Source organism: Melanaphis sacchari, unplaced genomic scaffold, assembly GCF_002803265.2.
Source record: "Melanaphis sacchari strain LSU unplaced genomic scaffold, SCAv2.0 Contig31_pilon_pilon, whole genome shotgun sequence".
Lineage (NCBI taxonomy): Eukaryota > Metazoa > Arthropoda > Insecta > Hemiptera > Aphididae > Melanaphis > Melanaphis sacchari.
The window spans coordinates 1,892,412-2,021,089 of NW_020271193.1; the positions used below are offsets into that span (position 1 = coordinate 1,892,412).

Genomic DNA, 128,678 nt, shown 5'->3' on the forward strand with positions numbered 1-128,678 from the left:
TTTTATGTAGGTATCTATAATATATTATGAATTAATATGTTCATCATACTTTTATTTATACAAGTATAGTTAAATTTAATTTAGGTATTTGTATACATTTAATTTTTTTTTATTTCTACCTTTCTAGATTTTTTTAGTTCTGATTTAATTAATCTACATTTTCATTGTAGGTATATAATCATAATTTCAAAAAAAATCTGCTTGTTTTAAGAAAAAATTATAATTTGAAATAAATAATGATGTTAAACCCTTGATATTAAACTTTTTTGAGGTTAAGAGTAAATTTACCAATGGACTAGTTATTTCCATGCAAACATATTTAAAATCACTACCCTTAAAAGACTCCCAACACATGTGATAATATGAGCTACTGCAATATGGATGCTATGTATAACTGTTAGCAATAACTATAATCTACAAAAGTGCCTTTGGACAATTGGGTTTGATAATATTCAATGGCTTAGTTTTCATGTAACTTCCTTGTTATTCAAGGTTAAAGACATTCATGCTATAAAGTAAATGACTAAATCAATTCCTAAAAAGGTATATAAATATAAGTAATAATATATTGTCCGATGATCATCTATTAAGTACTTATCTATAACTATTATTTTTTGATAAATAGGTAAATACTTTTTTAAAATAAAATTTTTTTATTTTAAATTTTAAAATTGTTAGGTAGGTTTAGTGTTATTTAATAAATTATATGTAATACAATTTATTACCAATAGGTATTGAAGATATGCAGTAACAATAAATTATTTTTATTTTAAAGTTGATTAATAGGTATCCCAATTGTCAAAAATAAAAATGTTTCATTTAGGTAATTTATTATAATTTTTTATTAATTGTATCTTAGGTATTAAAAAATATACTAGATCATTTTAAATTTATTATTTTGTAATAATTGAATATAATTTTTGTTCTTGCTTATAGGATACTAATTAAATATATCTAAATGTATATATAATTTCTTTTATTATATGCATACAGAGTGAGTCATATTAGCCAATTAAACATTAGCTCATACAGAAAAACACCTCAACCCACACTATATGGTTGTATGTTATATGTATATTACCATTGGCACAACTACAGCTTAAAAATTATTTTTATTATGCATTACCCTGAGTAAATTATTTAATGAAATATTACTGCTCTATAACATTTACCACTAATATTTTTAATTATTTCAAATATTTATTTTAATTTTAACTCATTTTATTTACCACATGTGATATAGATGAAGATGTATATATTTTGTTAATTTTAGAATTAATAGTAAAGAAATTCAAGAAAAATATAAATAAAATAGATTTTTTTGAACAAATTTCGCTTATAGCTTAGCTGTATTTCTCAGTCTATCTGTCTATCCTTAATCAGTTTTTCTAGGTTTAGACCAACTATCAGAGACATTTTAGATTTTTATAATTATTTCCTTATAAAATGTGGAACATTTAGCCTAATTTATTATTTTAAATTATATTATATAGGAAATCAATAAAATTAATTTATATGAAGAGTAATTAAAAAATAAATACAAATTAAGATACATAACTTTTATGGTTACATCTCCAAGGTATTGTTCATATCATTAATTTCTAGTTTTAATTTTAATTTTAAAATTAAATAAATCACATTTGACTTCATGAACAAAGCTTCTTCATGTATAATCTCTGTGAAAGGTTGATAATACAGTAGAACCTCGCTATCTCTAATTTCGGTATCTCAAAGTTTCTGTATGTGGAATTTTTTTTCAGTCCCAATTATTCAGTATTGGACTTACGTGTTAAGTTATTATTGAGGTTATTATAGTATATCAAATTCCATATGTCAAATTTTTCTTTAAGTCAAATCCATTATTTGGTATCCACCGCCTATTACGATTCACTAACCTGAATATATAACAGATTAGATAAAGTATAAAATATAAGATAAATGACAGAATTCTACTTTCATAAAAAATAATGTATTCTTACCCAAATGACGAATACTAATAATATGTATATAATATATTCTATATTATACATTACTATATTTATACATTTTATATTATAAATACATATATTTTCTAGTAATTAAACGTTTTTATTTTTGTTTTGAATTCCCTCAGTAACTCGAAGTTTTAGTATGTCAAATTTGTTTTTGTTCTTTTGTGATTTTGAGATACCGAGGTTTCACTGTATTAAATTTATTATTACTCTCAAAGTGAAACCACTGAAATACTAATTCATTTGACAAAAATTTGTTAGAGATGCTCATCATTGACATAGGAACTTATTTTTTAGAAATTAATACCATATATTATTTATGATATAAACATATCTACCATAACTGTTTGTTCACATTGTATATTATCTACAATCTCTATTCTGTAATGATGGTATTATCTGTAAAAATTGTGTATTTAACATCAAAAAAATGATTTTAACATGTTTAAAAAATTTATTATAAAGATTTTTGAAGGTAATAAATGAATGTCATCACTTTTCCGTTTGTTACGACTAGTTCAATAGGTTGGTGACAACATCTGTTTTCGTACTGTATTTAACTTAGACATTTTTCCTTGCATACCAAGTTTCAATTCCATTTGTTTTTGGATTAATAAAGTGTATACTTTATTCAGTAAAAGAATGCGCCGTGGCTCAACAAAAATTAGTTCTTTTGCACATTTTTACTTAACCATCAGCCATTAAGTCTAGTTAAATTATGGTAGGATGTTGCTTAAAAACCTACAGAATTCGCAATTTTTATTTCTGGACATAGCATAACTGATTATTACAATAACAAGCACATAACCATTATGACTTAAGTTGCTAAAGGTCTTCCATTCACCCGGGTGAATTGTGAATTCCAATAATTTTTTATAGTTTTAATGGCAAGTGATGTAGTTCTTTTTTCTAATTTTCTACTATACAAAAACTATTTTCACCTCATTATTATAAATTCATTATTTCAGTCTATGTCGACATCACCTAAGACATAGATAACAAATAACTTATGTAGATAATAATATATGACTCAAGTAGCGACATGATATTAAAAACTTGTATTTTTATTATACATATTATAGAATTTTTTGATTTAATTTTGTAAATTTATCTATCTAGTACCTAATATTTAAGTACCTAACTGTTACTTTGAAAGGTAGAAGTACTAAACAATTAAATATTAATAGTAGTTTTTCGATGGAAACTTAAATTGAATTTACTCATAGTTATTGTTAAAGGTTCAGTAATTTATTAATGTATAAAATAGTGTATTGTAAACAGGGTGGTAATACATATTTATAATCCTGAATGCATTAATACATTCATACAATGAGCAATTTAATATTTCCTTAATAATAGCATGGAAATTAAATACATTTGTTTTTGTGTATTAATCACTTATTATTGATTTAAATTATTTTATTGTATTAATATCTAGCGTCTATCTACATTTTCAATAAAATATATTCATACTTAATTTTTGATTTTGTTTTAGGTAACTCCATGATATAATGAGTGATTTAGATACTCCAATGGATGTGGATGAAAGTCATGATTCCAAAACACTTGATAAAAATGTTGACATTGTTAGTGAATGGTCCAAAAAATTTGAGAACAATACCTTAACTGAATCTGACTTTCGTAGCTATTGGAAAACTTGGGTACCAATTATTTTAAAACCAGAAGTCCAAGGAAATTCTCTAGATTGGTCATTTAATGAACGAAAGGCAGAACAAGTTTTACTCAATACACTTGAAGAATTTATTTGTAATGGAAATAGTACTGAAGTATTACGTGGTCTAACGCAACAGAACTTCCCACCTTCAGTATGTGGTCGAGTATTCAAAATGGGCGAGCCAACATATAATTGTCGAGAATGTGGAATGGATAGTACATGTGTATTATGTGTAGATTGTTTTAAAAGATCTCCTCATAAAAACCATAAATATAAAATGGGAACATCTTATGGGGGTGGTTGTTGTGACTGTGGCGATGTAGAAGCTTGGAAACAAGATCCTTACTGTCAAACTCATAAGCTTGGTTTAGAGAAAAAACATGTTAACTTAAACTTGTTAACAAGTGATATGGAGAAACGAGCTCATTTAATTTTTGAAATTGTTCTTGGTTATGCTCGTATATTACTTACTTTAGAACACCCTCCTATGTTACCTGCTGAATTGGATTCTGATGAGATGTTAGATGATTTATATAGTATTTATAATAATCAAGAAGACCGTTTTTGTACAGTTCTTTATAATGATGAGACACATACATTTGATCAAGTTATAACAACTCTTACTAGATTCATTAAATGCCCACAACGAGAATCCATTGATTATGTAACATCTATTGATCGAGAAGGTAGAGCAGTTGTTAAATGTGCTGGTTTTGTGCAATGTAAAGACCTAAAAGAAGAAATCGAAAAATTTACATCACGTCATGGGGGTAAACCTTTGAAAACAGTTGTAGTTCATTCTCATGTTATTGCCCATCAAATATATGCACTTAGATTGTTGACATGGATGCAGAATTTACTAGGTTATTCAGAACGTTTAAGAGCAGTATTTTCAAGTGTTGTACTTGCATCTACACCATCAGAAGGTTGTATTATAGAAAGCATATTACGAAAAGATACTGTTTTATGGAAATCAGCAAGACTACACTGGCATAAACTTTTTATTGCTGGTATGTTTATAGAATATGAGAATAAAAAAGAATTTGCTAAGGTGTTTACCAAAAATTACGGTGCAATTATGAAGGACTTCATTAATGATGATCATGATTATTCATATTCTGTTGCTTCATTGGGTGTACAAATATTTACTGTACCTACTTTAGCTAATTATTTAATGGCACATCATGACGTTCTATATCAGCTTTTAAATACATTTTTATCAGAGTGTTCACATAAAGTAAATAAACAAGGCAAGTTAGAATTTGAACGAAATACATCAACTTTGCCGTTCAAAAGAGCACAGCATGTTCTTGGAGATATTCGTTATCTTTTAGGTTGTGTACCTGATACATGGAATCCTGAATTAAGAGTATCGTTTTGTCATGCAGTTTCATTGGTCCTTAAGATACTTAATTATATGCAAAATATGGATACCGTTACTAGGCAAGTAGGTCAACATATGGAGTATGAACCAGAATGGGAAACAGCATTCAACTTGCATATTAAATTGAGGCCATTAATAACCAAAATTCTATTATGGTGTGGATCAGATAGTATCGTTTTAAAAAAAGTGTACAGGATGACTTTAAAAAAAATTTGGGAGAATCCAATTTTAGATCCTCAAAGAGAAACTGTAGTTAAAGAATTGATTGATTATAAAGTTACTTGTATTGATTATGATGTATCAACTGAAGCTGTATCTATACATCTTCCACTTTCTAGATTTCTTGCTGGATTACATTTATGTCTAGACCGTTATGGTCTAAGTTTTGATCATTCTGAGTTACAGACTACAAGACAGTCTCCTGAGCAGATTATTGAACCAGTTCTTCGTGCTCTCGTTTTAATATCACAAGTGCATGCAGGAATGTGGAGACGCAATGGATATTCACTTTTAAACCAAATTTATTTGTATCATAATTCTAAATGTCGTGTGGAAATGTTAGATAAGGATATTGTTATACTTCAAATGGGTGCATCCTTAATTGATAGTAATGAATTTTTAATTCATGTGTTAAACAAGTTTAATTTATTAAAATGGGCACAACCCAATTACGAACTTAACCTATTAAATGGATCAGAAGATGAATCTATACGCCAAACAATTAGTTTGGTCGAAGAATTTTTAACTCTTATAATCACTATAGTTGGTGAAAGATATACACCTGGTGTTGGAAAAGTGACCTTTGATGATTGTATAAAAAAAGAAGTAATACAACAGTTATGTGTGGAACCTATGCCTCATTCAGAATTAAATAAAACACTCTTAAACCTTATTGAAGATGAAGAATGTTTAGAAAAAGTTATACATGACGTTGCTGATTTTAAAAAAACTAGAGGTAGAGGTGTTTATGAATTAAAGCCAATTTTTTATGATGACTATAATGTATTTTTCTATCATTATTCACGAGAAGAAATGTCTAAATCTGAAGAAGAACAAAGAAAACGGAGAAAAGCAGCAGGGGAATTAGAGTGTTGTCCTCCACCCAAATTACCATTATTCAGTGATGCTTTTGCAAAGATTGCCAATTTATTGCAATGTGATATTATGTTTTATATTATGAGATTGATATTAGATAGAACCGTAAATTTAAGAAGTAGAAGTTTTTCTGAATCTCAACTTCATAAAGTTCTTCATCTTATTGGTTATGCTCTTCATGAAGAAGAAAATCAAAAAAGTCCATCATTTACATTTACAGAACGTTCTGAATCTTATGGTATAGAAGTTGCATTAGATGAGCTTAGGCGTAGCCCTAGAGTTGAAGCTTATAAAGACTTGGCTATATGGACACTAAATAAGTTTAAACAAGTATCTGCACCAAGAAGAAAGTGTGATAAAACTGAATCAGTAGAAAAAGAAGTTGAAAACATGGAAGGTGTGAAAAGTGTAGATGTAGAATTAGAAAAACAAAAAAGAGCTAAATTAGCAGCTGATAGAAGAGCTACTGTTATGGCTCAGATTGCACAAATGCAGAACAATTTTATGAAAGATAACGCTACATTGTTTGATAATACACCTACTTATTCAGAATCAATTAGTATGGATATCCTAGAAAATACTAGTGAACCTTCTGTTGCTCTAGGTCCACATCAAACTAAATCTAGTACTTTTGATAATAGATATACATGTATTTTGTGTCAAGAAGAACAATTGGTGACCCATGATAGCCAAGCAATGGTTTTAGCTACATTTGTACAAAAATCGACTGTTCTTTGTCAAGCAAGAAATAATTCAGAAAATTTTGCTGATAACTCTTCTGACCCGTATTATATACCATTAAATTTTGGTCCTTCTCCTTATATTTCCACCTGTGGACATGTTATGCATGTTTCTTGTTGGCAAAGACATTTTGATATGATTCTAGCCAAAGAGAACAGAAGACCTTATCGATTAAGACATTCTTTGAGTTTTGACGTGCATAAAAATGAGTATCTCTGTCCACTTTGTGAAGGACTTTGTAATACTGTCTTACCATTGTTACCACCAATTTCAAGTTTTACCGAGCCAGAGAACATGAAAACTTTTGAAAATTTAACATTTGAAAATTGGTTAGAAGGATTAAATATGGCGCTTAAACAAAGTAAAGTTGTCAAGCCAAAAACTCCTGAAGTATCTCAATCACAACCATCTGTTGCTCAACAATCAACAAGTCCAGAACCTGAAAGACGTCGTCCTACTCGGAGAGATGTTTCATTACAATTACAGCCTGCTAATAATTTAGCTCAGGTGATTGTTGTACGAGATAATATTGAAATACCTCATGATGAAGATGAAGACGAAGAAGAAGTTTTGCCACCGTCAAACCAATTCTCCATAGGAACTAATGATTTTATTATGCAAATACTGATGTTTGACAAATCGTCCCCAAAAGCTGTACCTAAAGTATCGGTATATAAAAACAGTGAACTTTCAACTAGCTTAGTTGATACTATATTAAAATTTGCTCATACTACTTATTCAAAAGCCACTGGTATCACTAATCCACATCCTGATAACAATCAAATCCCATTAATGACATGGAAAGCATGTGCATACACTATACATTCAAATGAAGTGATTCTTCGCTATAAAAACAAACCATTACTTGGTGAATTCTCTTCTCGACAAAAAGATTGTCTAGAAGCATTGGTTCGGGTTTCAGGAATTCTCAGTTCAACTTGGAAAAAAGAACATGAAATCAATTTACATGCTCTTCGCCTTTTATCCTTGGCCGTTGATAATGGTGGAAATAATTCAATCGGAATACTCGATTGGGATGCTTTTGGAATGTTAGTTTCATTGACTATGACTCTTCCTAGCTTGTACTATACTGAAGTGCCTGGCCCAGCACCTAGAGGAACTATGCTAGATTTCCATACACTACTTTTAATGTTCATTTCAAATTTAGTACAAATTATATTAACCATGAATATCTATGTGGAAGAAGTTGATGTGCTTCCTCAACTGGCGGAATGTGACGATGAAGACACGTATTGTTTAGCTAAATTAGTTGAAAAGCTTCGTGGTATTAAAATTGAGAACACAGAATGTGTTTGGAATGAAATAAAATGTCGTTCTATACCGTTTTTGCGAAGTTGTTGTTTGTTTTACCATTTCCTAACTGGTGTTCCAGCATCATCGGGTTCCTTATTAAATGGCATTGGAGTTGATTACCCTAGTTTGTGTGCTTATTTGGGATTACCTATTACGTGTAAAGAAATATTAGACAAACCATATGTTGAAGCATTGATAGATAAATGGTGTGAAAATGATAAGGTAATAAGAATAAAACAAGGTGAAAAATTGCAGTTTAGAGATTGGTTGCATATCAATCGATTAGTACATCTACCAGATGATTATAGTGAATTGATCAACACAGTATCAATGTTTACCTGTCCAAATAGTGATCATGAAGATTCGAGAAATCCAACTATGTGTTTGGTGTGTGGAGCAATGCTATGTTCTCAAAGTTACTGTTGTCAAACTGAAGTCAAACGTGTTGCTGTAAGTTATTAATTATTTATTCATCCAATAATTCGCCTTCATTTCAATTTATTAAGGTCTATATAATTTATTTATTGATATTTTACTTGATAGATTTAATATTATAATTACTCTCTTCATATTATGTTGTGTTACTTTTATAAATTATCTATTATTTTTCATTATGCTTTATTCAACTAACATTGTTTATTATTATACTAATAAAGTCTTTATTAATAGAGCAATAATTAAAGCATAATTTAAATTATATGCCTTTTCATATTTATTTTCTTTATACTGTAAAAATATTTTTTTTTTATGTAAATCTAAACTTTTAATTTTAATAACTATTGAAAATTTAAAAATTTAGCACTGTAATATTTTGTCACAAATGTGCGTCCTTCAAATATTAGTAGAAAACAAATTATAGGTCACTAACACTCTTATTTTTCATATTTTATTTTTGTTAGGTATTCTATTTTATTTTATCTATCATAATTCATAATCATCACTTATATGCCATAAGTGTACTTATAATAAACTGCATAGTATTTAACAGTAATACCTACCTGTATTTATTATAATACATTATGTCAATAAAATTATGTAATTAAGATATTTTTCAATGCACAAAAAATTAAAATAATATAAATATTTAATGCAAATAAATGGCTTATTTCTTAATTATGTCTACACTTTTTGAAATTATAGTTGTATAATTAATAAAATGATTGTTTTTTTTTTTTTTTAGGTTGGAGCATGTTCTGGCCATGCTTACACATGTGGTTGTGGAGTTGGAGTTTTCTTACGTGTACGCGAGTGTGAAGTTTTATTGTTAGCCACTTTAAATAAAGGAAGCTTTATAATGCCACCATATTTGGATGAATATGGTGAAACTGATCAAGGCCTAAAACGTGGGAACCCATTGTACCTTTGTAAAGAACTGTATCAAAGATTAGAATTACTTTGGCTGAGTCATGGGTTACATGAAGAAATATCTAGGTATTTAGACTCAACACAAAATCTAATACCTATCACTTGGCAACACATGTAAATTTATAAATGTTATTCTACCCTTACCTGTCTGATTGTGACTATGTTAATATACTCTATCATAAATAATTATTGTTTTAATAAAAATTTTTTTCTAACACTGCAAGTGATAGGACTGTGTATGTATATAATATAAGATATGTAGCATTATATACATATACTATTAGTCATAATAATTATATTGTATTGCAAATATTATACATATACCTATATTATTATATTGATATTTAATATGTGAAAGCTATTTACACTTAAAGTTAAATAATTAAATTATAAAAACCATAATATATTTTATTATAATTCAATTATTTTTAAGTTGCTTTAGTGTTGCTCTATAAATTTTAATGGTTACCACAATTGTAATCAGTAATTAGATGATTTGTAATTAGGTTGTTTGTTCTATTTTAAAATAACAGAAATCAATAATTTTTAATGTTTTATATTATAGCTTAACATTTAATAGATTAATTATTTTAACTAACTATCTTGAATGAATTACATTTTCTGTACAAAATATATTTTTAGATATTAATAAAACAAATTAATTTATGACGTTATGTTGTATACACTCTATCAATTCAATACTTACCAAATTGTATTCTGGCGTTCTTCATTTGTATTTTTAATTTGTTTTTATGCAATAGTAAAATTAGGTAATCATTTACAATTTCTTTATTTATACTTCATTCATATTAAGAAGGAACTTGTGACCAGTTTTCATCAGGCAGAAGTCAATCAACATTTATTTGTCTCCTCCCAACTAAGTCAAATATCTATATGCTTGCTGTATAATAAAGCTATGTCTCTGCACATAAGCCGGCATCTGAAGTTCCTATTAAATATGAATGAAATATAATGATATCCTGTATTTATTATTATTAAGTTATATTGATAACTTATTTAACTAGTCAACTATCGATGATAGTTGATTGTATCATTAAAATAATGTTTGTTATAATTATAAAATATTTTAATAGATTATAAATATTAGATCCTATCTTTATTGTAAAACAATTAATGTCAATGTAATTATTAAAAGCTTTTAATTTATAAGTAATTGTATATTTACAATTGATGAGTGATAGAATATCATATGTGATAGCTTGTACGTTGATATATTACTAACAATCAAATATTTTTAGAACGTTATAATTGATTAAAAAATTGATAAATAATTTAAAATTTTTTAGTTATTTCCTATAGATTTTAAAGTTCTTCCAAATTTTTCTTAATATAGATTTTACAGCAATAAAAATGTGTAACTAAAAATCATTTTTAAGTTACTACTATTATGATTAAAACTATAAAACCTAATATAATTTTTTAAATGTTGTAAATAATATAAACTATTAAAATAGAAATTCTCCAATTGTAAATATCATATAAACTATAAAAGGTATAAACTGGTTAATTTAACTTTTGGAAGACGAGGAAACATATACTATATATTTGTAATATGTATGTACAGTATTGTCCAATATAAGGGTATTATAAAAATTATAAAAAGTATTGAAGCATCTTGTGTCTTTGCATTGAAAATATGATATTTAGTTTGTAAAAAAAAAAATGATTTAAAATTTGTCGCTTAAAATGTTAAATTAAGTAATTAAATACTATTTTTTTAGCATTTATTGATCATTTCGTTTGGTTTAATAATCCAATATAACTTAAATATTTAACAATAATATTGTAGTAATTTTACTTTTTTTCTAGCTTATAGACATTTTTTACCTACAGTTCATTTGTTTTTCAAATATTTTTTTCTTTTTGGACACCTAAAATTACATAATATATAAGCAGTTCTCAAAAATGTATGATCATAATATCCTCAGAAAATAATTTGTGTTCATGGACTCTAATATATCCAATTCAACCAACATTTTTCAATTATTTATTAAAAAAAATTACAAAAGTATTTTCTTTGATCATAGTTTATTTTTAAGTTGTATGTATATATAAGTGTCAACTGTAAAAAATAATACCAGTTATTTAACCATTAGCAGAATAACATTATATTTGACCCCTTCTCTCTAAAACAAAAATAACAATGTTTAATCAAAATTGAATTTTTTTAAATAACAAATATTTACTATTTTATTTTATTATGAAATATATTTATTTTTAACAAATAAAAATTTGTAAGATCTTGTGTATATTTACTTTTAATATTTCTAACATGAATAATGGAACTGTTTCATGATTTAACTTATGAATTATGATACCTAGTTTTAAAATTTGTTTTTTATACTTGAAAGTTGAATTCATAAGTCAGGAGTGGTTTCCAATCTATTTATGTACTTACTTATTTTTAAAAAAAAGTATTAAAGGAAACACCAGTCATACAATGGTAGCTAATTTTTCACAAAATTAAGGAGGTTTTTTTTACTGTTGGTGGATATTTGTTCCAAAGTTCAATCCAAAATTGATTTCAATACTTACATTTAAAAACCTGGATTCAAATTTAAAGAGATATTAACTAACAAAAAGTAATTTCCTACACTGAGTTCTTATTAGACTAACTAGAGTTTTATAAATTTAAATTATTTAAATTTAGTTAAACAACTATTTTATAACCACAGCATACTAGTTTAAAGATGAACATTTTTTTCTATATAAAATAATTTAACTAATTAATAATAACAACATTATTTTAATATTCTCATATATTTTATGAGAATGAAATTCTTGAAATTTAAATACTTTGGACACTGTTGCACCGCGTATGATTAAGATGTAAAAGATACTTAATGGTATTTGAAAAAAAAAGGAAGATAAATAGATTACAATAATAATTGCTGTAGGTACAGAAAGTGTTGGTATACCTTGTTATCGAGAAGTCACTGTAATATATATATTTATATATATATATGCCGTAAAACGGGGTGAATAGAAACAAAATCAGGAAAGTTATTATTTTGACATCTCCCCGACTGAATATTTGTGTTATCAATATGAAACCTTCACTAAATCGAATATACATTAGTACGAAATTCGATGATCTCTAAACATTCCGTTTATTTCTACCGCCATGCGGATAAAAATTGATGAGCAACAACTGATAATAATCCTAATAAATTATTACGAAAATCAATGGTTCTTGTTATCAGGTAAATATTATAAACATTTTCATTTTTCTTGTTACGATCATTTTGAAATATTGTTAGGTTTTATAAATTGTAAGTATTATTTAACAAATTTAATTAGTCATTTCAATATATAGGTTTTACTGACTTTTGTTATTTTAGGGGTGAATAGAAACACAGTTGTGATGGCACGTATATTTATAGCAAATATATTTTATCTTATATTAATAATTCAAATTATATGTATTAAATTGGCCAAATTATAATAATAAAAAAAAAATAAAACAATTTTTCTTGGAACTTTTTTAAGAAGCAAAACAACAAGGGAGTACAAAGGTATGGTGTATGGCTTTCCAGTGGTCCGTGATGTATGTGAGTTTAACACTTCTCAAGTAGTAGGAAAACTAGAAAAACCTATTCCTTACGGTAGAGGTTTATTGAAATTTAATTATGATTGTAAATAAAACTCCTAGTCAAAAATATTACCTGTATAAATTAAGTCTGAATGCGGGAAAGACATCCTTAAGACTGAATTGAAAATATTTTAAAGACTGTACGTATTTTTAATGGTGGATAACATTTTTTATATTGTGTTTTAGTTTACCTACTAATTTGTTAAAATGTTTAGGTATTAAAGAAAAAAAAATGTTACATAATATGTAAAAAAAAAGTTATAAATTTCAATTAAAAAGTTTTAAATTGAAAATGTTGTTCTCTATATTTTTAAAAATCTATTTATTTATTTCTATTCATCCTTCAGTTGGTAAAATAGTAAAATACACCAAAAAAACCATATATATTTCTATAGACACCATCTTTCGGGGGGAATAGAAACAAAGCACTTAAAAAAATATATAAAATACTTTGTTTAACATAAAAACAATTGGAATATACACACTTAAAGTACTCAACAAGACCAATATTTTGATGTATTGATCATGTATAAAGCCTAAATAGAAAAATTGTTATGATATTTCAAAATTCAAAAGTGTTTCTGTTCACCCTGTTTTACGGTATATTAAATTTAAATTCAACAAAATACGGTTATATTTCATTTATTATTAAGTATATAAAAAAAAAAAAATAAATAAACAATTGCAGCTTAAAATGAATTTAATGTTTTGAAAATGTTATTGTATAGGTATATAAAATATAATAATACCTGTACATAAATGCTTAAGTGTTATTCTTTGTTTATATACTTACCTATCTGATCCAAATTTTTACAAAAAAATTGTTTAATTTTGACTTCTTAAGTATCAACTAGATTCATTTTCCTACCAGAAAATATATTGAAGTTTTAAATCTAAGTATTTTTGCTGCTTTAAAAGGTATAGATAAACTCAAAAATAAACACATCGTAAAACCAATAGATACCTAATTTTTAATCATTGCTCTGCTTAGTATTCAAAAATAATTTTAAATGAAATTTTAAATTATAAATTTTAAGATTAGTTCAACCACAATATTTCTAACCTATTATACCTTGGCAAGTACCTACTTAAAATATAAAAAAATACAATTTTAATACCTATTAAAAATATTTCTTATGACTTAATACATTATAATCTATTTGTTTAATGGTTAATTATGAAATACATATATACCACCTACCTATATTTAGTCAGATTATGCTTGTTTGGAATTTTCAATAAAAAATTTAAAATATATTTATTTTATACTATCTAATCAAAAGCGTAATCCCGGAGTGTGGGAAGGGGGGGAAATCAAAGTATCGTATGGTGCTCTCCCCCCATTTCTTACTTATTTTTGTCATAAATATTATTTGATAAAGTAATGAAAGCATAGTTATCACCATTACGCGATGATTCACCCCAAGATGTAACTATTTACTGATATTACCTACCTAATTATTATAATAATACATCTAGATAATACAAATTCTCTTTACACGCGATTAATGATAGATTATTAAAATTAACTAACATTTGCAGACAAATACAAGAAAATAAATTTATATTTTGTTTTAATGTGAAACGATAATAGTCAAAAGTGTAATAACTCCGGCCCCTTTAAAAAAAAACTGAACACGCCACTTATTGATAGAAATAATCTAGAATAGGTAGATAGGTACCTTAATTACTAAATTTAACATTTAAATATCATCTAAACTAGCTATATTAGTAACTGGCTATTGGCCAAAAAAATGTGCATTGATTTGTTCACAGTTAATTTATTATTATGATATAGACAGAGAAATTAGATGAAAAACATATTATCTACATATTATACATACATGTATTATATCGGGAAGGTTACAATCGACTCTTTAAATCAAGGACATATTATATTCCTGTACAGACAACTGTATGTAAGTGAAGCGTGCGTATAAAAATTGTTTCCTCTTATTTTATTGGGTCATGACTTTTTATACGATTCACTAAGAAATTAATAGGTAGGTATATCGTTATATATTACAAACATAAATACATTATAATATATATATATATATATAGGTACTCGTATTATACCTACCTTCTGTCGTATTCCATTTTTCGTACATTATAATATTATGTGCATTTAGTTCTTGACTTTTTACCTCTCATGTCTCGTAGTAATATTTAGGTATACCGACTCGTACATTATCTATATAACATGAAATTATAGTATAATAATAATTTATATTGCTATAATCGTTTTGATTAAAACCTTCTATTAAATATTTTTTAGAAGGAAATAAATGTAATTTTGCTCTTATTAAGAATTGATTAAATAGCGAAAACATGAACAATACCTACCTAATTTTTTATATAAGTAGGTACCTACATTATGTTTCACCTTTTAGATTTATTGAATTATTAAGATCATATTTTAAATAACCTAACCTATCTAGCCTATCTACTTTGTTTTTTGTATTGTTTAAAGATTGATTGTTATGATAAATTTTTTTTTCAAATGAAGACCAGCTATTTTACCGTAAACACAATTAAGATGCACATCTAAAATGTATCGAATCTCCCTTTTTCTATGGATATTATTTTATAGTTTGTGCAAACACTTTATTGTTTCAAGTATAATAGATAATACTATAGGTTTTACATATATTTAATATTTTTGTAAAATCACTTTTAACGACTTTTATAGTTTTATCATTGATAAAAAAAAAATTGTAATAATTGAAAAACTACTTGTTCAAATTTAGAATTAGGCACATCGCCACATCGGCATTTAAAAAAAAAACACAAAAAATTCTATAATTTTACTAAAGCAAAAAGAGGGTTTTCAATTGTAAAACATTAGTTTGTATTACCATAGGTTTCTTCTTTTTGTTGGTAGTGGAAAAATCTCAAAAATTTCAAAAATATGATTTTTAAGTAAGTATATTAAAAACTTATCAAAATTAGAATTTGAATACTGTAATATTGAAGAGAAAAAAGAGATAAGCATGCTTGGTGAATAACTATATATATAGTTATGCGTATATAATGTTTAATGTTTTTATTCAAAACTTTAAATTACATAATATTGTATCTATTCCTAATAATAAATAATAATACAAAAAGGAATGTAGATTTCCAAATCTAAAATATGTTCACGTATACCGCGTCGTGTTCGTATATATACAACGATACCTGTATGCGTAAAATATATTATTTTTATAACATGTACCATTAATATACGTTTTAAGTTGTAAATATTGTTTCCTGTATGACTATGTGTATAATTCTGCAGAAATGCGTACCTATCTATTTTGTTTTACCATCGTCTGGCATAATAGTATAGCTGGTAACGCATATATTATATTTTGTGGGTAGGTATAGGTAATAGTTATACCTAAATCATCAGTTTCGCTCATCATTTATTATATAATATTATAATAAGCATAATAGCGTGGAGGAAATTATTTCCTATTCATATTAGACCGTCAGCACTCGACGCGCAAGGTGATTTGTTTTTAACTGAAGGCACTCAAATTGATCGAGCGATTTTTTATTTTTAGAAAAAACTAATAATTTGATATTTAAAAAAAGTAAGAAGTGACTATTTTTTGTAGCATTAGCCATTAATGCTAGATTTTAGAGGGAAGACTTAATTGAGGCCATTATAATATTTAGGTAGGTATGATGGTATATAATGTGTAAAAATAATACGGCATGAGTACCATAAGGTACTTACTTACGAAATATTGAAAATAATTTAAAAAATAAGAAATTATAAATACTGGTTGATTGGAAACAATGTGTAGTGAAAAAAAACGTTACTGAACAAAACAAAATTATATTTTAAAATGTAAATTGTAAATTTCTTACAAATTTTGATTTTTTTTCTAACATTATTACCTACAAGATTATGATTTAAACCGAAAAATCCCTTTATAATTTAATGAGAGTTTCTTTGAAATTATAGCGCCTGATTTTTCATTTCTCGATTTGTATTATGATCTCTGTTTGAATTGAAAGTCGAATAGCAATTTTATAGTATTACTATATAAGTTAATCTTTTATAGAATTATTTTTCAATGTTTTTTTGAACGTTTTGAATTAACCTTATAGAATTTTAATTTTAATGTATTGACCTCATCAGTTCTAACTATAACAGAAAGCTTCAAGCAAAATGAAAAAAAATTGAATTAACTTATTATTAAAAAAAAACAACAAAAAAACGTAAATTTTATGCAATTATATAGAAATATACAGTCTACAGTCGTTTTTAATTAAACATGACAAAGAATTACGCATAGATTCTACACATTACGAAACTTTGAGAGCTATAATCAAAATTATTCTAGGTGAATTGAACAATATGCATTTGCATAAAATGCCGGATCTTTGCCTAACTCATACAATATCAAATATTAAGTACCTACCTATAGTATGTAAGAATAAGTTCTTTGAGCATTGTTAATAGGTACGTTATCATATGTTGTTTAATTGTTATCTTTCATTCTTTCCTAGTCATTAATTACTAAATCGGTCGATGGGGAAGTTGTCGATTACGAAGCCTTATAATATTATCTTCATAGTCTGACATAATAATATTTTAATTCCCATAATGAAGGATTTATCAAAATCTAAGACTTTAAACGTTTTGTCGTGAAAAAATAAATACGACATATATTATATTGGTCAATAATCGATATTAGCGTAAATTTGTTATCCTGCCTTATATTATAAGCAAGTACGCATGCTGTGTTTTTATAAATAAACGTCATTTGTAATAATGTATTCTTATCCCAACGTTATAAAAAACATTCGTGCGTGTTGTTGGTGTAGTATTTATTAGTTAGGTAATTTTACTTAGGCATTTTATTTGTTGTTTACACGTTTATATAGGTGTATTATATGAGTCAATGTAATCATTGTTCGTGTTTTCGCCAACACGTGATCGTTGTAATTCACATTAATCATACATAAGTACATAAGTTATGTAATGATATAATTATAACTATAATACGCGTATTAACGCACAATTATACATAATACATCGTTGAAGTCGTATCGTATTTGATTGTACATCAAAACAAAATTATCGACGCCACTCGCCAATTCGCGACATATATTATTGTACAGCTTAATAAATAATACGTTGTAATAATATAATATGTGCATGTTTATACGCGTCGGCGTTGACACTCATTTCTTCAAGTAGCAGCACATACTTCCTCTTGCTGACAGCGTGGGCAGGTACCGGCAATTCGTCGCGCCCGACCGGATATGTCCTTCCGTCGAAGCCCTGGCCCGAAACTCTGGAGTGTCCTCTGTTCGATTTGACGAACTGCATGCGCTATCGCCGAACACTAGTGGCCAACCTGCGTTATTTTAACGATATATATATCATATAATATTTAAAATGTTCGTGTTGCAATGTATTATTGTTATTAAAAATGGCAGCGGCGAAAATGTTCAAAGTTCTATGTGAAGGACGTTTCAGCTTATCAATATTTCTTAATGAGTGTAATTTAACAGATGATGCTTTAAAACTATAGAAGGAAGTTGGAAATATCTATAGATACATAGTAACTTTATAGATCGTTACTTACATATTATATTGTTTGAGTGGGCTTGTTATGATTTTTTTTTTTTTTGGGAGGGGGATTAAACCCATCCAAGTTCCCTTATTTTTGCCACTGATAAATGGTGAATATTGAAGTAATTATGATAATAGTTAGTGTATCTGCTTAAAAATAAGAGGTTTTGGAGAGGAGAGGCGAGGTTGTCAAAAGGCGAAAACTGTACCGGAATTCCGGAATACCATATTACATATTGGTTAAAGTCAAGGTGAACCATGTTAATCCTCTTAAAACAGTTGCATAAAGGGTGAGCCACTGGCCATGAATCGCACGCTCGGAATAATTTTAAGTTTACCTTTGCTGTATACAGGTATTCATAAGATGCAATCAGTACATAACTGAACAATTTTAAGTTTTATATTTTTATACTTAAATTAATACCTACATAATTCTTGGCGAAAAATCTAAAAAGCAATAACTACAATCAGTATTACAGTACATACCCATATGCTTCTAACCCCTCCCCAAATGAACCACCATAAATAGGTATAACCGATTATACACCTACTATTATTATAAGTGTTTTTTTTAAATTTTTAATGAGGATTATAAAAATACATTGGAAAATGACTTGTATTTAATTTACAATAATATATACATTTATTATTGCCATACATGACTAATGTCCGTAAAGTCCAAACTCTTTGTTTACTATACAAAGTTATACCCATGTAGTTAATGTAGGTATTTGTTTATGTGCCTTGTATCTACGTTATTTTTTATTCTTTCATTAACTAATAATTAAATCGTATACATCTATTGAAACGAAGATGGTATATTATAATGACGATTACGCATGTCTAGTCGCGTAAGTTAGGTTTCTATATAGCAAATACGTTTAAATGCGACTGTGACGTACATACCTATGTATATTTAATATTTTAGTAATATAATACTTAATATACGTAGTTGAAAACTTAATGATTAATCTGTTGTTATTATGAACATGCATAATTTTTTTTTCCGAATTTTTTTTTTGGAACCGTGCTTGTTTGGCTAGAATAACAGTTACGTAGGTGGAGTTTCGAATATTCACATATGTCCGATATTAGCAATGCGTTCTTAGTCCGGATACTGCATTCTATTAAGTACATACATCACGATATTAAATTTTGTCTAGGGCTATGTTAAAATTGGAGTAAAACCTCGATTTTGAGTAGATACTATTACTGTTTACTCTTCTATTCAACAATAATAGGTAAGAAAATGAATTATGAGTGAAAACAGCCCCATGACGAATGCGTAGAATTTATAAACTAAAAAACTAGTAGGTGTATAAATATGTGATATATCTATTCTACAATAAATTAGTAAATTGGTTTTTCCATTTCAGATTTGAATTTCTAGATTAAAAATTAGTTTAAACTTTAACACCCAACTAATGAACTATTAATACAAATTATAGTAGCCACTGACAAGAATAATAAAAATAATAACTGTTTAAGTAATATTATCAAATGGTTTCCAGAATAATATAAAACAATACAAATCAAAATGTTCATCTCCATAAAGAATAGTGTTTATGTATATCTATATCTAGATGGTTATGAATATGCCACTGTTGGTAAGGCTATCAACATTTCGATAAACATTGCTAAAATAATTAAAATTTTGCATCATAGTACAAACCGGGCCACTATAGAAACACAATATAGAATATTATGTATAATAAAGCGTGTGATGATAATATTGCGAAATATTAGATTTTATAGTAAATTTAATTTATTACCCATATAAAATGTTTTATATTATCAGCTATAGAACTTAATGTTCAAGTTTAACGAAAAATATTTCCATAATATGATGCTCACTGCTCAGAACGTTTAGATATTATAATTTATAACAAATGTAACATTAAATTTTAATCTATTCTATAATATTAATATCTATTTAACTATTTTAACTACGCATTTTACACGAATTTATTACAAAATATATTGTATTTATTACCTAGCTTTAACAACAAAATTAAGTTTCATAAGTTAAATATATATATATTTTATAGTGTTATCATAATTTAAGGTAGGTATATAACATTAAATATTTCAGCCGGATAACCTTCAGTTTGACTCGGGTTTTTTGTACAGCATTTAATATTGTAGATACTTGTTTTTGAAACTTTTTTTCAGGAATACTTAGTAAAATGAATCACTCTTCCTTCTCGAATTTACTCTTAAATTATATTATTTTCTTTAAATACATTTGACTTTTAAACTTTTTAATTTATTTCGTATGTGACATAATTGTTTATTACAAAAAATAATTAATATATATATTTTTATTTTTTTTTGTTATAAACGATTTAGTCACATACGGAGTTAATTAAAAAGTTTTTTAGTCAAAGTTGTTTTAAAAAAAAAAAAAAAACTAGTTTTGAATAATTTGAACTAATTTGAACTCATGAAGAAAGAGTTTGATAAAAAAAGTATTTCACTACACATGCATGGAAAACAGTTATAAAAACAAATATTTATAATATTAAATGTTGTATACAGTATAAAAATCTAAGTCAAATCTCTAAGTAATTTTATATTCTTAATCTTTAAATTTTTAAGGTTGAGAAAACTTTATAAGTTAAAGATTGAAAAAAAAATTAATTCAAAAATAGGAAGATTGAAAAAAAATTTAATTCAAAAATAGGAGAGCGGTTTTGTTTTAGATTTATTTCAAGGATGAAAAATGTTTTTAGCTTGACATGCCAAAAATTACCTGATTTCTTATTTTTTTTCTTGCGTGCCATATAAAATTAAGATAAATATAATATAAATGATAAGAAAAATATAAAAAAAATGTATTACTTTAAAAGTTTAAATCTCATGTATTTATTAAGTAAACAAATAAAATAAAAAAAACATTACTTTAGTATTTACTAATTTGTTTGATGTAAGGAAGTATTTAAGTTTAATGTATGCTATGAACATTTTTTTTTTTTTATGCTATCTTAGGCTCGTATGCCATCCTTGATCTATCTTATTCTAATAGGTTTTTAGTAATAACTATACGGTTTGTAAATAATACTCTTACTATTCCTATTCATAAACAATAAAATATTTAAAAGTTTTTCTTATTTCTTCTGTTTTATTTTATATTTATCATTTCATCATTAGCTATACATGTACAATGACTCCGTTAAGTGGTTAATGTCTCGCGCCTATTGGCTATTACAATATTAGAAACCCTCATTTCTAATTTTTACTTTTTATACTTTATAGGTAAACGATTATTTTATATTTTTTATTTGCATAATTTTTTAATTTGTAAATATGAAATTCAAATTTGTACATTGTATTTATGTAATTAAGGGAAAATGGCTCTAAATATATTATATATGTATGTTAAATTAATTAATAATATATTAATACTTATAAATTTAGATGCCGAATTGAAAAGTGCTTCTGCACCGTGATCAGAAGAAGAACGTTTTAGTTTTGGATTTTTAGATATTGATTTCCAGCATTTAAACGCTTCCTTAAATACTGCATATGCCTATAAAATATATACATAATACAAAATCAAAATCAAAAGGTTTATAATCATATAATTTTAAAACTATGTAAACATTTCACGAACCTGATCGACATCTTCCCTCACAGAAATCTCATGAAAAGCCACGCACCCAAGTTCTTGACAACGTTTCCGACCTTCGGCATACGTTACCATCCGATCATATCGTTGGTCCACTTTGTTACCGACCAGTATCACTGGCACGTCAAATGGATGATCCTTGAGATTAGGCCGTTATCAGATTTTTAATAAATATTATATAAGTACTGTATTACGTGAGTACATACATGATGTAATCCAATTCTTTTGCAGTTAATGTCAATAAAACTATTTGTATTTCACATTGTATGAGATAATGTTATTACAATAAGATAGACAGTATTTAAAAAATTCAAAATATTATATCAATTATAATTACATACTTTGTGTGTTGTGTATAATAAGTTGACACATTTTATTGATAAGTTTATTTAATTATATTGTATCATAACAATTTTAAAATATACATATTGAGAGATTTGTTAATAATAAAAATGCATTGTTTCCGATTTTATTTTATTTTATTGTTAGTTTTGTTAGAGTTATATATTTTAGGGTTATGGCCTTAGGAGAACAAAGAGTCTCCTCTTTGTCTTCATCAAATTTTGTATAGAAAATTATTTAAGAATATAATATTATGTAAATAAAAATTTAAACTTGATCAAACCAAATTAAAAATATGAAGCCTGAATAGATGACTTCATGAGTTTAATAAAATCAATGTTACAAATAATTATAAATAAATTGCCAAAATATTTAAAAAAATTATATTAAATCTCAATAATATATAGTGATAAAAATATTTGGTTAAATATCCAATTCTCTAGTTTTATATTTTTAAATTAAAAAAAAAAAAAAATTAAACAAAATTAGCTAGTAACTCAAAACTTACATATAGAAGAGATTTATCCTTTTTTTTATTATTTAGATTATAATGAAAACAAAAATGTAAGGAAATGTTAAAATAATTATATTTTTATATATTTTTTTTTTTTTTACAATCTATATTTAATAATAAAATAAAGTTAGAAAAAATTGATCTTAAATTAACTGGTGGTTTAGATTAGATTTGGAACATATTGTGTGTGTGTGTGTATGTGGTTTGCATCATTTATCCGTCACTAAGAACCCATACAACAGCTAGCGTCGCCGCCGATGCTTGATCTCAGAACATAGTAGTGATTGAGGACAACTACCGCGCCACACTAGGCCATTGATACCATGGTATAAATATAATACATAGGTAATAATAACATTAATAATATTATCTAAAATCTGAACTTGAGAATTGATTTTTTTTTTTTTGAATTTGAGTATGAATAATAATTAAGTTAAAAAATCTCTGAATTATTTGTTTTTCAGTTAACGGGTTGTATAGGGTTGGTATAGAGAGGATAAATTTGATATAAGAGGATTTAAATTATTAGGTATGTAGTTTATTTTGAAATTGTTGTAGAATGTAGATTCTGGAATGAAATATAAAGCTATGAAATATCAATAATAATTAAAAATTAAACGAAATTAGTTTTAACAATTATTTAAGAGTATCTCTAGCCTATAGCTTGGTATAGGTGTTAATGCGGTATACATCTATAGGAAGTAATTTTGGTAATTGTATTAATTAATATCATAATGCATAGGTACCTAAAGCTTAAGGCCAGTCACAAGGAGTAATTTATTTAGTAATAATGTAATATTTCACATAAAAAACAGATATAAATAATATAATGTGATAAATGCTGTAGTTTGTGCTTCTAGGCTATAGTTTAATTATAACTACCTATATGAAACATAGTAGATGAACGAAATTATACTACACCATAAGGAATATCATTAAAATAAATAATGATACATGGAATGGAATAATGATTATACTCATCACACGTGGATGACATGTATCGTGTCCGAATCTTAAGACCACAAATTGTATACAATAACATTTTAATAGGTGCCTATAAAAAATGTATATTAATTTTCAAAACTATTATAAAAATTAAAGAATTACAACGCTGCGATGGACGGACCTACTCGATAAGAATGTAAAGTCTGATACAAATAAGAAACCTTAAAAAAATATTGCGCTCGGGTGTTGATATCATTGCAGAATGAATGAAAATATCTGAATTCATAAATAAAATATCTAATTATAATACATATTAGGCAAACCAGTTTTTGTAAGGAAAACATTTGGTCACTGAAGTGAAAAATCCAAAATATATAGTACACTTGTGTGATATAAAGATTAAGGAATCCTTAGAGTATTATAATTTATAATTTATGATAAATTGTCCGTTACGGGTACTCACTAACAAGCAGTATATAATTACTTAACCATATGGGAATTCATAGGTAATGTGATAATAATTATTAAGTGTAATTAATAACAATGTTTGTATATTTTATGCCAGTTTATATAAGTACCTAAATTTTTAGTATTGTCTATATAAGTTTTAAAAAACCACCAGAAATAATTGTTGTAAAAATGGTTTTAATTAGTCAACAATGACTTTTACATATTAAATTCATCAGCAGGTATCAAGTTAATAATTACAATAGGTGACAACTAGCTATCAATCTTTTTTACCTATTGCATTTTTTGTAAATAATTTTGTAGATGGTTATTATCTTCTTGATTGCTTGTAATTTTATCTAGGTACCTATAGTACATACGCGGCTACATAGTACTATAATAATATAGCATAGATTAAGTAATATAATTAAAGCATAGTATCATATTAATATAGTTGCTCATACAATAACACACCGATAATCCATTTTCAACCGTAAAATCCTTGCTGACTTCGACTTGGTTTTCATTTAAAAAAATATATTTTATCAAGGTGAGCTAAATTGGTTTCCGTCACTATTCAGTTCTGTTACTAAACCAATATTAATAAAAATAATTCAAATTTTAATACACCTATATTAATTATTTTATTCTAATATGAAATTATGTTTGAAAAAATGTATTGATAAACAACGTTAATGAGATATTATTACACGATTAAAATATTTGATGAGATTTTACATACAATTTTCACATCAACAATTTTAAATTAATTCTATTAATTATTATTATTACCACTAAGTTGACAGTTCTATAAAAACGGGGAGGGAATGTGCGAATTTGGTCATTTTATAGTGCAAAGTGGTAAATTTCTTAACCAGTAGACAGTAGTAAGATACATTACAAAATTAAAAGGGAAATATTTCGGCTCACTTTAAAAAAAAAAAAACTTTTTTCAAACCGGAACTTATTGATCCAAATAGGAATCAATTTAATTATAACGAAAGTTGGTGCCCCCATTTATTGTGTATACAAAATCTACACAATGTTTGAGGTTTTAAAATTAAAAAGGCTTATATTTTGTAGAGAGATATATAAGATACCTACCTACAAGCCATAATACATGAGATATTATATTGTACTATAATAATAGTTACTAATAATATTAATTATAATAATTCAAACATAGAAAAAAATTGTAGCGTCCAATTCGTATAGAAATTAATAAAATAATACTAAAAATTAATCAGTAAATCAATAATTCTATACATAATAAAAGAAAAATATATTGGGAATTCACAAATGGATTTAAATTCTTTTTTACGATACTGCATTTCATTATAGTCCTTCATAATTTATTACCATATGTAAGACCCATTTCACAGACACGGTAGTTACGCTGTATTTTTTTTTGTTTAAGTACATTGTTTAAGCTAGTAGTGTTAGTACAAACCACTGGTCTGATGCCGCACCTTACGGCTTCATTACTATAGATTATTAGATTTAAATCATGTTCATAAAACCTATATGAATTTTAACTTTTGTAAAATTGTAAATACTTTACGTACTTTCATATATCTATTTATTATTAGCTAGTAGCTACCTATTGTACCTATTGTCTAAAAGTGTTACATTAGAAAAGAATATTGGTATCCTTTGTATATTTTGAGTGAGTAGTTAAATATATTTATAAATATACTATTCATTCGAAATTCAATTTTTATTCAATTTCAGAATATGAAATTAAAAATGTAAGAACATTCAAAACTATAAAAATTAAAAAAATGTGGACAATGATTTAAAATATAAAAAGTATACATTTTTTGAAAAATTTTATTGTCTAATAATATAATTACTTCAAATTATATAAAAATGTATTATGTTAAAAAAATTAATCTGATACATATTTATAATATTATATAATCAAGGTATCTGGTATTTGTATAAGTTAATTCCTTTCATCATACGTCTAAATATTTTATTCATACATTAAATTCACGCAAAATCATATTTTATTTATATAATTATTATATTTTGAAAACAATATAGTAAACCGCTAGACCGCAATGCTGGCATTTTATAAATTCGTATTCTTCAGCTCTTTCTCCAAAGTTTAAAAATACATTTAATTTGTAAATTGTATTTATTTATATTGCGCCTCTTAAATAGGTACTATAATCAATAAATACTAATTAAATTGTCTTTACATTTATACTTTTTTAAACATAATATCTTCTTTTCGAGACTAAAATATTAGTCGAAAATCATCTCGTTTCGAGTATCTGTTATGCGTATTTGGTATTAGAATACTACCGAAAATTGGTAGATATTAGTACCTAGGTAGATATTTAATTATATAATATATTGACGTGTGTCAATTAAATGCAACATATTCATATAAATATCACCTACCTATGTATAATTTACAATCTATAGTCTATACTATGCGATGTAGTAATCTTGTACCTGTAAGGTTGTTATTTTAAGTTTTCGTATACATAATTTATCTACCGATAATGTATTATATCAATGTCAATTAATAATTATTTTATGCAGTATAATGTTATATCGTGTATTCGTGTATATTGCATATACAAATAGCTGCTGTATCATGTATTATATTATTGTAATATCAGAGGTGATTTAAACGGTTTTCGCCAAATTCTTACTTTAGTGGAGAGACGACGTTTCTTTTTGTTGTAGTTGATCAAAAACTTGAGCCTACTGCAATCGTCGAACGAGCATTTGTCTGTAATTGAGTATACCAATATGAACACGTCGGCCCAACGCATATTCATTTCTAAGTTGCACGATTTCTAATACAGTCAACATGTGTCATCAATTGGCTGGCGTATAAAAAAATGAAAAAAATTTAGAAAAACAACTGGCGTTTTCTTACGTCTTGTACGTATCCAGCGGTGTCTAATATTTCAAAATTGACCGTTTCTGATTCCATGCTCACTTGGTACGTGTACATTTTTTCTAAGTTGGGGTCGTAGTCACCGATGAATTTTTTCGTCACGAACCTTACTAATAGCGCTGAAATAGACATAATTAATGTTATATAAGATGGTAAAAAAAATGTTCACATTTTTTCCACGTGTATTTGTATATAATGTTATATAAGTTGGTGTGTATATTTAGAAAGAGTTAGCAAATGCGCATCTTTGTAGCACATAATTTATTTGTAAATTTTTTTTAATGCAATTATAAAATGGTTCAAACGAATATACAAATACAATGGTCACGATAGTTATCATGTGTTTTACCAGTTTTCCCCACGCCGGGCTGTCCCATTATCATTACTCTAATCGGTTTTTGTTTGGGTATAAGTCCAATCTTATTGTACAGCGCCGATGTCATGGCAAACGGCGGCTGGACTACTCGTCGGGATATATTTTTTTTTATGATAAAAAAAAAGAACAAAAAAATAAAAAACAAAACTGGGAAGTGCAAATATTCGTGAAGTTCACGGACAACCCCTTCAGTCGTGAATATTTTATAGCAACGAGTAAAAATAAATAAATTACGAGAAACAGACAAAAAGATACAAAGAAATAATAAAAGAGTTAAAACATTATTATAATAATATGATTTTAACGTCGCGGACCTTGATCTTCAATATAATAACGACCTTGTTCGACACGATAACGTTCGGCTGAAGTTATTATAATGTAACGCGTGTAATTATATTGTGTGCAAATTATATAAATTATATACTTAATAAACGATCGTGACAAAAAGCACTTAAATGATGGCGGTATCACCATGCGGTAAATCATATACGATTTTGTCGCGAATAATAAAATTATTACGATTTCAGCGTCGCGTGTGCGCGGCGGTATCGCGGAAGAACGTCTCGGTCTCTACGGCGCGTCTGTTACCATTGAGTTAAGATATACATTTTTATTATTATTACGACGCGTAGGAAGGTAAAACATTTTTGCGCGCGGACCGACCCCAAAACCGCGGCGATACGGTCGGTGTAATATTATAAACGTCTGGTAGACGAACGACAATAATTGTAATTAATATTATTGGCGGCGGCGGCAGCGTTGATCAATCCGTATTGTGAATTAGATTTCGGAAACTGCGTACACGACATAAAATCATAAAAATATCAAAAATACGAGTTGTACCCTGTACCTACGGCTATTACGACGTAAAAACGCACAGCAAAAGTATATTATGCTTTTTATATTGCGCGGTGAAAAATACTCGTGGGGCGCCTGACGCGACTGCAGATACCCGACTACTGCGGAGTTTGAATAACATACTGTGAGCGACGGCGAAGAGCGAAATTTCATTATTATTATTATTATCATTATTATTGTATATTTATATTGTAATACTTGCGCGACACATCGGTGAAAATATAATGTCAGAATAATGTCAGGGGAGCGCCGGTGTGTTGTATGTGTAAATATATTATTACGTTTACCGCAAGTGTCGCGTGTGTGGCCCGGCCGGGGGGTATAATACGATATACCTATGTACATTATATACACATATTATATACGTTTATTATGATATGTGTGTGTATAGATATATTCGAGTGTCTGTCGACCGTGCACAGGGACGTGTAAGTAATCCTTACGGACGTTTGTCGGGCACGCGATGGCATTGGCTATGGTTAAGCGCCATTTTCGGCGGGTCGTCAGATGATCGTAATGCGATCGAGACGACGTGTGCACTCACTCGCGGGCACATAATATTATATTATTACGTACACTAGTGGCGCACTAGCCGATAAACGGACACAATAAAATTATACAATTAATACATAATAATAATTATATACAGAGTATATCCATATACATATACATATACGAGTACAGTATATACGGACGACCTCAGTGCGTGATTTTGTATCGCTCTTATGTTTGTGTATGTATATATATATATATATATATGTATAGATGCCTCTACAAGGTGTCCGTCAGACTTACGAATATTTAATTTGCATATAAGATATACCTCCGTATTTTTTGTTATTAAATATGTATGTTTTTTACTCATTATCATATACATAATACATACTATTGGTAACTATACCGTAATTAGTAGGTATAACAACAGTATTACACTATATTCGAATTAAAATCCTCGACGTTATTCAAAAATTATATATTTCTATTGGTCGGCGCCCAATTTTGTAGAAAGGAAAATAATATTATATTTTACAAAGTCAACCTAATATTAACGTACGTAGAACCATATTTTGCGATTCGTTTATAATTCTACAAAATACCTATGTGTTTAACTCATTTTACTTAAAAGGAGATGTTTTTTCCATTTTTTTTTCTATACTTGTATCAGAGAAAATAGTTAAGGGAACAAATGCGATTGACGAAGTTAGGTACGCTGAGTAACACAATAGGCTTTTGGAATACGCTGCAGATGACTTAGCTATATTGGGAAAAAACTTTGTAATTTTGAAATAACATGGTAGAACAAGGGTGGCAAACCTTTTTTAGGTCAAGCGCCAAATTTTTTCAATTAAGGTTTTGAAAAATTTTCACATACCCAAAGAAAATTATATTTTCGAATGATAAAAATAAAGTTAGATAATAAATATATAGCAATAATATAGTAACATGATAAATTTTACATAGGAATGTTTTAATTTTTAAACATAATTTGTTTCTTTGAATTTCTTATAACCAACAACGGTTATCTGCGTGCGATAACTTGACCGTTATTTATTTTATTAAATAGTTAAACAATATATAATCATGATATGTGAAAATAGCATAATTTTTATAATTTTAATTTTTCGCGTGCCATTGAAATTTGACCAACGTGTCACCTCTGGTACTTGTGCCGTAGGTTCGCCATCCCTATTGTAGAAGATTAATAAGTGTAACAAGAAATTGTGGTCTAAAGATCAATGATGAAACAACAGAATATATAATAATTAAACAAAGAAGCAGCTGACAATAAGAGTTTGTAGAAGTAGAACCTTCGGCTAGGATCACACTATGCGTTTTGTCGGTTCCCGATCAACCGGAGCACTCTAAAATAAAATAGGTTTAAATATAAAACGCGTTATCAGGGCCAGACTAGACCGATTTACGGAACCGATTAAAAACCGTCGGGAAGCGACCGCAACGTGTTGCGGCCCAACCGTCCGGTTGCGTTTCGGGATGTAAAGCACAACACATGCAATGCAATTTGTCCGATCACATTTTTGCGGATTATCGGTAACCGAAATTGAAAATTTTATGAATAATTAATAATCATTTTTAAATTTAAATAATTAAAAAACTTAAAATATATTTGTAATATACATATATATATATTATATTTTATTTATATTATAGATGTATATTATTATTTATTAGCATAATTAGTTGATACACGTTTTAAATAAAAACAAATAATTCTAATTACACAACCTTTTTATTATTTTTTTACTTATAATACTAGATACATTTCGTTTAAATAAAAAATCAGTTTAAAATTTAAATTTAAATTAAAAACGATTTTTGGGCTTTTTAATCTCATTTGTATGTATTCGGTTACCGATAAAACGCACAGTATGATCGATCGTCCCGATTGCGGTTAATCGGGATAGTATTTTTCGGTTGCCGACAAAACGCATAGTGTGATCCTAGCCGAATGTTTCATTTTTAATACTTAGAATTCATAACACAAGATAACGATATTAAGATAGAGGTGGGCACTGGGATACAGATGGGGAAAAGGAGTTTTGATTACGATTTAGGAAGTATATTTGTTTTAAAATTCTTATCAAGAAAATTTAAAATTCAATTAGACGTGACCTTGTTGTGTTATAAAATGATTCTTAGATATAATCACTGAGAAAGATGGAAAAACCAAGGCTATAATATTTGAGCGAAAAATTCTAAAAATAATCGATGATTCTCTGACACTGATGATTAGAGAATACGTCATGAAAAACTAAAGAATTTGTTTCAAAGACCAGACATCATTTTTGAAATTACGAAAAGAAGATTAATGTGGGCCGGTCATGCTTGGAGGAAAGATTACTCACTTATGAAGGAGGCTAATAAAGAAGTCCCGTTCGGAAAAAGACCATTAGGTAAGCCGCGCGTACGATGGTATGACCATGTCGAAAAACATGTTGAAGTAGTGGAACCGAGGATATACACTGGAGAGAAGTTGCAAAAGATAGAGAAAGATGGCGGCGAATTTGTTAAGAGGGCTGGTCTCAAAAGACGAAAATCACAAGAAGAAGATATTTAATTTATTATAACTACCTACTAAAGTGTCTGTTAAAAGTTAATATTATATTCATAATTACAAAATACTCAGCTATTTTAAAAGTAATGGATTTATTGCGATAATATACTAGGTTTTTCCTTATTAGTTTTTATTCTTCGGCGATGACGATATTGTTTTTTTTATATTATCAGCCAGCGGGTTAGTGTATAACTGACATCAAAAGAGAATTTTAGCTTAACGTATTTACTTGACACGTACCTATTGAAGTTGTTTTTATATTGTATCGTTATAAATGTTTACTTAATGATTAAAAAAAAAAAAATTAGCTATTCAAATAAATTGACTTTCCAATAAGTATATTATAATAACTTACGGCTTCGAATAACTTGAATGTATGAACAGTTTTTCGGCGAATCGTTTAATATATTATATAATAATGTAATAATATATATTAATTATACGCATTACGTACAATATTAAATATATGTGTAATTTTCATTTATTTATTATTCATTAAATCTATACAATAATAAATCTTATAAATCTATATTATATTATGCGTTTATCAAAATTTTGAATATGATTATTTCTAATTAAAATCTTAGATAATATATGCGTTTATATTTTATACGTGTATAAGGTGTAATAGTGTGTAATATCGTTATTATTATCTACACGTTTTTTACAATAATAATGTTTTCCGGTCGTTAAAACTGTCTTAAGAGTATAGTAGAGTCATAGGTACGCGTTATTCGAACATATAAAAACACAAATACGTAAAACACCTTGGCAAACGAGTTACCTAGGTATAACTAATGCTGTTGTCAATACTAGGTATATTAAATAATTATTAATACGTAACGTATAAGGTGATTTTAATAAATCACGAGTATAATTGGTACACGCACTACACTAGTTTCTTGGAAAAATATCGTGCGAATTATAAGGAATAGAAGTTTGGGCTATACTCTATTGTTTATTACAATATACTAGCGAGGACATCTAGACATCCTGTAATATATATATACCATGTACAATGATAATATAAAGTATAAATACGTTAAATTAAAATTTACAGGTAGGAAAAATCGCAGAATTAAATATAAGAGTAAAAGTATATTTATCTCATAAATAAATCAAATAACATTATTTTTATTATTTTAATCAAATTTATATGTTGATGCAAAAGTATATAGACTGTGATAAAATATTCAATCAGTACTTTCACTGAAAAAAAAAGAAACGTATTATACGACACTGCATTTTTAAAATATGTGTAAACATTACTTTTGAAAATAGACTGTCGCAAAACAAATTAAATTATAATCAAATAAATTAACAGTTTACTATAGATTTATTAAATGCCTAATATATTATAATAACACGATACGTCTGTGCATCTGAATCCTATGCAATTAAGTTATTTAATGATGGATTAATTTATTTTCATTAAAATAAAAAAAATTAAATAAATAAAACCGATAAAGTTAGTTTATGCATGCCGTCGCCACCGAGTCGACCTTGGTCCTGGTTCTTCTGCATCTCACGATAGAATTTAACAGACCACACATACACACATTATATTCGTATTCCTCTCTCTGACTTTATCACTCTCTTACTCTCTATCTCTCTCTCTCCTCCTGCACCGTTGTCCAAAGAGTCTCGTTCGTACTTCCTCGAGAATTCAATGTAAAACCTATCGGCGGCAAGTACTTGTTATAAACTATTATTATGCGCATAGTTATCTGATCGAAATACACCTGTATCCTTGAAACTTTTAACAAGTTTAATCATGTTTTAGACCAGTCAAACGGGTAGTTATTAGTGATTTAAGCAGTCAGCCCGCCCAACCACAACCCCATAATATCAACAGCGTGTATACAAAATGTGCTGGAAGTTTATAAATCATAATTTACCTATTGCAATATTATAATAAAAGTTTTATGTCATAAATAATGTTCTTAGCACGTGCGCTGTGAACTGTTTATACTACATTTAATTATACTGTACAATTAAATTTGATTACCAGGAAACATGGGATCGTCTATAGTAATACCACATAAACTAATACATCGATTTAATTTTATAGAAATATTTTTACTGTATATATCTGTAGTTGTAGTTAATATTTTATTGATAACACCAATGGCCGCAGTTCCAATGTCATCAAGTTGACAATTTGATTGACATTGAAAACATGAGGATGTGCTATACAGTATAAATATTAATAATGTACACGATTGTTGTAATATTCTCAGTATAAATACTATTATTATTTTAAGTATTATTTATATCCATGAACGATATGCACTCATTGGCGATACTTGTGACCGACTGAAAGTTCATAAATGTATATAGGTAAACCAATTTTGTGATATTGGACTAATAGCTCATATGTATTAATACTTAATGAACAATTAATGTATTAAATTGGTTGTAAAAAATAATAAATACGTATGGTCAATGTGATTAATTGAAAATTATAAATAGTGATTAATATATGTACGTATTTTCAGTGTATCAACGTATTTTAATGAGAATATTTAAGAACAAATATCATTATTTTCAAAAAAATAATAAATGTTTTTTTTGTCATCAGTAAAATATAGTCACAATATTTATTTAATAACCAATAAGAAAAAAAGAAGTGAACAATTTTATAAATCACAGATTTTATAGGTACACAGTTGCAACATTAAATTGCAACTGTATAGCTTTATATAACTGACTTGTAATATTTTTCTAGTCATCGAATTTATTATCTCTATTACTTATACAATATTCAATAATTATTATACAATAATAAATTATATAAAAAATTAAGCAAAAAAATTGTTGTTATTTGGTCAACTTATTTATAACATTGAATTTAAAAGGTCCTTACTATATTTGCATACTGCATTATTTTTATTAAATATATAAACAACCATATATTACGTAAAACATTATATGAAATAAAAAATTTTGATTTAGTTTCGAATTTGAAATTGAGAAAATAAATAAATAATACAACATTCATTTATTAATTTGGAAATTTAAATTAAATTTATTCAATAAATATTAGCAATAAAAATATAAGACAGAATTATTTTTAGTTGTTCAATTGTATAAAATTAGTAAATTTTCACATTACTCAGTTTTTTTTTTTTTTTTTAGGGGTAACCAGTCTATTTCTAAATTGTATAATTATTTGTGTTGAATAAATTTAAAAAAAAAATAAAGAAATGTTCTAAAAAAACTACTATTTTATCATTTTAAACTATACAATAGGTACATATATTTTTTAGGTTCAAATTAATAATGTTTTATGATGATAAATTTAGATTTAAACAGTATTAAATAAATAGTAATACAATTAAATTTAAAATGATATTTTTAATGTCAACTCTATTCTTAAAGATTTTTATAAGTTAAATTATGAGTAATAGTTTGTAAAATTTGTTACTAAAACTTGTGTATGATTTTCAAGCTTTTTAACGGGAAAAATTTTTTTTATTAATGTACTGAATAAAAAACAACTTTCTAATGTTTATAAATAGCATAAAATGTATCTAAATATTTTAATATTTTATAAGACTTTATAAACAAAAAAATAATAATTTAAATAGCTGTATAATGTTTCATGGTTTTATAGTAAATATATTTTTAGATTACAAGAAAATATCATGAATCGTTTGAGGAAAAATTGATATTTTACGCTTTAATATCCAATTTTGTCACAACTTATACTACAAATATTCATAAAACATTAATGTTATTTAAAGCTAAACTTTTTTTAATAAAAAAAAAAAAAAAAACAAATTATAAGGAATCTTGCCTAAAATTTGCATGTCTTATTTATAAAAACTAGTAATTTTTAGGGATAAAAAATGAGAATGTCGGTGATTGAAAATTTAAAAAAAAATGTTAACTTCAAAATCTTATAAAATTATTATATTTTAGATTTCTTAGCTACAGTAAAAACAACATATTCTATTATATTAAATTTCCGAATATTTTAACTGGTAAAAAAGCTTTTTATTATGTATAGATAAAGGAAAAAATCTAAAATTATTATTGTCTGTAATAATTTAAAAATATTTTAAATTATTTAAAAATTTTTTAAAAATAAATTATTGGTGATGATTACTGCGTGGATCAATAAATATTCATGTTTAAATTAGTTACATAAATATTTCTGTTTTTAATTATTTGCGATAATTTTGAAAAAATACTGGGAAATCCTTAGACACGCTATTCCACACCCCCAAAAAAATTCCCCCCTCCAAAAAGAAAAGAAAAATGAGATCCAATTTGTTAACAGAAATCATCTTCAATTTTGAAAAACACATTATTGTAAAATATTAAATAATTAATAATGTTTTATTTTTCTAGTATTATATTTATTAAAAGAGCAGATTTAAATTTTATTATCTCTTTTATTTAATTTAGTAAATATAGGAGTGGCCATAATTCGATAAAAACACTTAAAATAACAATATTATAATTACCTAGTATCTACTCTCTAAAATATTATGTCATTTTGTAAAGTCGATTTACTTACATATAACAATGCGAGGTTAAATGACAAACAAATGTTTTTATTATTTTGAAGCATACTTAATGGGGAATCAAATAAATTGTCTATTGTATAATTGTATACCATTATTAGCTAGAAAATATAAAGCGTTAGCAATGTAAATTAATGGTTTATCAATTATTTTCTTAAAATTAAGAGTGTAATATAGGTTGTCATAATACACGTGGATCAAAATTCTAGCTGTATCGAAACAAGTTACAAAAAAATGATTAATAATTTAATTGAAAGTATATGAAATATAATTTTTATTGGAATTTCACAAGACGTTTGGTAATTTTGAATAACTGTTATTCATAAATATAGCTTAAATGCTGAATAATTAATTTAATCCCATAGTAGCCAACTTAAAGTTCACTACATTTTTGTTATTTTTAGTAGGCTTTTGATGAATACATTTTGGATCCACGAAGATGAATAATTTACAATTTAGCATTATAGCGTTATTTGTAATTAAAACAGAGAAAAAAAAACAATTATACTGCAGTAACTGAAACCTGTTCCGGGGAGGTCAACGCGAACAGCCGCGTGAGTATAAAAGGTATCTGAACACAGGGTTGCGGTATCACACTTCGACGGTTTCAGTTTCAGAAGTAACTTCGGGAATTAATATTTTCCTTAGTTTTTTCAAACTCACAAATAACCAAAAACATAATTTAGACTTTAACGATCTGATATCGATTTCCTTTGGAATTTTTTATTTTACAATCTAAATATTTCCAATTTAAAAAAAATGGCAAAATCGTTGCTGATCGTTTGTGCTTTGTTTTTGGCCGTCGTTGCTTCTGTAACCGCTGCACCTACACCGAAGAAACGTAAGTTTATATTTTTACATACTATAACATTTATATTAGTCTCATCCAAGTGTAGTTAAACTTTTCACGTGTTTAATTTTTTAAACACAAACTAATTATATGTTCAAAATTATATGCTAGAATCTATGTCAAACTTTATTTGGTAAAAATTGAAATTAAAAATTAGAAGATATTAAATTTTTTAAAAATAGATTTAAATAAGATATTTTAATCGAACAGCAGTAGGTATCTCCAATACATATTGTATTTATTTTCATATTTTAAAAACAAATAAAGATATTTAGATGCTAGTGTTATTTGTCGGCTATTCGACAATTTATTTATGTTAAATATTAATAGTTTTTTGGAACATAAATAATAGAAAAACTTAAAATTGAATATCTTATGAAGAGTTATAATTTTTAAAGTTGAAATTTTATTCTGTATTCAATTTCTATTTTATATTTATATATATATTATTTTTTTTATAGTTTTTGATAGAAGTTTAAGATTTCTATTTTACAATAGATTTATTAACTGTATAAGTAGCTAAATTTGATTAAATATAATTTTTTATTAAGCTATTTGAATATAGATTTTAAAATTTAATATTTATTAATTAATAATGAATATTTTTATTTTTAATCTCATTTATTCAATATATTATATGTCTATTTGTTATGATTATCATATTAATAGTTTGTGTCAATAATAATAAATTTCACCAAAGTTCATCATTAGTAGATACATGAATAAACAATTATTGATTATAGGTAAATTTAGTAAATTTATATATATTTTAGTGGGAAGTAAGAAAATTATTTCATACGACAGTCTTAATTATCACCTTCGATGCCACTACCAGTAATAGTGACTTCTCCCGGAAGGTTTAAAATATAAACATGGTGACAAATGGCCAAGGTTAAAACAGTTTAAGTATTCTATGTAAATCCTGTTAAATAACAACCTTAGATTCGTTAACAATAGACGTTGAACTTTTTATATTTTCATCTATTTGTACAGACGAAATTGGCCTTTAAAAAAAATTAATCACAAACTAAATGTTTTACACAGTATCACTCATCAGGCAATATATCTAATATAAATTAGTAGTAATTAAACACTAAAGAGTCATAATTTAGGCTAGAAATAACCAATTTCAATATTTATTTTTAGTTTGTAGATATAAAAGATTTACTAAATTGACTCATTACCAAATGTGTAATACGTAGAACAATATTCTATATCAAAACATAACACGCTTTAAGTCGTTTATATAATTTTGTCATAACTGTTTCTTTACAGAATTGTCTTTCAATTTATGCAAGAAAAATGATCCAAACCTTGACAAATGTTTGAGGACCTCCATCCAATCAGTCATTCCGGATTTGGCCGAAGGATACCCGAAATTGAGAATTCCGGCCATTGAACCATTCGAGCTACCGTCATTGGAAATTGACCAAGGCAAAGGCACCAGCAAATCAGTCAGCATTGATCTGAAGCTAAAGGACGTCAAGATCATGGGCTTGACCAGCACAGTGATCGATTCCTTGAAAGTTGACGTTGACAATTACAAGCTGAACGGCAAGATTGGTTTCACAAAGCCACTCGAGATCACTGGACAATACACGGTTAACGGAAAGGTGCTCGTTTTACCGATCACCGGTAACGGACCGTGTACCCTTGTCTTGCGTAAGTTTTAAAATTATCATTATACAATTGTCTAAATGTTGATTTTTTTACAATTTCGTGTGCATTCATTCCTGATTTTTAAAATTATAATGTTTTGTATAGACGATCCCGTATTGGAATTGAAAGAAGTGTCCGGAACTCCAAGCCAGAAGAACGGTAAGACCTTCGTCCAAATCAAGAAATTTGAACTTAGGTTGGTGAGTGTCAAAAAACTGAATGTCAAATTGGAAAACCTTTTCAACGGAAACAAACAATTGGGTAAGTTTATTATACTTAAATTGTAATACTATTTTGAGATACACCGTAGTCCGTAATCGTTATAGAAGCACATTATAAAAAAACTGATAGATTTTTATTTTTTGAATTAACTAACTCGTATGTTATTGATTTCAACAGGCGACAGCATGAACTCCATTCTCAACGAAAACTGGGAAGTTCTTTTAGAAGAATTGAAACCAGCATTCGAAGAAGCAGTTGGAGCTATTGCTCAAGACATTGTTAATAAAGCATTGCAAAAGACCGCGTACTCAGACATATTCCTTGCGTAGTTCGTTGGATTGTTGTATTTGTTTTAGTTTCCTAACCAAAAATTTTTGTTATATTTAATTTATTATACACATCACAGTCAGGATGTGCTAGAGTAGCTCGACAAAAATGTCTTAAGTGATCGACGCTAACGAGATGCTCACATATAGCGCTCACTGACTGGGGATTTGTTATTATTTATAAAACTATGTGCTTGTATCAATAACAAATTGATGACTTGCAATTAATTTATTTGAAAAACCTAGTGGTTTTTATTAACTTATTGAATACTATTTATATGAAAAATATAAATAAAAGATATATACCTATTCAAATAATTATTGCGTTTAATTTATTTCCTGAAAATGAACTTATATATTTCCATCCTGCAAATTATCTTTCTAATAGTACTATGCTCTACGAGTTACTTAATATATAATATTAAGGTCATCATTATTATCACAATATAATACTTTTAACTTGTTTATTATTATTTTATTTTATTTAATGTTTACGAAAACATAATATACTAAAATTGATTATCATAAAAATAAAGCTAATTAAATTTCACAAATCTATAAAACCATTTTATCTGATTATTTTTTTTTATTATAAATTTTAAAATCTGTAATTACTATTTTATTTATAATATTAAAATTGTTGTGTTGCTTTAAAGTTTTGAAGTTAAATTAAATCATTTTTATCAAATACACCATAAACTATTGAAATAATAAATTAGTATATCGAAAACTCAGCCTATGTCTTACATAGTAATAACTCAGTATTAATATAAACATTTATTTAAATCAGTCATCTAAAATATGTGAAACTTATGAAGACTGGAGATTCTATATTCATTCATGATATGCTTATGGAATGTAAAGACATAAAGAAGCTAGGTAAAAAATATACGATATATCATTATGACATGCTTAATATCGTTAAATTACAAAAGTGATATTAATCACCAAAATTATTTATTTTTACAAATTAGTTTAAATATATTTTATGTATATAATAAATTATATATTATGATAAAAAAAAAAATAGCTCGTAAACAATTCAATGGTTCAACTACCAAGAGTTTACAATAATCGAAACATAAAACATATGTAAATTATAGTTTAATTTATAATTATACGAGTAGATGATCGTTGGCGAGATCTATATTTAATAATGAGTTGATTATATAAAAAAAATAAATTAGTGACTGAGGCATATATTTTTTAGAAATGAAAAAAAAATTAATGCACTCTAATGAGATTCAGATCAAAACAGATAATATGATCACTTGTTATGTATATCATGATAGCATGATGTTGAATATTTAATTGATTGAAAATGCAATATGCATAGACAGTACTGTATTAAAAGTGTTTATATATTTTTATTTCAATTATTTATGTACAATATAAATAAAACATTTATTTATAGAAATAAAATTATAATTTTGTGGTATCTAATTGACATTCAACAAAAATGATAAATAAGAAGGAAAACATGATTGCTATATTGTCCCAAAAAAATTATTTAGGAACCAATATAGTAATGCTTAACGAAATTCTATTAAATTAATTTCAGATTTTTTTTGTTTCGAAAAAAAATTCACAAATTCATAATATTCACACAAATATAAGTTATGACTTTATGGGGTTAAAATTTATAAAAATGTTAAATAAATATTAAAAATACAGATTTATACTTAGTGTTATCAGTTTTATACTGGTATACCTATTTGTTCATTGTGACATATTGTTTTAAATTGGTCGTTAGTAGTTCAATACCACTAAAATAGAAATTCACAATGATCAAGATAAAATGACGATTTTTAATTTGTTGTCAAAAATATTAAGTTTTGGTGGTATTTTGGTTATAAATCCGTGGATGTAAAAACATGAGTGATGTAGGTTCCTACACTGTGAGATCTTACAAGTAAAAAAAAATACATTTATTAGTCACTAGATTGTGAAAATATGATATGCTACATGAATGTTCCTACACGGTAAACAAAAAATTACTTATGTTATGTCCATTTAATATGCTAAATATTTGAGACTAATCGTATATCTGTGAATTTTGGAATATGATAATATATATTATAATTTATAGATGTTTTAAACACCGTGTTTATTACATAATATTTTTATACTTTTAAATATTAAATTATCATATATTATTGTAAATGATAATAAAATGATTTAAACTATTACTATAAAAATCATAAAACATAATATTATAATATTTCGTATGATAAAATATGGAAAAAATAATGCTAGTATCTTAAAAAAATTAAATAAATAAATATTTGATTAGAACAGGAAGTTTAATATATATTTGTTTTTCGTCATGTAGGATATCGTATATGTATCTTTTTTACATATAGGAAGTGAAACATATAATTTGTAGAAATTAATGCATGTAATTTTTAACTGCTACTTTTATGTTGGAACTTCCTATTAATTAAATCCGTAAAAGGCAGTTAAGGACTTTGTGTGTTGGTAGGCTTATAGATATGAGATTGCTAGCAACCAAAGGTTTTTAAGTGACCAAGGAAATCATTTTATTCTAAAAAAATTGTCGAATTTATGTTAGGTAATGTATCTATCCTTCACGAGTCAGTTTAAAAACGCATAACATCCATAGATAAAAAGCCTAATGAGTAATGAACAATGGGCGTTTATTAGTAAGTATACCTATAATAATTATAACCACCATTCTTTATGAGTATAGTCCTGTATTGACTACACAGAAGTCAGAATGGTACCATCGGCTGTGAATTACTTGTCGATTATCAACTTCACATCATATTCATTGCACTCGAATGATCTTCAAGTAGTTTCTTTCTATTTCCTTAGACCTCCTATAGTAGAAAAGAACATCTAGAAGTTGGTGCATTACAAGTGGATTATGCACGCTTTATAATATAATACGGTAGGTAGTTCGATTTCAATACGGTTCTGAATAGAAATAGGTAGGATAGCTCTTTAGAAAAACTGTGTGTTTTTTATGGCTGATGGAAAATCAAGATGAAATAATTGTTGCTCTATTATTCGATGACTGACGTATCGTGTGTATGATATTGGATAAAGTAATTTAGACAACCTAAATAAACGTTTTTTGTATATCTTAATCGTTTGTGGGAAGGACAATAAAAAATAGTCTTGATGAACCCAATGTACGTATAAAATTCAGAAATCCTGCACTATCATAATTATATTACTAATTATATACATTTTTGTGTACACTGGTACCACCGTGTTGTTGTAATTTGGTTTGCGAAAATGATTAGATCTTGTAATATTATTCTCGAGGTTAATAACGGTTCACTCGTGAATATAACGATTTAGAATTTTAAAACATCGTTTTAAAATCCTATTGTCGTTGCTCATGTAAATTGGGTAAGTGAGAGGGGGTGAGGGATTATTATTATAATTATTATAATTTTTATTTACACAATGTTAATTTTATAATACTAATTGTGGGCTGTTGTGGGCTGTAGGTAAACGATAAGAAGATAATCTAGTTGTAATGTGTGACTTATTAACATCCAAGGAGAAAAAATGATTGTTGTCATAAAAACATTTTGATTTAGTGTATGTACATATATTATACATAACACATTATATTTTTCTATTACATACAAAGTTTTTAAAATTATATTCAGTGTGTTTTATTATTGATAATAATCATAAAAAGAATAAAATTTTGTTTTTAAAAATAACAATTATGAAACAATTATTATATTTAAAATATCACAACGAATTAGTTTGAAAAATAGATAGCTAGTAATTAGAAAGAAAATAAACCAGATATGGCTTAACATTTTACATACTATTTATTCAGAATAAATATCAAATAACACAAAAGTAATATTAACTGTTAATTAATTATCATCGTCATACTTTTAAATAGATAAGTTATTAATATTATTAAGTAATTAGTAAATAGTAATAAATAAATTATTTAAACATTCCAAACGAGAAATGAAAACTTAGGAAGTTACTCTGCTGAATAATAAATTTTGAATGTACCTTGTCATTGAGCATGTCACTGTAAAATGCATGTGTTTAATTTAATTTCAATAATTAATCATTGCATATGAAAAACTAAGCAAATACAATATGTATCACTGTCATATCGATTTTTAAGAGTATTTTATAATTTATTTATATAAATACTATAATAATATACTAATATAGTAGGTTGAACTATTTTTTTCTGAAAGTATCACATTTATTAATAAAAACTATAGTGTTAATTACTATATCATAAAATATAATTTAAATAAATATACACTTAAGTAAAAATATTAGCTACCTTCAAATGTGTATATATATAAAAAAAAAAAAAATCATGTTTGTATTTTCAATATTTTTAAATTTTTGTAAGAACAATTTATGAGTAATTATATTTTACATTTTCATGCATTAAAATATTAAAATTTAATTTTAATTTTTAACTAGAAAATAATAATTTATAAATTTTTGAAATTTTAACAAATCTTATGATAATTTTAATGACGATAAAAACGAAATAATAGATATGTATTTCGGATTTTTTTGACTGCTGTAAAAATAAATTTTTGACTTATAACAAATTTTTTTATATAGATTGATAAATAAATCACAAAAATCCAATATAATTTGAAAATTATATTATCTATATGTGTTTTTATGTATATAATATAAGTTTTAAATATTTAGTAAAATTATTTATTTTTCAATTTTCAAGCTTCTGCAGTTATTTATTAACAAAAAAAAAAAATTATTATATTAAAATCAATTTTGTCAAAATGTGTTGTTGCGTAAATGTTCTAGTTATTCAATTATTATAAATATTTTTGTGAAGTTTGAGTTCTTTTGACTTCTTTTATACCAATGTAGAATTATTATAAAATATAATAAAATATGCCGATTATAAACGATATACATTAATAATATATTTATTATCAATATGTATACGCCATAATAGCATTAAATATGTTTATAATATATTTTCAATGATTGTGTATGTATATAGTTATATATAAATTCCTATGAATAATGAATACATGATGTATAATATACATCAATTATATTTTAAAAAGAAAAAGCTTTTGAAATAAATCATTAAAATGTAATTAGGTAGTTTTCATGTTTGAATAAATCATTATAATAATATTACCTATTATGATTTAAAATCAAGGAATATTAATTAATAAAAATAATTATGATACAGTGTGACAATGAATATTAAGTATCTTATATTGATATGAAATGTATGATATTGATACTGTAGTACATAAGCTTGACTATAGAATCAAATAAAAAATATTTCACGTATAAAAAACATTAAATGTTTAACTTGATAAGTGTGGATAAATTATATTTGTTATTGGTAATTTTGAACTACATATACTAATAATATAATTTAACATTGTCCATCAAAAAAAAATTATATAGGCGTCCATGGGTGTGTCTTTAACTAGTTCCGGGGAGGTCAACATGAATTGCAAGCTGCGAGAGGTATAAAAGGTGTTCGAACACAGGGTTGCGGTATCACACTTTCGACGGTTTCAGTAACAGAAGTAACTTCGGGAATAATTAAGATTTTTCTTAGTTTTTTTCAAAACTTACAAAATAACCCAAAACAATTTGCACAATCTCGATCTGATATCGATTTCATTTGGAATTTTTTTTATTTTTTATTTCACAAGTTAAATATTTCCAATTTAAAAATGGCAAAATCGTTGCTGATCGTTTGTGCTTTGACTTTGGCCGTCGTTGCTTCTGTAATCGCTGCACCCACACCGAAAAAACGTAAGTTTTTGTTTTCATATATTCATTATAATATTTGTGTAACTAGTAATTAGGTGTAATTTCATTTGATAAGTGATAATTTTCACATGAAATTCACTGAAAATTGAAATTAAATTAATACAAAATAACTATAGATATATTTACTGAGGATATAAATTTACATGATGAGTTGTTTGAATTTTATATTCATGTACTTTAAAAATAAATCAACAGTTCTTTAAAGTAATAACATAATCAAGTATTCATTTTCTCATTTTAAAAATAAAAACGTTAATGTAGTTGCCTATATGATTCGCCTGGCTTTGTTAAAAACTAAACAATTATAAATTATATTAGAGCAAAAATATCCAAATACAATACAATTTTAACATAACCACTTCTTATAGTTAAGTATAATATTAATTGTTTGCGTTAAAAGATTTTTTTCATTCATTACAAAAATGGTTATAAAAGTGTAATTTTTAGTTCATGTATTTTATTACATGTTGATTAAGTACAATTTAATTATCAAGTTTAAAAATTTAAAAATTGATAAAAAATTAACCGAATATATGTTTAACGTCAATATTAAATAACTTAAAGCTACTAGGTTATTAGGGTTATATTAATTCATAAAGATAGTTCTAGTAAACCTTTACGACGGTTGGATGTTGTGTGTTATATTGTTAAATCAAATTTTACAATTTTTGTTGTTTTCCTAATATTTATATAATTATTTATTTACAGAATTGTCTTTCAATTTATGTAAGAAAAGCGATCCAAACCTTGAAAAATGTTTGAAGACCTCCATCCAATCAGTCATTCCAGATTTGGCCGAAGGATACCCGAAACTCAGGATTCCGGCCATTGAACCCTTCGAGCTACCGTCTTTGGAGATTGAACACGGCAAAGGCTCTAGCAAAGCTGTCAGCATTGACTTAAAGTTAAAGGATGTCAAGATCATGGGCTTGACCAGCACAATGATCGATTCCTTGAAAGTTGACGTTGACAACTACAAGATCGGCGGCAAGATTAGCTTCACAAAGCCACTCGAGATCACTGGACAATACACGGTTAACGGAAAGGTGCTCGTTTTACCGATCACCGGTAACGGACCGTGTTCAATTGTCTTGCGTAAGTTTTAAAATTATCATTGTACAATTTTCTAAATGTTGATATTTTTACAATTTCGTGTGCATTCCTGATTTTTAAAATTATAATGTTTTGTATAGACGATCCCATATTGGAAGTGAAAGAAGTGTCTGGAACTCCATTTGAGAAGAACGGTAAGACCTTCGTTCAAATCAAGAAAGTCGATCTCAAGGTGGAAAGTGTCAAAAAACTGAGTGTCAAGTTGGACAATCTTTTCAACGGAAACAAACAATTAGGTATGTTTTCCACACTTGAAGAGTATTATTCTACTCCATAATTTTTACTATACTATTGTTGTATTTTTAAAGTATAATTGAAATAGTACGATTATACATTTTTATTTTTATTCTCTATGCTAAATTTTTTGTTATTATTTGCACAATAGGTGATAGCATGAACTCCATCCTGAACGAAAACTGGGAAGTTCTTCTCGATGAACTGAAACCAGCATTCGAAGAAGCCATTGGAGCTATCGCACAAGATATTATCAACAAGGTATTTCAGAAGACCGCATACTCAGATATATTCCTTTTGTAAACGGTTTGGTCTGTTCCTGACGGTTGATGTTTCCTAACAAAAAATTATGTTTTATAAAATGTAATACCTGTTTTCGTCAGAAAGCGCTAGAGTAGCTCGACAAAAATGTCTTAAGTGATCGACGCTAACGAGATGCTCACGAAATGCGCCCACTTTCTGGGAGCTTGTTATTATTTTTTATAAAATTATGACTGTTATGTGTACGTCTCAGTACCTAATTGATGACGTGCTATTATTTATTTGAAAAACCTAGTTTTTATTAAATTATTGAATATTATTTATATGAAATAAAATATATAAATTTATTAAATTATTATTCATATAATTATTGAGTTATTTATTTCCGACAAAAAATTATAAGTCCAAAGACCTTTAATACCTATACTTATCAGTAGACTACACAGTAGTTTATGTTCAACGTTAAGGTCACGACAATAAAATATCTTTTTTTTAATGTATTATTATTAAAATATTTATTATTAAACACCGACATTGGAATATTTGACACTGTAAAATTAATTTTTTTTATAAACTAAACAATTCCATACTGTTTTGGGATATATATTTTGCTCAATATCCTATAATATTATAATGAAGTAATATGGAATATATAATCATCACATTTTAAATTATTATTTTTTATTTATAAATACTATTATTACTTTTTAATTTGATATATTTACTAGTAATTTAATGTTATAATATATAAATATTAATCAGTTTTCCTCCTGAGAATACTATTGTCAGCTATTTAACTATTTTAATACTAAAAATAGACATTATATACAATGTTCGGACACCAGACAGTGTCCGAATTAATCTTTTTGTATAAAACAATAATAATTTAAATTTTATCTTCACTTTTTTTTAATCTAAATTGTGAACGAACACAAATATTATTCGAATTATTACACTGATATAATGACATTCTGGTTTTTTATAACACGGTATAAACTATAGGTAAATAGGCTATACATTAAAATATTTAAAAAAATTCGTAGTGTATGGTAAAATTTAATAGTATACATAAGTATATCAAATACTCATTAATATTTTTTAAATGACGACAAAAAAACTTAAAATTTTCAATTTAAATATCCAGTTTCGTCAAATTTGAACTTCAAATGTCTATAAAAAAAACTTTGTTCTTCTTTATTTTCAAGTTTTTTAATTTCAGTAAGAACTAATTATAAAAGGAACCTTGTATACAATTTTCAAGTCCTATTAGCTATAACAATTAATTTCTATTTTTTAGACACAGTAAATTTCACCCTGACCTCATGGCTGTCGGTTAAAAGTGCTTTATATTATATTGTATATACACTTAAAAATAAATAAAAAAATTAATTTGATTTAAACATAATATGTTTTCATTGCATCTTAAACATGCTTACGTATGTGTAGGAATATGACTAGTGGCTGCTTTTTCAAGTGTTTCAAAAGTTTCATGTATTGATTTAATATGTTATAGATGCTATACAACTAAATTAAATCTAGATATCTATTAATAAATATAATATGCATAATCATTAGCTTAGGTTTATTACCTCAATATTTAGTTGAGTTTCCTTTTAAATAGGAGGTAAAGGTGTAGTTTATGAACCATAATAATTTATACAAAAATTGATTTCATATCAAATAGACATTTGAATTTGTATTGTAACTTACAAAAAAACAAGGTTGGGTTATAGTCTTGACACATTTTTAACGATATAAAGTAGGTCGACTAAAAAACAATGTGTATGAAATATAGTCATAACAGTTAATCATAAGACAGGTAATATAGTTTATTCATTTTAAGAACCCAAAATTAAATGGGTATTTTAATCATGGCCATATACTTCTACAGAATCCTAGTCATTCCGAAATTATTCAAGCATCTAAAGGAATACAATTAGAAGGCCGTATATCATTTGCGCATCGTCTGTTTACCTGAGCGAAAATATCGTACATCGTTTGCGCATCGGCGGAAAATTATCGTTTGCGCATCGTCTGTTTACCTGCACCAAATTATCGTACATCATATGCGCATCAAAATTCTAAACAATAGAAGGGTATACAAATGTACCTACACACATTTAATATTATATAGATAATGATAAATTTTAATATATATAGGCACAAGTTTTTATTCAATAAGCATTACAATTTCATAAATTATAATACAAATATACATATAGTTTGAGAAAAAATTATTTAAAAATAAATTTTATTCAATTAAATTAAAAAATAAAATAAATAAATTGTTGAAAAACTCAGTTGAATAATAATATTATAAATAAATACTTGGTATATTGTAATGTCCCATTATTCTTACAAAATGAAACCTGCTTATTTCACCGGTAGTATACTTAAGCCAATGTTTTTGAATATATTCAAGTTTTTGACGTTCAGGAGCCCGTTGTAAATGATTGATACCACCAGAAATATCTTTAATTTTAACATACGTCTCTGTCTGTATTTCCTTCAACGTTTCTATTACCTAAGTATATAAAACAAAATATAATAATTTATAAAAATGTCATACTTTCCAAATTGAAGGATGAGTACTGTAAAATTGTGCATATTATAATGCGAATGAAATGCCTCAGGTCCATTGGTAGTTTTAGGTAAAGTTGATGGAATTTCTGCCCACATCTCTGGTGGAAATAAACAATTTTCTTGAATATAATTGTCATATATGTAATCACTAAAATGTAATACGTCACTATTTGGAGCGATTTCGATCAACTCACAAAACTGATCAGAAACTTCTTCAGGGGAAATAAAAGATAGACCAAAGAAATATTTAATCCATTTTCCGACTTCAGTATTAGCTTTATATTCATTTCTTAGAGCTGGGAAAACTTGATTAAGCTTTCTATACCAAGCCTGTCCTAGATGGAATCGGCAACCATATATATCACATAGTGGAAAACAGTGCTGAATTGCTAAATGTGCACTCTTTTCGAAATCCACTCTGATGGATTTTGGTTCGAATACTAAGTTATTCGAATTACATAAATTGATTAAAGATTGCCATATTTCAATATAATCGTTTGTTGTTTTTCCGGTTAAAAAATAATAAGCTAAGGGTAAGTATAGCCCGTTTTTATAAATATGGATCGTGTACATTTGATAAAAATATCTTGGACAATATCTGAAGGTTCCGTCTGCTAGAATGAGTTCTGAATTGTCACATAAAGTTTTTAAATTGGTTTTACAAGTTAAAGATACAACTTTATTATCATTGATATAAAGAAATTGTTCTTTTTTAAAAGTTAAAATAGTTTCCTGAGAAATTAATTGCGAAATAGCTTCATCATATGATTTCGGCAATACTGGTAAAACCTTCCTTCGTTTTCTATATATATGTTGTCTGTAGTTGGAAATATCATTAAGCGTCACATGATCTGCTTCGGATATTGCTTTCCGTATAATTTTGTTAGGTCTTGTTGATATTTCTTCAGTAGCTTTCCTCTTTACGGTGTTTTTAATCTGAAAAAAATTAATTAATTATATAAATAAATATATAAATTAGATTATTTTAACAACATTTCATGTATACTATATATTATTATGAATATGTTATTTCCAATTTCTGATTAATTTATAATTCTTATTTTGACTTACTTCGTGTTTTTTCTATCTCCGAATCCGTCAATTGGAGATGGCGTGTGTGTTCTCCGCGTATTTCTAACACCGTACTTCGGTGTTCATCAATTTTTATTGAGGCATAGCAATCTTTTTTTGGACACATAAATATAATCTCACCATTTTTCAGAATTTTCCTTTCTGTATAAAAATACTTTTGGAAAATGGCTGCAGCTTTTCCACGATTTGAATTAACGAATTTTAATTGATTCATTTTTACATGTACTCAAAAGTCAAAAAAATATTGTATAATATTATAATGTACCGATTACCGAACCGTTTACGTCTCGTGTGTCACGCGTACGTCTCGACAGCGTCTAACGAGTGTTACTATCCAGTAATCTACTATCTTTTTTTTTTTTTTTTTGAGGCATCGACGACGCTGCCGGAACTTGATATACTTATGCGATAAAAATGGATAATAAAATGGAAACCCGTACACTTTAGTTGTTAATCTCATGCTATATCGTATAATTATATTTATATTATATATATTTTAAAACAAAAATACCTATACAATATTTGAAAATAAGTTAGATATTTTCGCACAGGTAAACAGACGATGCGCAAATGATATACGGCCGCGGGTATACACCTTTTTTTTCAGTTCTATTGTTAAATAATATTGATGCGCAAATGATGTACGACCTTTTAAACGATCGATGCGCAAACGATGTATAACCCAAAAATAAGCGATGCGCAACTGTCTTACAAAAAAGGTCAAAAATAACAATAGTGATGCGCAAACGACAACCGGCGAATTAGAATATTAGGCACAGTATACGAAGTAGGTACACAATAGTATAATATTCTACATTATTTTTTATTCGACACTAGTAACTAATTCAGTAAATCATTAAAAATAACTATATTTTTACAGTTATCTATCACAAAAATCAATACATTTAGATAATATAGAACACTGTATTAGAACTATAAAATTAAAATAATATAAAATTATGATTACCTAGCATGAATTGCTTAAAATATAGCTACGAGTATATAAAATAAAAATTAAATATTAATGAATACATTATACTTATTGACTAAATAACAGATATTCATCATAATTGGTCATACAACGATTCAAATTTTCAATAAATAACTTTTTACATTCAGTATTTTTAATCGAAGGTGAACATCTTGTTTACTCATTAAATCTTAAATAATATTTATATGTAACAAGGGCGCTAAGGGAGTAAACAGGTTTATTTTAATTCCACAGGGAATACGGATATCTTATATAATAAAAAAACATAGTTTAATATCACGAAAACAAAATAATTGTTTTCTAGGCAATCAACTTTTTGGTGGATATGTATATAGACGACGTATATACGCATACAAATATTCAATACAGTTTAATTAATTTGACCAAGTAATAAATATACATTCTAAATAAACACATAAAATTTAAAATACAATTTAAAAGTTAATTAAATAATTGTGCCCACAAAATCGATAAATTATTAATGATATTAAAGTGTCAAGTATAGGTAAATGATACGATATTTCTCTAACATTAAAAGTTATTATTTTAAAATTAATAGATAAATAAACTTATAGTAATAATAATTGCGGCTTTGGTATTAACTAATACTAATACTAATAGTTAATATATTATAGTACCTACCTATAATCTATAGAATAAATAATTTGATTAATAGCTAATAGGTCATCTACTCATAATTTAATCATCATGAATTATACTGTTGATAACTATAAATATATAAGTACCTACATACTCATATACTTAAAATTAAAAATTATAATTAAGGTTATAGGATTTTTATTACTTTTACATATTTCCTTTTTCTTATAATAGTATTTTTAACGTTGGAAGTAGTTTCTATGAGAAAATTGGATTTAGTTTGTACTTTTGAGCAGTGTTTAGAAAAAATACGTAATCACTTGTTCTTACATATATCTAATGAACATCACTTATTTACTTTAAAATTAAAACATGATCGAGAATAAAATTTATATTTTTAGAGAATTCAAGCATTTTACAGGGCGTTCAAGTAAAATTAATTTTTAATTTTTTTATTTAGTAAATTATACTTACACATAAAAGATTGAATAATATGTTTGTAATATGTAAATTTTCATAATTCATTATAGTACAGTGTAAGTTATCTCATAAAAATTCCTTTTTTAGGTTTATAAATTTAATAATGTTAAGCAATTGAAGAAAATTTAGGTATGTCTAGAAGTGCATTATTTATTTATTCATAGATGAAAATAATAAAAGAATATAACTAATCGTGTCACTTTTTCAGAGAACATGACTGTGAACGTGTTTTTTTAAAAAAATGAAGGGGTCGTAATTAAATTCTTCCAGTACTTTATAAAATAATCGAAAAAACAAACAAAAAATTATGAATAAACGGAAATTTTTATCCGAAACCAGTTTTTGACATTTGTTTTTTTAGTATAACTCAAAAATAAATAACCATAAATGCTTAAAATTTTTCAATAAGTATTTTATATTGGCATTTCCTAGTATAATTGATAGATGTTAATTCTTTTTTAGTTATTTAAGGAGATTTTATATATTTTAAAGGTTTTTTTTTCAATAAAAAACTTATTATTGATTAAATATAGGTATTTAAAAGTTTAATACGTGATCCCTCATAAGCTGCTCATTTTTCAAATAAAATATGTCGAAAATGTATACTGATAATTTTTTTTTTTTTATGAACGTTATAATTATAATTTCGAAAATTTACAAATTATCTTGTAACTAGAAATTCATAACATTTATTTTTTAAATTAAGATTTAATGATCTATATAAATATAATTATAACCTAACCTAGTGAGTACATCAAACTGGAACTAAAAAAAAATTAAATAAATCACAGTTATTTTTTATAGATATATTTGAAGTTTGAATTTGAAAGAAGTTATAAATTTTATTGATAAATAACGATACGATGTCATTAATTATAATTCAAAAACATAATTCGTGGTGAGTTAAAACTTTTACGTATATTATAAATTTTACTTTACGCAATGAAATTTTAAAATTTGTAGATTAATTTCAAGATATTATCTTCTTAAACTATGAATCTATTCACACTGCTTTACATAGTTAAGTGATATTAAGTATTAACTCAAAAATTGATAAAAATAATTTAATATGGTATAAATAAATACATATTATATTATCATAATAATAAAATTAAAAAAAAAAAAACAAATTTATAATTTTTTCGTAAATACTTACGAAAAAATAAATTAAATGTTTTCGGCAAAAATTAAATTGATCTACCGTAATACTAATAGAAAAATGAATGTTTTTTTTTTGTGCTATATAAAAAAGTAAAAATTGGTACATATACGACACATAATAATGATGTTAATAATCGCGACACAATTACACAAATAATATAAATACATCATTGCATGAGGTATAATCAGATAGTGTAAATAAATTTTATATTTATCATTTACAGACTACATTATATTTATAGTAAGAAATATCGTCAAGTCGACTGGAATGAATAGGTAAATCGTAATAAAGGTAAACATATTACATTTTATAGTTTTGCGAATAAAATACTGTAAAAAAACCATTAAATACTTAGATTAAATTTAATATTAAGTATAAATGTAAGCAGAGGTATTATAAATAGTTGCATGATTTGAAACTTCCTTGGTTAATGTGAATCGCAAAATTGCTTACATGAATTTTAGCTACAATATTAATAAAATATAAATATAGTTGGATGAGTATCGCTTTAGATATCATAATATATATATATTTATTTATCAATAATTGAAAGGTGGACGGGAATAACGTGCAATGTAACATTTTTTTTTCGAATTTCATGTTTTAGTGCGATAACGTGTTATGAAGCAATCTCGATATATTTTAAGAATCGAAAAATTCCTAGAATATTTTTATTGTACACAATCATCGTGTACAAACTTAAAAACCGTTGATTTGTTGACTATTAAAACTTTTAATAATTAATACATTTTGGGTTTTTTAGATGTTGTTGAACAATTTACGAATAATTATTGTTACATAGCACGTTATTCCCGCCTACCCTTCAATAATTATTCTAGTATACGAGTATATTATAATTAATGGTTTTATGTTGTTTATCATTATACAAATATAAATAATTATGTCATCGAATATCATATACAAAACTAAGTATATAGTTAACTATATATACATTAAGACAAGTGACCTCTACGACCTGTGGTCGGGAAAGGAAAAAAATACAAATAATGTTGTTATATCCTTAACCTATATATATTATATATTTATATATCATGAAACGATCACATAAGATCGTAAAAGTAATAAATATAAGACCTATATACTCTTCAGTCATTGCACCTAAGCCGTGTCGTAGTTTTTGATTGGTGGATTTTTACCTTATTATGTCATATATTATTGTTTATTCACCTATGATGCCCAATAATATATTAACACCTGGAGTTCTACGGTGATAAAATATACGAATAATTTGTGTTGTTATTTTAAAATTATTTGGAATTAATTTTAATTTTAATGAAAATACGTATTATAAAATGTATTAAGATTAAATAATGTTAAAAATGTATTTGTTTGTTTAATAAATAATTGTTGCTCCTATCAACATTATGTGATTGTTATATAAACATAATTTTTAAATGCTAGTGATGGGCAATTATTAGTTGTTACTAATTACTATTTTTAGTCTGTCAGTTTATTCGTGTTTTTTTTGAAATATATTAGAAACATCTGAAGTTAAGAATTTAATTTACTATTTTGTCCCCTACGGGTGTATTTGAAGAAAAAAAATGGTGGTGGTACTTAACTATTTTAGATTTTATTTATATGCAATACCATATGAATTTGACATCGGTGCCACTGCCCACTGTACCTAATACATATTTATAGTGAAGAAATATTTGAGCGGGGTGAGCGTATCAAACAAGTTGTGTGATTTATTTTGGCATGATACATTATACTCAGAACACGAAGCAATTAAATCATAGACTAGAAATGACTTGTAATTGATAGATAGTAGCCAGTTGGCATAAAATTCTGAATTATGTTATGAAATTCTATCACAAATTGCATTGACGGAATGCATTTTAATTGTTCTAATTTTCTTATATACAATTAGTATAAATACATTTTTCATTAGATTTAAATATGCTAAAATGTAAAAAAAATAATTTGTTATCTTATAATGAAATAACAAAATAAAATTGTCGCAACGAGTCGTTTGACCAGTGAAACAGTAAGTTATATAATACGTAAATATTTTATGTTTATAGTTCATGGCAACGATTAACGACCATCGATAATGGCGCGTTGTGCAATAATAATGATAACAAAGTAAAATATTAAATGACATCGAAGTATTATAATTTGTAACTCGTGACAAAATGTAACTCTTTTGTCAAGTATGATGTATACGCTATAGCTACGAACTATCATCTAACTAAATACTAATGGTTAATTGTTATTAGTTTGTACTGTAGACCATATTTTATAATATACCTCAATGAATAATAACATTGATGATATGGCTTATCGATTTCGTACGTCTTGACGTCACGAACAGTGCGCGTTCGTTCCTTATCAATACTTTATCAACAACTCGATAGAACGATTAAACATATGTTCATTGTTCAATGTTCAAGCTTTTCACTCTACTCACTAGCCACTGTGTCGAAACTCGGTTAAGTTAGATTTCTCCTAGTTAATTTTTATTTAATTTTACTGGTGTTATGTGTAATTGCTAATAATTACTGTTTACCTATGTAAAATGTGAAACACTGAATACATTTAGTTCATAATTCCGCGTGACTCATTTTGGAGCAGAGATTTCGCTGTACAATAGCTATATTGAATAACTGGAGCACGTCAAATTGTTATCCGATTAGAGTTTAATGATCTGATCTCGTCTTGCTTATAAATGTTGAAGTAACTGTATAACAGATTCTAATATTAGACATATTTTGTATTACAAAATATTAATTTCTGTCAAAAATGAGTCGACAACCAGAAAACCATATCATGGTTAGTATTATTACATATAAATTGAGTATTATCATTTCACACATATACCTATTTACTATTGTAGCTAAACTTAATGAAGGAAATAAATGAAAACATTTAATCATTTGTCAACTAAAATTATTAAATTTAATTAAATTACCTTTGAGTTTTTTATTTATAAACTATATTGTTATATCATAATATAAAGTTATCTAAAATTTAAACAAAAAATGTATTTTTCATGTAAGTGTATGATAATGGTAAACAGATAACTTGCTTTTATAGTTTTATGTCATTACTTTATTTATATTTTAATATTTGCAGAAATAAAGATAACATTCTTGAAAAAATTATTATTTAAAATATTTGTTTTGAAAAGGATAGGACTAAAATAATATTTGAAAATTGATAACTTTTATTCATTTATTTAATTAATGAAAATGTTATATTTTTGATACAATCATTCTTTATGTAAAAAAAAAAATCTTACTAGCTATTTACAATATTTTGTAAATATTATGAACTATTCTATATTTTATTCATTACTTGGGTAATATGTAATATTTTTAATTATTACACTATTTAAATGACTTTAAGTTTGTATATCATGGAATATCATATACTAAGTATCTATATTTATTTATTTTTTTGAATTTAAATTATGTAAGTAGGAGTATACAATTTTAATTTGATAATAATTGTTATGTTATTATTTTTGGATTAAAACTTGGTAATTATATCATAAAAATATACAAATTATATTCTTAGAATATTTGTTTGATGCAAAATTTACATAAAACATGTTACAGAAAGATTGAAAAAGATATAGTTTAGGATTTATTAATGGCTTATGATGGTTATCTTATTTTAATTAATGGCAAAGTCCACATTGAAAATTGTTTATTCTAAAAGTGGGTAAACAAAATATTTAGTATCCAGATTATTTTATTTTTATGTTTTTATGCATTTGCTTATTGAATCATCGAATCACACCAATTATTGAATTATATAAATATAAATTATAATTGATAATTTTTTTATTGAATTAATAATAAAACAAGGCATATAACATTGATCCTTTCAATAAAAATAAATTATATCTTAAAGTATATTACCTTTAAATGCATCCATAAAATTCAAAATTTTACTTGAAAATTTGAGGTATTATATATTTAATGTGATTTATATAGGATATTCCTCCTCCTGTATATACAAACATGACAAATAATACTCAAACAGGAGAATCAGAAAATGGAAATGTTGATACAATTCAGCAAAATCCAATTCATGCACCGACATCACCACAGGTACCTTATTAAATTATATTAATAAAAAATAAATGAAATATTCAATTATTTTTATTCCTTAGCATTATGATATGCAGCCTCCTAGATTGGACTTTTCAGCTCCTCCACCATATGAAGACTGTAACCCAGAATTTGTAAAACTACCAACTTATGAAGAAGTGCAAATGGAAAAGAGATTAGAAGGAGAAACATCTCCAAGGTTGCCTGTTAGTTTCACTAATTCTTTTTGATTAAAAATAATTTAATTAATACTGCTTCAATAACATAGTTAACATTTTTCAGGGAAGAGTTATTGGAGGACCTCCTAGCATTGGACCATTACCACAAGAAGTAATTATAAAACATTTTGATTTATTGTTGCTGATACATTAAAATTTATAATTTTAAGTTTGAAATATGTATTATGTATTGTTATCATTATAGCCTATAGGTACTTTTTTATTTTATTTTCTATCAGAAAAGTCTATATATTTTTTAATAGTAATTAATAATTAAAGTAATATACCCTAATATTTATACTGTTGATTTTAAACAATAATATTTATAATTAATGTTAATATTTTATAGCTCTAAAGTATATATTTAATTTAATAAAATTATAGTGAATAGTTTATTTTCTTACACAATGTATATAATTTTTATATTGTTGTTTAAATATTTATACATACGTAGGCTGTCCGATAAATAAGGTACAAAGTTATTTTTGGCGTAAACAATAGACGATATCGGCTTGAAATTTTCAGCATTGATAATATATGTAACAAACGACGTATTCTATGCATCATGACTATTTTACTTAAGTGTTCCGTTGAATACGTAAGTTTAAACATGGAAAACCAATATTTAAGTTTCACAAAAGAAGAAGTTCGCGCCGTCATTCGGTTTTTTAATTTTCAAAATGTTTCTCCGACTGAAATTCATAGAAAATTAACCGAAGTTTATGGCCCGCACGTAATGTCTCGAAAAAGTGTATCAGTTTGGTGTACAAAATTTAATTCAGGTCGAGAAAGTGTTGAAGATGAAGCAAGAAATGGTCGACCAATAAGCACGTCCACCGCCGAAACCATTGGGGCGGTCGAAAAATTGTTACGATCGGATAGACGACTTAAAATTAGGGAAATGGCTACACAACTTGATCTACCAAAGACCACTGTACATGAAATTGTCCATGAGAAATTAAATTTTCATAAGGTTTGTTCACGTTGGGTTCCGAAAATGCTTACACCAGACCCCACATTCAGCGGGAAAGACTAAAGCTTGGCTAGAAAAGTACAAGTGGGAATTATTGCAACATCCACCATATAGTCCTGATCTGGCACCTTCAGTTTTTTTTTTTTGTTCGGTCCGTTAAAAAAAACACTTAGGAGGAACTCATTTTCAAAATGAAGAGGAGGTAATGAACTCAGTTACAGAGTACTTCGATGAAAAATGTGCTGCATATTTCCGAGATAGCATTTTCAAATTATTCCATCGTTGGGAAAAATGCATCAATTTAAATGGTGACTATATAGAAAAATAGCAAAATATGTCTAATTTATTGTGTAGAAGTTTTAAAGTAATAAATTTATTTTTCATTATTCGGTATATTTTTGTACCTTATTTATCGGACAGCCTACGTAAGTCTTGATTATCTATTTTAAGCTTATCATGTTGATTCTTTAAAAACAATAGAATGTTTTTGTTTTTATTCTGTCTGGAGTTATATAACTCCTGATAACTTTAATATTTCAGTAAAAAATGTGCATGGAAAATTTATTAAATACACTACATGTTCTATAATTTTTTTCAGATACCTGCACAAACATTGACTGTTCTTACAATTGATGCTGCACCTAATCCATGTGAAATTGATACTAATTTATTAGGCACAGACTATATGTTTCTAACTGCTTTTTTGGGTATAAATACATTTTTTAAATATTTATTTTTTAATTTAATTAAAAATTTTTTTTTTTTTTGTTTTAGTGGCTTTGCTATTCAATTGGGTGGGATTTTTGGTGTTAATGTGTTTATGCCAAACTGTAGCAGCTCGTTATGGAGCACTTGCTGGGTTTGGATTATCATTAGCAAAATGGACGATGATAGTTAAACGAAATACTGAGATGTCTGATTTATCACCAGAAAGTCGTTCAAATACATGGCTTTGGTGGTTAGTTATGGCATTTGGATTTTTGATTTGTATTCGTGCTGTCATACAATATATGAATATCAAACGTGGTTGGAGGCTACTTAGTGTTCCTGCACAAGAACGAGTGTTATATTTTTATTAAACTTTTGATCTGATGGTAAAGTAAAGTATATGAAATATTTATTAAAGTATTTAAATTTATTTTTGTTCATATTTTATTTTATGTTTTAAGTCATAAAAATGTTATAAAAATTGTTAGAAAAAATAATAACTAATATAGATTACAAGTATTTAACCTTTGACAACACACGTAGACGTCAATTTAGTTGTAGAAATGTAAAAATTTGCTGGGGGCAAAAAATATTAAAGTATATAAAATTCGCCAAATCTTGTATGGTATAAAATGACAAAATAATTTAGATTTTAATTAAAAACAAGTTTGAAGGAAAGATGTTTAGTCTGAGTTAAATTTCTTTACCAGTATCATGGATGTACTAATGTTATCTTTTTAAGACATGTTTGTATATTGTTCATGGAACCATTAACATCAATAACTCCAGTAAAAATACACAAAAATGATGCAAATGAGTACAAGAAACAAAACAACTATACAGATTTAAGATTACAAAAAACTAAAGATGGTTTAAAACTGTTTAAATTCCAATAAAGCCAGTTCATTAAACATTCCGATTTATAAATGTTACTAAATATTCCTACAAAAATTAAAATGACATACTCTGGTTTTGTATACTAATCAATATATTGGACATGAAAACATTTATTACAATTAAATATGAATTAGTAGATAAAATAAGCAGTGGCATAACTAGGGTCATAATAAAATTATAAACGTAATTTGGAAGGATAGGTATAGGCATTGTTTCCATAGTATTCGAAGGGAAAATAGTACTTTTTTGTCCCCTCCCAACATCATAAAATAAGGTATGACGTTACAAAAAAAAAAAAAAAAAAAAAAATGAAATCAATAGTTCATGAGTGTACTTATATTTTAATGCTATTTTGTTTTATCAATACAAAAGTTTTTCCAATTTGCATTCCTATTTTAAAATATTTAATTTTTGCTTCTCTTAGTATGTTTGCTAAGTGTCATCTATGAATTAAACAAATTTTTATATCTCATAATATATATAATAATTCTTACATATTTTAATAATATTTCTAATTTTCTCAGATCTTTGAATTGTGATAGGTACTAAAATCTTTATCATAATGTATATATAGCTATAATAGAAAACGTGTGATCTCAAGTCACAGAACATGTGACCATTTATATATCAAAATGATAAATATTATAAATTAATAACAAGTTAACAGAGTAAAAAAAAAAAACGGTTCTAAAGGTGATTTATCATTATATCACCTATCTCTTCTCATAGTTACTTAGCTGACAAATAAAATAAGAAAAATGACTGGTTAACTAAAATTGTATAATATTCTATAACTTAATATAAGAATTGAACTATTAATAATGAAACTATAAAAGTGTTTACATTTTTAGATTTATTTGAATTCATGATATAATTTATAAAAAATTAATTATGTGTTATATATTTTTTATTTGAAGTGTGTTATCATGGGTTACTAAATACCAATCCTCAATGTAGATATTTACTTATATTAAATGATTACTAAATAGTAAATAGTGGTTATTCTGTAAATGTATTTATGTCAAATTAAACATAGACAGTTAAGATTATTTATTCATCTGATTATTATATAATTTACAAATTAATTATGAATGTACAGACATCATTATTTTTGAATGATTATAGTGATATAGTGATTGTGTTATTTATACTAAAGATACTTTAAGTCAACTTGTGTTTATGTACAATCAAATACTTATAATTAGAAAACATTAATAATTTTTTTTTAAGTATGATAAAACCATTTTAAATTTGAGTGCAATTTTTATTTTTGAACTGATCTTTTGTAGTTTATTTCAAGTTGTATAATATTAACTTTAATATTTAAAAAGATATAATTTTTTTTTGTGAAATTTAATTTAATTCTTATTAAACACATATGTATTGATCTTTCTTTTTGTTATAGTTTTTAATGCTTACATGGTTGTTAAAAACTGAATTTGGAAAATAATAAATTCCATCCATTAATATCTGTGATTATTAGCATTTTCTTTATGTAATTTATTATTCTTATTTTTCTGTAAAATTAATTTTCTTTTTAATTGTAATATTCGTAATTTTATTTTGAAATGCGTACATTTTTTCAATTTATACTTTCTTTAAAGTTAAATTTTCTATATTAAACTATTTAATATTTAATTATAAAAGTATAAAGGAACTAAACAATATTTATTCATTTATTCTGTTTATTATGCATATTTAATGTATTTATACTTAATAAGTATTTTATGAAATATTACTATAAAATAATATTTATATTTTTTAGATCTAAATTACATTCATTTAATTTAAAATAGACTTTTTTTTAAGTAAAATATAAATACATAAATTGCTTATTGTCATAACTAATAATTCATTTAAACTTTTATAAAAAAAATGCTTTTAATCAATTATTTTAGATGTTTAAATGTATCTTGCTAAAGTTTAAAATAAATATGCAAAATACAATTATTTTGGCTTTTGATAATTGATAAATAATAAATATTGATGTTAAAATTTAACTATATGTATTATAATAAACATATGAGTAATTAATAAAATGGTATGTTTAATTTAAACATATCTATAATATATACATTTATTACTTATTAGTTTCATAAAAAATCTGAAATAAAATCAAAGGTATGTAAGGAGGATAGTCTTAAAATTATCAAATATGTTATGAATTCAATTTGAAAATTGAAGTGATTTTTGTATATTATATTGTATTAAACATATATACACCTACTCTATTGTATTTTATTTATTTCTATAAAAATATATGATTTATTTTATTATTATGGTTAAGATAATTGTTTATTTTGCTATGTTTAAAGTATTAGTGTAAATTCTTGTAATTGATAGTTATAATGACTAAGCTGTGTGTACCTACCAAATATATTATGTAATGTTTGTGTTACCTAATTTATATTTTAAATTTTCCCTTTTAGATTATTGTTTAAGTGTGATCAACTTTTTAAACACATTTCACTGTAAACACGTTCATGGATTGCTTTTATTTATGAACATGTATATCTATTATTCTATATCTTAATATTCATACTTATTGTATTATTCTCACATTTACTATACTTTGGGAGATCATTGTTGCATTTCTTATAATGGCATTGACACTATAATATATTGTGGTTTGTATTATTTATTTGTTAAATGGTTTGTACAAATTATTTTGTGCGTTAGTTTGTTTATTGTATGTTAACTATAAAATATTATAGAACATTGATAAATATTCATACAAACAATTATTTATTTATTATATGATTATAAAGTTGCTTAGTATTGGATTATTTACAAAGTATTATTTTTAAAACTTAAAATTCTTAATATCCTTTTGCTAGTTAAAATTTTAAAAACCAGGGAGTTTGCTCTATTGTCTATTGTATAACAAATGGTGTAAGCAATGTGAGTGGGTAATTATAATGGAGATGTGTTAAATTTTAATTATGAAATGAATTATTGTATACTAAAAGCCATATGAGAAGTGGCTTGCCAGTCTATACATTTTAGTTATATTTTATTATATATTTATATTGTTATTAATAATTTGGTATTTTTAACTAAAAGAAATCTTTTACGTTATGTAATAAATATCTTAATATTATTATAAACCAGTAGATATTAACTTATAACTAGAACTCTAGACTTTAAGCATTTGCTTATTTTTATGGATTGATTACAAATGTAGCAGAGTGGTATGGAAGTGTAATATGTCATTTACTCTATATTACAACACTTTCAATTATGAAATTTGAAAGTGCTTTTTTTAGCTTTTTTCAATAGCTTTTCAAAAAATACTTATCCCGATTATTTTTGATTTTTTGACCCGTTTTTCTACTTTTATGGTTTTTTCCTGCAATTTTGTTTATGATAAAATAAACAATATTAAGGCAAAATATCTCGAAAGTGAAGTTTGATTTTTTTTATAATATAAAGCTTTATTGATTTTTTAGTTTGAAAGTTTTTCTAATAATTTTTTTTCGATATTTTTTGTAATCTTTATATATTAATTAAATTATTTTTAACACAGTCACAAATTATGTCTAGTACCTACTTTACCATGAAAAAAGAAAGTTTTTTTAATCAAATATTTTTGCTCAAATTTAATTTTTTTAAATACTTATCGGAGTGTTTATAAAGATATTTTTAAGCGTTTAATTGAATGATTTTAAGTGTTTAATTCCCGAACCCTGCTTAAACTTAATACCAATTACCGACTAACTGTAAAAGGATATATACTATTTGGTTAATTCTAATGAAGAATTGTATAATTTTGAATTCTTTTTTTGTAATATTTCCTATAGATAATTCATAAAAAACTTAAGATTGCATGTTTTATAACTATAGAAGTCAAAGTTCATACAATACCGACAACTGATAACCAATGCGTGCAAGTATCCATATGAAAAATCCGATGTAGGTAAGTATGCAAAATAAAAAACTTATTAAATTAGCAAAAAAAAGTGATTCAGACATGTATGTTGGCTACGGTAAAATATTTTAATACTGTGGAAAAAATGGCTTTTCCTTTTTAGTATAAATCTCCTGGAAAAGAAAATATTTACAATATTTAAATTATATAATATTTAGTATAAAATAAAAAGGTAGATACAATTATAAATATAGGTATATAAAAATGAAAAATGTTCTATAAAATTAACTTAATATGCAAGCATAGGTAAGCGTTTGAAATTTTTGTCTTAAAATTTAAACTTTTTATTGCAATAAAGTGTACATTTTTAATTTGAAGTATTCTAAATAAATTGTTGTATTATAGTTGATTGCTAATTACTTGTGTCAAAATATATACTTATCAAAATTTAATACTCGGTACTTACGGCTTACTGTTACACGTAAAGTTGATTTAAATAAAATATTGAAAATAACCTGAAAGAAGGTAACCGAACTATGCAGCGTCTTACACTTTTACTTACCTATACCTGTTTGCTTTATATTTTAATTTGATAACAAGCTTATAAATTATATTTATAGTTGTTAAAAATTAAAATTTTTCATATTGGCTGTAACATATGACCCACATTCTAAACGAAAATAATTTTCAATTATTGTGATTTATTAGGTATTATTTATTTATTTATACTTTCAATATTTTAATTCAACAATTATTTTAAATGTGATTTTTGTGTAAACACATTTTTTACACATTAACGTTTTTACCGTGTTGTTTTTTTACTTGACGTTTTTTTTTTTCTAGGTTTAAAATATCTATTCATATATAGTGAATAGTGATAGTTGATATTTGATATACATAAACATACACAAAAATATAAATTACTGATAAGTACCTACCTACTAAACTACTTATTGTGAAAATTGACCATTTCTTAACCTACTATAAACAAAAGACTTTATTTAATATGATCACATTACAAATTAAAATAAAACATGGGTAGCGAGTCGCAAGGTACTTATCAAGATTGCGATTAGGTACCTATTACATTACAGTAAACTCTTTTATATCAACGTTTCAATAAAGATATTATGTTTTCAGATTCTATAATACTTTCAAAAAAATTTCTGTACTTGGAGGTAAGTTGTCAATTACAGTAATTACACACCTTTATAACTACAGGTAATTACCTACGTTTATCAGTTATTCTTTGTTTAAATACCTACCTATTCTTATACAATAAACATTTCATTGTTTCTAATCGATATAAGATATAATATTCTATGTTAATTGTGTAGTTATATTTCTATGAAAAAGCAAAGAACTCATTAAATTGTATTTATCTTGAAATATATTAACTCTTTATGTAGATATTCGAACATACGAGTAATATATTTTATTATAATTGATTTTAATAACTAAGTAATACGAACTTAAATAGTTAATTACCTACTAAGACACATTTTTTTTATTTCATACAGATACAATATTTATAAATCATAATATGATATCTTTGATAAATGATACTTAAGTAGGTACCTATTTACTGATTATACATTAAACTTAAAATAATTACTTTTTGCAAGTCGTCCATTGTCATTTATATTTTAACCAAATTTTCTTATCATACCTACTTATTTTTTGTTTAAATTTTAAATTTTTAATAAACGTTCTTTTACACACCTACCTAAATAATAAAAAAAAATTATTTCTAATAATTGTATTTAAATAAATAATAATAATGTAAATAAATTATTATTCAAGTGTATGTTGATTTTACTTAATAATAATTTGTTTTGATATATTTGATAGCCTGTAAAAGTTTTACAAATTTCATGTAAAATCGTTTTAGAATGAAAATTTAATTAATAATTCTCTTAGAATAAGTCAATATTAATTTTTTTCAATGATTTCTTGAAGTTTAATTGGTACATAGATAACATTAAGAATACGAATGCTAATCTCACGCGAGAATCGATGTTAAGTACCTATAGTAAGTTCTATAGTTTTAAGTTTTATTTCACTAGAATCAATTGGTAAATTTGTACAATAATTTGAGAATGTTTAATACCTATCAATACGATTTTGTCTTGCGTCGAGGTTAGTAAAATGGGACAAGTGCCCAATTTTCAGCGCGCCGGTTAGATATAACGTATGTACAACCTGTATATCTATTATGTTATCTTTTTTTTTTTTTAAATACCCATCGTTGTAAATAATAGTTAATAATAACATAGTATAGTATTTTAAACTGAAAAAACTTTATATTTTTGAACTAGGTACGTAAATTTATGTTTAGTATGATTAAAAAAAAAATCAAATGGTCTGTTAAGTATCGTTCTTTGTGCGAACCAAAATAAACATTTTTAAATACCTATGCCAATCACGTTCAGTTTGTTGTAAAATAAATAATTTTTTAAGCAGTTTTTCGTGTTTAAAACTAAATTTGAATATGAATTTTAAAATTAGTTTGAGTAAATAACTATTCAAAAAACAGTTTGAAAAAACGTATAATTATTATTTGTTTTAGTAAAAAATATACTACTTGTTATAGTATATACTAATTAGTTATTAATTATAACTAATTAGGTAGATATTACAAATTTGTATTATGAATTACGTCTTTTAGTTATTATCAATACTGCCTTAATTAAAATAGTCACATTTCAAATTTCATAGAATTATAAAAATAAAATATAAATATATTTTTTTGTAGGCAGTAAATTCTACACAACAATGTAATGAAACCATAAGAATGATTCGTTAAAATAATACTTTTTTAGTGTACTGATATTAGTGAATGTAGATACAACATTATTTTTATTCGTTTTCCATATTGTTATTGCCGTCTTAGGTTTTGAATTACACAAGTTATAAATCCAAATTAAAAATACTTGTATTAAGATATTAAAGTTCAAAACTTGAAAATCATACGATTTTGTACGTAATAATATAAATAATTTCATGTTACATATTTCTGAAAACTATAGTTATGTAATTAATTTTGCTTTTAAAGAAACTGTAGAAAAATATTTATATATTTTTATTCCAGTTTTCATGAATTAATTGAATAATTAATGGATTACCTATACACTTATTTTAAAATAAATATCACTTAAAAAAATTATATTTATATAATTTGTCAAATTTTTTCAAACACTTATTTATATAAAAATAAAAATATATTTTTCAAGGTTGATTATTTATTTAAATATAAAATAACGTACACTTATAAAAATTGATGATCTGTATCAAATAAAATAATTATTTTTATTGTTCCACACTATTTATTCTAAGAAGTAACTATTTAAAGAGGTACAAAATTATGGGAAAATAAATAACTATATTTTTAAATAGGTAGGAAGTTATGTGCTTATTATCATTACTATTTTTTTTTTAAAGATAATTGGATATTTTTATTAACTTACTTATCGTTTGTTGAGTTATAAACTTCAAATTTGGTCAGTATTTAATATTAAGCGTAAAAACTAAACATGGTAGGTATATTGGCTAATACAAACTTAATTAAATAATAGGTTTACCGACTTAAACATTATTTTTTTTATGTAAGAAATGTGGGTTTAAAATATATTTATGTACCTAGGTATATAATATGTAGTTACTATTAAATTATGCATTTATGTATGCTACACTGTACACGTTTAATACACATAAGAACCTACTATATATTTTATAATAAATAATAATTGTTTAATTCTTATAATACAGTAAATAATACTCAATTATCTATAATATTTTGTTATTGTTTAACACAATTAATAAAATGCTTATAATAAATAACTGTTTTATCTTTATCTACATTATATTGATAAACTTAAATAAATTCTATTTATAATAATAATAGCTATATTGATTTTGATTCGATTACATACTACTATATTAGATAACATGAGCATCTACCTATGAAATGATTATGTGTTTGAAAATGTCTGCTCTGTACCTGATTATAGTGGGGACCAAGCTTAAATTACATACATCTATTCGACAATGAGTATAAAAGGAATAGCGATCTTGGCTGTCTCAATAAAATTGACAGTTGTAAATTTTTACTCGCGAGTTGACTAAAAAATAATTTTTAAGTGCAGTGATGGCCGTTTTAAATATTATCATTGTATGTATAACATTGTTTGTGTTAGTCACCGTTAAAGTAAGTATTATAAATCATTACTTATTACTCCAGTACATATATTTTCAATATTTTAACAACTTGTTATGAAAAACGTATAACTTAGTTGGTTGACAATAATATTTATCATTTTTAATTTAACTACCTTAAGTTATCATTATATTTGAACTACAAGTAGATAGTTTTTATTAATAAAATATAACATAGACAAAAAATAATAAACTATACATTGTACCAACACATGAGTAGTATATATAAGTGCATGTGTTATATGTAGGTATAGCTGTATAGGTATCTGAAAAAGCAATAATAAATCCTTAGAAAAACATATTTTTTTTATCATAAATATATTGTATAATATTGGTCTTCAACTTTGAAGATAGATGAATTGCAATCCATACCTAAACTAAAATTGAATCGATATTATACTCGATCCGATCATTCCATAGAACCGAATAATAATTTTAATTGATAACTGCATGAGATTACTTAATTATTTAAAATTTTGCTTTAAATTGATATGGCTTAATGAAATAATAATAAATCTATAAGTAAGTAGATGTTGAGATACTTAGTTCCTTATAATTTATAATTTAATATTTAATACATATTATTTACACGTGTGTTTATAGGGTAATAGCATACCGATTGAAATCGCTGAAAATCAATGGATAGTTGATGCCCAAAATTCTATAAAAGATTCTTTGTCAAAAATAGAATCATATGGTGTAGAAAATGAAAAAATTAAGACGATTACCAATGAAGCATTCGATACATTTACAAAGTTCACGAGAAATGAATTGTCTAAGATTATTAAACAGGTATTCTGTATAAATTGAAATTAGTAAGGTAATCATTATTTATACATAAAAAGTTATAGGTAATTGTAATATTTTTATAATGATTAGGATATATTACAATTAAAATAATATGTCAAATACCAATAGTTGATAATTTTATTGGGCAACTGCATAAATTAAGAATATACCATTGATGGGAGATACCAATAGATAAACATTTTATATCCATCTCTTAAATTTAAATTATAACTTAATAATCTATACCCAGGTAGATACATCATATATTTGGCAATCACTTAAAGCTATAAGTTATGAAAGTATCTAGTTAATATGTTTTGATTAAAACAATGCATACAAATAAACAAAAGTATTGTAGATACGTATTTAAGAGAATGCTAATTCGCCATATAATATAATACGTTTATAAGATAAAGACAAGATAAACGAGTGTGACGTACTCATTTTCATTGTCCATTGGCTTTTAAAAGTTCAGTACATTCTATTTGCTTCTCAAAATATATGAATTTTCTCCCATCGTTATCGCAAATAAAAATAATAATATATCTCATAATTGATTCTTAAAAATGTTCATAGTTGTTTTCATATAGAATTAAGTAGTAGCTCATAAACTTTACTGAATATATAAACAGATAAATTTATTTATGTATAATGTATTGTATTACATTGTTTTTACATAATAATAATAATCATGTTTAGTATTATTCTTATAAGTATATTATACTATATAGATAATTTTCTATTTTATTAAAATAAATATGATTTTGTTTTAAGTTCAGAAAGAACTTAATATATGTTAAAAACAACGAGGAAAGTGTAAATGTTAAACACATTTTTCTTTCGATATTTAAAATTAAATACGATTAAAAAACATCAACTTTAGATATATCATATTATATTAATTGTATAAATATTACACAACCATAAAAAATAATAATATCACTGATTGGTAAAAAAACATTTGGTAATATAATTTAAGTTATAAATAAACATATTTGTTATTTTTATAAATATTGTATTTTAACTATTATAATAATATTTTTTATCGTATAAATATTTTGAATTGTTTAGGATTACTTACATATTTATTATCTGCTCATTGGGACTTGGGAGACCGTTAGTAGAAGTATCTACTAGACTTTTTTCTTTTACGATGTAATTTAAAGTACGTTAAAAGGCAACTAGTAAAAAAATTATTGACCTTTTTAACTTAGGAAGCCAGTTAGCATGAGCTCTAAAAATTGTACATGGACAAACACAAGCACGCTTTGTCTATTTTGAATGACGTCATTCTATTACGTATTTGTGTCATTACATATTGTAAGGTGTTATTTATGTTGTATTTTTTATGTAGATGGATGATATAAAATCAGAAAATATATGGATACTAAAAACTCAGTTGACTGATTGGTTGAACGATTTAGAAAAGCTAAATAAAGTGTCTGACGTGACTGAGAAAACACCGGATAAAGCAATAGGAAAATTTTACTTCACTATTGATTTCATATCAAAAAATGTTGTTGGATTTGATAAACACTTAAATTATGATTCAATTGAATTTAAAAAAATTGTGGACGAACTCAAATCGCTGCTTGAAAAATCTGTTGCCAAATTGGTAGAATACGCAAGTTCTGTGAAGGTATACCATTAAGCTAATAGTGTTTGGGGGTAAAATTAAACATCTACCTTTAATTAATATTGTTTTATTTCATTTTTAGGATCAAGTTTCCGGAACTTCTAAAACTGAGTGAAACATGAAAATAAAATATGTGTTTATTAATTTAACTCATGATAAAATTAGTGTTTACCCATAGATCACATATAAAGAATTATACATTTTTTTTTAACACAATACCTAGAATAATATAATATATAATGTTGTTTTCTGTCACGTACTTTTACATATTCAGATATTCCAAGTATATTTTTACTATAATTAAAGGTACAAATAAACCTGTTTGCATCTTGAGCTGGTCCTGTTGAGGCTTACTTCTATATTTTACAATATTTTATCAATATGCAATTGGAATTTTTGATTAGTAGTTTATCTATATTTTAATTTTATTGGTTTAAAAAAAAATTTTTTTATCAGTTAGTAATATTAAATATTAATATTATTATTTCGTAGTATTAATTATATTATTGATATTATAGTATTACTTATATCTTCGTTTGATTTTAATAATATTATAAATATTATTATTATATTTTTATTGTGTCAAACACATAAAATGTATCAAACCTTTTATAGATCCTTTAATAAATAACAATTTATAATGATTTGAAATGTTGTGCGTCTAGCGATCTTTAATAAAATAATATATACTTACCTATATGGCTATGTTTATTCACTTATATTGTTTAAAATTAGTTTATGGTTATTCAATATATTTAAAGTAATTCATTTAAACTATGAATAAAGATTCAAAATGTTTTAGTTTTTGTTAAATATTTAACAAATTAAGTAATTATAATATGAATTGTAAAAATATTTATTAGGAATTATTATGTCCTTCAATAAATTAATGATATAATATTCCACTATAATGTTTTATTATTAGTGATAATTATATTATTATATTGTGTTTAATATATTCTACGTGGGATAATCTAATTTAAATGTAATCGTTTTATAATTATTGCATACTATACTTACCTATACAGCTATACACACGTATTCTATTTAAAAGAATAATTGATGTGTTTAAATAAAATCTATTGACACCCAATAAAAGAAGTCTACTACAAATAAAATCAATTAGTCTTGACTAAAAGTGTAATAAGTAATTAACAATATTTTCAAAGAAGGAAATTTCATTTTTTTGGTATGTAAAATATTTTGTATATTTATCTAAAAAATATTTGCTTATAATAATTATGATGAACCTAATGAATACATCATAATTATATATTTTATTTTTATGTCTTAAAAGTTTACTCTAGTGTAGGTAAGTACTATGCCTAAATAATTTAGTGTGTTTCAAGTATATTTTTGATCCGGAATAATTAAATTAACTTCAATGAATATCACTTGATGTGAATTACTTTTTTTGCGATAATTTCATAAAAAAATAAATTAAAAAAATATTCGTTCGAGAAAATGTAGTTTAAATCCATTATAATGTTTTGCCCGACCGAGTAGTTGAATTAACGTTATGGTAGTCCTGATTACGCTGGAAGCAATCATCTCACTGAGAGAGATGGAAAAGATTTATCCAATTTTCAGTTGTTAGGGCTTATGATGACACGCCGCAGCGCCACCGTATACCTACTTAATTATATCTATTTCAAACTGGTTCGATGAGCATCAGAGAGGTGGACGTCTAAGTGTCTTGCATGAATACCGTTATATATGTGCGCGCGGTTCTGTAGGATTACTCATCTCAATGTCAGTGCGTAAGGTCGTTGATCTAGACGTGTAGAGGAGGTACGTAGTCCGTTATTTGTAACCTACCCAAGAACGCGTGTGTTATATTGTACGTATGATTTGCCGATATTGAATATAGTGTCTTATTGATATCGTCATTGTTAAATTAATTATTTCATTGCTGAGACGACAATAACGTACCTGTGTGAGTCTATTGTGTTTATTTTGATTTGCGGATCACTCTACCGTTCGCGCATTATCGATGTAGTGTAATATAACTATGTATATTATACATGTTATGTATTTGATCTTCGTCTGAGCCACCATTCGCCGTTGCATTTGTTTTGATACGTTATCGAGTGAGTTATAGCTTGACGTCGCAGAAGCAACTTTTCATTACATACAACAAAACACTAACTGGAATACATTTTGGTAGGTGATTTAAGATATCTATTACACAAAGATATTATATTTTATAAAGATGTAGCTAAATGTTTTAAATACTGTATTAGTATTACATATACGAAGGATAAAATCGTGTTTATAATATTCAAAACATATTTTTGAACATGCTTACATAAATCGACGAATTTTAAAACTAATAAAGTCTATGACGTCTTGTAGGTATACACATATAATTCAAGTAATTCAATCCGCTGTATTCCATGTAAGAAAAATTATCGTAGGTAGTAATAATCATAGGTACAATAGACGATCTCTACGTTTTATTATTAATCTGATCTACTTTATAACGTGAACCAGTTTGACTGAAATACAGTTTTTGCAAAAAAACAGACATTTTTGCCATCCTAGTTTTTATATCTTGCCTGTCCGACTTTGCACATTTGAAAATTAGGTTAGAGCGACATGTTTATTATAACATACGTCTACGTGCTCGTTGTCACGTAGGGCGCCTTTCCTTTCTTCTTCACCACATCCGCTGTACATGGTATAAAATATAATATTGGCAATTGGCATCGGTTAGTTTCACCACCGATAGTGATAGTGACCTCAAACGTCAATGGCGACCCAACCTGTGTCTTGTTTATGTTTTTAGATTATATGTTGTGATAATATGCAGTACTTATGAGTGGCGTGGAAGTTTTACCCATCGGAGCGATTGCAGGGGCCGCCTCGCAAGTGGCCTGGTTCCTGCCCGTTTTGGTCGCGACTATTGCTTATTTCCACTATGAGGTAAATGATCCCGAGTCAAGGATTATAGAGCAGCCCGGAAATTTGATACTTGACCAATATGATTTTATTATAGTCGGCGCTGGATCAGCAGGTGAAAATAATATTTTATATATTTTTCTTATTATACCTATACGCGGTGTACTTTCGTAATATATTATATTGTGATATTGCGACGGTAATTTTTAAAAACTACATATTTATAATAAATATAAAAAATAATGTTAATTACTTAGGTGCGGTGCTGGCGAACAGGTTGACTGAAGTCGAGGATTGGAGTGTATTATTAATAGAAGCTGGTGGAGATGAAACTGAATTATCCGACGTGCCTTTGTTGGCTGCCTACTTGCAACTCACCCAGCTCGATTGGCAGTATAAAGCCGAACCCCAGGATACAGCATGTTTGGGTGAGTAATAATTTAATATATAGACGGATATTTGTGGACTTAATTAATTCTAGTCGTAATATAATAGTTAACAATAAAATTACTAAGATTTTATAATGGTTTTATTGAAATATTAGATATTATATACTTTTTTGAAAAATAGTTGTTATGAGGTTTCATAAAGTTCTATTCTAAAGTGAGAAAATTAACGCAAATGTTACTTAAAGTTGAATATTTTTAAGTTTCTTGGAAATTAAATGCAAAATATTATGCAGCAAATTTAGTCTTAAACTAATAAAATTAATAAAATTTGTTCATTCAAGTGTTATTATAAAAAAAAGCTCTAAAAATTTTAGCTTAACATTAAAATTTTTAAATTTATTAACACTTATATAATAAGTAGTGCATCATCATGCATGTGTATATATTATAATATATGATACGAAGATTCAAGTAAAATTATTTTAAAAACAATAATTTAATAATAATTATCATTAATTATGAATTTATGATACTATTCATTTATATACATAATAAACGGATAACACGTGTATATTACAGCTATGAAAGATCAACGTTGCAATTGGCCTCGGGGCAAAGTTTTGGGTGGTTCCAGCGTGTTGAACTATATGATGTATGTGCGCGGAAACCAAATGGACTATGACAACTGGTTGAAACAAGGTAACCCAGGTTGGGGGTACAACGACGTGCTGTATTATTTTAAAAAATCAGAAGACAACAGAAACCCATACCTAGCACGGACTCCGTACCACTCGATGGGTGGTTATCTGACAGTGTCGGAAGCGCCGTACAAAACGCCGCTGGCCGATGCGTTCGTTCGAGCCGGCCAGGAAATGGGTTACGATATCCGCGATATAAACGGCGAACGGCAAACCGGTTTCATGATACCTCAAGGAACCATTCGAAGGGGAGCCAGATGCAGTACGGCAAAAGCTTTCCTGAGACCTGCCAGATTGCGGAAAAATCTACACGTGTCCATCAATGCTCACGTCACACGCGTGGCGATCAATCCCGAGACGAAAGTCGCGTTCGGCGTCGAAATGATCAAAGACAACACGCGACACTTCATCCGGGCTAACAAAGAGGTGCTGTTGTCTGCGGGTTCCATTAGTTCTGCACAGTTGCTTATGCTCTCGGGTATAGGCCCTAAGGACCATCTGACGGAAATGGGTATACCCGTTCTAGCCGATTTAGATGTGGGGAAAAATCTCCAAGACCACATCGGACTCGGCGGCCTCGCGTTTCTGATAAATAAAGAGGTAGGTAACACATTAATCAATATAATGTAATAAATGCGATTTTAATTTACTAGACAAAAATCAACGACCGTTGACGTATGTAGGTACGCTGCAGTGGAGTGCTTTAGCCGTGGGGGGGGGGGGGGGGGGGGAGGCATGTGCTCCAAAAAAACATTTTTATTTAAATTAAAATATCTGTATTATTATTTTTCTACGATTATAAATAATATTTCATGTCAGACGTCGCGGTCGCCTTAAAAAGTTAAAGAAATGAAATTGAATTTAAGTCAATTTTTGATTACCTATATGCTATAGTAAAATTTTAGAAAAGGTTTGTTTCCTACGATTTCTTGAATGACGAAAGCTCATAAGCACAGAGCTAATTATAATATTATTAATTATGATTATTGTAGTTAGGTACTACAGCTAGGGGTTATATTTTTTTTTTACACATTATTAGATTATTAGTTTATTTCTATTGATGAAAGGTTCAAATTATCGAATCGGATTCAAACATTTTGTATAATTATTTTTATTAATTGCATTATAATTTTCAGTGAAGCTATTTATTTAATTTTTACTGGTTAATAAACCAATTTTAATCATTATTTTGTATTAAAAAAAATTATTTTTATTAATTAAACGCATGATACAGTTCTAAAATTTGTGATGATAAAATTAGTGCGTCTCCTGTTCAACCAAATACATTTTTATTTATAGTATATTTTTGCATTGAACTAAAATAATTTAGCCGTGTCCTCTTTTATTTATAATACAGGTATCGCTAATGCAAGAGAGAGTGGAAAACGTTCAAACGGTTTTAAATTATGCTACAATGGGCGATGGACCGTTGACGGTCATGGGCGGTGTCGAGGGATTGGCGTTTATCAACACTAAATATGCTAATCATTCAATTGACACACCCGACATCGAATTACACTTCGTGTCTGGTTCCACCAATTCTGATGGTGGTGTACAACTGTGGAAAGCACATGGGTTGAAAGAAGAGTTTTATAAAGCTGTTTATGAACCAATTAACAACAAAGACGTGTGGTCTGCTATACCTGTAAGTGAAACGTCTTGAATAAATACAAAAAACAAATATATCAGATTTTATTGCCCCGGAGTGTAGGATGATCGACAATAAACATAAGAATTAATAGTTAAAATACATCATAAACGTGATGAATTGAAATATTTCTATTAATTCTATTATACTTTAATATTTTAGATTTCAATATTTATAATATACTTTGCTTGGCTGAATTGTTTTACAATTATTTTTTTGTTTAACATTTTCAAATGCATGACGTATTGGCTGTAGAAATTGAACAAGGTGGATTATTCATTACACTGATTTTTTTCTTGGAACTTTAGTATTACTTGTGTAATTATTCGAGGAATATTATATTTATTTATTTAGTTGTTTAAACGGGCTAAAAGCTCAATACATGTTTTAAAATATGTGTATAACAATTGGTGAGATAAAATATAATTTTAAATGAGTAACAAGTATAAATCGAAAGGAAAACAGTAGAAAATAACAATATTATAATAATTAGAGTATAAGAAATATAAATATGACTATTGATAACATCTATTAATATAATTACAAAAATAGTAATAGGTGAGTTCAATAATAAAGAAGAACAAGTATATCGAAAGGAAAAATACAGTAGAAAAATAATAATAATCTTAGTATAAACTTATTAAGAAAATACATTTTTCTTATTTTCTTATTATTAATCGTTTCAAATAAAATTATTATGAAGACCCCCAGTTTAAAATATAATACTATGTTCACTAGCTTTGTAATGGTTTAAATTCAAATGTTTTTCATTAAATTCTCGGATACTCATCAGTTATCCTCCCATAGAGTATGAGCCTTGTGACGTTTATACAATAATAAAATTAAATAATTAACGTTTCGTGGGTATCTGCAGATGTTGCTGAGACCTAAGAGCCGAGGCGAAATACTTCTACGAAGCACCGACCCGTCCATGTATCCCAGGATTCTACCCAACTATCTGACGGCACAAGAGGACGTAGACACACTGGTGGAGGGCGTTAAGTTTGTGGTGGCCATGTCTCGAACCACGCCGTTTCGCCGGTACGGCAGCCGTCTGCACGATATACCGTTCCCCGGTTGTGCCATGATACCACGGTATACAGACGCCTTCTGGGAATGCATGGTTCGGCATTACACAGTGACCATATACCATCCGGTGGGCACTGCTAAGATGGGGCCCGAGTGGGACAAGACTGCAGTGGTGGACCCGCGGCTTCGAGTGTATGGTATTCACGGGCTCCGGGTGGTGGACGCATCCATCATGCCCACTCTGGTCAGTGCCAACACCAACGCTCCTGTCATAATGATCGCCGAAAAGGCTGCGGACATGATCAAGGAGAAATGGCTGGGCAAGAAACGGTGACACGCAACGACTTGTGCGAACGTCTACAATATTGTTTTTTTTCCAGGTCTTAAAATAATTTATTATTACCCCGACGATTTCTTACTTTCTTTCATCTGTATTATTTTCGTTATTCTATTAGCATTTTAATTTTAAGATATTATTGTCATTCCGATCTGCGCAAAATATGTTATTTATTTATTTATTTATTTATTCATTCATTCATATACCTATACGTTATGATAATGGATATATTAATTTATGTAAAAAAAAAAAAATATTATTTAAAAATGTTGACATTTCGAAATTATTTGTGTTCATGATATTATTTTTAAATTATATATAATTATAATGTCTGAAAATGTCGCTTGTTCGGAATACTATGTTATCTTTATTTATCTAGACACTATCGGATGTTTTTATTTATTTTTTACTTTGATCGAATAAAAAAATTATGTGACGATGAGATGATATTTTATAAAAATTGTCATAATTTATAAACAATTTAGATGTATATTTCATATTTATTTTTTAGTAAGAATCCTGTTTTAATCTAAAATCATCGATAAAGGATGTATTATATTTATTATAATATCAAGCGCAAAATATAATTTATGTGTAATAAATAATAATGCAAAGAAATTTCATAAAATAATTTTAAATAGTTATTAATATAAGTAGGTATAATTATGAAGTTAAGCATATACTATATGTGTTTTAATTTTGTTGTCTAAGTCGTATTTATAATTTTTCAATTTTATCAATAATTGTTAGTTTTTATAAATGTACTAAAGTACTTATTAATTTTTCAGCATTATTTTATAGTTATTTATTTTTTTATAAATTCGATTATCTTAAGTAAAACTATAATATTTATTTAGTCAATAGTAAACTTTCAGTTTTGACTGCGTTTGCCTACAATACTTAAACATTTTTCACAATGTATGAGTAATAATATGAAAAAGTATTTACTTCTATAATCGATCTCCAATACTTTCATTGAACTAAAATAAAATGATCTAAAATGACTAAAAGTAAAATTTACGTTTATCAATTATTTGTAGTCATAGTTTATCATAAAGATATAAATTATATAATTTAGATAACTTTAAATTTAGTCAACTCGTGTGTTCATCTTTGCAGTGTCAAATTATATTTCGATGCATATTATAATAAAAATAGAAAATAAAATAATTTTATTATATCGTAAAACCTAATTATGATTTTAATTGCAATACAACTATCACATGGTGGCGAGTGGCCATTGGTTTCAAAGTTTAACAGTTTCCGTCATAAAAAGTTTTGTACTAAATTTTATATTTTATTTATTTATTTATTTATATTAATTAACGGAAATAAGTCCTTTTACAAAGGGCTACATATTTTATTGAAACATGGAAACTAATAGATATAGTAATAATAATACAAATAAAACTAACAGAAAGACAAAAAAATAAATAAATACCTAGTTTATATAAAAACAAAATATAAAATAATTAAGCTTCACGTTTTAAAAATAACAATGTTTTAGTTTTGAAGACTTGTTTTAAAAGTAATTTATTGATAAACAATATAATTAAAATCGAAGAACGAACATCATTTATTGTATTTATTTGCATCGTTGTCTGACGATAATAGAGAACATAATTCTGTTGTTGGTAACCGTAACCTATCCACGAAGTACTATATACACGTGTGTTGGTTTACTTTATTATATTATATTTAATCTTCAAAAATTTTTAATTTCCAGAGTTTTTCAAGTCGTTCCAATATTTTAAAATTCTGGTTGGCCCAGAAGTTGAAAATCAAAAAAATGAAAAATAAAAATCTTATACGGCAACACCATTTAGTAACGAACACGGGAAAGGCACTTGCTGGTGGTTTTACTTAAGGTTGTTGTTGAACGATTCAAAACGACGGTTGTATAGATGGTATTGCTGTTATCGCCCGAAAGTGTCTACAATAAAAATAATAATATAAAAGTAACAATTTTTTTCAATCCGAGCTCATATCGTAATAATTAAATCAGTAAAATTTTATTATTTTGGATCTTTAGCTGAGTGATGAACGTATCAGGTAGTTTTTCTAAGACGTGTGTCTCTGTTTTTTTCAACTTTGTTATGATGGTTTAAAAAAAAAAAAAAAATGCTATAGTCTTTAAATCTGACAGCGGCCTTAGATTTCGGAAACAATTTGAATATAGTTTGTACTTTGGAGGAAGAAGGATATAAAATCCTAATACAAAATAATAAGAAAAATAAATTCTTCACTTTTTGACAACATTGTGATTTCGTTATTTTGTTGTATCTAATTCAAAAAATAACATTCGTAAATGCCTATTTGAATTTTTCATTAAATATTTATATTAAAATGTTCTAAACGATGTGATATCATTTTCATATATGTTTATATATTTTTAGCTATTTATAAACATTTGACATTTTTTGAATTTTTTTCATTTTATTCAACTTGAACATTATGTAATTTTTGTTTATAATAAAGATGTTTCTTTAACATTTTTAGTGTTATATTGTAATTTAAAAAGTATTAACCGTAGGAACTTGAAAATTTTTTTATTACATAAATTATCATTTTTTATATATAATGAAATTTTCAAAATATTTATACCAATTTTAAGCAATTTACACCGTTCTTAGATACGTCGCTAGTATTGACTATAGAGAATAAATTGACTGGTATAATATGATAATAAGTATCGTATAATATCCATTACATAATATATGCGATATTTTCTGTAAAAATTAGTTCAATATACCGTATTACTAGAATATATTTGAAATAATATAGAAATTGATAAACCGTTTTTTCTCTGAATCCTATTATCTATTATTGAATTCAAATTTGATACATTTATTATACTGACTCACACAATATAGATGCACTCAAAACATACTTTACAGCCAAATTACTCATCTATTTATTTATTCTATTAGTAAATCCATTATTAATCTATTATCATTTATTTTAGATTACCTATAAACAACTAATATTTTGTTGCTGATTTTTCTTTTTAAAATGTTACAGCTACATTTCCTCTCATTTATATAAATTAAAAAGCGAGTTAGCATTTTTTATTTATCAAACGCTTTTAAATAATAAGAAATGTATTTATTTTTAAATGTCAAATAATTAAATATGATCGCATAGATATATATAATAAAGAGAAATATTCTTTGAGAATTGAAAAAATATAATTTAATAGGTAGGTACATTAATACTCGTATACTTACTTTTAATTTGTGTGATATAGGTATTGAGAAAAAAGAAAAAGTTCTGTAATTATAATTATTTAAATAAGTGGTTTAAAATATTAATTCTATTCTAGGTGATAATGACCTATTTATATTAAGTAAGTATATGTTAACAAAACATTTAGAATTATTTACAATCATATGATTATTTACATTTTCTAATGTTCTAGAACAACTTCTTAAAACTATTTGATGTGTACCTTTTTAAATCTAGGACAAATACATTAAACGAAATGTTAATATTTATTTTTATTAATCATGTAGGTATTGTGTTTAGGTACTGCTGGCTAAGGAATTTTTCTGTTTGGAGAAGATAATAGATTTTTCTTAGTAACATTTTAGGTTTGATGTGCCAATTTAATTAGGTACCTTGAACACAAATCGAAATGACTTTCATTTAATTTAATTTAGATACAATCACAAACAAAGTGTTTATTGTAATTTAGTTTTTAAATAGGTATACAGTATACTGCGAGTGCAGCGGTATGAATAGTTAGAAGAATGTACGCTAAACAAAAATATATTATGCAATGATTAGTGTAGTATATACCAAGCAAAAATACTTAAATAAACATTTTTTAATTTTTTTTTTATAGATACGTTTACACACGTGTACAATACACGTATATGATTTATAATAAACTGATTAATAATTTTCCCAATGTTACAGTATTATTAATTATTTTCCATTATATGTAGGTAAGGTTTTAAAATTTCATGAAATTTATTTTTTTGAAATATTTCATTTCAATGAAAATATTAAAAATATTGTAACTTTGTAACTAAAAAATTATAGTTTCATCAACTTGCAAGTGAACATCTTTATAAGTTGGTTAAATGTATGAAATATAGAAAATATATAATATATTTACATATAATGTAGAAGATACTTTACAAATCAATGGTATAACAAATTTAAACTCAACCTTTTAACACATTGGAGATCGACTAAGTATAAGTTATTCATTATCAATATTTTATTTGTTTATTAAATATATTATGTCTAATCATCTATAACCGAACAACACATTTAAAAGAAGAAAAAATATTTTTCAATATTTCAAGTGAAATATTTTAAATTCAGAGCCCTACATGTAGGTAATGGAATTAAGCATTACCTCTATATAATATATCAATATGTTTATAAAATATTTTACTTATATAAAAAAAGAAATTATTTGCAAAATAAATATAATTATAATATATATTAAATTAACGATATCAGATGGTTATTTATTTTTATAACTAATAGTTTGGGGTGGTTTAATTTCAATATGATTTGCTTTCAAGAAAATATTAACTCTGAGTGTCGACCTTATTAATTTATAATAAATATCATAAAATATTGAATAGGCGTAAAATAAATTGAAATAGAATAAAAAATAGAAATACAATTGTTGTGTAAATAAAAAAAAAAATTAAAAAAACGCGTGTCAAGACATATTTACTTTGTAAATTATCTATTATAGAACCACATTTCACCATAATGTCATGAATCTTTGTTTTTGGGAATGGCTTTGATTTTAGTTGAATACGCGTGGTTTTCGATTATGTACTATAGACTATTGTCGATATTATTAAATTATATTAAGTTATATATGTATATATAGTTATTGTATTTATAGTTAATATAATTACACAACAAAATTGTCCAGAAATTTGTAGAATTTTTTTTGTTTTATTTATTACCTATTATTATTGATTTATTTTGTTCATTTTTCTTTTACTACGATTTGTGCTATCAAAATTTTAATAACACGTCAACATATCTAATATTATAGTTTAAATTACATACATATAAATATATGCATTCTTTTTTATAGACATCATGAAAAGTAATTTAATATTAGGAGCACATTAAAATTTATAAACCATAATAAATGAATAATTTCCTACAACACTCGGCACATGATATATTTTAATAGTTTGTTTTACGTGAAAATGGAGATATTATATAACTCGCGTTACTGAACCTATTTACCTTGGTATTACACAGTTGAGTATATGGTTATTAAATTTGTTCCACTTGACCGTACTCGGCGAACAACTGCAAATATACCATCAAAGTATCAATTTTAACGTCGTTTTTCCACGGTTTATAAACATACTAAACTAAATTATATATTCACGTATACATGAAGTTAAAAGAGCAACAATACTTTTTATTTTTTAATTTGACAACCAACGTTGAATTCGATTATTCTTTGAAAAAATATCTCCTCCCATAATTGATACATAATAATAATGTTAAGTTTTTATGTATTTTAACCATATATGTATTTGAGTACAGTCACGCACGCATATACTTATACAGGTGGTCGTGTCTGCGAGACGACGAAGGTATGGACGACGAATGGTGTGTCGAACGTTTTGAAAGTTCAGCCTTTCATACAGATACGATATATGATGACGATACCTAAACATCGTCGGGATAGAATATACGAAATCCTCAAGATATGGGACGGGTTTAAGAACGGACCACACTGCAAACTCGAGATGTCGACTACATCGAAATCAAAAAATTCAGATTGTTATTTTTTGTTTCGGAGCTCGCCAATTATGGCCCAACGGCTGATGTGCAGACCAAACTTCGTACTACGGGTATAAAATAACGACATTTTCGTTTTTAGGTATCGAATTTGGTATTGAATCGCGAGGGTTCTGCGCGGCGGCCGAATAGTGTTTAATGAAAATTCAATATCATGTCATATCATAATACATATTATCTTTGCGTGTGAGTATTGCGTACATCATGCTTATAGTATTGTGCGAGTGGATATTGCGAAAATAAAACAACGAACCACCACCGCGCTGCCGTGGGTCGAGTGTACAAAAAAACGTTTCGTTGACAGGTATATAATACGTTAACGTTAACGTTATTATTATTATTATTATTATTGTCACACGACTGGTGGTGACGCCAAGGTAGAGACGTGGAAAAAAAAAACTAGCAATAATAATAATAATAACGTGTGTGCACAATACATGGCGTCTTTCCGGCAGTGTACACACGCGCGTGTGATGTAACCGCGTACACTCGGCCGACAGCACATCGCAAATTTCGTCCATCGCCCGGTTTGAGTGTGTGTGTGTGTGTGTGCTCGACTCGCGTGTGTGCTCCGATTCCTGTGCGCGGTGTAGCGGGACACGCGCGCGCGCCGCCGCCGGGGCAGTGTCCATTTACCGGTCGCCGCCGTCGCGCATGGCGCACAATCCGTTCTCGGCCCGGCTGGCCGCCCGAATCGCCATGTCGTACGGGCCCAGCGTCAGCTACATAATGCTCATCCGGGTGGCCATACTGTTCTTCCGGCCGGACATCGAGGACGTCGACCACCGGCTGACGGACCGCCAGATCGCCGAGATCGGGGACAAGTACGACTTCGTGGTGATCGGCGGCGGTTCCGCGGGTTCCGTCGTGGCTAACCGTCTGTCCGAGAACGCAAACTGGACGGTAATGGAAAAATTATTCACACCTAACCACTGCGTATGTTTCTCGTAACGACCGCGGTTGAATAGTGTACACTGCTGTGTCATTGTTTGACTAGAAAAAAAAAAAAAAAGGGTCTTAAAATATGAGAAATCAAACGATTTTAAACGACAACGATCGATTGCGTGTAAAAACCCGTCGTGTTTAGTGACATGTGTCTGCACGCAATGGTATTTGAGATCGACGATTGTGCGCGTGTGGCTCGCAGTGACCGCTAAACGTGAAAAATTGTTAATAAATGTATTAAAAATTATGGTCTATGACATTTTTTATTGTTACAATCGATAAAACATATAGTTTGAATCGGTTCAATGTGTAAAATTAAAAACATAGAGTAAATTCGAATACAAAAAACTGGATGATATGACAGGAGGGGACAGAGGAAAGCGCAACGTATTTAAGTAAAAGTGATTAGCGCGAGTAACGACTTAAACTATTTTACTGTTGCAGTGTTACGGACTACAATATCAGGAAATAACAAAATTGTGTGATAAAAACTAAAATGCCTATATCATAAGTCATTATATATTATAACCTGTAATTTAGATTGTGACAAAACCGGTAAAACCGTCAGATAACACCACTACAATCAGTTTCGTGTATAATATAATATATTATATGTATATATCAACGTACGTATGTTAATATTTACAATAAGATTATACGGAGTGGATAAAATATTTTTAGTAATTTGATGGTCAAACGAAATACTGTAATCGAAAATTGGAATCCGAGTCGCATTTTGTTTATTATATACTGCAGTATATGTATATTATATAGTGTCAAATGTCAACGCGTATGGTGCAATAAATTTTTATCAAAAACTTACACGATTATACGATTATTTTTATACTACAATATGAAATTAAGTGTATTCTTTTTTCGATTAAATTTATATTTCGTATCACTTATTTGGTGATATGATTTTTTAAGGTATTTTTTCGTAAAGTTTTAATAAGAATTGATAGGTAGGCACCTGCAATATTTTGCAGTTTAAATGTCACTGCAGTTATGGACTTTCGATATTATTTGATATTTTTGAGTTGTTTAAAACCTTGGATTGTATATTTTTTACATTTAAATAATATTAAAGGTTTGAAGATATTTTTATTGCTTTTATTCTTTATTTTAGTGGTTAAATTATGTAATTTTTGAACTTGCTAAATTATTTAATACGAATAGTAACTAATTATTAGAGTAAATTTATTTGATTTATATCTAACCTTTTAACACAAACTGATGATGACAATTAAATGAGTGATATAAATATATGAAATAATAAAATGCTAATAATTTTTAGTTTCAAATTATTAGCAATATGTACAAATAAAAATTAAATTAATCGATAAGACAACGACAATTTACATATTTATTTTTTGTAAACGTTTTTTACTTTTAGTAATTTATTTTTACATAAACATCATTTATTAAAAGTTTAATAAATATAAATTATATTTTTAAATAATAAACCTATCTGAAGAGTAAGGGATTACTTGAATTAAATAATTTAAGCTATAATTGAATTAATTTTTTAAACATTATTTTATTAAATAATAAAATGAGTGATATATACTCGTAACATTAAGATATTGTATCTTATTTTTATATATTTTCAATATGTTGTCATAAATGTATAGAGTAGAATAGTGTACTCACGTAATTTAAATTCATTACAAATGATAAATAATCAACCAAATTAGATTCATATAAATTTAATTTATAAATTATATCACAGTTTCAATTCAACAGTGAAATCAAGTATTGTAATTTATTTGAATCATCTTACTATAAAATGTTTTATTATACAAAATAAACATAATAGTCATTATATATCATTTGAATGAATAGAGTAGTTAAAATTAAAAATTATATAGATATTGCTGAGTAGAAAAATTTTAAAATTGTGATTATTGTTTTCTATCTACCAACACGTTAAATTATTTTCAAAACAATAATCGTATTAATAATCGTATTCACTTTATAATTGATAAAAATGCAATTTAAAATACAATCAAAACCTATCTATAGTTGTAAATATAGGTATGCGATATATGAATCGATCGTAGGTAATAGGAAAAAATATGTATCTAGAAAGTAAACGAGTACTATAACAATTAACAAGTACAACAATCAATTTCGCTTTTTAGGTTCTATTAATAGAGGCTGGAATCGACGAACCGGCATTGTCAGACATACCGTTGCTGTATCCTTCCCTCCAGCGTACGTCTGTTGACTGGCAGTACAAAACAGAACCCAGTAATTCGTCATGCTTGGGCTTCAACGGAAACCAATCTAGCTGGCCTCGGGGCAAAGTTGTCGGGGGCAGCAGTGTCCTCAACGCTATGTTCTACGTCAGGGGCAATCGGAAAGACTACGATGCATGGCGAGACGCCGGAAATGAGGGCTGGGGTTACGAGGATGTATTGCCGTACTTCATCAAGTCCCAGGACATGAGGATACCGGAACTCATGGATTCGGAGTACCACGGCACTGGAGGATACCTGAGCGTGGAGCACTTCCGGTCGCAATCGCCAATCGTAGAAAGTTTTTTGGAGGCTACCAAGGAAATCGGTTACGACGAAGTCGATATAAACGGACAGAGTCAGACAGGATTTACGCGATCCCAAGGTATTAATAAATTATATGACTAATAAAATGCAATAGGTACCAAATGAAACATTTATCGTGTATTTCTGATATTTATTATTACCCACGTCGGTATTTAGTTTTGTATTGACAATCTTGACGGCTTATTAAATTGCACAAAACGTGTGATTTTAGGAACTCTTAGAGACGGGTTGAGGTGCAGCACGTCCAAAGCGTTTTTGAGGCCAATCAAAGATCGTCCAAACCTTCATATCAGCTTACACACGCACGTTTTAAAAATCGTGATTGAAAACGGCCGTGCCACGGGTGTACTGATATCGAAACTAGGGACAATACCGATGTTAGTGAAAGCCGAAAAAGAAGTGGTGCTCTCGGCGGGCGCAATAAATTCGCCCCACTTGTTGATGTTGTCCGGGATAGGGCCTGCTGACAAGATACGTAAAGCCGGCGTAAAAATCACCAAACACATACCCGGCGTGGGGCAGAACCTGCAAGATCACATTGCGATGGGTGGGGTAACATATTTGTTCGATTCGCCCGACGATTCCAATCCCCTTGGTCTGGGCATAGTGCTACCCAGGGTGTTGACGCTCAACACGTTCATCCAATTCTTCCGCGACAAAATGGGACCGCTCTACAGGATACCGCTCGGTGAAGTCATGGGTTTTGTAAACACGTGGTGAGCGAGTTTTCGGTTTTTCGGAATTAAAATAGATTAAATATATGAAACAAACCGTCGTGATTTTTTAGGTCATGTTTTGGTTTTGTTATTTTATCTTCGTTACATATGGTTTTCCCGTTACAGCTACAACGACGATATCGATTGGCCGGACGTTCAGTTATTTATGGCAACAGCTGGGGATAACGACGACGGAGGTCTATTGAACAGACGGGATGTAGGCATCACCGACGAATACTACGAGCAAGTTTTTGAACCCATACTATACCAAGATGCTTTTACGATAGCACCATTGGTGCTGAGGCCGTACAGCCGAGGCTATATAGAGATCACGAGTTCCAACCCTTACGCTGCACCGAAAATCGTGCCAAATTACTTTAGCGATCCACGGGATGTCAGAACTATGGTGGAGGGTGCCAAAATTGGATACGCCATCAGTCGGACAGTGGCCATGAGTAAGATCAATACCACTATACATAACATCCCCACGCCGGGGTGCGAGAGTTACAAGTTTTTGTCCGACGAATACTGGGAATGCCAGGCTCGTCACTACACGATGACCATTTACCACCCGGTCGGTACGTGCAAGATGGGTCCGGCGGACGACGAGTATGCCGTGGTGGACAAACGGTTGAGAGTTAGAGGCATCAAAGGCTTGAGGGTGGTAGATGCTTCCATAATGCCTACGATTGTTAACGGCAACACTAACGCGCCAACGATTATGATCGCAGAAAAGGCGTCTGACATGATCAAGCAAGATTGGGCAGGACATAAGCAAATACTTAAGATGCGGTATGTCAAAAAGACATTTAGAAGATGGTGGTAAGCTATTATCCAAACACTTCTGAGTATCAAGACAATCTGATTAATAAATATATTTATAAAAATGAAATTTAAAAGGAAAAAATTATCACCGATATATATTTTTTGTGTACCTAATCACTAACCAGTTACTGATTATTAATAAAAATATTCGTAGTGTACCACCTATTATACAGATAACATTTGTTTTATTTAGTTTTAATATTAATTATTGTGAAAATTTATTTTTACTAATTTTTCAAATGTGATAATCTTTGAGACGCATATATTATCGTTTATTTTAATATAAAACGTACAATAATTATTGTAAATCGAATGTAATTTTTAATTGTTTTAATTTTTAATAAATATCATTATTTATTTTGAAACTAACAAATAAGCTTGGACGATTTCAAAGTTAATTTTAGTAAATTATTATTTTATATCATAGATACTATAAAATTTTATAGGTAAGTCTTACCATGAATTATAAATATTTTGGTTCTTAGTGAAAATTGTTGAAATATTATATGTTTATTAAAAAAAGTAAGTTATTATGGATGCTATGTAAGATAATAAATATAGATACTGAAAGACGAAAGTAATACTATATTGAATGTGAAATAATATACTAGTGTATCGTATAGTATGATACTATGATAATAATATAGTAGGTATAGTAGGTATGCACATTCTAAATATATATGTTAATTATAAAGCGGTATTCAAGAATGTATTAACGAGTGTATTTGACCAGTGCAACCACGACGATTTCAAATCGAATTTTTCAGGAGGATTTGTGATCATAGATTATGCATTTTTTAAAAGCCTATTTTTCATGTATATACTCATAACTAGTTCTCGGAGAACAACTCGTTAGTCGTTCGACGGGGATATACGAAAGTAAAAAAAAAAAAAATTCTCCTTAGTTTTTACTTTCTTCTATACCCACTCTGCGGATTATTATGATTATAACACCACACTACTGGGCTTGAAACAATAGAGAAAGTTGATTGGCCACGGGACATCTGAGCGCCAAGTCGATATATTATATTTTCAATCGATATTCGTTTATGTTTTTTAAGAACAGAATATATCGAGTTTAGTGTAGAATACATCTCCGAAGCCTTCGGTTACGGATGAAATGACTGCGCCAGATAATAATTATACTTGGATCATCGTCGTAGCTCGACTGGTTTCACTGTTATACTACAGCACCGGCACTTAAATCACGACACACGTCCCGTGACCCATAGCGTGCGCTAAAATCCGAATCCGCGTTCGTGAGCGCGTTCTCTCGCGATTTGCCGACATTTAAATCACACTCGCACGGCACTCATTTTGCGGTCATTAAAATAATAATTGCACGTCTCGTCTGCACTCGATACGACGCGCGTTGCCGATCGTCATTATGACTTCTTCCGGCGGAAGTTGCGAGTGCCCGTGGTCCGACTCGTCGTTCCTGTCCGGCTCGTGCGGCAACACCGGTGGTCTGGCGTTTTTCATGTCGTTGGTTGACCTGGTGATCCGGTCGCAGTGTTCGGTGACGGACTCGTGTCGCCGGGCCACGGGCCGCCGGCCGTTTCCGGCCGGTCCGGTGTATCCGGAGGAACTCGACTTCGTGGTGGTCGGCGGCGGTGTGGCCGGTTCCGTGGTAGCGTCCCGGCTGAGCGAGGTGGCCGGTTGGACGGTGGGACTGCTGGAGGCCGGGCCCGAGGAGCCGTCGGCCACGTCGGTGCCAGCGTTCGCGTCCGCCGCGATGGGCACCGAGCTCGACTGGCGGTACCTGACCGAGCCGCAGAGTAACGCTTGCTTGGCCGCGGGCGGGATATGCGTGTGGCCGCGGGGTAAGATGTTGGGCGGCACCGGGGCTATGACGGGCATGATGTACTCGAGGGGCCACCGAAGCGTGTACGACGGATGGCGCGATTCGGGAGCAGTAGGCTGGGGCTACGACGACGTGCTGCCGTACTTCAAGAAGTCCGAGAGGAATAAAGACGTCGACATGGTGGAACCCGAGTACCACGGGTTCGACGGTCCTGTGTCCGTGCAGCGGTTCGCACATCGTCCTGAAATGGCGGAGTCTATCGTGCAGGCCGGCGTCGAGCTGGGCTACAGATCCGGTGACCTTAACGGACACAATCAAACAGGTGCGTATGATAATTAATGTTGTTATATATATAAATATATAAATGAGTAGGTATAATTTAACAGCAATTATGCCACTGCATAGTGTTTTATACTGTTCATAAATAATTTTGGAGAAATGTAGATTTTTTTAACCACAGTGGTTGGATGGAGGGGTGTTCCTCACAGGTATTATTATTACAAGTTTGAAATAAGCCCAAATAGTGTTTATGGTTATTATTATAGTTATTTTGTACGTGCTTGAAATGCAACGCCTTGCTGTAGTCCAAATATTGTGTAAAACCTGATTCCCAAAAATTCGATCTTATGATTTGTTATGAAATTAAGATTAATAATAAAAGTATACGGTTGGAATTTATATGCCGCATCCAACTATTGACTGGTTTTGTGTGTTGCCGTCAAAAGATCAACTTCGTGATATAATTATATTATACATTTGGGAACCGGAAGTTTATGCATATAAGAAACTGAAATAAAATAGATTGTTGGACATATAGGTACTTAAGTACAGTGGATTCCGCTTAATGTGGGCACGTTGAGACCAGCTCTGTTTGCCCACATTAAGCGGTTGCCCATAAAAACCGAAATTAGTAAAAAAAAAATAATTTTTATAAAAAAATATATTTGTATTATCATATAATTGAAAAAAATGTTAAATAATTACTAGGTATATAAATAAAACTAAATACCTATAATATATTAAATAAAATTAATCTTTGGTTGTAGAAGGTATACAAAACGTAATTTTTCGTTGTCTAAGCTGTTTAGTATGAATCTGGTTGACAAAATGGTCACACGCTTCAAGTTTATCAGACGGACTATTTTCGTTTCCCTCTTGCATGAAGAACTTCTGCAAGAAATCAATGCACTTTTTCGCCTCTCTTTGGTGAAATTTGTTTGTTTGAATGTTAATGATTTTTATTACTTTCGATAAACACAATCTCATAAATACGACAAAATCCTATTAAATTAGTCGTTTTTAAATACTAATGTGTATATTCTAACGCTATGATAAAAAAAAAAAAATTGCCCACATAAACCGAATCGAGTGTCCATATTACGCGGTTTTATTTAACATTGTTAATATACATTTGTTTTGGGACCAGACATGTTTGCCCACAATAAGCGGATGCCCATATTAACCGGTGGCCACATTAAGCGGAATCCACTGTACTTTTTATACATATTTATATATTTTAGGAGAAAATATTTTTAATTAATATTTAAAATATAGCAATATAAATAAAATAAACACTATGTATGTATTATAATCTGCAGACTAAATACTATAATATTTAAAATAAAAACGACATATGAAAGTTTTATAAAAGATAGATTATCGATTATTTATTATACCTATACGAGTTGTGTACTATACGAATCACAAAAAAAATAACGGTTTATTAGGATGGGAAAACACGCGTAGGTATATAAAGTCTTGTGATGTGGCCAAAGACGACAGTATTAGATAGCAATACATATTATATTTAAAACTGGTTTATGATTTTTTTGTTGCATTGCCATTTCATTTATATATAGTATTAAATTTTAATATTAATATAAAACAATAAATTGAAAATTTGTTGATATCAGTGCTTTTTTGACCTATTAAAAAAAAAATATAAGTTTATATTTTGTAAAACTAATCAAATTTTATAAAATTTTAACACTGATGCATTATGCAGCATTATATAATATGTATATATCTACTGACACAAAAATTACTTGATAAAAAAAAATAAAAATAAATATATGATATTTATTTTAAAATTAATGTGCAATCTATTAAATTTCGACGTAATTGTAGCATGTAAAAATTTTGTTCAAGACAAATGATGCAGTTATTAATTTTAAAACCTTATAATGAATCGATATATAAAATGTGTCAAATGTCCTAAAGCGCCAATTTCACTTGTACCAAAAATTATAATAATACCTTTAATTTGAATCTATTTTCTTTATTGCACAACATAAATACGTGAACGTGATTATTAGATTTTTCAGTTGCAAATGGTGACATGCATTTTTATATTAAGTCGTCATATAAACGTACGTAAGAAGATAATATGGATTAAGGATGTCTAGCAATTATTGGTTTGAAACATATATTTTGTCTTTTCGATTTAACACTTTAACAGTAAATTTAAATTAAATATTTATACGAAATCAATAATTTGATATTGTCAATCTATTAGTTATAGCAGCGTTTTTAAATTGTGTTTCGCGGAACCCCGGGGTTTCACAGAGATCATTTCTGGCTTTCGCGGAGCTTAAGTAATTAATTTTTAGAAAAATTTCTTGGAAATATCTAACTTAAGATAAGAAGCGGCTAGTGGGGAAAAAATATTTGTACAAATTTCATCAACAAAATACAATATTTAAGAATATTTGTAATAATAAAAAGCAATTTTACTTATCTCATTAAAATTATAAATTAGTCTAATTAAAGTAATTTAAGTATTATTATATACAATTATTATTTTTATTTTTATTTTAACATATTTTATGAATTAAATACTTTTAAAACATTGTTATTATATGAAATAATTATAATTTTTATTGAAAATAATCCTAAAAAAGCTTAAAAAAAAGTAGGGGTTCACGTTAAAATTGAACATCAAAAAGGGTTTCACGGATAAAAAATTTAAGAAACGCTGAGTTATAGTAATGGTTTATGCTTCATTTATTTTGGGTGAGGGTTGCTACATTTTTTATGAGAACTTAACTTTAAAACAAATGCTACTTTCTAAAAAACAAGAGGGTTTTTTCCCCATCAGTATATTACTGGGAGGGGGCATAAATTATTTCCTTAACTTTATACTTAATATTCCTCTACAATTATATTAGTCTCTTGAAAACCAGAACAATAAAAAAAAATGTTATCTCTATTTATCATCTATTTATTTATTTAGTGTCAAATTGTTGTCGTATTTTATAAATTTGTTTTTATATTTTTTATGAGCTTATGAGTTTATTATTTACTAAAATTTAGATGGAAATGATTGGTGTACATGTTGTACAAACCAAATCACATTATATATACTTGATAATTATCATTATATTATGAGGGTTAACGTGCAATTGAAACATAACTTAACGATACACAGACAAATCGGAAAATGACTGTAGTGTCTGTAGTAATGTGTCGAGGCTATAGTATCATACTATAGAAGAAGAACAACCGATCGGCCTGGAAATAAAAACTCGTTTTTGATAATTCTTAGTTAATCTATATTTAGTAATTTTTTCACGTCTAATGGAATATAAAATAGTGGTTATAAAGTATAATATAAGTAGCGTATAAGAAATACATTTCATAAACACACGTGCAGTCATAGTTTGGCAGAAAATAACGTAAATGACGTATATTTGTCAAATAATACGTATTTGTATTTATCCCGTTTATTATTTTCCTTTCTTCTGGAAGGAATTAACAAATATTTGCAATAAATACGTATATATGTTTCACGTTTACTGTACATACTAACTATATGCCATATGGATTAGACCGTACTAATAATTTTTGACAAGACGTAACACCTTAAAAACCTACAATACACAATCGTAAAATATGATGTATTATTATTAAAAACAGTTTATTGGTTGATTTCATAACAGTATTTCACACTGCAGGCACAGCTATTATCGTTGAAAAAAATATACGTTTGGCCGGCGTTGGTGCATTGAATAGTAACGCGTTGTGTAGTCAAATATAGGGTTTATTTTTTTTTTTATAAATTTTCAAATAAATCCGACACGGTAATAAAAACTCGCGGTTCAAACAGTCGTACCTATACAATACGCTATTGTGTGTAATGCGTATGTGCTGGGAGAATGTAAAACTGCGATGTCAGATCGCATTATTATACAATACGTACACAACCCTATCTTGAAAAATAATTATGGACGGATCGAAAATTTTATATACTGAGTATTATTTTAAGAAAATGTTAATATTTAAGTAGGTATAAACAAAAAAATAAATAATTTTATATTATAATACATTTTTTGTAGGATTTTCCGTAGCCCAGGTGATGGTGGATGACGGTCTGCGGATGAGCACTTCACGGGCGTATTTGCGACCCGCCCACAAAAGACCTAACCTGTTCGTGAAGATCAACAGCCGCGTGACCGGGTTGGTGTTGAATAAGCTGAATAACCGCGTGCAGGGTGTTAAGTACGTGGACCAGTACGGTGAGCACATGGTGCGCGCCCGAAAGGAAGTGATCCTGTCGGCGGGCGTTGTTGGTTCCTCACATCTGCTTCTGGTGTCTGGCATTGGGCCAGCTGAGGAACTGCTCCGGGCTGGTGTCACTGTTTTCCAGGATCTGCCGGTCGGTCGGAACCTGCAGCACCACGTGTCCGTCAGCGTCGCTGCTACGGTAAACGCATCTGAGGAGGCCTACTACCTGACCATGGACGCGGTGTCCGAGTTCCTGGCCAAGCGCACTGGTCCGCTGGCCAGCACGGGACTCACGCAGACCACGGGATTTTTGACCACCTCGTACTCGGTGGACGGGGTTAGTAGTATTCTCTTAGCTATCGGGTTAAGTCATCGTGTATGAGTGGACAATTCGTGGCGATCGATTGTCGACATTTGAACGGTATGCACATCACTACACGAAACCAATCGAAACCATAATATGTATAATGTTATTGATATAATTTAGACGGGCGTTGTCCAATAGTCAATTTCATATAATATCTGCACATGTTTGTTGTCCAATACAGGTACCGGACGCACAGGTGTACTTTGATGGTCTGGCGCCTAACTGCGACAAGATCCCGATGGATCCGGACGGCCCGGCGTACCGGAAGTATGACGGTGCTAGAGCTTACGTGTGGGCCAGACCGACGTACCTGTTGACGAGGAGTAAGGGCTACATCGCGTTGCGGACCGGAAACCCTCTGGACGACCCGATCATCCAGCCCAATTACTTCCAGGACCCGCGGGACGTGTTGGCCATGGTCGAGAGTATACGTATCGTGTTGTCGTTGATGGGCACGCGGGCGCTGAGAAAGTGGGACATGCAGCCGGACACTACGCCATACCAGGAATGCGCGCAGCACACGTACAACTCGGACGCATACTGGGCGTGCGTGGTGGTCACCGACACGAAGCCCGAGAACCACCATTCGGGAACTTGCAAGATGGGACCCATCGACGACCCGGAAACGGTGGTCGACCCGGAGCTCAGGGTGCTCGGCGTGGCCAACCTGAGGGTGATGGACGCGTCCGTGTTCCCAACCGGACCCAACTGTAATCCCATAGCGCCGGTCATAATGGTGGCCGAGAAGGGCTCGGATATGGTCAAACGTACTTGGAGAGCATATGCGCACGAAAATAACGTACCGCCATACAATAAGTTAAACACGTGATAATAATGTGATTATTGTCGAATTGCGTCGCAGTCGTAGTGAACCTTACCCATGTGGTCATGTGTATTGTATACGTTATAAATATTATATATTATAATATCAATTTGCCATTATTTATTGTTTCCACGTTTCTCGGATGACACTTGTTTTCAGTGTATCTTTTTGAGTCGAAAAAAATATGTAAACATAGTTCTAGTAAGTATTTTTAATAATTAGGAGGTGTATACTATTAGCATTTATTAACGTGTTTAACTTTTAAGACATATTATAATATAATTTTATGATAAAAACCTTTGACGTTATTTTTTACAGCCTAAATACATAAAAAAGTTATATGTTTTAAGTTATTTAAATGCTTTTACTGTGTTCTGGATTTTTTTTTGGAACATATATTATATTAATGGAAAAAAGTTGAGATAAAATGAAAAAAGAAAAAAATATATAGCTGTACAGAAATCAATAAATTAACAGAAGTAGGTATATACTTCTAGAAATACCAAACGAGTAATAATCGTGGAAATATAATTTTTAGAAAGATATTAGACATACAATTGATAATCGTGAGACTCTAGGAATTAAACTTAATAGTTTTGTCGGTTTTTATAATTTAAATTTTTAGAAAAAAATGATGGCACGTAAACATACTTGGACTTTGTTTGTTAACCATTGAGTTTCGATTTATTGTTGATCTGTTACTATAATATTGTACATAGATAATTATTATGCGATATTATATTTACGTATAATTTTTAATTATTGTTACTGTAATACTATCGTTGGTCGTTGTCCCATCTGTAAACATTTTTATTTTCTTCGACACATTGATTAACTACATATTAATAATTATATTAAACATATGACTATATTATTATAGTTGCTCGTGGAGATTTCGAAGAGTTTGGCGTTTCTCAACATACGCGAGGCTTGGAGAAAACTGTATCACGTTGTGTGCATTCGCATAAACAATAAATAATGAATAAAAAACGATTTGGGTTCAGGACGATCATCGAACCGAAACAAATGAGTTCAGTGTAATACGTCCTAGATTTTTAATTTTCGTTTAAATACATTTCACCAATTTGACGATAGATATATAGCCATATAGACTATGGGTACATAATGATGAAACATTAATTTTTGGTAATTATTCTAATATTGTATTTAAATTATGATTTGTAAGTTTTGATTAATCTTAGAATAAATATTTTGTGATATCCAATTAAAACATGTACATCATATCACTTTATTTTATTTTTTAATCTTTCGTTAGATAGGTGAAAAAATATTACGTAAATAGATACCATAGGTCTGATAAACCTATATCATTAAATCGATTTAACTCTTTAATGGTAAATTTTAATTTCTTCAAATATGAATAACAATCACATAAATATACTTAGAAATATATTATAACAGTTACAAAACAATAAAAGAAAATATTTAATGATTATAAATAAAAACTTTTGATCCTTCTTACGAAATAATAAAAAAAAATTAAAAATTTTTCTCCATTTTAAACTTTGATAATTACAATTATAATAATAACCAAAATTAAAATTATATATATCAAAAAAAAAAAAAAAAAACAGTTATAAAATTAAAAAAAAAAAAACAAATTATTTTATAAATTATGTACCTTTAAATAATACTTTTCGCAAACGAATTTGGCGTGTTTTATACATAACCATTTTTAGCAGTCTTCACTCTTCACAATAGTGTTGTGTTTTACTGTTACTTTTGCAATAATGGCACCTTCCTCGTTTTCCTTTATTGGCAAATGTTTATTATGGACCCTCTGCACTAAACTTTCTTTTACTAATGAAAGAGATAAGTTTTTTATGTCAGCTCTTCTTGCCATATTTCTTTTGTAATTTGCGTTATGAATAATGCCACCATTTATTGATGAAATATTCAATATACGAATATAAAAAAACATTGTAAGTGGCCACCGATTATTATTCCTTACAATTGAGTAGTCGGTGGTCATTCGATCCACGTTATCGACTCCCCCTTTGGTACTATTATAAAATGTCATTATTTCTGGTTTATTTCTTTCCCCAGATTTTGAGTCAATTTTATCATCATTATGTAGACTGGAAATCTAGATAACAACTTAATTCTTTTTAGGAATATATTATGATACTATAGTAGAGTTTTCTTGGAATCAAAATGTATTAGAATACGCGGGTTTATTTTTAGGCTTAATAAATGACGTAGGTAATTCCCTTTTATTTTTCCTAATAGTGTCAACGATTGTCAATTTATGTAATGTTAGGATTGTTTGTACCAAGTTATAATTAGTGAACCAGTTATCTAAAGTTTTATTTCTGTTTTAAACAATGGTTCACATAATATTTTTACCGCGTCCTCTGATTTATCACTGATGTCAAAAGATCTTGGCGGCTGTTTTCCTGCATATACTTCTAAATTGTATGTGTAACTAATTTTAGCATCTATACGATTAAATAGGTACTTTAATTCTATACTTAGCTGGCTTACTAGGTATATACATTTTAAATGAGCAACGACAATGAAACGCTACTAGTGTTTCATCGATAGTGCCATACTCTCCAATGCTGTAATTCTCTTTACATTTGTTTATAAATAAATTAAATACTTCTCTAAAAGGAGCAAATTTATCAGTCACTTTTCTCTCTAATCTAGTATCAAGATCATCATATCTAATACAGCGAATCAAAAATCTAAACCTTTGAAATGACATAGTTGCCTAAAAAATTTCGACGTCTGTCCCATCTATTTCTTAAAATTCGTCCAAGTTTCCACCATGCAAGACGCCAGCCATATAAAGCAAATCAATAAAACCTTTTAATTCAGTAATATTTGTAAAATTTACATACCAGGTTTTACTATAATTACCAGCAACTTTATTTATAAACTCATTTGTACAAGTAATGATGTGTTCTAGTATATCATTATTTATAAACAATGACTACGTTTTTAATTCACTTAGTGCATTTTCGCAATCGGTTTTACACCAGATAGGTGCGTTATAATGTAAAAAACAAGTACATCATATTATTTTGTTTTTTTTTTTTTAATTATTAATTTATAAATAAATATTTAGCTTGTTTAATGTATGAATAAACATACAAAGGTAATGTTGTATAACTATATGATATAAGCACTAAGTAGTAACTTATGCACGTTTGAATAAACTTTACTATTACACTTGCAGTGTTATGTATAATAAAATGTTTACTATACAATGCTAACATATTACAAAAGATTCCATAACAGACTTTCATATCATCCCAATCCCCTTATATCTAATTTAGCTTCTCGCACAATTCCAGGCAATCCCTCACGACGACTGAAAAGAAATTGGTGTCGATGTTTACTCAATGAATAATTAAAATAATACCTATACATTTTTACAACTTTTAAGAAAATTGGTAGGAATTTAAAAAAGTTTACCTGTTCTGTTGAATGTTGAACAATTTAATTCAGTATTATTTATGTCTATCAAATATTTTTATTTTATATATATTAATAATAGGTATTTAGTATGAAATATTTGGAAAACATTTATACTAGATAAAAAATACAATGAATTATTGTTAATGTAATTTATTTCTGACATGTTAAGTCCAGAATTTAATGCGAGTAGTATTAGAATAGTATTAAAACCCATATTAGTAAACGATAAATTGTGTATTTTTCTTCATGAAAATACCTTATAATTTACTTTTGTTGAAGAATTCAATTTTTATTGCGCACATCAATCTATTATTTATAGCAGTTGGAATTTTGGAAATACAAAACGACAATGATTATCATTGCAATTATTTTTATTAAAGACACGAGTCCAAACTAGATTTTTTTTTAATTATTATAAAAGTCGACTTTTGCGCATATTGTACTCGTATATTGAAGATATATGTATATTTGTGTATATTAAAGATGATAATAATAATATATTTAGATTGATAATAGTAAGCAGATATAGTTGTGATTTTGATTAAAGATCAAGAATTGTTGTTAAAATTTCTTCTGAAGGTCATATATCATAATTCATAATATTATTTCAGACTTCATCCTTCAAGGGATTTTTGCCTCTCTGTCAAGGCTATCTACCGACTATGTAACTTACCAGACGGCACAAATTGTGTGTGGCTCACCACAATAACTGTTCAGGTATATCGACATTTACTATCGATATTTACTGAGGCAAAACTTCTTGGTCAAGTCTTAGTTAAGTGCAATGATTTGTTTTTATTGATCTAGACGAGTGTGGTTTATATAAACACATGCATGTAATTCATTTATATAAGTAAAGAAAATAATGTCTAAATATTTTTATTTTTTTTGAAATCAACTAGTTTTATTGAATGGTGGATCATTGAGTTTTGAGTTTAAAACAAGTATCAAACAATTACCTTTATTCAACATATTAAATTAAACATTTTAATATTTTAAACTTAATTTATTATGAAATAAAAGAGCGAGTTTAAAATATATTGCTAAATATTTTTTTGATGCAATATAAAATGTTGCAATGTTTTTTTTTGTATTACTATTTGCGATATTTACCAAATATTTTTCAGACAATAGTTTGGTTTATTTTTTGTCCATTTAGTAATACACTTTTAAAAAGAATAAAAAACAATTCAAAAATACTTCAATGACTCGTGACTGTTAAACAAATAGTCTACACCTAAAAAAATGTAATACAAAATGAATAAGAGCAAAGTTAAATACTTATATTATTTATATAATTTAATATTATAAAATATTTTGGTACTTAGTAATGAAAAATATAATTATCCATTTAAATAATTTATTAAAATTATGGTAACTTATTTTTATGCAAATATATGCATAATATAAAATATAAAAATATTGTTATTAAAATACCATTATTTATAACAAAAATTAACAGAACATACGAATAATACAACTATAATTTTATAAAAATAACTGCATTTTATAACATCTAAAAAAGTTTTTTTTTATATAAAGTTATACATTAAATATATAATGTTTTACTGCCAAAATTTATGATTTTTATTTTATATTATTAAAAATACTTATCAAATAAACTACGTTAAATTGTTTTATTTTTGCATTACATTCATTTTTAGTTTTCATATTTTTAAAATTAAAAACCAATTTTATAGCTATAAATATATTATTTGAGTGTAACAATTTTAATACCACATCGTTACTATTGGTAGAATAAATTATACTTGCATATAGATTATAGGGAATAAAATATGTATAATATGTTTGATGTATATTAAAAAAATTGCTGCAAATTTTGTACTTAAGTTTGGTTAAGTTAGGTTAAAGATTAGGTAGGTATTAATATTTTAAAAATAATTATTACTATGATGAGTAATAGATATAATAAATCATTATTCTTGCTTATATATATATAGAAATGCTATACTAAAATAAAGAAAAAAAATTAAGAAATTTAGAAGCTTTTGTTATATAAATTATAGTTGAATATTGATTAAGAAATACTGTAATATATGATTTATTTTTGGTTCAATACTAGAGCACGAGACTATGTGGCTATGAATCGTAGCCTACGATAGAGTCAATTATTATTGTTTGTTGATTTCATCATGAGTGTTGTTGACATTTGGAGGGGAAAAAATATCACACTAGGCTCAGCAATACTAAAATGATCAATCTATATTGAGCGAATCACGAGGAGTGTTTAGTTTTTATTTTTGTAGTTTTTTGTTCATTATACTAAATAAAAAAAAAAAAAATTTTCTTAGTTTATGTTATGTCAAAAAATTAAATAATTTTAACTACTCTTTTGAAGCATGTCGGTACTACCAACAATAAAAATCTAATTATTAAGGTAATAAATAATTTAATTATAACATTTATTTCAGTAAAATTCATAACACTTTGTTGTTTAGGTCAGATTGTAGTTAATATGCTTATAAAATGTATATCAATTAAATGGGACAACCATACTTTTACAATAAATGAAAATGTCTATGGATGTTTTTTTAGGACTTAGATTTATTGGATATTTAGATACAGGATTTTTAAATTTTAAGCAAAATGAGGAAAATTAAAAATAACACATGCGTTTAAATGGTAGCGTTAATATGTTGGATTTAAAATTATGTAATTTTTAAATAAAATTTGTTTTTTTGTTCGTTATGATGTTTAAAGAAGAAAAAATAACCTATTATAATTGTTTTCATTATAGGAAATTTAATTAGTAAACTTTTTTTGAAATGCATAATTTAGGAAAAAATCAGTATTACAAAAAAAAAAAAAAAAAATAAAAATAAAAACTTAATACAACGTAGCGAAAAAATATTTATGTAAGTAATATATACGAAAGATTTTGATAATATTTATACTATATTTTGTTTAAGTTTTTACCAACTATTATATGGATATAGTGTAATTTTTAGAATATTTTGATTTTTCTTAGCTTTCTGTTTATAATTTTTTTTTCTTTTGTTCTTTGATAAAAGTTGGTGAAAAATAAATTCTTTAGTCAAAAACTTGAAAATTTAATAGTAAAAACTTATTCTTACAACAATTTAAAAATATTTGATATACATATGCACAGTTTTTTTTTCCATGTATTTAGTATCATAACTTCCATGAAATTGAATATTAAAAGAGAAAAATAAAATTTTCGTTAATAACTTCTGTTATTTTGTGGTCAATATTTATCGTCGTGACAAAACTGTTCCGATTACGTTTATTATTAATTTCTATCCACAATGAAAACTTCAAAAAATATCGATTAATTTTAAGTTATTTAAATCATGAACTTATTAAAACCGTTCTGTAATAGGGTGATATTGAGTTATAAGCTATTAGATATTACAATGTTATATTATATATTTATATACAGTGTTAAATTAATAAATAATATATTTATACATAATGATTTATTAAAAATGAGTTCAACTGTTTAAGTTTTAACCTACTATTTTTTTTTTTTTTTGGAGAAATAAATTACTTATATCCATATAAATATTTCATAAAATATTCTTAAAATTAGATGCTGATATATTACGTCTTCGCTCAGAATTGCATTTTTATGTACAATAATGATTCGTAGTTGAATTTAAATTAAATGCAACCATAATATTGTTATTCTACTGTTATTCTAAATCATAAAAGACGCTCAAAATGTTACAATAGAGTAAGTTCTTTGTTTTATTTAATATAAACTTTCCTTTAAGAATTTAGAATTTCTTTTATTAGATAGGTAAATTTTAAACAGTTCTAAAATATTAATTGTTTTCCATTTCATTAGAAAATTAACAATTTATATAACAGAAAAATATGATGATAGATACAAGAAAAAATTGACTTATAGATTAATATGTTGAGGAAGGCCATCTATTGATGAAATCCAAAATACGTTAATTAAATTTTATTTTATGAATAATTTAATTTTACTTATTTATTTACTTAAGCATTTATATCTTATATTATATATATATTATAACTTTTATTGTTTTTTTTATGTGTTTTAATTATTTTAATTTTAGGGAATAAATTTAAAAATGATATACTTTAATAGATAATGTATATGTTAGTCTCTACTTGTATATAAGCTTTTAAGTTTGATGTTGGTTAATTATTACTAATGTGCTAATATATTCATAGAGATGACTAATAAGTTGAAATCGATAATCGTTATAGAATATTGTAGTTAATTTTTACTATTAACAATTTTACTAATGTAGAATTGAACAAAAAGTTTTTAAATATTTAAAATTTGAATGATTTTGACTTATTAAATCGGTCTTTAAACTAATTTTAATAATCTTTAAAATAAAAAAAATAAAAAAAATAAATATATGATGATATTTTCTATTAACTAAATAGTTATATGTTATGTCTAAATATACAAAATAAATTACTCAATTGTAAATGTTGATTTGGAAAAAAGTATATGAATCTATTATTGAAAAAAGTAGGCTACGAAGAAATTAAACTACTGTAAAATGTGCAACTGAACGTAAAAACGTTGCAGAAATACTGTTAAACGTTGTATTCTGTGTAAATTCTAAGTATTTATCTATAGGTATAATCAATTGTGCTGTGACGAAATAATGTAGAAATATAATTTGACATGGGTGGCAGTTAGATGAATATTGGTATAATTTAATACGATTGCCGTTGAATGATTTTTGATGATACGTTATTTAGAATTTAGACAGTATACTGTAATTGATTGATTCGATATAAGAATGTGTGCATTAAAAACAGTAATGGAATGTATACCTATAAATATTAATTATGTATTAAAGTATTCTAATATTTTACAACAAACGAGATAACCCATTTAAACCAATAGTAAAATTTTAAAGTATATAAGTAATTATGTTTTTGTGCAGAATGTACGAGTTCTAATATTTATATATTTTTAATAAGCTTTAAGTTTATCATTATAATATTACGAGTATTTTAGATTAAGCAATAAATGTACAATGATGTTTTTTTTTTTTGTATCTAATGTCTATTATTGCTTTTTGGATTAGTAAAAATACTTCATGATTATCTTATTTGGTTGAATTTTAAAAACGAATAATTATAGAAACTTGAGATTTTATCAGGTAATGAAATATTAGAATTTTATAGGTATGGTTTAATTTTTGAAATACTTTGAATCTTTTTAAACTATTTATTGACATAATCGATTTTTTTTCCTTTTACAAATATCGATAAAAATATTTTTGCACGGTCAAACACCTTGAAAATCTAATAGGTACGTTGTTTCTCATATCTTGTTTTAATACCTATTTAATATTATTAAAGATACATGTGCATGACTTTTTTTTTTATAAGCATTTAAAGTTTAAATTTGGACAAAATTATATACAAAACAAAGAAGAATGATTTTAGTTAATTTGTTGTAATTCAAAAACATTATTTGCGGGGAACTAGAAACTTTTACGTATATTATTATAGTATTTTATTATACACACTAGTAGAATAAACTTATCTATATATCTATCTATAAATATATGTGAATGAATATTTGTTTATTAAATTATTGAACCATTTTTTACTAAGAATTAAATCAATAATATTTTGAGACTAGAATGATATTATTTGTAACTTATTGCTTCAACTTTTATATGTTTTTACAGGTGGTTCATACGTAAAATTAAATTAAATTCTAGAAAATAGAATATTATACTATTGTCCATTTTAATGGTTACCACTGATTAAAGATTATATTATTATAATTGTTATTAATAGAAATATAGTGTATATAAATTTAAAAAAAAATATAGGACTATAAATTGTATTACAAAAGAATTATTAATGGGAAAAATAAAGTTTTGAATGAAACAGCATTTTAGAAACAAACAATATATTTTCAAATATAATAAAAATTATATTCAAATTTCGAACTCAACGTGTACGAAGTAATTTAAATAATATTTAAATGATTATTTAACTCGTCGTGTATAAAATTATTTAAATAAAATAGCTATAACAATTTATTTCAAGACTTTACACGGATGATAGTAGGTAATTTAGCTAGTATATCATCAAATATACTTAGTAATATTGGCTAAAAGATCATCTTTGGTCAAAATCATTTTTAATATGCAATGATTTATCATTTAAGTCAAGTCTTATAAATAAATTACCACTGACATCTATAACTATACTGCAGAAAGGTTATTTATTTCCCTACTTTTTGTTTATTGTTTTACGAGTAACTTGATTGTACTATTCTATGTTTATTCTTTTTTTTTTTTAAAAAGGTCATTTATTTTTAAAGTTTTTTGGTGGGTTGTTGTTAATGGTGATTGATGATATATGAAAGATTAGAGAATTTGAGTGGAGTTTGGAATAACATTTTTTATTATGACGGATTGCTACTTAAGTAATTGTTAGTATTTGTTAATCGTTATGTACGAGTAGAGTATTGTTGGTCGTGTACCGTGGATCTTCAGTGATTTGTCTAAAATATATTGATTGAAAGGCTTGGATTGATCTTATGCATATGTAATATTTGTATTTATTTTATAAAGTGTATTCGTTGGAACTGTCGTCTCCTCATTTATCCGCTTTCGTTGACAGACTTGAAAAAACCACTGAAAACTATGACGAAACACTACCCTTCACCGTTTACACCAAGAGACTCGACAGAAATGTGCATGCAAACCAAAAAACCACTTTCGGCCTGCCATACAGAAAACTTCGTGTTTCTAAGGTTTCTCATGCATCTCTTTGGATACACTGTTGATGGGCCACCAAAGTCGAATGATAAACATTCACTAATTGAATCATCCGCTACGACAGACATACGCAACGAGTTGCATTTCTTGGATGGTTATCAAAATCTGTTCAATGAAATGTTCATGTCCGTGTTCCAAAAAAAGAGGCGAAAAAGAGCCACGAATGATCAATACGATTTCATAATTGTCGGTGCTGGATCAGCGGGCTGCGTCGTCGCCAACAGGTTGTCGGAGATAAAAGACTGGAAGGTATCTATTTTAAGTTATGCTACATTAAGTTATTACAGGAACTAAACTACAACGATTTTTAAGGACTGTGAATTTCATATTTTGTTTAAACCATACTTGTTTTATAAATATTGGTATCTAAATATTATAATTTTAAATATATGATCTTTTAGAACCTTATAAGAACCACAAAGACAGTAATGTAACTACCCCTAAAATGTTGTATGATTGTAGTTACTTCATAATTTTTCCTGAAAAGTGACCCATGGGGAGGTTTATTTTTTTCGTTTATTATTTATTGTAGTTATAACTTAAAAAATACAATTTTTTTTTTTACTATTTTGAGTTGATATCTATTACCATAGACTTATAAATAACTTTTATATTTGTTAACATAAGTGCATTAATAACTAACATTTTAAGTATAAGACTAAAAAAAATAGGATACGAAATGTTTCTTAATAATAATAATAACTTTATTTCAGAAATATTTAATGTTCTTAGTGAATGATATTATGGTTTGGTATAATGAGTATTTCTCAATATTAAAATTACTCCATTTATTTATTAAATAATATGTCATTAATTAGTATTGTTTTTACATTTCGATAGATATTACTCCTCGAAGCCGGAATTGAAGAACCAGAATTTTCTTCTGTACCAGGGCTTGCATCGTTACAATTGGGAAGTAAAATCGATTGGAACTATACAACACAGCCTGATGTACACATGTGCAAGTCTAGACCAGGAGGTATGTGTGATTGGGCTAGAGGTAAAGTAATGGGTGGGTCAAGCACGATCAATTATATGATTTATACCCGAGGAAATATGGAAGATTATAATGAATGGGAACGTATGGGAAATACTGGTACGTACATAATCAGATAAATATATAAATATAACGCGATGTACATTTCACATGATCAATTTCACCTGTTCGAAATTAATACGTAACACCTTATCTTATTTTTCCTTGATATTAGATACTATTTACTATAAATATATGATACCAATAAATAATTTTTTTTTTGTATGGCGCTTATGTCCAACCAATAAATAATAAACTTACATAAGTATATTATCCATAGATGATATTATAATAGTATTACGAAATATTGATGCTAATTATTATTTATTATGTAGTTATGTTTTACTTATTTGAATTTAATACAGCGTGTGGTAAATTATATAACACAATACACTATTATAAGATAAATGGCTATCAATCACTTTAAAAATATTGGTTTTAGTTGGGATATTTAAAATTGGGAATATTATTTATCAGTATACTATGTTATATTACGTGTTAAATAAGGTGTATCATAGTACGTTATTTATGTTTTATTTTTGTTTTTTTATATTACTATAACTACGATCTTTAAATCATCATGGAACCAGTCATCAGGGTATAATGGTGATAAATGATGATGCACAGCCACGTTTCTACCATTATGTATATATATGTATGCATACACTTTAATGTTTGAGTTTTTGAGTTACATAACGTCTCGTTGTTCTTTAATATTTTTATTACAAGAAAATATAATTATTTTGTGGTTTGAGTTTAACCAACCTTCATAAGAATAATAATAATAAAAAAAATAAAATAAATCATATTCATAAAATTTGTTGGTTGTTCGATATTATGTACGCATGTTGATATTCGTTTAGTTGTAGTATTTCAGAGCATATCAAAAGAAAGTATCATAACGATTACGTCATTCTTATGAGAATAAGATGTTTCGTATTTGTTTATTTTATACCTGTATTGATGACCGTGAAAAATTGATTGTTTCTTTTAACTTTATTCTCAGGTGGCTATGCTATACAGTAGTAATTTATATATTTTCTCTTGTATGATGTCGATAATGTATAAATTATTAATAATTGCTATTCAATACATATATACATATATAATATATATAAATATAAAATTAATTTTTTACAACATGAATTTAATTTGGTCTACAAAAATTGAATAGATTTTTGTTTATTTATAGAGTTGTCAATGATTAAAAAATAATATAATGATAATAATAATAAAAATTTTACTGATCCATTATGCATTGCCGTGGGATTTTTTTTTTTTTTTTTTTTGATGAAAAATATACTTAATTCGTGTGTTTTTTATTGAAAAGTACCTACGATAAAAAAAGGTTTATAGCTTATAGACTCAAAAACAGGTTTTGTTGAAAGTTTCGGAAATCGTTCTTAGAGATATTAGGAAAGTTTAGAAAGTAATTTGAACTATATTTATAAATATACCAAATACTTTATTCAATTCACCACAAATAAAGAAAATTATTTTATTAATTGTGGTTAAATCGATGTTGATTTTCTTGTGAATTGAAGTACACTAAAACTGGCATTCATAAATATTGTCATATTTTATGTTTCTTTAATTTTTTCGGCATGAAGTCAGATTATACAGCTAATATATATGTATAAAATATACATAATATATAAATATGTATTATAGATTTATACTTAAATGTGAATTTTTGCTTTAACATAGAAAATAGAACACATAAGTAGAGAGACTTAAGTATTAAATTGATATTTATCATACAAAGAAAATGTTTTATTACTACTAACTGTTGTAGAAATTTGATTTTAATATTATTTATAGTAGACAAATCGAAAATAATTGGTTCATAATTTATTATCCAAAATCTTTCTTGAATCGTAGAATCGTTGAAATCTATCAAGTATTCTTATTATTTTATAAGGCTCAGAGATATTAATTTTAACTCAGAGTCCAATAAGTATCAATTATAATTGATAAAACATAATTGTTAGTCTTATTCATAAGACAATTCATTTTATTATGTTGTTAAAAAAAATTCAAATCATTAGACACCTAAGAAAAAAAAATAAAATATTTATTTTAATAATTTTACTTTTGCATTATTGGCGACAGAATTTTTTTTTTTTTTGTTGTAGTAAGATCTTAATAAATATGTTTTTAATTTTTCAGTGATATAAATTAATATATTATATAAATATATTTATTTTTCAGGATGGGGATATGATGATATTCTATACTATTTTAAAAAATCCGAGGATAATGAAGATCCAGAAATTTATAAAAAAAATAAAAAGTATCATGGTAAAGGTGGATATCTTACGGTGGAATGGTTTCCATATGTGGATCATACAGCAGTAGCTTTAATTAAGGTACAAAAACTATAACGTTGGTAAACTAAATAGAAGGTATAAAATAGCAAGTAGGTGGTTAATCTTCTCTACATGTAAGTGTCGAGTATGTATTGTCATTAAATATGTAATTTCATTATGACGTATACGTTAAATTTGAATTCAATGATGAATCATCGTATGCAAAAAATTAAGTATATTTTCTGATATATTTATACTAATAATATTTGAAATTAATTTTATGTTAATAATGCAGTAGTTTGAATTAATGCATGTATAAAACATTGAATTTATTACATCATACTATCATTATTTAATTGTTATAATAGTATCTATATATTTATATCATAATATTATTGCAATTAATTTTTACGACAATACAGACTTACCGTAGACCAATGTGAATAGGTTTGTGATATAAATAGACAATAGTATAAAATAAAACGATTATTTTGAAAATATTACTGTGTACTAATATAATAATATACCTAAAAGTTTCATTTTTTCACAAATAATATTTTTGAGATATCAAAAAAAAAAAAAAAAAAATTATTATTCAATTAAATAACTATCTAATTTTATTCATATTAAAACTTAAAATATCTACTCAAAAATTCTTATTTAAATATTAATTTTAGTATTAATCAACTGTGAGTTATGAGAAACCTTAAATTAAATTTTCAATTTTTTTTGATACAGTAACAAAATGTTTATCTCTATTTATAAAAAAATAAAATTGAAATAGTTAAATTACTATAAATAACTTAGAAGTAGTCAAATTTTAAAAAAAATATAGGATTATATGTAGATAATATTATTAAAAGCATTTTAAAGACATTTGAAGTATGGTCATTCCTTTTCAAATTACAACTAAATAACTAATAAAGAAATCGATTTTATCGAAAACTAATTTTTTTTTAATAGAAATACCTATACAAATAACCATTTTTAAATTTTTTCAATTATCAAAGAAATCACTTGGAGTTTTTTTACTTTTGACCACATCGAGTACTAAGTATTAACTAAATCCATTTTCTGACAGAAAAGGTATTAAAGTTAAAAATTTAGGCATTTTTACTGCTCCAAAAGTCTATGACAGACAAAAATTAAACAATACACATATATTATATCAATACATTCATTTCTCCATTTATAATTTGTTTACGTGTTTAATTTATCTTATTTTATTCACATAGAATGTATTATACATTTTTAAATCATCTATAACATTCATTAAATAATTAAATAAATTACCAGTTATTTTTTGGGTGGTTATTTATTTTAATTTTTTTAAGTAATTCATTTTGCAAGTAATATAACAAAAATTAAATATAACTTCAAAGTTTAAATTAATTATTTTTTGTAATTTATATTATTGTTTAAGGCGTGGAAAGAGAAAGGTTTGCCTTATGTAGACGTAAATGCTGAAAATCAAATAGGTGTAACTCATTTACAATCAACAGCTAGGCACGGCGAACGAATGAGCACCAATAAAGCGTTCATAAGACCAATTAGAAAAAAACGAAAAAACCTAACTGTTCTCACAGACGCACACGTCACTAGGGTGTTGATTGAAAATAAACGCGCTGTCGGGGTAGAATTTTTGTATAAGAATCAACTTAGAACAGTATTCGCAAGAAAAGAAGTGATTCTGAGTGCCGGTAGTCTAAATTCACCAAAAATACTGATGCTTTCCGGCATCGGGCCAAAAAAACACTTGGAGATGATGAATATTAAAGTGGTGAAAAATTTAGCTGTCGGAAGGAATCTACAGGATCACGTCACGTCTGACGGTATTGTAATACGTGTAAAAAAAACCGCTACCGATAAACCACTCAAAGAGAAAAAGGAAGACGCTATTTTGTACAAAAAGAAAAGAAAAGGTCCTCTGGCAGCCACTGGCCCATTACAATGTGGCGTATTTCTTCAGACCAAGTACGCTACTTACTATTATTATATTATACAAAAATACTTCGTTTCACTGTCGATATACGGCGCGCATAAATGCAACACATTATTCGTTTGTGGTTAACATTTTATACTATTGCATGTTTATATAATTTTTTTAATTTTCCCACGAACACTTTAATGAAAACTATCTAAGTACTAATATACATTTGAAAATATTGCTTATAGATATGAAGATTCACATGATCTCCCAGACATAAATTATGCATTTGATAATGGCAACGCGAAAGATTGGATTCTCGACCCTGCAAATGCAACGAAATTTGCCATGTCTCCTATTTCTTATTATGAAGCGATTAATGTAAGACCAATTTTGTTGAAGCCAAAAAGTAGAGGATATATATTACTTAACCAAACTGATCCGGTTTGGGGTCAACCACTGATTTATCCACGATTCTTTACTAAAGGAAACGATCTTCAAGTACTTGTTGAAGGTAATATAAATATAACACATGCATTGTATACGTAGCTATGGTAAAAATTGAAATCCAAAGATGACCATCGGAAATATCAATATTGGATATGATAATACATTTTCCACAAATAAATTTAAAAAAATAAAAGCTATAGTCATATTATAATAATATTATTTTATTAGCATGGTTTTATTAAATGTTCGTTTTCCTATTATAAAACATTATGAAACAACAAACAAGAATTAAATTCTTATTAATTATAATATAATAGTCAATGGAAATCCACAAATTATATAAACCCAGTTTACAGTAATATAGGTATATTAGATATAATTCTTGTAAGCTGGCACTTAGGTTGTATTTATTTTTAATGGTTTGCAGTATAAAACATGTTTTACACTCAGTCGTAATATAATTAAATGATTGGTTAGAATAAATAGTTTTATGATATAATAATTCATTAACTATGATATTTTTTGTTTACACTATTAGATTTTATTAGTGTTTAAATAATATTAGTTGATTTATATTAGCCTCAGACTTACAGACTTACTACATTCGTGTAATAAATAATTATACATGAGTATAATACATATAAGTTGAATTTTTTCTTATATCGTTAATTGTTATATCTAAAATCATTTCATTATAATGTATGAATTAAAATTTCAATATTTCATTCATAAAAATAAATTTAAAAGGGTTTTTGTTATTAATGACTAATCTCAGAAACTATCTATTGGACTTTAATAAAGATTATATTAATAGATTGAATAAATGATTGAGACTCGTAGGGTGTTTTAAACTTGTCTTTCAACTTCTATACTTTACAGGTTGGCTCAAACATGAATTCCGTTTTGGCTCATGAAAACCGAATAATTATTAATTTAAATCTGGCATTACAATTGGTTGAAAAAAAAAATGTTTAGACTAACAGATATGCCATGCGTTGTTGCGGATTTTCTTTTAAATAAAAGAAAATATTTTAATTTATTGTTTGTTACTTTAAAGTATAGGTACAAAAAAAAAAAGGAATGACTATAAATTATTTATACCTTTTAAACTCCGAAAATATTTGACCGATTTTGACAAAAGTTGCAGAAGTTGTTTTAAAGCTATCAGAAAAATGTAAAAAGTAGCTTGAACTACTTTTCAAAATTTATAAATTTATATAACCTATGTTCATTGCGGTTGAATTAGTTCACAAAACAAGGTACACCGATACCGATTTATCATAAATTAAGGTAAATTAAAACCAATATATATCAATATATCATCGTATTTCAGTTTGTTTCATTTTTTTCTTGACGAAGTCAGATTATTCAGCCAGTAATGTATAAATTACATCAAATATTATTTTGATACAGTAGAAAGAAATCAAGTTTGTCAAAAATACTATGGAACAAAAAATAAAAATAAAATTATTAATAATTGTTACTACAATTGATTTTATGCATTCAAAGATTCAAACAGGTACTTTAAAATATAAAATGTGCCTACTATAATCAAAACAATATCTAGTTCAAGTTAAGATTGCTTCTTCTTAACCCAGTTTTCTGAGATGTATACCTTTTAACTTGTTATTTAATGAAATCATTGACATAAATGTATATTTTTAAATATAACATTGTTAATTATTTATGTACGCTGTATAAAACTATCATAGACGAAGCTTATTCGAAACGTTTTCAAAACTGAACATTCTCTAAAATAATTACTCATTGGTAATTACGTAACGTCTTGGGTCACCATTTCAGTATTTTTATACTATGTAATAGTAACTATTTTGGCAAGTAATTTTCATCCTCTTAAACGGTGATTCGTACTAACTTAATGACTGGTTTTCTAGCGCTAAAATCAGGTTAATAGTATCCAATTGATTATTTTATAACGTACATATCCATTCGTGAGTGTGTGGGTAATATCATGATGATATTCTTTAATTTCAAAAAGCCATTGTCATCTCCCATTAAAACAACATGAATTATAATAAATTACCACAGTCCACAGTAGTGCTGTGTGTTGTTAACAAATAATTTCTTGTTACATAATGTATTTTATTTAAGTAATAAGTAAAAGAATAGAATAAAAAAAAAAAAATTAAATTATTACATTTACTGTCATTTAAAAAAAAAAGATTTCAACTTTTTTTAAAATACAGACAATTATTAAGTTTCAAATAATTCAAAATAATAATGTAAATTAATTATTTAGTAGACTTTTAATATTTTACTGTATAGTTGCGATGACTTTAATCTCATTTATGATAACATAAGAGTAAAATATAAGAATTATAATATAATAAATGGAAATTAATAAAATTAATATTATTAATGTTATTTTAAATATTTTATCGTTATGAATAGTGTTAGTGTATGTTTTGGGATTGACTGCCAGTAAATTTAAGAAAATGCAACTAAATAGTTAAATTATATTAATAATGTTATAAAATATAGTCATAGAATAACTATGAATAATATCCACTCTCTTTAAGTAAAAATTTTGTTTTTTGCACTTCGCAATACTCTAATCCCATAAAATATATTTTAAGGTTTTTTTTATGATAAATCATATTAAACATTGAGTATCTAAAATCCTTAACAAATGACCGCCTTTTTTCGGTTGGTTTTTATACCTGGTATAAAATACTGTATCAATATAAATTATAAAATTAAAATTGGTGAGGTGGTTACATACAATTCTTGGAGAGGAAGGTTGTAATTCTCTTTATTTTAGATAAATACATTTTTTTTTTAATTTTAATGAATTTAATTTTCACGCTTATTGAATATTTCATCCATCGGTAAGACCATATTATATTAATTCTAAATTATCAAATATTACTTATATATCACGAAAAAAGTGTGAAATGTGGTGAGGAATTAAGTTTTTTTGTCATTGCCGTACCCTGGTGTATATTTCAATAGAATAAAAGCAATGAAACTTAATTAATGTTTTAATAAAAACAAACATTATTAAATTAATCGTAGCTTTTATGAGTAAAATATATTTTATCATATGCATGGTAGGAGACATCATATTTACGGGCGTAACCAGAATTTAGTTTATCATGTTATCGCATGTTACACGATAATATAATATTACATTATATAATATGTGCAGGTATGAAAATCGGAGCAAATCTGGTGAACACGGAAGCAATGCGTAAAATAGGTGCCATGCTAGTCGACGTACCGGCAAAGGCTTGCAAGGAATATAAGTTTGGCACGGACGAGTATTGGGCGTGTATAGCCATGGAGTACACGGCCACTATATACCATCCGGTGGGCACGTGCAAGATGGGACCGGAATATGACGAGGAAGCCGTCGTCGATCCGGAACTGCGAGTGTACGGGGTTGCAGGTCTAAGGGTGGTAGACGCTTCTATCATGCCCACTATCGTTCGGGGAAACACGAACGCACCAACCATAATGATTGCGGAAAAAGCGTCAGATATGATTAAAGATCAATGGCATCAACTTCACGAAAATGAAAATGTAATCAACGATCATGAAGATGCGTAGTATGTTTTTATTATATATTATATGGCATTTTTTTCTTCGCGTCCAGTGACGGTCTCATTGAGGTCGCAGTCTGTTGAAATTAGTCATTTTCTTTTTTGTATTACTCTCGAGAGGTCACTATCCATTCATGTGTTGTGTCCAGTTTAAAAAAAAAATTTCGAATAGCAAATTTATATTTCTTATAATCGATTGTGTATTGTTAGTTTAAAACATCGAAAATAGCCGATGCTTTGACACATGTAATGTTCTTATCTTCAATTTTGATAATAGATCATTTGCTCTAAAAACTAACAATCATGATGAACAAAAATGTGATATGCTATATGTTTATAAGACGGAGACAACACATACATGAGTAATGTTCTCTTAAGAGGGCTCAACACACCCATCATTTAAAAGGATTGACTATAGTCAGCTGTTTTAATGCAATTTTGAAAATATTATGCGGTTTCATGTCAGTAATAACGATGATTATTACGTAATAATATGAGATTATGTAGAAACACGGTTTTGCGCGGGACGAGCTTACAAATATACTATTTGCAGTAGATTTATTACGTTTTTGCAATACATAGAAGAGAACTTTATCTCATTGTATTGTTTTTATTTTATTGATATCAAAGCATAATGATTTTCAATAAATAAAAGAAAAAACAAAAATAATTTACACAAATAAATAATTAATATTGTATTTAAGTCATCAAAAATATATAACTTTTGACATGTCGTATACTATACATTTTTTCTATATGTAAGATCAAAATTTAGTTAGACTACTATAAGTACTTTCTCGTGTAAAGTTTGTCCTGTGCAAAACCATTTTCAAAATAAATTACAGATATTACGATATCCTCCTAAGCGTAATCAGTGTCTAACCATTCTGCAACATTTACTTATCACACAAGCGCATTATAACGAAGGAATATCAGTAGGATTTATTGTTTTTGAAAAAAATTCTTAAATAGGACGAAAAATAAATATATAAATAAAATGTATCCATACCTATTTAAATGTCATCATAATTTTATAAATATAATATATAGTTTTGGAGTTTATAGTGTATACTTGAGTTGAATATAACAATTAAAGTTTAGTAGAAATGTTTGATTACACGGATAATAACTAATAAGCTGTAATTAAAAAGTATGCACTAACCCATGGTTTAATATGACCATAGTTATTATGTTTAAATTATTTTATTAATTCTTACTCCTCCTTGTTATCAATTTCATTCTCTCTTACTAACATTTTAAAAACAAACTTCTAACATTAAAAGTGCCTCCAGTGGGTGGCTTCTTATCTCCTGTCTCTTAAGCCATGTTATTTATTATCTCCATCGCATACGCTTATTGTAAAATAATAATTACAGATTGTGTATAATAATTTAAAAAAAAAAAAATTATTCTATTGTACAGAAATTTATTATAGAATAAAATTTAAAACTAACGATTTTAAGTTTCTGTAAGATTTAAAGATAAAAATAAAATGCATTTTATTAACATACCGTTGTTAGTTGAATAATAATAGGCATTATATAATTAGGTGTACAAGTTACGTAGTTTTTTTATTAATTTCATCGTGATCGTAATAATAAGTAGGCATTGCAATACTCTATATATGATTCGTGATGAAACATAAATATTGTTTAATTTAATGCAAACTGCAAAACACAACAGAAATATATCAAAAAGGCGTGTGTTTATTTATTTTTTGCAGGTTAGTTTTTTTAAATTAAACAAATTGTATAAATTCATTAGAAAATAGAAAACTTTAAAGTCTTAGTAAACTGTATAAAAATACGTATCATGTATAAAAGTGTTAAATTGATTATGAAAAAAAAAAAAAAACAAAATACAATTGTTAAAATAATTTGGCTTTAATATTTTTATAGTTCGTATAGATTTAATCATGACACATATTTACAATTACAATATTCCAAAAATATAACATGCCATTGACTCATAAAAATGCATAGAGATAAAAACAGATGTACAAAATGCTAGCTTTAGCACTAGCTTGCAGATTCGGTAATAGTTTCTAGTATATCGTAATAAAATGATAACTAAAATTTTTTTACATTTCCACAATATTCTAATATTGTATATTTTACATCAATAAATCGAAATACATTATTCTATTCATGCAGCATATTATTTTTAAAACAAATCCGTTATATTCTAAACTTTAGTTATTTTTTATACGTCCTATATCTTTTAAGGTAGTTAGATAGTATCTAGTCATTTTAATATTCAACTAACATATGTTTAAGATAATAAAACTATTCTTTAAATACCAATAAGAGCCTTACATAATAAAAGTACTAGGTTTGAACTTAACTTATATTAATAATTTTATAAATTATATAGTTATTTCATTTAGTTATTTTTTTTCTAATTTTATTTTTCTATAGATATATGGTGATATGATTGAATAGGTAATGAGTACTTTTAAAAGTGAATTTGATATTTTACGATTTATTTTCAATGTGTAATTTTATATCTTATCAAGCTAATATTATAAGATTTTGGTCACGAATCTGGAATATTAGTATAATCTACAGAATATAAGAAGATTAAAATGATTAAAATTATATTTTTAATTTAGAAGGGCGTTTTATCTATTACTCATTATTTGTTCATCAATATACATTGAACTTAAATAAATGAAATTTTTTACTTTTACATTCTACAAAATAATTTATACATAAATTTTGTTGAAACCGGATTTTTACGATAAGGTATCTAAATAAATTATACATTTTATATAACAACTATATGTGTACAAGTTATTAGTTATCTATTTAGTTACACTAAATTATAATCTATTATCGTTGATTTTTATTTCTGTTGGTATTAAAAATATGATATTTTAAATTAATATTTATATCAATTTTTAATTTGTTAATCGGATTATTTACAAGGCTACCTCAAAAAAAAAAAAAAAAATCATAAATTAGATTTATTTGTTTTACTAGTACAGAAGAATCTCGGTAATTCGGCCGTTCGATAATCCGATACGTCCAGTAATCCGGCTGTATTAACCTATATTTACCAATATGTATTTATATATAAATTTACTATCGTAAACGATAAACCGTTAGATAAAACTAAATAATAACAGATTAAATCCTAATAAACAAAAAGAAAACTGCTCTCAACCTAAAAGATTTTTAAATAATTTTAAATACGAGTAAAAATGTAAAATTCAATAAGTAAAAATACGTTTTTTTGTGAACTCCCTACTAATCTGGCAGTAGCGTGGTCTGATATGTGTCGGATTACCGAGATTCTACTGTACTTACCTATATTTGAAATAGAAAATAGAAAATTTATATAGTGAGAATAATTTAACTAATTTAATAATATTAACAAAATAAAATAAAATCTAAGTATTTTAAAATAAGCAAATTACATTTTTAATAGCATTAAATGTATACTGATGCATACATTTTTTTGCCAAATTATTCCTTGTTAAGGTAAAAATTTGAATATTTACTTAGTTTTGTTTTGAATGATGTTGATAATTTTGTAACATGTATGGTGCAAATATACTATAGGTAGTAATAAGTAATTTATTATAATATTCCTATAGATATTTACAATATTTTAAAGGTAGGATGTACACACAAGTAATAAGTATTTACTATATAATAGTACCATACAATATTTATTCTTTATACTTACTAACTTGTAATATAGTCTTATTCTCTTATTACTTACATTTTATTACATTAATTAATGGAAATAACAATTGTTGCTCAATATATAAATATAAAGTACAACAAAAATTAATTATTGCTTATATTAAGATTCTACATTGTATCTATACTATTTTTAATTAAAATTAAAAATAATCAATTAATAATGTTTATGACTTATTAGTAAACTATTGCTTATATACTATATATTATTTGTAAAATAATTAAAGAATCAATACAAATTGAAAATTATAAAATCATTGTCATGATTAGCTTAATGCATATTTCAATTTTTAAATGCAAGTTTTTAAGTATAAAAATGAATTATTTTTGAAAATTATTATTATATAAAATAATAAATTTAAAATAAAATTTATAATTATAGGTATAATAAAATTGTTGTTAATATTTATTCTGTTTAATATATTTCTATTATTATGTATTAAGTTATATTTAAAAAAATATGAAAACTAATTTTTGTTAAATATTATACATTTTTTGTATTTTTTTAAATCGATTAATAATGATTAATGTACATCTACCAACTATAGATAAATAAATAAATTTTAAGTTCGTTAATTGTGATCTCATGTTCATATCGAGTCAATAATGGGATGATTTGGCCATTTTTTTGATTGTGGCATTTTAATGGTTGATATACTTACATGTTTCATATGTAACATTTAAATAAATAAAGAGTTTCATCTGTTTTTACCAAAATTTAAAAAATAATAATAATTCATAAACATTTTGAATTACGTATTAAACTCATTGTTTATACAATAATTTTATTATAATTATAACGCTTTGAAATGTTTTAAGCCATTAAATTATAAAGAATAACAAAAGAAATAATTAAGAATTAAGTAAAATCTTTTATTATTTAATAACACACAATTATTATAGTGTAATGTGTATAACAGTATTTATATTTTTTCAATAAAAATATAATATTTTAACTATTTAAATTAAGATTTTAGTATTTCCATTGCTAATACTAATATAAATATGTCATTTATCGTTATATTTTTTATTTATTTAGCATGACCATCGATAATAATAAAGACTATTGTGATATATTTACAGTTGGTTTTAAATTTGGTTTAATAAATTGGTGATAACGATACATTTGATGGTCGTGGAGACTGATTCTTAAATATTATTAATTATGATTACCTACTTGGATAAACTATCATAATTCTGAATTGATATTAAGGATAATAATACGTAATTAAAATTATTAGAAGACGGAGTTAAAGATATTTGTAAAAATGTAATATAAAATTTAACGGAAGAATAATGTTTTATGTTATTTAATGTTTAACGTGAATTACCAATAATTGGTAATTATTATTGTATCTAATTCGTATAGAATACTTTTGAATTTTATTTTGGCTTTTATATGTAAAACGTATTATTTTATGTATCATTAAGTGTTACATAATTTGTATACTTTTCATTTCATTGTATACATATTTTGAAATAACTTTTTGACGAAAGATGTGATCAATTAGATAACACATCAGAAACATCTTAATGGTACTGACAATTAACGCTATTAAAAATTTTACTAATATAACTCTAGTGGTTATCACAAATTTTGTTTTAGCAATACTCTGGAATAAATTCAAAATAATAATTATGTATACATTTAAATTTAAATTATATCCTGTGAAACAATGGCCTTCTGGCTTGTTTCGTTGAAAGTGAACGACAACACTTTTTGTTTGGTAGTATCACTTTATGTGTTTATTTGTGTAAATATTTGCATGTATGTACAGATTATAGGGGACCGACACGCTAACGCGGCAGCCGGGCTTGAAAGCGGGCTGCCGGAAACGGCGTGTTAACACGACGACCCGAGAGGCTCCGTCTTATTACATTCTTGGGTCACACAAGCGGGGTTACATCGACCACGGCAGTGTTCCGCTATGAAGCGACTGCTACCGTGAATCTGGTCCGGGAAGGCAAGCTCGCGCGACCGTGGTGGTGAGGGGGTGGGGGGGGGGGGGTAACGCTTGTGTGAAATGTTTGTGGCCCGTACGAGAAGCGTGGATCCGTCCGGCAAACTTGTTGGCTGGACCGCTTCAATCCGCTGACTTGTATGCAGCGGTGTCTGTACTGGTTGCTCGTGTGTGGTGTTTCCGCTGCGGTCTTTCCCGTATGCTAACCGGATGTGTCGCGGGCCTTGCGCCGTCCGCGGTGTCGACTCGTACGGAGGTAGCGTGGCGATACCCGTATGGGTTGTTCACGGTTCGTACGAGAAACGTAGATTCGTCCGGCGAGCTTGTTGACTGGACCGCTCCGATCCGTCGACTGGTATGTAGCGGCGTTCTTATCGGTTTGTCCAAGGATAGCGTTTCCGCATAGGTGTTCCCCGGGTTTCAATCGGACGTATGGCTGGTCTTATGCCGGCTATGGTGTCGACCCGTACGGAAGAAGTGTGGGGATGCCCGACTGGGTTGTTCACGGGTTTGTACAAGCGGTGTTCGTTTGCTGTTGGTTGGTGACTGGCGTTACTTCTCGCCCTGCGGCCGGTCGTCGTGTCGTTATAGGATTCTTTCTTCTCTTCTTTTATTTGCGCTGAGTTTTGATATTTGGTCGAAGAAATTGTGTTGATTGAAAAAGAATTGATATTGATCGGAAAACGACTGGTATATAACCCGTGCACCGTACCTATTTAGGAAACTGCCGTGTATGCCGCCGTGATATTTGTGTTTCTTGTCGGTACGTGTCTGGGTGTTGTTCGCTGTGTTTTTGGGTTACGGCCATGGGGAGGGTTTCATCATATTTATCCTGATCTCCCCTGCTGTCAGCCGTATTTTGTGAAGTTCAATTGCATGATTGATAAGCAATTTCATTTATATTTTGAGTGGTGGACAATAATATATATCTTATAATTATTAGCGAAGACTATGTTTATCATGATCGTGTAATTGAGCTAGGCCTCAACTGTAATGTTTGCTCAAAAATTAAAGCTACTTAAGCACATTATACCGATATTAGACATTGGTATAACAGTATAGCATCAAAAATATTAAGATATTGTTGTAAATGGTGTAGCAGTCTTTTAATTTTTCTAGGTCTAAATGTTGATAGAATCAAAGTGAAATTACCTGCAACTACTTGAGAATGAGTTTCATCACTGTTTTCCTTAATTTTCGACGGTGAAGTAAATCTGTTGCCTGTTCACAAATAGTATACTAGAATCGCATGAATATTCATTAATTAGGTACATATGATAATATAATAAGTATACATTTCAGAAAATCAAGTTATAATATGAAGTTATATTGTGTTAATAAAAATACAATTTTCAGAAATTGTTTTATTGTATTTACCATGAACGTTGCCTTAAAATATGTACATGATATACCTAATAATTAATTATTTTATTATACAAACAATACCTCATAAAAAGAACGAAATTAGATTGAAAAATTGAGTTTTCACCTTTAAACGATTGCGACTATACGAATATAAGACTGGCTTATGAAACGCATTTTATATGCATTTGGTACCTTTTAAAGAGATTCAGGAAAAACATTGTTTATAATTTATTTACTATGCTCTAATAAAAGCTCTTAAATAATAATAATTTTATTTTTATAATTATTTAAATCAAACATATAATAGGTAGCAAGTATCCATATAATGCCGATACAACTAATAATTACTTAATAATATTCATTTATTTATTATTAACGATGAAAAATTATATTTTAATCTTTAAATGTAGTTTTATAAATTAGAGAAATTGAATTTATTTTGAAAGAGCGAGCACATAAAGTAGATTTTTAAAGGATTTTTAACATGGGATTTTAAATAATTCAGTATACAGTAATTGATACAGATATCTTAATATTTTATTTATATTCAGTACCTATCTATACTGCAGTCATTTTTTGTTTGGAGTTTCGTGTATTTTATGCAATTATTGAATTTATGTAGGTGTAGGTATACACAAAACACGAATAATAATTTATACTCTATTTACACATATTTTAATTAGGACGAACTAATATTACAAAGTACGTGACATAGAGGAATTCATAAAATATTTAGGTATTTACCCAGTGTTATATGGATTATTATGCGTAATAAACTATAACGGTCAGAAAAAAAAAATACTGTAATATTGTGTCTAATATTGTCTATATATAAATTATAGTTATAAATAAAAAATTTAAAACGAATGAGATGAAAATATTTTAAAATTTAACTAGTAGGTACCAATATTATATTGAAGATTATGAGTTATAATTTTCTAAAAATAAAGAATTTAATTGAAATAATATATTTTATTTAAATTGTAGCTATTTTAGTATTAAATATTTTCAACATTTTTCAGATGTTTTATTTTTCCTAGGCACATTTAGAGTACTTCTATGGTATCCAAGAGTGATACATACCTACTTAGTTTTCATAATAGTTACAAAATTTTTGTCAATTACATTTATTTTTAACGAGTTCCGTTGAAGAAGAATTTATTAAAAAATTCAAAAATAATTTATACTACTTATACAATTAGATATTCGATTATAATTTTGAGTTTAGTTAAAACAAATTTGTATTAATAGGTAGAAGATACCATACAGGAAGTTATACAATATAGAATATTACAATTTTATCATGTCAATTATCTCGATTTTTTCTACTATATAGTGTAGTTATAATAATTCCAAAAACATATTTACTTGTTTATTGTACTTTGAAATGGTAGGTAATAAGTTAATAATATCAACACTAATCTTCTAAAAACTAAAATTAACCTTCATAATAATATACAATTTGAATAATTAGATACAAAAGAAAGCAGATTCATGGATCATTTGTATAAACTGCAGGAGTTCTTAATGTATTAAAGATAATTGACTCTTGCACTATTGGTCACGCAATTATGGCTGTAACTACTTATAAGGATATTATTTTCAACATCTTTTGTTTTAAAAATAATAACTCGTTATTATTCTTATAACTATTTATGTTTTGTAACTTATATTTTATTTTGATTTACTAAAAATTACATAATACATAATAAATATAGTAGACAATAGGGTATAATAATACATAACTAGACAAATTGTAAATTTTTGAATAAGCTTAATGAAGTTTCAAGATTAAAATTTAAAATGGTATTTATATATATGAAATATTTGATGTCATATTTTATTATATTAAATATAGCATGCTAGGTACTGTAACTATATTTAGGTACTCAGTAGAAATGAAAGTTATTATTTAATGTCTTTACTCATTTGATTTACAACCTACACGTCTTATACTTTACTTTAAGGATTTAGGTTAATAAATATATAATAAAAATAAACAAAATTTAAGCAGAGAATAAGTAGAATAAATAGTGTTGTGAATAATAGTAGATTTAAATATTATTTAATGAAGGAGAATAAATAAATATGATTTTAAAAAAAATATTTGTAATTTGATCATTTTAAACTAAGTATAGCGTATATTTTCATCAGGTATTTTCTGTTAAGTTGGTTCTTATATGTCTAATTATAGTTTATATTTTATATCATAATTGGCGCCTGCTATTCAATATATACATTTAATTAACAGATAACATTTTTTATACAAATAAAAATGTATGAAATCTTTTATTTTTTACCAATAAACCAAAATCAGATTAATATTTACTTTATCTATTATTAATTTAAACTATAATACCTATTATGTGTATGAAATTTCTAAAAAATGAATAAGAAATATTAATACAAATATGCATGCAAGCCTTAATAAAATAGAAAAAATCCTAAATGTTAAAATATGCAAGACAAATATTTTATTACAAAAATAAATGTAGAATGGACATATTTAATCTGTAAAATAATGCATGTGAAATTCAATGATTGTAACTAGTTCTTTATAATTATTATGTATAAATGTAGGTAATACAATAATATTATATATGCTTGGCATGTGTCAGAATATCACAACTTAGACTAGGTAATGCAACGTTCGATCGACTATTGACTTCTCAATAAGAGCAAACCTCTAGAAAAGTACCTTCTAATTTTTTAAACATTACCTGATGCGTATTGTAGATGAGAAATTCACCTACTGTAATAAATGTAAACTATAACCTTTGTAATATTTATAATATTCTACAAGTTTAATATTGTGTGGTCTAATGAATTTTGACACCACCGACTTTGTTTTAATAGCACTATAGTTAGTTATATACCTACCTAGTTTTTTAAGGTTACTAAAACTATCATTGATTATAAATGTATATATTAAACATATTATTATATTCTCAATGCTATCTGCATCTAATGCTAGATTTTATAGCCCATAACCATTATATAAATGTATTATAATGTAATATTTAGCAGTAGAATACATAACTGACTTAGAATAATTTATTCCTGAATATTTCAGGCTTTTAACGGTTTGAACTAAGAAGTAAGAAGTGATAGCTACGTTAATATTAATTTAATGACATTTCATTGGAAATTTTACATTTGTTGATTATATGTAGTAATTACTAGTATTCTACAAAGCATAATACTATAATTATTTAAATTTAACCTCATGTCTGAAAAATGTTACGAAATATTGCTTATATCATGACGATCAAATTTACGTACATATAATATAATAAAACGATTTTTTTGTTTACAATATATTAAATTATATAATAAAAATAAAATTTAATTTGAATGTTAATTCTTCTCGGTAGTTTATAAGAAAAAAAAATTTTAATTTCAATACGAGTGTTCAACTGTTTTTATTTTATATATCTGCATAAAAGTGACTAATTATAAATGCGCTATATATTGCACTTTTTAATATAATTCTATCACTTTGATTTGTATACACGCAAGATATATCATTATTGTCTAACTATTTTATAACTATTTTTACACATAATCGTACCACTATAGAATGGTAAAGATGATTTTGCATAATAGTTACGTGATAAAATAAAATTATACTATAAAACATACTATAATGTAATAACGATAATTATACGGTTAGAAAAAGTCTGATGTATTGATAATTTAAAACATAGAGCAAATTTAATTATTTCTGTAATGGTCAAACGTAGAAATTTAACTCGTGGTAATTAAAATTGGGCATATACTCTAGGAGGTAAACAATGAATTATATTTATTCGATCGTGTTTGTAACACCGTTAAATCGCGTTGTTATTATAATTATAATATGCACGACGTACCCATACGTAAGTGATGTCGACTAAAATTGCATCATCGATCGTCACGAAGTACCGGAAATTCGATGCTTAAAGTCGTTTTGGTTTTTAAAACATCGCTGTACCAATGTAGTAGGTACTCCATATGCGTGTTTCTTGTACATGACAAATATTAGGCTTAATCGTACATTGAATGCCTGAAACGTGTCGTGCTCAGTCGTGTTATCGAAAATAATTGACGTATTTCAGCCCTCGCCTCACAAATACAAGCTAATTACTCATTGTCTTACAGTATTAAATATCGAACCATTATATTGTATTATGCGTGAGGCTAGAGGCTGAATGATTTTTGTTTTTGTTTAATAAGACTATGTCGTTTCGATTATTCCTATCGTATATAATAGTATTTGTAAAATCATACGAACCATATTGTCTTGCAGCATTTTGTCCAACGTTTGTATTACATAATATAAGTATTGTTATCGCCCATTTGTTTATAGGGTCTTGATTGTTTTGCAAGTAAAGTTAATGAAATGTTGGTTAGTGGCTTGGGCGTCGTCAAGTTTGATTAGATGATAATTGAATAAAAAGCGATTTAAATTTTTTTTTATATATATATAAAAAACAACAATTAATTAGTGTTTAAAATCAAATAAAAAATTTGACAAATGTGTTGTACTGCTATAATTATTTAAATGTGTAAACTATTTCAATTTTAATTATTAATATTAATTTAAATGCGATAAAAAGCAAAATTCAATAAAACTAGAAATAGAAATATTTCTAGTTTTATTGAAATTGCTTTCTATAACTTCATTTTTTTTAGTTCATAATATTTTGTTAGTAAATAAACAAGAAATTTGCATATTAAGTATGATTTTTCTTACTTATTGTTTTTAAAATATGGTACAAGACGTATTAGCCATCAAAATTTAAAAAAAATCGATAACATTTTTACAAATATTTATTAACTATATTTTACTCAAAATGTGTATGTAAACCGCAAATTATTTTGAGCGTGTTTTTTACCTGTAGGTAAAAAATATTTTCGTATAATTATAGTCCCAAAGCGTTAACAAATTTTTTAACGATTATTTTCTTCAAAAATATTTCTTCACCGGGGTATTACAGCACACTTCGTATTACCGAAATGTTCGTGCCCATTTTAGTGCTGCATAACATGAAATATTCAATATTCATGTGATTAAATTACTTAAAATCTTGTTCCTCAAATGTATCTTAACGCGCCCGCGGCAATTAACCCTCCTGCAACACGCCCATAGAAGCTACACCATCAGCCGCGTTATCAAACAACGTCGCGCGTATATTATGTGCCTAATTAATTTACAGACAATAATGCATAGTGTTTCGATTAGCCATCGATTCGACGCGCTCAGTTAAAAAAAGGTGCATTACAATAGTGTCGGTGCACTTCGCGGCAGTCGTCTGTTTACAATTACAAACGGTCTCGTTGGATAACGCACAAGCGCAAATTAATAACGCTATATGGGCATAATAATATCACAAGAACTGTAGAGTCTATAATGTATAGTGTCTGCTCTATTGTCTGCGAAATACAATAATTCATATAATAATCACATGCAGTATTATTATAATTCGAGTAATATAGCAACGATTTATTAAGATATATTGTAAGTACCAATCTAACATTATGCGTGCCGTCTCAATTTGCAGTAACGACTGGTGTAATATACATAATACCTAATAATCACAGGAGACCAATTATTATTAAGGTTTACTTTCGGTTTTTTTTTTTTTTTTTTTTTTTTCATTTCTGTGATAT

General features: G+C 26.9%; 10 protein-coding genes across 10 annotated transcripts in view; 9 read left to right on the plus strand and 1 right to left on the minus strand.

Moving 5' to 3' along the window:
• LOC112596439 (E3 ubiquitin-protein ligase UBR2) overlaps window positions 1-9,813 on the plus strand; it is an 11,091-nt gene extending 1,278 nt beyond the window's left edge. Inside the window, exons 2-3 of the mRNA XM_025342125.1 lie at window positions 3,487-8,650; window positions 9,381-9,813. Of these exons, the coding sequence (XP_025197910.1) occupies window positions 3,503-8,650; window positions 9,381-9,683 (5,451 nt within the window). The 5' untranslated portion in view covers window positions 3,487-3,502 and the 3' untranslated portion in view covers window positions 9,684-9,813. The remainder of the gene's footprint in view (window positions 1-3,486; window positions 8,651-9,380) is intronic.
• An 8,205-nt stretch (window positions 9,814-18,018) lies between these two features.
• On the minus strand, window positions 18,019-27,989 carry LOC112596341 (ras-related and estrogen-regulated growth inhibitor). Its single transcript, XM_025341969.1, has 6 exons — window positions 27,896-27,989; window positions 27,526-27,665; window positions 27,296-27,442; window positions 22,367-22,519; window positions 22,159-22,282; window positions 18,019-18,535 (listed from the first exon to the last, which is right to left on the minus strand). The coding sequence occupies exons 1-6, from the start codon at window positions 27,987-27,989 to the stop codon at window positions 18,360-18,362; spliced, it is 834 nt and encodes a 277-aa protein (XP_025197754.1). The 3' UTR covers window positions 18,019-18,359.
• Window positions 27,990-36,966: 8,977 nt separating this feature from the next.
• On the plus strand, window positions 36,967-39,739 carry LOC112596309 (protein takeout-like). The gene is made up of 4 exons (XM_025341917.1): window positions 36,967-37,226; window positions 38,511-38,897; window positions 39,000-39,155; window positions 39,294-39,739. Exons 1-4 carry the CDS (start codon window positions 37,145-37,147, stop codon window positions 39,443-39,445), a joined length of 777 nt encoding a protein of 258 aa, XP_025197702.1. The 5' UTR covers window positions 36,967-37,144; the 3' UTR covers window positions 39,446-39,739.
• A 5,208-nt stretch (window positions 39,740-44,947) lies between these two features.
• LOC112596319 (protein takeout-like) lies at window positions 44,948-46,986 on the plus strand. Its single transcript, XM_025341929.1, has 4 exons — window positions 44,948-45,220; window positions 45,947-46,333; window positions 46,432-46,587; window positions 46,737-46,986. The coding sequence occupies exons 1-4, from the start codon at window positions 45,139-45,141 to the stop codon at window positions 46,886-46,888; spliced, it is 777 nt and encodes a 258-aa protein (XP_025197714.1). The 5' UTR covers window positions 44,948-45,138; the 3' UTR covers window positions 46,889-46,986.
• Window positions 46,987-56,155: 9,169 nt separating this feature from the next.
• Window positions 56,156-60,163, plus strand: LOC112596432 (NEDD4 family-interacting protein 1). The gene is made up of 6 exons (XM_025342106.1): window positions 56,156-56,550; window positions 57,720-57,836; window positions 57,899-58,042; window positions 58,119-58,166; window positions 59,626-59,734; window positions 59,802-60,163. Exons 1-6 carry the CDS (start codon window positions 56,521-56,523, stop codon window positions 60,104-60,106), a joined length of 753 nt encoding a protein of 250 aa, XP_025197891.1. The 5' UTR covers window positions 56,156-56,520; the 3' UTR covers window positions 60,107-60,163.
• Window positions 60,164-68,563: 8,400 nt separating this feature from the next.
• On the plus strand, window positions 68,564-71,610 carry LOC112596390. The gene is made up of 4 exons (XM_025342045.1): window positions 68,564-68,707; window positions 69,319-69,507; window positions 70,859-71,143; window positions 71,223-71,610. The coding sequence occupies exons 1-4, from the start codon at window positions 68,648-68,650 to the stop codon at window positions 71,253-71,255; spliced, it is 567 nt and encodes a 188-aa protein (XP_025197830.1). The 5' UTR covers window positions 68,564-68,647; the 3' UTR covers window positions 71,256-71,610.
• A 1,288-nt stretch (window positions 71,611-72,898) lies between these two features.
• Window positions 72,899-78,329, plus strand: LOC112596385 (glucose dehydrogenase [FAD, quinone]-like). Its single transcript, XM_025342040.1, has 6 exons — window positions 72,899-73,303; window positions 73,929-74,156; window positions 74,299-74,469; window positions 75,010-75,728; window positions 76,486-76,773; window positions 77,651-78,329. The coding sequence occupies exons 2-6, from the start codon at window positions 73,958-73,960 to the stop codon at window positions 78,137-78,139; spliced, it is 1,866 nt and encodes a 621-aa protein (XP_025197825.1). The 5' UTR covers window positions 72,899-73,303; window positions 73,929-73,957; the 3' UTR covers window positions 78,140-78,329.
• A 6,167-nt stretch (window positions 78,330-84,496) lies between these two features.
• Window positions 84,497-88,430, plus strand: LOC112596320 (glucose dehydrogenase [FAD, quinone]-like). The gene is made up of 4 exons (XM_025341930.1): window positions 84,497-84,841; window positions 87,025-87,505; window positions 87,659-88,160; window positions 88,235-88,430. Exons 1-4 carry the CDS (start codon window positions 84,593-84,595, stop codon window positions 88,347-88,349), a joined length of 1,347 nt encoding a protein of 448 aa, XP_025197715.1. The 5' UTR covers window positions 84,497-84,592; the 3' UTR covers window positions 88,350-88,430.
• Window positions 88,431-90,052: 1,622 nt separating this feature from the next.
• On the plus strand, window positions 90,053-96,748 carry LOC112596300 (glucose dehydrogenase [FAD, quinone]-like). Its single transcript, XM_025341905.1, has 3 exons — window positions 90,053-91,114; window positions 95,127-95,632; window positions 95,844-96,748. The coding sequence occupies exons 1-3, from the start codon at window positions 90,376-90,378 to the stop codon at window positions 96,489-96,491; spliced, it is 1,893 nt and encodes a 630-aa protein (XP_025197690.1). The 5' UTR covers window positions 90,053-90,375; the 3' UTR covers window positions 96,492-96,748.
• A 5,543-nt stretch (window positions 96,749-102,291) lies between these two features.
• On the plus strand, window positions 102,292-116,035 carry LOC112596378 (glucose dehydrogenase [FAD, quinone]-like). The gene is made up of 7 exons (XM_025342029.1): window positions 102,292-102,327; window positions 106,551-106,957; window positions 107,549-107,804; window positions 109,956-110,113; window positions 111,477-112,027; window positions 112,229-112,494; window positions 115,600-116,035. The coding sequence occupies exons 2-7, from the start codon at window positions 106,574-106,576 to the stop codon at window positions 115,998-116,000; spliced, it is 2,016 nt and encodes a 671-aa protein (XP_025197814.1). The 5' UTR covers window positions 102,292-102,327; window positions 106,551-106,573; the 3' UTR covers window positions 116,001-116,035.
• The last annotated feature ends 12,643 nt before the right edge of the window (window positions 116,036-128,678 follow it).

What these genes read in the sequence shown, in the direction of transcription:
- LOC112596341 (XM_025341969.1), bottom strand. Translation starts at nt 27,989, where the DNA reads ATGACATCGGCGCTGTACAATAAGATTGGACTTATACCCAAACAAAAA. An exon ending in GCCCGGCGTGGGGAAAACTG is followed by an intron (nt 27,666 to 27,895) that starts GTAAAACACATG and finishes TGTCTATTTCAG; the next exon opens with CGCTATTAGTAAGGTTCGTG. An exon ending in TTCGGCATCTAAATTTATAA is followed by an intron (nt 18,536 to 22,158) that starts GTATTAATATAT and finishes AAAATAACGCAG; the next exon opens with GTTGGCCACTAGTGTTCGGC.
- LOC112596309 (XM_025341917.1), top strand. Translation starts at nt 37,145, where the DNA reads ATGGCAAAATCGTTGCTGATCGTTTGTGCTTTGTTTTTGGCCGTCGTT. An exon ending in TGCACCTACACCGAAGAAAC is followed by an intron (nt 37,227 to 38,510) that starts GTAAGTTTATAT and finishes GTTTCTTTACAG; the next exon opens with AATTGTCTTTCAATTTATGC. An exon ending in CAACGGAAACAAACAATTGG is followed by an intron (nt 39,156 to 39,293) that starts GTAAGTTTATTA and finishes TGATTTCAACAG; the next exon opens with GCGACAGCATGAACTCCATT.
- LOC112596319 (XM_025341929.1), top strand. Translation starts at nt 45,139, where the DNA reads ATGGCAAAATCGTTGCTGATCGTTTGTGCTTTGACTTTGGCCGTCGTT. An exon ending in TGCACCCACACCGAAAAAAC is followed by an intron (nt 45,221 to 45,946) that starts GTAAGTTTTTGT and finishes ATTTATTTACAG; the next exon opens with AATTGTCTTTCAATTTATGT. An exon ending in CAACGGAAACAAACAATTAG is followed by an intron (nt 46,588 to 46,736) that starts GTATGTTTTCCA and finishes TTTGCACAATAG; the next exon opens with GTGATAGCATGAACTCCATC.
- LOC112596432 (XM_025342106.1), top strand. Translation starts at nt 56,521, where the DNA reads ATGAGTCGACAACCAGAAAACCATATCATG. An exon ending in TTGGACCATTACCACAAGAA is followed by an intron (nt 58,167 to 59,625) that starts GTAATTATAAAA and finishes AATTTTTTTCAG; the next exon opens with ATACCTGCACAAACATTGAC. An exon ending in GTTTCTAACTGCTTTTTTGG is followed by an intron (nt 59,735 to 59,801) that starts GTATAAATACAT and finishes TTTTTGTTTTAG; the next exon opens with TGGCTTTGCTATTCAATTGG.
- LOC112596390 (XM_025342045.1), top strand. Translation starts at nt 68,648, where the DNA reads ATGGCCGTTTTAAATATTATCATTGTATGTATAACATTGTTTGTGTTA. An exon ending in TTGTGTTAGTCACCGTTAAA is followed by an intron (nt 68,708 to 69,318) that starts GTAAGTATTATA and finishes GTGTGTTTATAG; the next exon opens with GGTAATAGCATACCGATTGA. An exon ending in AATACGCAAGTTCTGTGAAG is followed by an intron (nt 71,144 to 71,222) that starts GTATACCATTAA and finishes TTTCATTTTTAG; the next exon opens with GATCAAGTTTCCGGAACTTC.
- LOC112596385 (XM_025342040.1), top strand. Translation starts at nt 73,958, where the DNA reads ATGAGTGGCGTGGAAGTTTTACCCATCGGAGCGATTGCAGGGGCCGCC. An exon ending in AGTCGGCGCTGGATCAGCAG is followed by an intron (nt 74,157 to 74,298) that starts GTGAAAATAATA and finishes TTAATTACTTAG; the next exon opens with GTGCGGTGCTGGCGAACAGG. An exon ending in ACGTGTGGTCTGCTATACCT is followed by an intron (nt 76,774 to 77,650) that starts GTAAGTGAAACG and finishes GGGTATCTGCAG; the next exon opens with ATGTTGCTGAGACCTAAGAG.
- LOC112596320 (XM_025341930.1), top strand. Translation starts at nt 84,593, where the DNA reads ATGGCGCACAATCCGTTCTCGGCCCGGCTGGCCGCCCGAATCGCCATG. An exon ending in CCGAGAACGCAAACTGGACG is followed by an intron (nt 84,842 to 87,024) that starts GTAATGGAAAAA and finishes TTCGCTTTTTAG; the next exon opens with GTTCTATTAATAGAGGCTGG. An exon ending in GTCATGGGTTTTGTAAACAC is followed by an intron (nt 88,161 to 88,234) that starts GTGGTGAGCGAG and finishes GTGATTTTTTAG; the next exon opens with GTCATGTTTTGGTTTTGTTA.
- LOC112596300 (XM_025341905.1), top strand. Translation starts at nt 90,376, where the DNA reads ATGACTTCTTCCGGCGGAAGTTGCGAGTGCCCGTGGTCCGACTCGTCG. An exon ending in TAACGGACACAATCAAACAG is followed by an intron (nt 91,115 to 95,126) that starts GTGCGTATGATA and finishes CATTTTTTGTAG; the next exon opens with GATTTTCCGTAGCCCAGGTG. An exon ending in CCTCGTACTCGGTGGACGGG is followed by an intron (nt 95,633 to 95,843) that starts GTTAGTAGTATT and finishes TGTCCAATACAG; the next exon opens with GTACCGGACGCACAGGTGTA.
- LOC112596378 (XM_025342029.1), top strand. Translation starts at nt 106,574, where the DNA reads ATGACGAAACACTACCCTTCACCGTTTACACCAAGAGACTCGACAGAA. An exon ending in GGAACGTATGGGAAATACTG is followed by an intron (nt 107,805 to 109,955) that starts GTACGTACATAA and finishes TTTATTTTTCAG; the next exon opens with GATGGGGATATGATGATATT. An exon ending in TCTTCAAGTACTTGTTGAAG is followed by an intron (nt 112,495 to 115,599) that starts GTAATATAAATA and finishes TAATATGTGCAG; the next exon opens with GTATGAAAATCGGAGCAAAT.